Source organism: Zingiber officinale, chromosome 2A (assembly GCF_018446385.1).
Source record: "Zingiber officinale cultivar Zhangliang chromosome 2A, Zo_v1.1, whole genome shotgun sequence".
NCBI lineage: Eukaryota > Viridiplantae > Streptophyta > Magnoliopsida > Zingiberales > Zingiberaceae > Zingiber > Zingiber officinale.
In genome coordinates, this window is record NC_055988.1 from 152,674,013 (window position 1) to 152,818,191 (window position 144,179).

Here is a 144,179-nt window from a genome sequence, read left to right on the forward strand (position 1 = left end):
TGTTCCAAAATTTTTCAAAATACACTTGACATTTTTTAAACATAAATTCTACAAAGAAAACTTTACAAAAGTAAAATTTTCAAAAACCAGATAAAATTCAATGTTCAAAATCTAATTTTTCAAAGTTAAGTTTGTGAAATCTAATTTGCAAAACTAAGTTTTTATTTTCGTAAATTAATTTTCAACATTAAGTTTGAAAAATCGTAATTTCAAACTAGGTTTGTAACATTCAATTTTCAAAACCAGTTTTCAAACCAAGTTTATAACATATAATTTTCAAAGCCAAGTTAAAAAATTTAATATAAAACTTAGTTTTACAAAGGTTAGGTTTCATAAACACATTTCTAAACCATTTTTAGAAGAATAGTTTCCAAAACCTAATTTCAAAAATATTTTTAACAAAATAGATGTGAAAATAATTATTGCCCCCCCTGAACCTGACATTACAAAATCTGTCTAACCAGTTAGTTACTTACTGACTATTCAGAGGATAGCAGCTTTCACTTGGTTAGTCAAGTTAAGTCTAAGCATCAGTTAGTGTTTGACTACACTGAATGACTTAATTTGATTAATGTCTGTTTGGTATTTAACGCCCAGACTTATATCGATGCACTGACAAAAGCATCTTAAGTCCAGGCAATCTGCCTATGCATCTCACCCCTTTCTATGTTTGGCAATCACAAACAAGGAAATCCTATAGGGTGTTGGTGAGATGCTCAAATACTAGCCCTAGGGGAACATGATTTCTAAGGAATTATTCTAGTCTACGGCTAAAACCCTTTTTGAAATTCTAAAAATAGGAGGTTTTGAAATCATAAAAGCATTTTACCTTAGAATTTGAAAGTGCTTAACAATTTTAAAATTCCTAATCTATTAGGCACATCAGAATCAATTATTTTCAAAGTTAAGATATACCTAAGTAGGTGTAGTCCAAGATATCATAACTCAATGCCAAAGTCAAGGTACAGTGATGATGATAACATATACATAGTGGTCGGGATGTCTATCAAGATGAGGAGGGGTGTGGTCCGGGTGGTCCGACTCCGAAAGAACGAAACATCTCGATCAACTCAGCATGAAGGGTCCGGGCATCCTCTCGGGAACTGGATAAATCGTGTCGAAGGTCCGAAATATCCTGTCTCACGTCTCGTCTCAGGTCGGAGACCTCCTACCGAAGACTCATCATGGATAGCTCGAGTCCAGCCACTCGATCACTTAGAGTGCGATGTGTAGGACGAGGTGCTCGGCTTAGAGGTGGAGCAGGTGCTGGAGCTGGAGCGTCCTCGCCGAATAATGCCACCATAAACTCATCATTCTTTGCTGCCTCCTGGGCATCTGGGTCTGGCTGGAGCTGTGCCCCCCTCCGCCAAAACATGACACCATCATCCTCATCTATGTGGACACCTACTAACGAGAAGCTCCTAGGTCCTATGACGTCGAACTCAGTCATGGCCCGAACATTACCTCGGGTGACGTCAATATGTATGTGGGCGAAATATGCCGTCAAAATATGACAATACGGCATATGAACTCTAGCACTGGTGACATATTCAGCTGCGTAGATAATGGTCTGAAATATATGTAGACTAATATCTATATCTAATCTATGGAAAAGTGCGTACAAAAGAAAGGAATCGAATGGACGCATCATCGCTATGTCGCGAGTGGATAGTGGTAATATGCAGTAAACTAGGACCCTATAGAGTGCATAATCATGAACTCGAAGGCCAACTGACCTAAACATAGTGACAGTGAGTACACGCTCCCCTCCGAAAAAATACGAATAAATCGTATCCATGGCGATGTGTGAGTAGGGATCACCAAATGATAGATCCCTAGGGGGGTAACACTGAAAACGACACGTAGATGGTCGTAACCCTAAGAAGTCCTGGATAATGGTAAGAGATAGTGTAATATCCGTACCAGCTACCCTAGTAACGTAAGTGAGATCATCTACCCTAACTAAGTTATTGTAGAATTCAGTACATAAATCTATGTTTACTGAATTGGTACAGTAAAAAAGGTTCTGTAAGTTATAGTGACTAATAACCTCTATAACTGGAACATAAGAACGTAAGAAGAACTCTCTATCTAGACACTTAGTCCTAATAGCTACTTAAATGGTCGACTCAAACTTAATCCTAAGTTCGTCAATAGGGAACCTAGGGTCTATACTAGCAGTCGAGGGTCCAACACCAGATCTAGAGCGCTTTCTACATTATTAAAAAAATTATACTTAAGCAGGTAATCAGTGAAATATTTAAAGAAACTTTGGAGGAAAAATTTTACCGAGGCATCGTGACGAGAATCTTTAGACATGACGACCTCGGTTGATTTGCAGCAATGAACTAATCGAAAAATAAAATTTTAGATTTGATCACTCTCGCGGTAAAGCTCGGAAAGAGCTTTAACAAGAGTGAAGGGGAGATGGTGCAAAGAGTGGGGGCGCCCCTGCCCCCCTATTTATAGGGGGCTCCGGGCGCCCGGACCGTTCCCTAGCGCCCAAGGTTGGCAAGGGCGGGGCGCCCGGAGTCCCTTCCAGGTGCCCAAGAAGGGAATACCAGGGGCGCTCGCCCCTGGTTTCTGACTTTGGTTTTAGGTTTTTTTTTGTTTTAACATAAAATTTAAGTTTAATACATTTTTAAGTTTTAAAACCATTAAGTTTAATTTTAAAATAAATTTTAAGTCTAAAATAAATTAAGTTTAATTTTAAAAAGAATTTTTAAGTTAAAAAATTAAGTTTAATTTTAAAATAATTTTTAAGTTTAAAAAAATAAGTTTAATTTTAAAAAGAATTTTTAAGTTTTAAAAAATAAGTTTAATTTTAAAATGAATTTTTAAGTTTAGAAAAATAAGTTTAATTTAAAATGAATTTTTAAGTTAAAAAAAATAAGTTTAATTTAAAAAAATAAGTTTAATTTTATAAAGAATTTTTAAGTTAAAAAGTTTAAGTTTAATTTTTAAAATAAATTTTTAAGTTTGAAAAAAGAATTAAGTTTAATTTTAAAATAAATTTTTAAGTTTTAAAAAAATAAGTTTAATTTTAAAAAAATTAAGTTTAATTTTAAAAAGAATTTTTAAGTTAAAAAATTTAAGTTTAATTTTTAAAATAAATTTTTAAGTTTGAAAAAAAAATTAAGTTTACTTTTAAAATAAATTTTTAAGTTAAAAACAATAAATTTACTTTTAAAATAATTTTTTTAAAAAACATGAAAATTTAATTTTAAAAAGAATTTTTAAGTTAAAAAAAAATAATTTAAAATATATTTTTAAGTTAAAAAATTTTAAAATAACTTTTTAAGTTAAAAACATTAAAATTTAAATTTAAAAACATAAATTTTTAAGTTTAATTTAATTTAATATTTTAATTTTAATTAAATTTAATTTAATATTTTAATTTTAATTTAAAATAATTTTATATTTTAATTAAATTTTAATTTAATTTTATATTTTAATTAAATTTTTATTTAATTTTAATTTTAATTTAAAATAATTTAATATTTTTATTTTAATTAAATTTAATTTAATATTTTAATTTTAATTTAAAATAATTTAATATTTTAATTTAAAATAATTTAATATTTTAATTTAAAATAAGTAAATATTTTAATTAAATTAAATTTTATATTTTATATTTTAATTTAAAATAATTTAATATTTTAATTTTAATTAAATTTAATTTAATATTTTAATTTTAATTTAAAATAATTTAAAATTTTAATTTTAATTAATTTTAATTTAATTGAGTCCTTAGTCATCTCACCCGATCTATATTCTCAATCAGGGAATCCTATAATTTTGTGAGATGAATTATATTCAATTTTATGGTTTGGTTTAATTTTGTGTTAGATTCAGGTTTAGCTTTGGGTTCAACAAATAGACATTCTCTGGATAAACTTCTGGGCTATGGTGAGTTACTTGGACATCATTAGAGTAACCATGCCTTCAAGGTTTTCCAAATAGTCTTATCCACTGGACTTAGTACAAAACATTGGTCTAACTGGTTAATCCATAAAGGGTAACTTCGGTCAGTTCCACTTAGCCAAATGCACCAGGTCGAAGTCATATCTTCCTAGACATGCATAAACTAAGCTTCCCTAACGTAGTATCATCCAAAACTTCACCAGTACCATTTTTCAAGTTAAACTTGAACCCTTTTCTAATTAGTCCTAAGTACCCTGCCGGGTAGATTAGTTTGGATTACCCTTCTGGGTATGTTAGTTTTGGAGGTGCCAACTATTCTGGAGCCTCCCCCTGAATTATTGGCCTTTAATTTTATTTTTCGTTCTAGGTTTATGTCTATTTCTTTTATAATTATAATTTACTTGATGATAGTTTGAGTTTTGGGAAGTTTTAAAATAGTTAGATTTTGAATTTTTTTGTCTAGGTTTGTATCCTGGTTTTTTATTTGATTTATTTGACTTTACGTAATATATTTTGTCTTTAGGTATGTAATATTGGTTAAGTCCTACTTGCGTGGTTAAGCACGCTTTAGGAACCCAAGCTTTACTTGTTGGTTTGTGTTGGGTTATCAATGATTTAAATGTTTTATTTGAGCTTGACTTATAGTCAAGTCCACTTTTATTGTAAATTACTTTTTGGTTATTTAAGATTATATCTAAGTTCTTAGATTTTGTTGTGAATTTTTCCAACATAACTTTTAATTTGTTAATTTCTAATTTTAGTGTCAAATTTTCCTCCTCAAGTATTAGATCTTGAGTTGGATTATTATTTGTGATTTGTTTCTTGAGGTTTTGATTTTCCTCATGGAGCAATTTGTTTTTATTTTCTAATTTAATTAATTTATTATTTAAACAAGAAATGATTTTAAAAAACTTTCTATTTAAATTTAGGTATACCTCTTCGGGACCTTCGGAAACGAGTACGGACTCGTGACTTGATTTGGGTTCGGACCCGTCTTCCGATTCGTCCTCCAACTTTACTTCGCCGGCCATCAGCACGAGGTAACTCTGGTTCTTCTGATCTTCGTCCTCCGATTCTTCCGAAAACGAGTCATCCCACGTTGCTTTGAGGGCATTCTTTTTGGTCGGCTTCGTTTTGTCATTCTTCAATCTCGGACACTCATTTTTGTAGTGTCCCTTTTTGTTGCATCCGAAGCACGTCACGTTCCTCGGTTCGGTTGGAGTGTTGATCTTCTGCAGGTCCTTCTTGCTGAAGCTTTTCTTCCTTCTGGTGAATATTTTTCTTACCAGGTTCACCAGGTACTCTTCGTCTTCAGAATCCTGGCCAAAATCTTCTTTAGGTTCAGGCTTATTCTTCTTTTCTTTAGAGGAGTCTGCAAGCAAAGCAATACCTTTCTCGGCCCCGGTGTTAGTTTGCTCATGCAGTTCTAATTCACAGAAAAGTTCATCTAATTTTAGTTTAGATAGGTTTTTAGAAATTTTGTAGGCATCCACGATGGATGCCCACAAACTATTGCGTGGAAATGTGTTTAACGCGTACCTTATCAGGTCTCTATTTTCCATCTGGTGGCCTATCGCGTGAAGCTCGTTGAGGATATCTTTAATCCTTGCATGAAGCTGACTTGCCGATTCTCCTTCCTACATTTTTATGTTAAATATTTTATTTAATAGCAGATCGTGTTTTATTATCTTAGCATTGATGGTTCCTTCGTGCAGCTCGATCAACTTGTCCCAAAGTTCTTTCGCGTTCTGGTGCGATCCTACCCGATTCAACTCTTCCCTTGTCAGTCTGCATTGTAGTGTGTTGATTGTCTTATTCTCCGTCGATGCTTTATTCTTTATGTCTGAAGTCCATTGTTCCGGGTCAAGTAGATTTCCGGAGTTGTCAACTGGTGGTCTGTAAGCTTTTGTGACGCTGAGCCATTGGTCGAAGTCCGTCTTCAGGTAGACCTCCATCCTTTTCTTACATCCTTTTCTTACAGTACAGAAAATCATCCCCGTTGAATAGGGGAGGGCGCACCGTACTGAAGCCTTCGATCTAAGACATCTTGCACACAAGAGAGTAGCTAGACAAGCAAAGTCCCAAGACTTGGTCTTGGATTAGTAGTGCGTGAAGAAATAGAAATAATAGAGAAAACTAAATTGGTGTTGCACCAATTTAGATTAACTGCAACGAAAAAATATTTTCAAAAAGGTAATTGTACCAGTTTGGAATTATGCGAAAAGCTGAAAAGCCAAAAAAAAGGAAAAAAAAATGTCACCCCCTTGTCTGACTAGTGGTTGCACCAAATCAGAGTGGTACCTACTCTGATACCACTTGTTGGACCATCATCGTTTGATAGAGGGGGGGGTGAATATCTAAAAACTTTCGTAAAGAGTTAAGCAGCGGAAAAAGAATAAGCGAAAAGAACAATGCTGACACAATTCGATTTACTTGGCGCGGAGTCTGTGTCGACTCCTACTCCAAGGCCCGCACACAAGGGTGCTTTCGATGGGCAACTACTAATTAATTCGAAAGATTATTACAGGACTAAGTACAGAATTAATTAGGAAAAATAAAAATCGACAATTAGTAAAGAAAGAGTGAACTAGAACTTTGTCGGAGAGCTTTCGCAGTGTCGCAAGAGCACCAGAGATCGAATTGAGAGTTATTGTTGGAGCTTCAGCCTTGACCCTTCTTATATAGGAGGTTCGGGGTGCCTGGAACCTTCAGGGCGCCTCGACCATGACGTGGCTGAGCCAACCAATGAACTCCACGTGGCACAGTGATGTTGGGGATAAAATTCTGCCTCAGGGCGCCCGGGTACCTCCCGGGTGCCCGGAACCTGTTTTCCAGCAGATTCCTTCCTGCAAGAAAAATGTTAGTCCGAGACACTCATATCTCCTGCAAAACAGATTATTAGCACAGTTCATAATTCAAAACAGAAAGAGTATGACTTATTTTCCGTCTTTCGGAGACCGAAGTCTAGTCACGATCTCGACTTAGAGTTCCGAAATGGTTCTAAGTCAAATCGGCGCCTAAGTTCCCTTCCCGGGAACGCGTCCTCACAGTCACTCCCCTCCAGTGACTTACCTTCACTTACCTGCTAGACGTCTGGTCATCCCTTAGACCCGTCTGGACTTCGCGCCAGCTATCCGGTCAGCCCGTCGACCTAGCTGGACTTCCTGCCAAACGTCCAGTCAGCCCGTCGACCCGTTTGGACTTCGTGCCAACTATCTGGTCCACCCGTTGACCTAGCTGGGTTTCGTGACAGACATCCAGTCAGCCCGTCAACCTATCTGGGTTTCTCCTGCACACTCGGTCAAAGTGTTAGATCAACAACAAAACTAACTTAACTTATGTTGTCATTCATCAAAACCTGGGTTAGACTGTTAGTGCTAACCGCACCAACATAAACATGTTTCAACCACTAGAGAATAAGATAGATCTTTATTGTTCTCCTTTCTGCGAGGACAGCCCACTTTTCAATGTCCAGACTGCTTGCATGTGAAGCACTTGTCCTTCGACTTCTTTACACCTGCATGTGACCCAGTCCCTAGAGATCGATTCACTTTCTTTGCTGAACCAACTTGTTTTTTCTTCTTTCTGCCTTTCGGCTTAGAAGCAGAAACATTTTCAGCAATGTGAATTTGAGAACTTTGACGAAATATCCCTTCTGCTGCTTGAAGTTCTGTCAGAAGTTTCGCCAACGAATAAACCCTTTTGCTCATGTTATAGTTCAGCAGAATTGCTCAAAACTTTTAGGCGGCCTTTGGAGAATGATATCGACCTGGGTTTCCCCATCGATTTCTGCTCCAAGGATTTGCATTTCGTTCAAATAAGTCATCATCTTTAGGATATGATCCCTTACTGGTGTCTCCTTTGACATGGTGGTTGTCATTAATTTTCTCATTGCCTCTTGCCTAGCAGCCCGATTCTAGTGTCCGAAGAGTTCCTTGATATTGTGCATCATGTCATAAGCGGTAGGTAAGGCCTGATGTTGATGTTACAACACATTTGACATAGAAGCCAAAATATAACACCGTGCCTCATTTCTTATGATACTCAATTTCCTCTTCACTAGAATTGCTATTAGGCAGGCTTGGACATATCTCAAAAAGTATGAACTTGTAACCTTCAGCAGTTAAGACAATGTCCAAGTTTCGTTTCCAATTAATGTAATTGGGACCAGTAAGTTTGTTTTCTTTCAATATAATAGCAAGAGGATTGAAATTCATTTAAAATAATATTGATTCCTCAAACAATATCATTTAAATTCACCAACACCTCAAAACACCGTGAATTTTGTATGTCACGATAGTGTGGACGTATACAAATTCAAACATTTGTAAGAGGGGGGTTTACCCATTAATTTTATTATCTTGTCAACCTAACTTTATAACAAATAAAATTAATAGTTGATTTTTCTTCGGTCACACAAATAATAGCAGTGACTCCGATGGGGAGGATACTATTAAATGCGCCTAAGTGTATACAATTACTTGATACTTAGTCCATTAAATAGGATTGTGCCCCTTCATATGGAGAAGATCACACAAACCTAAATAATTTCCTATAACCATCCATAAAGGGAGTTTGATCTAGTGATCCGCAAATAAACTCATCCGATGTGGAGGAAGACACTCAAAGCCAACGCGCAAGTTTGAATGCATCACTTACAAACCAGTAACGGAGACCGTGGAATTTAAATAATTCCTCTCCCACTTAGTTATTTAAAACGAGGAATTTTAACATGCACACACACAACACATATAAACAGCATAAAAGGCAATAAATATGAAAAATAATTTTTTAACTATTATGACCTCATCCATAGCTGTCCTTCGTGTGCCACCAACCCTAGCCGCCGCCAACGGGTCATGTCGTCACGTTTATCTTGCTTCCTTTTCCACTGGCCTCTGGTCCTCAAATAATACCACACCTCGCAAGGATATGATCTGCGATAAAAATAAAATTTTACATTTATCGATCCTATATTCCACAAGGGAATGTACATGTAATCAAGATCGAACAGAATATAAAATCCTAAAACTAATACAGCTCTTGCTGTATTTAATAATTACAATCATGCACACACATAAAATGCCCTCGACATGCCTGAGGGTCGAAATCACACACAAACACAATAGGGTTATAATAGTTGGAACTAGGATGCCTGCAACCACAGAGTTAATCTATTTCACATCCTACTATTATCTTGCCTAAATTTATGTATGAAAAGTGCATAATTTAACTGAAAACCAAACATACAGAGGCAGAAAACTAACTCTGATACCAATTGTTGGCACTACTCAGAATTTCATTCTGTTTCCCCTATACAAAAATTTGTACAAGCATAGAACTTTTCCTAGCAACCCATGTGCTTTTCAGAAGTTAAACTTAGATTTCAAACGAAACTTAACATTATTAATCCAAGTTCAACCCATATGTTCATCAGAAGTTAAACCATATTACAGAAGTTGATTAAATATCTATTTCAAGGATTGGCTTCTAAGTCGTTGGCGAGGCACTCGGCCTTCTTGGGTATGAGATCATCCACCACTTCCTAGTCAAAGCCTTTCAAAGAAATTGAATATTTAAACTCCTTACAGTAAACCCTAGGTTAAACTATAGAGACCTCAATCAAAGCACAAGATCGCTAGCCTCTTGTGTTGGTACTTTAGGATCCATATAAAGGAAAAATAAACTAGTACACAGTGGAAACAATTAATTAGTTATACCTTTCTTTGTATCTTAAAGACCTCTTCATCTTCTGCTATATTTCTCTCATCCTCTTGGGCGTCGTGTGGGCGACAATCTACCAACAAAAACCACACAAGTCCTTTCTTCCAAGACTTTCGGCTACCAAGGGATCAAAGCTAGCTAGGAACACCACCTCTTGTTCTTCTTTATTCCTTGCAACCCGCTGGCCACAAGATGGTTGAAGCCTCTTGATGGCGCCGACCTTCGGTGAGAAAGTAAGGGGAGAATAAGAATATGAGAGGGTCGGCCACAAGGAGAATAGAAGAGGAATAGAAATTGTGTAGATGATTGTTACCTCTAAGGCACCATCTATCCTCTTTTATAATCCTTGGTAATGGCTAAAAAGAAAAGATTTTAACAACAATTAAAATCTCTCTTTTAAATTTTCTATTGTGGATGACTCCAAAAGGAAAGTTTTAAAATTAAAAATCCCTCTTTTAAACATTGTAGATGGCTACAAAAAGGAAAGATTTTTAAAATTAAAACCTCTCTTTTAAATCATGGTTACAAAAAAGGAAAGTTTTAACAAAAATAAAATCTCTCTTTTAAATCATTGTAGATGGTTATAAAAGGAAAGATTTTTTAAATTTAAAACTCTCTTTTAAAATCATGTTGATGGCTTCAAAAAATGAAAGTTTTTAAAATTAAAAATCTCTCTTTTAAAACATTGTAAAAGGCTACAAAAAGAAACATTTAAAAAATTAAAAACCCACTTTTAAACCCATCTTGGCCGGCCCTTTGCTTGGGCACCAAGCAAGGGGTGACCGACCCCTTACTTGGGCACCAAGCAAGGATGTAGGCGGTCATAAGGATGACTTTAGTGGATGCGAGGCTTTATACACAGATGCTACAATAGGGACCTAGAGGAGGAATTGGTTTTGGCCTCCTGATGAGCTTGAGCTTATTGTGTTTGACCCGAACACCCAACTCAAGTTCATCAATAATAACTCATACCACTAGAGATTTATTATTGAACTATCGCACCAATCACATATTACATTATGGGCTCCTTCTTATCATGAGTGTGTTAATCTCCCTGTGTTTAAGATATCAAATGTCCATTAATTAAATGAGTTACTGACAACTCACTTAATTAATATCTAGCTCCAAGAGTAGTACCACTCAACTTCATTGTCATGTTGGAACTAAGTCCACCTATAGGGTTTACATGGCAATCCTTATGAGCTCCTCAAGAGGACATCATCATCCTAATAAATAGGATACAGTTTCCTTCTATAATCAACAACACACCATATAAATAATATTATTTCCTAACTTTCGGGCCTATTGATTTAACGAATAAATTTCACCATTTGATAAATTAAAGAAATAAATACTATGTACATGTGTTTGTTATTATATTGGGATTAAAAGTACACACATCCATAATAACAGAGATTCTATTTTTTTTTATGCAATCGGTATAAAAGGAACAACCTCAAATGGTCCTGCTCTATACACACATAGTGTACTAGTATAATTTTATAGTCAAGATAAATTAGTACCAAATTACACTATAACCATTCCAATGGTTTTTCCCAATCCATCTTGGTTGTGAGCTTCTATTTATAATTTATAAGGAACTGATAATATGATCTTCTTTGTGACACCACACACCATGTTATCTATAATATAAATTAAATAGACAACTGCATTTAACTAAATGCAGACATTTGAGCAATGTGATTTTCATTTCAAAATAAATGTTTATACAAAAAGTTAGACTTTTAGTATACATTCTAACATGCCGGAGGCGCCCTCAACAAGGGTTGAAGGCGCCTCCGAGGCGTGTCCGTGCCTCCGCCACCTTCAGGCGGAAGGCGCCCTCCATAAGCATGAAGGGTGCCCTCCATAAGCATGGAAGGCACCCTCCATGAGTATGGAAGGCTCCCTCGGCCAGTCAAAGTAGCCGTTCACAATGGATAAAGCTTTATCTATTGCATCTCACTGGAGGTGCCCTCCAAGCCCTTTGGAGGCGCCCTCAAGCTATGGATAAGATTTTCCAAGGGCTATAAAAAGACCCCTGGACCTATGAAATATGTATCAACTCTAGTTTTCATTTCCTAGCACATTCCTGAGCTTTTGAAAAGTGTTATAGGCTTCTCCGCCTACACGAAGGAGATCTTTTAGCGCTTTCCTTTGTCTTTGATTAACAACCACGTAGGTTGTAACCAAGTAATTCATTTGTGTCTTTCTTTATTTATTAGTTGCTTAACATCATTTATATAAGTGTGTTACTAATCTGAGTTAAAGATCGAGGAAGGATTTTATTTTTCTATTTCAGACAATTCACTCCCCTCTTACCGGCCCCACTGCTCTAACAAGTGATATCAGAGCCCAACTGCCTCAGAAGAACTAACCGCCGACTGAAGCATCGAGATCAAAGACGATGGTCGGACCGACAATATATCCACCAAAATTCAAGGGAGAATTTGTGTCTTGGAAGAAACGAATGCAGGTATTCTTCAAAACCGACTTTGAAATATTGCTAATAATTAAATATGGTTTTGTAGCTCCAAACCCCCCCCCCCCCCCCCCCAAGGAGAAGAAAAAGAAGAATATCAGTGGACCAAGAAGGAGCAAGCAGACTTCATAGCAAACGAGTGAGCCGAGTTCCACCTACTCAGCGCACTTCCACCCCAGGAAGTAAATTGAATCGGAGATTACAACTCAGCAAAGGAACTTTGGGAGAAGTTCCTGGAACTGCACGAAGGAACTTCCGAAACAAAGCTTGTGAGACGGGACATGCTCCAGAATCAACTGACGAACCTACGGATGGAAGAAGGAGAGTCAGTAGCACAACTACACGGAAGACTCGAGGAGCTAATCACCGGATTATCAAACCTCGGAGAAATGGTAACGAACTGGGATGCAACAAAGATATGCATTAAATGTGTTCCCAAGAACACCTGAATGGACATCTATAGTAGACTCCTACTATATATCAAAGGATCTCGAGGTAAGTACTTAGAAAGTCTTTTTTCTACTTTCGAATTACATGAATCTTGGTGTGCAGGACAAAGAAAAGGATCGAGTCAGAATGTTACCCTAAAGGCAAGACCAAATGATTCAGACTTCGAAGAATCAATTGGGTTACGTTTGGTTGGGTGTAATGTAATCTAGCTTGTAATGTAATCTTGATTACATTACTACGTTTGGTAATGTAATGTATGTAATCTTTGATTACAAGGGAGATTACATTCTTTTGTTTGGTGTTCATTATTTTATATAAGAAATGTAATTCGTATTATTATAAAATGACAAAAATATCTTGCGACCTCTACCGACAGTCATCGCACCCCTGCCAGAGCTTGCAGCAACCAGCATTCGCTGCCGTTGGCCTCCTCCGTCGGTCGCCGCCGCCAACAACTCCCGGTCACCACCGGCGACGATGGCAGCGACGGCAAGCAGCGGTCGGCGGTGGGTGGCGACCGCGGTGGACTAGGGGTATATTCGGTATTTAAATTTTGATTAAACAGTGACCTCGTAATGTAATCGGATTACATAGTATTTGCTTTGTAATCCATATTACAAAACTTCATTACCTTTTGTAATCCAGATTACATTACATTACAAATTTAAAATTAAATCAAACAAAATAATCAGCCTTGTAATGTAATTCTGATTACATTACAAGGCAGATTACACCCTACCAAACGTAGCCTTGATGAAAGTGAAGCAACCCTAACGGTAAGGAAGTTCAATAAATTTATTCAATCTAATAAATTTAAATCACAGACAAAGAGGGATTACTGAAACAAAAGGAAGGTCTGATGCTACAACTACAACGAAGAAGGGCACATCAAGGATGACTGCCCAAAATTGAAGAAGAGGGACAAGGAAAAAGATAAGTCTAAAAGACCAACATCTTCTAAACACAAGAATTTGAAGGCCACATGAGAAGAATCATCATCCTCCGATTCTGAGGTCGAAGCTTTCTCCGGACTAGATTTACTGGCCAACCACCAAGTAGAAGATGAAACCAGCTTAAAGATGAGCATCGATGAAGGGGGAGAATCAGAAGAAAAAAGCTGCGATGAAGGGGGGCATTAGAACATGAGGTAAGTGAAGTGCATGCTCTATCTCCCAAGCAGTCTTTTTAGTTTATTAAGATTCTTTCTAAAGATTTAGTCAAATTAGAAAAAGAAAATGCTGAGTTAAAATTAAACTTAGCAAAGACATGTCTCTTAGACTTATTTAACAATTTAAAATTAGAAAATGATAAATTGAAAAGTCAAATTGAAAGTTTAAAAGAACATGTGTGTTTGAAATTAACTAACTTTCAAAAATCAAAATTTAGAAATTATGGTAAAATCAATTGGTACATAAGGAAACACCAGGGATAAATTAGGAAAATTCTAAAAAAATCATGTACCTCCCAAATTTTTTATTAATCCAATAGGAAGGAACCTGTATTGGGTTCCAAAATTATGTTTGAACTGAATTTTTCTTTGGGTTTTTAGAAAAAGGAATTAAATGTTTAATTCTTTAAGAGACTTTGTCTATAAAGTGGTTGATGATCCAATAACCAAGAAAGCCTACTACCTCGCCACAACCTGGAATTTAATTACTGAATTGAATATTTAATTGACAAACTGATAAACATGTCAAATTTATGCTTTCAATATTTGGCAATCATTTCAATTAATTTAGCATAATTATAAATTTTTAACTTATTTTCTTAAACTCAAACTTATTGTTAACCTTACTAAAATTCTTTAAGTACCCTAGTTTTTTTTATGTGATCAAAGGGGAAGGAAAAGATACACGTTCAAGGGGCGTTAAGGGCTTAAGATTTTTTCTTTCAAATTTGAATTATGCTAACTCCATCAGTTTGAATTTGAATTATGTTTTTGCAATTTCTTTGATTGCAAACTTATGCTTAAAATGTTTGTTTTGCAAATTTTTTTATTGCAACTTGTTTGTTTTTAACCCTAACTTGAACTTGGGTTAATGCACATCAAAAATGTAGAGATTGTTGGTCCTCGTGGTTGTTTTAGTGTGATCAACCAAGTTAAAGTTAGGTCCTGTTTTGTTTTGATCCCTGTGTTTAAGTGTGCAAGAGCTTAGGAGCACAGGAAGTCGAGCGGAAGACATAGCTAACGAGAAGGATGACACGGGAAGGGAGCCGACAGGCTCGGTGCATCCGAGAGATGAAGTACTATGGAAGAGTAAACCGGTGGACGAGAATAATGTACACGACGTTCAAGGGATGAGAAACCATAGCGAAAGCCTGCTCGAGAAGAAGGTCGAAAATTAGGTTTGGGTGAATCCTATTTTGGTTGGCCACAATCACCCAGGTGATCAGAGCAGCGGAAGAGCGAAAGAAGCTGATGAAGATTGCCGGAGGCACCCTCAACAAGGGTTGAAGGCGCCTTCGAGGTGCGTCCGCGCCTCCGCCACCTTCAGGCGAAAGGCGTCCTCCATAAGCATGAAGGGCGCCCTCCATAAGCATGGAAGGCGCCCTCCATGAGTATGGAAGGCGCCTTCGGCCAATCAAAGTAGTTGTTCACAGTGGATAAAGTTTTATCCACTGCGCCTCACTGGAGGCGCCCTCCAAGCCCTTTAGAGGTGCCCTCAAGCTACAGATAAGATTTTCTAGAAGCTATAAAAAGACCCCTGGGCTTAGGAAATATGTATCAACTCTAGTTCTCATTTCTTGGCATATTCCTGAGCTTTTGAAAAGTGTAATAGGCTTCTCCGCCTATACGAAGGAGATCTTTTAGGGCTTTCCTTTATTTTGGATTAACAACTACGTAGGTTGTAACCAAGTAATTCCTTTGTGTCTTTCTTTGTTTATTAGTTGCTTAATGTCATTTATATAAGTGTGCTACTAATCTGAGTTGAACATCGAGGAAAGGTTTTATTTTTCTATTTCAGGCAATTCACCCCCCTCTTGTCGGCCCTGCTGCTCCAACAGAATAAACCGACTGAATTTAAAAAATTTGGTTCAGTTTTTTTTTCAAAAATTCATTTTTTTAGAAAATTAGTTATTTCGGTATGATTTCAATTTACAAATTTCTTATTCGGTTAAACTAAATTTTTCTACCAAATCAAAATTTTAGACCATATTTTTTTAGACCAAAATTGAATTTATTGAATTTTTAGACCCGACTTAGAAAATTTTGGTTAAACCCATATTTTATCGATTTGGTTTGGTTTTATCAAAAAATTTGGTCGGTTAAGTTAGTTCAAAAAAAATTTAGTTCAATTTGGTTTAGTTTTAATCCCTACCATCGGATACTAATTGAATCGTGATTCCCTCTCGGATCACTTCGCCTCGGATCATCGACTAGTACCGAAGATGGAGACTCGACTCAGATTTAGCAGAGTCATCTTGACGACTGCTCGGCATAGATACAAATAGAGGTAAGGCTTCATAGCATCATTGGTTGATGTCATTTTCACTCCACGTCATCCGACAGGTATAATTTATTATTATAAAATTTTATATTACAATTATGTTTGACATGCTGTATCCTATATGCATATGATGTGTGTTGTAATAATTAATTTATTATTATTTGTCTTCCATTGTGTATTTGTGAAATGTGTTCAATGTGTGCATCCATCGAGCTCCGCAATAGGATTTTGATTGTATTCCCAATAACCCTTCACTCAAACAAAGAACCACCACTATTCTTATGGTCTAAACCTCCCTTCAAGCATCTTGTCACCCTTGATCTATTGACTTGCTTCAGACCTTCCCTTAAGCATTTAGTCAATCAAGGTCACTTCTTTCCTCTAAGACTTTTTAATCACCTAGGGTTCACTCCCCAGGATTTCTGCCAAGCATTCAATCACCCTTGACATGCTTGGACTTTTTGCTTAGAGTTCACTCATTTGGGATTTCCCACCTCCTTTGTTCAATGTCACTATTCCACCCACATGACTCAATCTGAACTATGACTCTAATACCAATTGATATGACCAAAAAAATTCACATATCTCTATAATGGTATGATATTATCTACTTTGGGTTTAAGTCCTCAGGCACCCGATCAATCAAGATCACTCCTCGATTTACTCCCCCAGGAATTTCGCTAAGCATTCGGTCATCCTTGACCTGCTTGGACTTTTCACCACCTAGGGTTTACTCCCTGGTCACCCTTGACTTGTTTGGAAGGGGTTTACTCCCCTAGGATTTCCACCAAACATATTGACCTGCTTGGACAGGGTTCACTCCCAAAAGATTCCTGTCAATCTTATTGACCTGCTTGAACTTCTATCTCAGAGTCCACTCCTTTAGGATCCCCACCTCCTTCGTTCAAGATCATTATTCCATCCACATGGCTAGATTTGGACCATGACTCTAATACCACTTGACAGAACCAAAAGAATTCACATATTTCTATAATAGTATGATATTATCTACTTTGGGTCTAAGTCCTCATGGATTTATTTTGAGTTTAACCCAAAAGGCCTAAACTAATGATCTTTCATCTTATGAACTCATGATCTTTTCTATATATTACCTGTTAGTGTATGTACTTATGTGTCAAGACACTCCTTATGTATTTTTTGGATAATTATTTCATAAAGGCAAGTATATAACATTAATTATTTACTTTTTTGTACATATATGACTAATGATAAAGTTTCACAGATTAATAAATATATTAATCTGAAAATAGTTCTTGATCAGATAGATATCTAGAGGGAACATGAATATTTAGATCAACGTTGAGTATGACTAGGTCGAGGAAAACAAGGGTGGATATCCAAGTTATATTTGGGGGTGCCTTGATCTTAGAGGTACACTAGGCATGATCTGCTTAAGAGGATACCACATATTAAGCATCATTTGATCATTCCTCTTATAAACGAGTGTAACTGATCTTTTGACTTGAGACTTTCATTTATTCTATGTGTGGAGTTATATACTCTGACGTCGTTAAAAGTAGTCTTTAATCAGATTATGATTAATATGGTTGTTGGATGCATAACAAAGCATAGAGAGAATAATATTGAGTCATTAGAGGATTCATCGTTCTCTTGGATTAGGAGTTAACATTCTGACCGCTTGATAGAGATATTAGTAACTCGAAATTCATGTACATGGGAGGAATGATTTATCATTCAAGAGGAATCTATTATATCTTAGAAATCAAGTAAAATAATTAATTTGCTGATGATGCATAATGTACCGAATTAATTGGGATGTAGTCTAGATGAAGAGATTAAATTACATAGTAATAGCAGTTCATAGTAGTTTATAGTTTATAACTAATATTAATTTTATCATACTGGGTGGCTAAAAACTATTGCTAAATGGTTACCTTAGTCTATGTATGGATTTACACTGCCTTCATGTATAAAACCTAAAGGGTTGCATGCATAGCACGTAGACATGAATATTATTTATAATTGATTATTTTAGTTGATACTAAAATTAATCAATTTATTATTTCAGAATAAGAATTAATTGGGTTTTTAATAAATTATAAAACATTAGAAGCTAATACAGGTCAAGATCAAATATAGTTTTATTTGATTCAAAGAAGATGAAGTAGAGAATTTGGATAGACATAATAATGGTGATCCTTGGAAAATTTGAAGAGTCATAACTCTTCATCTTCCTTGAAGAATTAATGGAGGTATAATTCTACTTAAATGAAGAATTAATGGAGGTCATAACTCTTCATCTTCCTAATTAATGGAGGACATAATTCTACTTAAATGAAGAATATAATTAATGGAGAGCTTAACTATTCATCTTCCTTGGAGGCTATAAATAGCCACCCTTGGAAAGTTTGTGTTGGTTGCTACTAGGAATATCATACCGGTTCCCATGTACAAAAATTTTATATAAGTCCTGAATCATTCCTAACAACCTATTGTGTTCTTTAGAAATTAAATTTGGAATCGTAAACAGAACTTAACATTATTGATTTCAAATTCAACTTATTTGTTCTTAGTGGTTAAGACTTGGATCGCAAACGATGCTTAACATTATTGATCCAAATCCACCTATGTTACAAATTCAATTAAATATTAATTTCAGAGATCGGCTTCCAGGTTAAACATGGCAAGACACTGGGCCTTCTTGGGTATGGGAGCATCCACCACTTCCTAGACAAAGCCTTTCAACGAAATTTAATATTTAATTTCCTTATAGTAACCCTAGGCTTAACCAAAAAGAACAATTAAATCATAAGTTCGAAAAACAAAAGAAACACAAAATCGAAAACATAAATTCGATTACCTAGATTCATTAGCCTCTTGTATTTGGTATTTCAAGATCTAAATAAAAGGATGAACTAGTTATGATGCGAAAACTAATAACTAGTCATACCTTTTATAGCTTATAGACCTCACGATCTTCTGTCATATACCTCTTCTTATCTCGGGCATCATGTGGGCGACGATCTACCGAGACGAGAATCCACCCAAGCCTCATTCTTCTCCTTACAAATTTCGGCCACTAAGAATCTCCTAGAGATGAAGGTCTTCGGCCACCAACCAAGCTCCAAGGGATGCAAAGAAACAAAGCCTCATTTCTCTACTTCTTCTCCAAGCAAAATCCGGCCACCAAGGGTCTCCTAGAGAATTGATGCCGCCGACCAAGGAAGAAGAAAAGGGAAAGAAGAAGAAGAGAGGGAGGGCCGGCCACCACAAGGAAGAAAAGAGAGGAATACTAGATGTATATTGTTATGAGGTGAGGCACCTCTACCCTCTCTTTTATATTCCTTGGTCTTGGCAAATAAGGAAAGTTTTAATAAAAACTTCCTTATATTCTTTGCCAAAGAAAGGAAAATTTAATTGATTAAAAAAATTTCCTTTTCTCTTTCAATGTGGTCGGCCACCTCAATTCCTCCAAACAAGGAAAGTTTTAAACACAAAATTAAAACTTTCTAATTTGTTTCCGGAAATTTTAAAAATAAAATTTCTTTTTAAAAATTCCCTTCATGGTTGGTTATAAAAGGAATTTTTTATAAATTAAAATCTCTCTATTAAAACATGTGGATGATTACAAAAAGGAAAGTTTTCTCAAAATTAAAATCTTCCTTTCAATCTACAAATAAGGAAAGATATTAAATCTTTTCTATTAATCTTTTGTAGAAACTATAAAAGGAAAGATTTAATTTTAAAACTCTCTTTTAAAATCATGAGGATGGTTACATAAAAGGAAAGTTTTATCAAAAATTAAAATCTTTCTTTTAACTACAAATAAGGAAAGATATCAAACCTTTCTCTTAGTCTTTTGTAGAAACTATAAAAGGAAATATTTAAATTTTAAACTCTTTTTTAAAACCATGACTTCCACATAAGAAAAGATTTTAAAAATAAAATCCTTTTAATTTATTTTGGCTGACCACCTAAGCTTGGGTTCAAGCTAGGGTTGTCCACCAACTCACCTTGGTTTGGTCGGCCCTAGCTTGGGCTCCAAGCTATGCTTGGTCGCCCACCTTAAGGTGGGTAAGAAGGTGGGTATGGGTGGGTATAAGACTTTATAAATAAGAGGCTACGACAGGGACCGAGAGGAGGAATTGGTTTTGATCTCCCGATGAACTTGAGCTTCCCGTGTTCACCTCGAACACCCAACTCGAGTTCATCAATAATATCTCATTCCACTAAAGAGTTATTATTGAATTACCTCACCAATCCCATATTACTATATGGGCTCCTTCTTATCATGAGTGTGTTAGTCTCCCTGTGTTTAAGATATAGAATGCCCACTAATTAAATGAGTTACTGACAACTCACTTAATTAATATCGAGCTCCAAGAGTAGTACCACTCAACTTCATCGTCATGTCAGACTAAGTTCACCTGCAAGGTTTACATGACAATCCTTATGAGCTCCTCTTGGGGACATCATCAACCTAGATTACTAGGACACAGTTTCATTCTATAATCAACAACACACTATATAAATAATAACATTTCCCAACTTATCGGGCCTATTGATTTATTGAACTAAATTGCACCATTTGATAAATTAAAGAAATGAATATTGAGTATATGTGCTTGTTATTATATCATGATTAAGAGCACACACTTCCATAATAACAAAGGTCTTGTTCTTTTATGTAGTTAGTATAAAAAGAACTTACCTTAAATGGTCCTGCTCAATACACTTAGAGTGTACTAGTATAATTTTATAATTAAGATAAACTAATATCAAATTACACTACAACTATTCCAATGGTTTGTTCCTTTCCATCTTAGTCGTGAGCTACTGTTTATAATTTATAAGGAATTGATAACATGATCTTCTGTATGTGACACCACACACCATGTTATCTACAATATAAATTAATTGAACAACTACACTTAGCATATAAATGTAGACATTTGACCAATGTGATTCTTTATTTCAAAATAAATGTTTACAAAAAGCTAGGCTTTTAGTATACACTCTAACAGTTTGAATTATGAACTCTCTCTCCACTTATCCCTCGAAGACTTCTTCTTCACTTTCTTCCATCAAAAAAGATCGATAGTGCTTCCAAGGTTTTGTCGATCCAAGAGGCTAGCACTTGACGAATCGTGTCAAATTTGTGATCTAGTGCACGTGGATACTACTAGAGGAGTCACACGTGGGACTATCATTCGTTTATGATATTATTCACTCTATCAAGGACTACGAGGTATATTTTATTTTGAGTTATTTTATTTAAAACTATATGTACCATGAAGAGATCCATGACTTAAGGAGAAAAAATATCTGATTTTAGTATATGTATTCCGCTGCACTATGATTCCAACATTATCAATGTGAGACGTTAATTGTATTTATAACAAAAATAAACTAAATCCTTGGTTGAAATAGTTATTCAAGCTTAGTTTGATTTCATTTTTATAAGCTTGATTTAATCTTGTCTTGAGCTTATTCATTTATATATTATCCAGTTAGTGTTGGGTGCACAATATTTAATTTAGAATTTTGATATATGACTAAGGTTAAAGTTAGGTTAGTTGTTTGTTGGAGTGTATACTTAAAAGTTTAGCTTTTGTACACATTTATTTTGAAATAAAGAATTACATTGATCAAATGTTTACATTTATTTGTTAAATGTAATTATTCAATTATATATATAGTAGATAACATGGAGTGTGGAGTCACAATTAGAAGATCATGTTGTCGGTTCTCTATAAATTATAAACAGTTGCTCACGACTAAGATGGAAAGGAACAAACCATCAGAATAGACGTAGTGTAATTAAGTATTAGTTTATCTTGACTAATAATTACACTGATACACTTTAAGTGTATTGAGTAGGATCATTTAGGTAAGTTCTTTTTGTACTGACTTAGTAAAAGAACTAGACCTTAGTTATTATGGAAGTGTGTGCTCTTAATCCTAATATAATAACAAGCATGTATATTTAGTATTTATTTCTTTGACTTATCAAAGGTTGAGGTTTAGCTCGATAAATCAATATGCCCGATAAGTTGGGAAATGATATTACTTATAGTATGTGTTGTTGATTATAGAAGGAATATGTGTCCTAGTTATCTAGGTTGAGAATGTCCCCAAGAGGAGCTCATAAGTATTGTCATGTTAAACCCTGCAGGTGGACCTAGTCCAACATGATAATAAAGTTGGGCGGTACTACTCTTGGATCTAGATATTAATTAAATGAGTTGTCAGTAACTCACTTAATTAGTAGGCATTCATAATCTTAAACACAGGGAGACTAACACACTCATGATAAGAAGGATCCCATAATGTAATTTGGGATTGGTGCGGTAGTGCGGTAATAACTCCCTAGTGAATGAGTTATTATCGATGAACTTGAGTTGTGTGTTCGGGGCGAGCACGGGATACTCAAGCTCATCGGAAGGCCAAAACCAATTTCTCCTCCAGGTCCTTGTTGTAGCCTCAATAAAGCCTCAAGTCCATCCAAAGAAAAGCCTATCTTGGTGTCCAAGAAGGGGTCGGTTCATTGCTTGGTGACCAAGCAATGGTTGACCACATATTCTCTAGAAGTGGTCGGCCCTTGCCTTGGGCAAGGGGGTCGGCCGCAATATTTAAATTAGGAAGGTTGTTTTTGAATTTTTAAATTTCCTCAGATATTTACAATTTGTAAAAAGAGAGATTTTAAAAATTTATAAAATTTTCCTAATTTAAATTAGGCCACAAGGTTTTAAAAGAGAGTTGTAAAATTTATAAAACTTTCTTTTAAAAAGAAATATTATTAGAGATGTTTTAAATTTTAAAACTTGGTTTTAAATTTTAAAACTTTCCTTTTAATATCCACATTAGAAAAAAAAAAGAGTTTGTAAAATTTTATTAGAAGTTTTCTTCTTTTAAATTTTATAAAAAAAATTTCTTTCTTTCCCTTTTAATAAGTGGTCGGCCACCTTGCTTGGTGCCCAAGCAAGGGGCCGGTCAAATAATTAAACATCAACAAATAGTTGTTTAATTAATAAATCAATCTAGGATTGATTAATTAAAAGGAAAGAAAAAGAAAAAATTAAAAGGAAATAGGAATGAGTCTAACTTTTTATAAAACTCTTTCCATAATTTTCCGTTGGGAAACTAATATAAAAAAGCGGGAAGGGGAGGCCTTGGAGAACATAACAATTGATATTGTGTTGTTGGAGATCATCAAGTGGTCGGCCCCTCTCCCTCTCTTCCCTTTGCTCTCTTTTGCTCCTTTGTGGTGATGGTGGCCGAATTCTAGAGAAGGAGGAGAAGCTTTCCGGGTGGTGTTCGTCTTGGAGGATCGTCGCCTACACGACGTCTAAGAGGAGGCGAGGGATACGGCAGAAGATCTCGAGGTTTTTAGCATACAAGGAAAAGGTTTAATTAGTATTTAATTTCCGCATCATACTAGTTAATTTTTCTTTGTATAAATACCAAATACAAGAGGCATTCGATTCTTGTTTTTCGAATTTAATTTCGATGTTGTGTTCTTTTTCTTTTTTTTCCTTGTGATTTGATTGTTCCTTTTGGTTAACCTAGAGTTATATAAGGAAATTAAATATTAACTTTCCTTAAAAGGCTTTGTCTAGTCGGTGGTGGTTGCTCCCATATCCAAGAAGGTCAAGTGCCTCGCCATGCACCACTGGAAGCCAATTTTGGAAACTAATATTTAATTAAATTTATAACCTAGGTGATTTGGGTCAAACGTAGTGTTAAGTTCCGCAGGAGATCCAAATCTAAACCTAAAAGAACATATAAGTTAAACTTGGAATCAAACGTGTTAAGTTCCGCAGGAGATACAAGTTTAACTTAAAAGAACACATGGTAGCTAGGAAAGGTTCAGATCACGTACAAAATTTTTTGTACAGTGGAGCCATTGGGTTTTCCGAGTAGCAACCAACAATTGGTATCAGAGCTAGGGTTTTGCCTCTGTGTATTTGGTATTAGTTTAATTATGCACATGTCATACATAATTTAGGCAGGTTAATAGTAGGATGTGCTAACTTTGTGGATACAGGATCCAACTATTATGGCTTATAGTTATTATGTGTGTGATTGGACCCTTGGACATGTCAAGGGCATTTATTATGTGTGCATGATTGTATTATAAAATACAGTAGGAGCTGTATTTAGTTTTATTAGGATTTTATTTTTTGATTTAGATACATGTGCATTCCTTTTATGGAATATAGGATCGATGGATGTAAATTTTATTTTATGTTAGATCTAGTTTACATGTACATTCCTTCAAGGAATATAGGATCGAAAAATGTAAAATTCTATTTATGTCGCAGATCGAATCTTGCAAGGCGTGGAACCTTTTGAGGATCAGAGTGGCGCAGCGGAACAAGGAGCAAGATGGATGCGACAACTAGAGCCGGTGGCGGTGGGCAAAGATGGCAGCAACTAGGGATGATGACACACGGAGGACAACAATAGATAAAAGTCATAATAGTTGAAAATTAGTTTTTCTATTTATTACTTTTGTATTGTGCTGTGTGTGAATGTTAGTGTACATGTTTAGTAGGCTAGCATCATCAAAATTCCTCACTTTAAATAACTAAGTGGGAGAGGAATTTATTTTAGTGAATTCCACGATCTCAATTACTGGTTTGTAAGTGATGCAAACAAACTTGTGCGTTGGCTCTGAGTGCCTTCCTCCATATCGGATGAGTTTATTTGCGGATCACTAGACCAAACTTCCATTTCGGATGACTATAGGAAATTAATTAAGAGCGTGTGATCTTCCCCATCGGAAGGGGCACAATCTTATTAATGGACTTAGTGTCAAGTAATGGTATACACTTAGGCACGTCTAATAATATCCTCCCCATCGGAGTCACTGTTATTATTTGTGTGACCGAAGGAAACCAACTATTAATTTTATTTGTCAAAAAGTTAGGTTGACAAGATAATAAAATTAATAGGTTGACAACTATTAATTAATTTTACAAATGTTGAATTTGTATACGTCCACACTATCGTGACATACAAAATTCACGGTGTTTTAAGGTGTTGGTTAATTTAAAATAGTATTGTTTGAGGAATCAATATTATTCTAAATTTAGAGTTCTGACCAAAATTTATTTTGTGATTCTTAGGATGACTTTCAACCCACTGGCCATTATTCTAAAAGAAAACAGACTTACTGGTCCCAACTATATAGATTGGAAAAGAAACCTGGACATTGTTTTAACTGCTGAGGGCTATAAGTTTGTACTGTCAGAGGAATGCCCAGAAACACTTAGCAATGATTCTACCCCAGAGGAGATTCAACATCATAGTAAATGAGTAAAAGCTGATGAGATGGCGCGGTGTTACATCTTGGCTTCGATGTCAAATGTATTGCAACATCAGCATCAGGACTTACCAACAACCTATGATATAATGAACAATCTCAAGGAACTCTTCGGACATCAGAATCGGGCTGCTAGGCAAGAGGCAATGAGAAAACTGATGACAACCACCATGACTGAGGGGACTCCCGTGAGGGATCATATTTTCAAGATGATGGCTTACTTAAACGAAATACAAGTGCTTGGAGGGGAAATTGATGGGGAAACCCAGGTCGATATCATCCTCCAAACGCTGCCCAGAAGTTTTGAGCATTTTCGCCTGAACTATAATATGAATAAAAGGATGTATTCATTGACGGAACTTCTGACAGAACTTCAGGCAGCCGAAGGGTTGTTTCGTCAACATTCTCAAATTCACTATGCTGAAAATGGTTCTACTTCTAAGCTGAAAGGCAAGAAGAAGAAGAAACAAAATGGCTCAGCAAAGAAGGTGAATAAACCTCAAGGTGCAGGACAAAAAGCTGGAATAAAGAAGTCGAAGGGCAAGTGCTTTATTTGCAAGCAGACTGGACATTGGAAGGCGGGCTGTCCTCGTAGGAAACAAAACAATAAAGGTATATCTCATACTCTAGTAGTTGAAACATGTTTAGCGGTGTTATCTACCAGCACCTAGTGTGTAGATACGGGAGCCACTGATCATGTCTGCAATTCTTTGCAGGGGTTCCAGGAAACCCGGCGACTATTTGATAGAGTGATAACTGTCTACATGGGCAATGCTACTAAGGTGGCGGCTGTTACAGTGTGAGACGTCTACTTATCATTTGATAGGAATAGGAAATTAGTTTTAAGGAATTATCTTTATGTACCCAGTTTTAGAAAGAATTTAATTTCAGTTTCTAAACTGTATTTGGATGGATATTCAGTTTCCTTTAGTAACAATGTGGTTATAAAGAGAAATAAAGTGATTATCTGTTCTGGTGCATTGGTTGGCAATTTATATACTTTAAATCCAATTTCTCCCACAAAGTAAAATATGGAAATTAATAACACATCTTCTAACTCTAATAAGAGAAAAGAACGTTCGGAAATGAACCAAACATATCTTTGGCATCTAAGGCTTGGTCATATTAACTTAAGTAGGATTCAAAGGCTTATAGCCGATGGACTCGTGGGTCCATTAGAGTTGGAAAACTTTCCAACGTGTGAATCCTGCTTGGAAGGTAAGATGACCAAGAGACCTTTTAAGGCCAAGGGGTATAGAGCCAAAGAAGCGTTAGAATTGATTCATTCTGATTTGTGTGGTCCTATGTCTATCCAGGCTAGAGGTGGCTTTGAATATTTTGTCTCTTTTATAGACAATTATTTAATATATGGATACATTTACCTAATGCAGCGCAAGTCTGAGTGATTTGATAAGTTCAAAGAGTACAATGCTGATGTAGAGAAACGTCTAGGTAAAAGTATCAAGACACTACGGTCTGATCGTGGTGGCGAATACCTCTTAGGAGAGTTTAGGAATTACTTATCAGAGGCCGGGATTCAATCCCAATTATCCGCACCTGGTACACCCCAACAGAATGGTGTGGCAGAATGAAGGAATATGACTCTTATGGAGATGGTTAGATCGATGATGAGTTATTCAGAATTACCAAATTCGTTTTGGGGGTACACTCTGGAAACAGCAGCGCATATTCTGAACTTAGTACCTTCTAAATCAGTATCTTCTACTCCCACAGAATTATGGAATGGGCGGAAGCCCAGTCTAAGACATATTCGGATTTGGGGTAGTCCAGCACATGTGCTGAAACAAGATGCTGATAAGTTAGAATCTCGTACAGAAGTTTGTATGTTTGTGGGGTATCACAGAGGAACGAAAGGCGGTTTATTTTATAGTCCTAAAGACCAGAAGGTCATTGTTAGCACCAATGCCCAGTTTTTAGAAGAAGACTATATAATGGATCACAAGCCCAGTAGTAAAATTGTTCTAGAAGAACTTAGAGAGGACACGTCTACTTCAGTACCAACAATACAAGATGAAGTACCACAAGAGACTGCAACACGTGTCACACATGATACACAACCACAGACGGTGCCTCGTCGTAGTGGGAGGGTTGTAAGGCAGCCCGAGAGATTCATGTTTTTGGATGAGTCTTCGGACTTAATCCCAGGCAAACATGAACCAGATCCCCGGACATATGATGAAGCACTCCAAGATATAGATGCAGTATCTTGGCAAAAGACAATGAATTCCGAAATAGAATCTATGTATTCTAATAAGGTCTGGGAGCTTGTAGAATCACCTGATGGTGTAAAAGTCATTGGATGCAAGTGGATCTATAAAAGAAAAAGAGGGACAGATGGGAAGGTAGAAACCTTCAAAGCAAGGCTTGTTAAGGGTACACTCGGAAAGAGGGAATCGATTATGAGGAGACCTTTTCGCCAATAGCTATGCTTAAGTCTATCCGGATACTCTTATCCAATGCCTCATATGGATTATGAGATTTGAAAATGGATGTCAAATGCTTTCCTTAATGGAAGTCTTGAAGAAAACATCCATATGAAGCAACCAGAAGGGTTCATTGAAAAGGGCAAAGAGCATCTAGTGTGCAAGCTTAATCGGTCCATTTATGGACTGAAGCAAGCTTCAAGATCTTGGAACATCCGGTTTAATGAAGTAATCCAGACATATGGATTTATTCAGTGTCCGGATGAGTCTTGTGTATACAAGAAGTGTAACGGAAACATGGTGGTATTTCTTGTACTATACATAGATGATATTTTGTTAATTGGCAACAATGTCAAGGTATTATCAGACGTAAGGGTATGGTTGTCCAAACAAATTGATATGAAGGACTTAGGAGAATGTGCACACATCCTTGGGATCAAAGTTATAAGGGATCGCAAGAAAAGAATGTTGTGCCTATCCCAAGCTTTATATATAGATACAATCCTTGCTCGTTTTAGCATGCAAAACTCCAAGAAAGGTTTCTTACCTTTTAGGCATGGAGTAGCCTTATCTAAAGAGATGTCTCCAAAAACATCAAAGGAGATTGAGGATATGAAGGCAGTTCCTTATGCTTCGGCTGTAGAAAGCCTTATGTATGCAATGTTGTGTACGAGACCTGATATCTGTTTTATCGTGGGCATGGTTAGCAGATATCAAAATAACCCTGGACAAGGACATTGGACTGCTGTAAGGCATATATTAAAGTACCCGAGAATGACTAGAGATTATATGCTAGTTTAACCAAGCAGAGGATTTACTCCCTGTGGGTTACACGGATTCAAACTTCTAATCAGATAGGGACAACAGTAAGTCTACAGGCTATGTGTTTACTTTAGGAGGTGGAGCCATTGCATGGAGGAGTGTTAAGCAGAAATGCGTCTCAGACTCAACCATGGAAGCTGAGTATGTGGCAGCCTCTGAGGCAGCCAAAGAAGCTGTATGGCTCAGGAACTTTCTAATGGACTTAGATGTGATTCCTGGTTTGCCCAAGATCGTCACAATTTATTGTGATAATAGTGGAGCAGTTGCAAACTCGAAGGAACCACGAGCCCATAAGGCAAGTAAACATATAGAGCGCAAGTACCACCTGATACGAGACATCGTCAAGCGAGGAGAAGTTGTCGTCGCCAAGATAGCATCAGCAGATAACCTGGCAGATCCTTTCACTAAGGCCCTTCCGGCGAAAGCTTTTGATCGGCATGTGGAGGGGATGAGAATCAGATGTATGGCAACAGATATGGCAGCTTAGACTTTTAGTATAAGTGGGAGATTGTTGGAGTGTATACTTAAAAGTTTAGCTTTTGTACACATTTATTTTGAAATAAAGAATCACATTGGTCAAATGTTTACATTTATTTGTTAAATGTAATTGTTCAATTAATTTATATAGTAGATAACATGGAGTGTGGAGTCACACTTAGAAGATCATGTTGTCGGTTCTCTATAAATTATAAACAGTTGCTCACGACTAAGATGGAAAGGAACAAACCATCAGAATAGACATAGTGTAATTAAGTATTAGTTTATCTTGACTAATAATTACACTGATACACTTTAAGTGTATTGAGTAGGATCATTTAGGTAAGTTCTTTATGTACTGACTTAGTAAAAGAACTAGACCTTAGTTATTATGGAAGTGTGTGCTCTTAATCCTAATATAATAACAAGCATGTATATTTAGTATTTATTTCTTTGACTTATCAATGGGTGAGGTTTAGCTCGATAAATCAATATGCCCGATAAGTTGGGAAATGATATTACTTATAGTATGTGTTGTTGATTATAGAAGGAATCTGTGTCCTAGTTATCTAGGTTGAGAATGTCCCCAAGAGGAGCTCATAAGTATTGCCATGTTAAACCCTGCAGGTGGACCTAGTCCAACATGACAATAAAGTTGGGTGGTACTACTCTTGGAGCTAGATATTAATTAAATGAGTTGTCAGTAACTCACTTAATTAGTGGGCATTCGTAATCTTAAACACAGGGAGACTAACATACTCATGATAAGAAGGATCCCATAATGTAATTTGGGATTGGTGCGGTATTGCGGTAATAACTCTCTAGTGAATGAGTTATTATCGATGAACTTGAGTTGTGTGTTCGGGGCGAGCACGGGATACTCAAGCTCATCGGAAGGCCAAAACCAATTTCTCCTCTAGGTCCCTGTTGTAGCCTTAATAAAGCCTCAAGTCCATCCAAAGAAAAGCCTATCTTGGTGTCCAAGAAGGGGTCGGTTCATTGCTTGGTGACCAAGCAATGGTCAACCACATATTCTCTAGAAGTGGTCGGCCCTTACCTTGGGCAAGGGGGTCGGCCGTAATATTTAAATTAGGAAGGTTGTTTTTGAATTTTTAAATTTCCTCATATATTTATAATTTGTAAAAAGAGAGATTTTAAAAATTTATAAAATTTTCCTAATTTAAATTAGGTCACAAGGTTTTAAAAGAGAGTTGTAAAATTTATAAAACTTTCTTTTAAAAAGAAATATTATTAGAGATGTTTTAAATTTTAAAACTTGGTTTTAAATTTTAAAACTTTCCTTTTAATATCCACATTAGAAAAAAAAAAGAGTTTGTAAAATTTTATTAGAAGTTTTCTTCTTTTAAATTTTATAAAAAAAATTTCTTTCTTTCCCTTTTAATAAGTGGTCGGCCACCTTGCTTGGTGCCCAAGCAAGGGGCCGGTCAAATAATTAAACATCAACAAATAGTTGTTTAATTAATAAATCAATCTAGGATTGATTAATTAAAAGGAAAGAAAAAGAAAAAATTAAAAGGAAATAGGAATGAGTCTAATTTTTTATAAAACTCTTTCCATAATTTTCCGTTGGGAAACTAATATAAAAAAGGGGGAAGGGGAGGCCTTGGAGAACATAACAATTGATATTGTGTTGTTGGAGATCATCAAGTGGCCGGCCCCTCTCCCTCTCTTCCCTTTGCTCTCTTTTGCTCCTTTGTGGTGGTGGTGGTGGCCGAATTCTAGAGAAGGAGGAGAAGCTTTCCGGGTGGTGTTCGTCTTGGAGGATCGTCGCCCACACGACGTCTAAGAGGAGGCGAGGGATACGGCAGAAGATCTCGAGGTTTTTAGCATACAAGGAAAAGGTTTAACTAGTATTTAATTTCTGCATCATACTAGTTAATTTTTCTTTGTATAAATACCAAATACAAGAGGCATTCGATTCTTGTTTTTCGAATTTAATTTCGATGTTGTGTTTTTTTTCTTTTTTTCCTTGTGATTTGATTGTTCCTTTTGGTTAACCTAGAGTTATATAAGGAAATTAAATATTAACTTTCCTTAAAAGGCTTTGTCTAGTCGGTGATGGTTGCTCTCATATCCAAGAAAGCCAAGTGTCTCGCCATGCAGCACTGGAAGCCAATTTTGGAAACTAATATTTAATTGAATTTATAACCTAGGTGATTGGGGTCAAACGTGTTAAGTTCCGCAGGAGATCCAAATCTAAACCTAAAAGAACATATAAGTTAAACTTGGAATCAAACGTGTTAAGTTCCGCAGGAGATACAAGTTTAACTTAAAAGAACACATGGTAGCTAGAAAAGGTTCAGATCACGTACAAAATTTTTTGTACAGTGGAGCCATTGGGTTTTCCGAGTAGCAACCAACAGTTATCTAACCAATTGTGTTATGTTTTAGGTGCAAGATACTTGACAGGCGTTAAAGTTATAGTTGTGAACCAGACAGTGACTAAGTCCTAATAGATCTAGACATCTAAATTTCTGATTGGGAATCATGCATGAGTTAAGTCTTGATTGGAGATCAAACAATAACTTTTTAGCTATAAGATAAGCTAGGTGAATCAAGTCCAAGTGATTAAGGTTTGACAGACAAATTCCTAGCTGAGGGCTAGGTTAATCAAGTCCAAGTAGAGTTAGCTAAGAGCTATAGGCTTGACAAACAAGTCCAGGAAGTGTTAGTACCCCAAGGTAGTTTTTGATGTAATCAACCAAGTTAGGTTAGGTCTTGTTGGTATTTAACCCCTGTGTCTAAGTGTACAAGAACTTAGGAGCACAGGAAGTCGAGAGAAAGACGCAGCTAGCGAGAAAGACGACACGGGAGAGAGCCGACGGGCTCAGTGCATCTGAGAGATGAGGTGTTGTAGAAAAGTACGTGGGTGGACGAGGAGTCGTGCGGCATTTCCGAGGGACGAGAAGTTGGAGTGGAATATTGCTCGAAAGCTGAAAATTGGGTTCGGGTAAGCCCTATTTCGGATGGCTGAAATCACCCAAGCAAGCGAAACTGGAGTCAAAGCGGAAGACCCAGACCCAAGCGAGCAGAGTCAAAGCAAGAACCCGGACCAAACAGTTAACACAAAGTTAACTTAGGCATGGGTGCCTGGACTGAGCCTAGGCACCCGGACCATGAATTTTATCTGGATCAAGTTTGATGAGATTCGTTGCGACGGGGATAAAGTTTTATCCCCCTAGAGGCATCTGGAACCCTTCCAGGTGCCCCGACCAGGGCTATAAATATAGCCTTGGTCCCAATAGTTCAGAACAACACTTGTGATTGATTCTTCTTTAGTTTTGTTCTGTAATTGAGTGCTTTAATTGATGTAAAGAGGCTACTCCGCCTAAAGGAGAGTTTAATGAGTTTTCAATTTCGTTGGATTAACAACCTCCTCAGTTGTAACCAAGTAAACCTTTTCATGTCTCTTCTTTTTCAGTCTCCTATTTGTTTTATGCAAGTGTTAGTACTATAAAGTTCGAGGAAAGTTCATTTTTCTTTACAGGGCTATTCGCCCTCCTCTAGTCGGCCGACAAGTGGTATCAGAGCCAGGTCACTTCAAGAGGACTAACCGCCGAATGAAGCACACGAGATGGTCGAACCGAGCATCTGCCCACTGAAGTTTGAGGGGGAGTTCACGAGCTGGAAGAAAAAGATAGAGGTATTATTTAAGACAGATTTCGAGTTACTTTTAATAATAAAATTTGGTTTTGTAGCACCTGAGGACAAAGAAGAATACCAATGGATGAAGAAGGAACAAGCCGATTTCATGGAAAACGGTAAAGCAGAGTTCCATCTGCTGAGCATCTTACTGCCACAAGAAGTCAACCGGATCAAAATCTACGAGACAGCTAAGGAGCTCTGGGAGAAATTTCTGGAACTACACAAAGGGACCTCGGAGGCAAAACTTGCGATACGGGATCTTCTCAGGAACCAGATCAGCAACATCAAGTTAGGAAAAGGCGAAACTGTTGCACAACTTCACTCAAGAATAAAGGAGCTCATCACCGGACTTACGACTCTCGGGAAAAAGGTAAGCAACTGAGATTCACTAAGGTACGTGCTTAACGCATTTCCTAAGACTACTGAATGGGCATCATTAGTAGATGCTTATTATATATCTAAGGATCTAGAATTAAGTACTTTAGAAGAAATGATTTCAACTTTTGAAGTCCATGAAACAAGATGTGCAGATTTGAAGGAGTCAAAACACAACATTGCCTTAAAGGTAAAGATGGACAAATGAGACTCTGAATCTTCTCTCGACGATGACGAAACAACACTCATGATAAGAAAATTTAAAAAGTTATTTAAAACTAAAAAATTTAATCAAGTGCAGGGTACAAGAAGAAAAAGAAAAGTAAGATGCTACCACTACAATGAAGAAGAACACGTGAAAGACAGATGCCCAAAATTAAAGAGCAGGGACTAGGACAAGAAAAATAACAAGAAGTCATCCCAGACCAAGTATAATCTAAAAGTGACGTGGGATGACATGTCATCCGAATCGGAGATAGAAGCTCTCGTCGGACTTGCGCTAGTGGCAAGTCACCAAGAAGATGAAGATGAAGCAATCTCATCTGAAATGAGCATCAAAAGCATCGATGAAGGGGGAGCGACATCGGAAGGAAGCAATACTTCAAGAGGAGCTTCAAATTACAGGATCGATAAGGTAAGTTAGGTATGGTCTCTTCCTCCTGACAAGTTATTTAAGTTTGTAAAAATATTATCAAAAAATTACTACAAGTTAGAAAAAGAAAATAAGGAGTTAAAATCAACCTTAGGTGATTCTTGTCGATTAGAAGATTTCGACAAACTAAAAATAGAAATTGAAAAATTGAAAAAGAAAATAGAAAATTTAAAAAGTCATACATGTTTAACTTTTATTCCTTTTAATTTTAGAAATTATTCAAGACTTAATTGGTATCTCAAATATCATAAGGGTCAAATTAGGAAAATATCACAGAAATATATTCCTAAAAAATTCTTGATTAATCCTGTAGGAAGGAATCTATTTTGGATTCCAAAATCATATTTAAATTGATTTTTTTGGACTTAGGGCTTTCAGAGAGAAAATTGAATATTTAATTTCTTTAAAAGTCTTTGTCTAGAAAGTGGTTATTGTTTCAATAACCAAGAAGATCTAGTACCTCGCTATAGTTTGGAAGTCAATTATTGAAATAAATATTTAATTAACTTACCGTGAAGCACTTAACTAATACTTTAAATTATTTTTCAAAATTTCTGCTAGAAAAATTCTCATCGTTAAAATTTATTTAATAAAAATCATATTTGTTAGAGTTATTTTAGTAAATTTATTTTTCTATGAAATATTATCTAAATAATTTTCTAAAACTTTTTTTGTTTGAAAATTTTCTATGAATTAATTATCAAAGTGTATTTTTTAAATTTTTATTTAAAATTCAACTTTTTATGAATTTTTTTTTTCATGTTCAAATCTTGTTAAAATTTTCAACAATTAAAAGAGTTTTTTTTTCAAAATTTGTTAATAAAACCAGAGTTTTTGAAGCTTAACCTTTCATATTTTTTTTTGTTTTCCCTTAGAATTTAAATTTAGATTTTCCAAAGTCATTTTAAAGTACCATATTTAATGTGATCAAAGGGGAAGAAGGGAAGATTAAGTCTAAGGGGAGCATAATTTAATATATTTTTTTTGCACATTATTGAGTTGTAAAATTATTACCTTGTTATTTATTTTTTATATTTGTTTATCCTAACTTAACTTGGGTTGCTCACATCAAAAAGAGGGAGATTGTAAGTACCCCAAGGTAGTCCTGTTGGTATTTAACCTCTATGTCTAAGTGTACAGGAACTTAGGAGCACAAGAAGTCAAGCGAAAGACGCAGCTAGCGAGAAGGACGACACGAGAGAGAGCCAGCAGGCTTGGTACGTCCGAAGGATGAGGTGCTATGGAAGAGTACGCAACCGGACGAGAAGGAGGTGCGCGGCGTTTCCGAGGGACGAGAAGCCGAAGCGGAAGATTGCTCGAAGGCCAAAAAAATGGGTTCCGGTGAACCTTATTCTGGATGGACGAAATCACCTAAGTAAGCAGAGTTGGAGCCAGATCGGAAGACCCAGAGCCAAGCAAACGGAGCCGGAGCAAGAACCCGGACCAAACAGTTAGCACAGAGTTAACTTAGGTCCGAGCGCCCAGACCATGAATTTTATCCGGGTCAAGTTTGACGTGATCCGTTACGACGGGGATAAAATTTTATCCCCCTAGAGGCGTTTGAAACCCTTCCACGCGCCCTGACCAGGGCTATAAATATAGTCCTGGTCCCAATGGTTCAGAACAACACTTATGATTGATTTTTCTTTATTTTTGTTCTGTAATCAAGTGTTTTAATTGCTGTAAAGAAGCTTCTCTGCCTGAATGAGAGTTTAGTGAGCTTTCAACTTCCTTGGATTAACAACCTCCCCGGTTATAAATAAGTAAACCCTTTCATGCCTCTTCTTTTTCAGTGTCATATTTATTTTATGCAAATGTTAGTGCTATAAAGTTCGAAGAAGGTTCGTTTTCTTTTGCAGGACTATTTACCCCTCTCTAGCCAGCCGACAAAGGTTAGGATGAAGCAACTAGAAGTTGTGGCTTGACACCTCAAACTAGATGAGTCAATTGGAGGTTGAACATCCAGACTCAGCATAAGTGCAAGTAACTTTACATTTGATATCATACTCATTATGTTACATGTAAGGAACCATGTTTGATGATTCCAGATAATTAGATGGAGTCCAGGGGTGACTAACTGATGATAACTTTCGACAAAAGGATTTCGGAGGGTCAAGGTGACCAAGGATACAGGCGATCGGAGTAGCTTCGAGGCGACCGGGAGATGTCGTTATCAGCAAACTGAGGGAGTCGAATCAAGATGAAATTTGACCCTTCTCTAGGCGACTGAAGAGCTTCGTTAACGTTATCAAATGGATACAAATTTTAACCACATCAACACCTCTATAGGCGATTGACAAGGCTCCAAGTGACTGGAGGATTCCTATATAAGGAGTTTTGAGGCATATCTTGAAAGTCACTTATTTATACATAATTCACTCTTGTTCTCATGCTCTAAGTGCTTTTTTTTGCCTTCTGTGTTGCGACATGGTTGTGAGTGACACTTCACTTTATTTTGATCAACAACATCTAAAGTAATATTTCCATTTTTGTTGTGTTGTTTAATTTTGTTATTATGCTTAATTTTTAAATTATTTTTCGGTAATGTTTCTCTATCTAAGAGAAATTAAAAATAAAAATAATATTTTATAACTACTTGTAGTAAGCCAAAATAGAACTAATTACACTAATACAGTAATCTATAATTGCACCAATAAATGACGAGTATGCAATAAACGTTAATAACAGTAAGGGTTAAGAAATTGTGTATCTCCGGTCGAAGCGTCGGACGTGCCGACTGTCTTTAGAGAATTGATTGCCGCCCACGGTGCAGAGGCTCTCCAGCAAAATCCTCCCAAGATCCGACAACCGCTCGCATCGCTCGTAGGTGCACTCCAAAACGAGCGCCGCACTCGGACTCAACCTCAGATCGTGAACCAAGCCTCAGAACTCAGAAAGAAGGAAGAAGAAGTAGAAAGCAAGGGAGAAGGATTGCTTTGCTTTCTGGAGTGAGTTGAGAAGGAAGTGAGGAAGTGTATTTATACACTTGAAGCAGTGCAGAGGAAGGGACGCACACTTTGCTTCTGCTTCCTCTTCTCACGCGCGGATGCGTTGTTTCGTATCCTCACGCGACGCGGACAGTACCGAAGCACTGCTTCTCTTCCTCACGCGCGGAACCAAACTCTGGTTTGGTTTTGGTTCAGATCGAACCAGAATCGGAAACCAAACTGGTTTGATTCAGACTGAACCAAACCAGCAAAAATAGACCGGGCCGCCCGTGAGCGCAAGGCCCACGAGCTGGGGATTTGCACCCCCCCTGCGCGCGTTAATCGCGCACGTGACGCCCGATTTATGGATTTCCTGCTTGAACCCCCCAAATCCACTCGATTTGGGTTTGGCCCGCGCATGCGTGTAGGTCCTCTTATCATTGCTAAGAAAGGATGGAAGGGCTTCCTATATAAGCCCTTCCAAGCTTCTCCACTTAGCAATGTGGGACGAAAAACACTATAAAAAATGCTTTGAATTTAAAAACAAAATTCAACAATCCCCCACAAATTCAAATCATTTTAGTCAAAAACAAAGATATGTTCTGAGGCTTGGTTGCAATGAGCTTTCAGTGAAAATACCTTCCGGTTTGAATTTTCACCTAAATACACCAATCTTATTCACATAGGTTTGAAAAGAACAGAGTCTTGATCTTAAACCTTTTATATGTGAAGATCAATTGGTAACAACTCATCACTGGCGACGGTTGAATCCTTCTGGGTTGGTGCATTACGACCATGCCACCAAATCTTGTTTCATAAGTGCTAAGGAGAGTTGCCTAGACCCCCCACACTGCAGCCTCACAGTTACACTTACATAGGTGAGTTCTCCAAAGATGTACTGCAAGCATCTTGTCATTAAGACCTTGAACTCATTAAGAGCTCCTAAGCTCATCCTTACTAGCAGTCAAGCATCTATCCAAGGAAGAGATTATGAGATTACATCTCAATCAATTTGATGCTTACGTTTCACCCTTATAGCTTGTTTGTACCACATTGAACCTACTTTTTGGGATCTCCAATCAGATAGGTTGGGTTGCCTCTATAGATGAAACCAGGACAGGCCTCAGTCCCATTCCCTTACTGGATCTCTTGATTTTCTCAGAATCAAGTCCTTTAGTGAGTGGATCAGCAATATTGTCTTTTGAACTTACAAAGTCCAATGACACAACTCCAAGAGATACTAGCTCACGAATAGATTTCAATCTTATTCGTACATGTCTCTTCTGTTTTTGGTTATACTTGGAACTTCTAATCTGAGCTATTGTTGTTTGATTATCACAGTGCACTGAAATAGAAGGTATTGACTTCATGATTAAGGGAATTTCAGAAAGAAGACCCTTAAGCCAATCAGCTTCAATTACTGTGGTATCCAAAGCACACAATTCTTCCTCAAATGTAGAACGGGTTATAATCGTCTGTTTAACAGACCTCCAAGCAACTGCACCGCCTCCAAGTGTAAAGACATAACCAGTAACGCCTTTACACTCAGCAGTGTCAGCTATCCAACTAGCATCACTATATCCCTCCAGGACTGCAAGGAATCTCCCATACCACAAGCCCAAGGATATAGTGCCTTTCAGATATCTGAGTACTCTATCTAATGTATCCCAATGCGTTCTGTCCGGACAGCTGGTAAACCTGCTCAATTTCGATATAGCAAAAGAAATATCAGGTCTAGAACAATTTGCTAAATACATTAGACTACCTATTATTTGTGAGTATCTTAATTGAGACACTGCCACACCACTCTTATTCTTGTGGAGAGTTTTTGAAGGATCATAGGGTGTGACTACAGATTTAACTTGGCTATAGTCATATTTCTCTAATACTCTCTCAATATAGAGTGATTGAGAAATTGCTATTCCATCAGTTGAACGAGTCAACTTCAGCCCTAAAATCATATCAGCACAACCCATATCCTTCATATCAAACTTACCACTTAAGAGAGCCTTAGTCTCATTAATAATAGAAATGTTAGAACCAAACAGTAGAATATCATCTACATACAAACATAAGATAATACAATTATCACCTTTCATTTTAGCATATACACATTTATCAGAGTCATTCATTTCAAAGCCAAATGATAACATAACTCTATCAAATTTTTCGTGCCACTGCTTTGGGGCTTGCTTCAAACCATAAAGAGATTTGACTAACCTACAGACTTTGTTCTCATTTCCAAAAACTACATATCCCTCAGGTTGATCCATATATATCTCTTCTTCAAGATCTCCATTAAGGAATACCGTTTTGACATCCATTTGATGGACCTCAAGATGATATATGGACGCCAATGCTATTAACACTCGGATTGTAGTAATTCTGGTAACAGGAGAATAAGTGTCAAAATAGTCAATCCCTTCTTTCTGTTTGAATCCCTTAGCAACTAGGCGGGATTTGAATTTATCTACTGACCCATCAGGTTTTAGTTTTCTTTTAAACACTCATTTACATCCTATAGTGTTACACCCAGGAGGTAAATCTACCAACTCCCAAGTGGCATTAGAGATAATAGAGTCCATTTCACTTTTAATGACCTCTTTCCAGTATTTAGCTTCAGGAGAAGCCATAGCATCTCTATATGTCACAGGATCACCTTCTATATTATAGGTGATAAAGTCCTGGCCTAAATCCGTAGACACATGTTGCCTCTTGCTCCTTCTTGGTTCTGTATACTCACTAGATTCATCTAGTCTAGAGTGATTTGAGGAAGGTGTACCCACTACGGATAGTGGGACCTCTACGGAAGAAGGCTCATTTCTAGTAGGAATACTAGATTGAGGTGTTCTCGTCTTCATAGGAAATATATCCTCAAAAAATGTAGCATCGCGAAGTTCTATAATAGTATTTGCATCTATTCCAGGAATTTCTGATTTAATAATCAGGAACCTATATGCAATACTATTTTGAGCATAACCCAAGAAGATACCATCTACGGTCTTTGGACCAAGTTTTTTCCTTCTGTGTTCAGGTACTAGTACCTTTGCCAGGCACCCCCACACTTTAAGGTATTTCAAACTTGTCCTTCGGCCTTTCCAAAGTTCATATGGGGTTTTATCCCTTGACTTCATTGGGACTCTATTTAGCACATGGCATGCAGTGTATAGAGCCTCCCCCCACATAAAGTTGGGTAACCCAGAACTGCCTAACATGGAATTAATCATATCTTCAAGGGTTCGATTTTTCCGTTCTACTATACCGTTGGATTGAGGACTATATGGAGCAGTTACCTCATGGATTATACCTGTATCTTGACAAAATTTTTGAAACAGGTTCGAGGTAAATTCTCCACCCCTATCAGACCTTAACCTTTTAATAGTTTTATCGGTTTGATTCTCAGCTTCAGATTTAAAAATCATAAATTTATCTAAAGCTTCATCCTTGGTTTTTAGCAAATAAACATAACAATAACGAGAGTGATCATCAATGAAGGTAATGAAATACCTTTTATGATCTCTCGTTATTACACAACAGTCAGTATGAATCAATTCTAAAATATCAGAATTTCTATCAACCGATTTGAAGGATTTACGGGGTTGTTTATATTGCACACAAATTTTACATTTTTTCTTATCATTTATAGCATGCTTAGGGATCACGTCAAGATTCATCATCCTTTTTACGGTATTAAAATTGACATGTCCTAATCTATCATGCCACAGATCATAAGACTCAATGTTATATGAACAACCAATATCAGAAGATTTATTTAAAGTAGCATTTTCTACATTGAGTTTAAATAAACCTTCATTAAGGTAACCTTTTCCAATAAAGGTTCCTAAATGTAATATTACAACTTTATTACATTTAAAGTTCAACTCATAACCAGCATGGACTAACTTTGATCTGCTAATCAAATTTCGACGGACCGCTGGAACGTGATGCACCTCATGCAGTGACAGGACTTTTCCAGAGGTGAACCTCAGGTCAACTTGTCCTATCCCAAACACCCTAGCTGCATAATGATTCCCCATGGTCACGGAAGTGCCTTCAATTACCTGATAAGTAAGGAAGGCTGAGCGATCAGCACAACAGTGTACATTAGCACCTGTATCAACTAACCATTCATTGGATTGATAGATCAAGTTTAGTTCGGGTTTGAAGGTAACAAACCTATCGCTGGTGTCGTCACTAGCAGTCACGACATTTACTTGTGCCTTGGACGTATTGCTTTGGTTTTTCTCCTTGTCCTTTCGCTTAGGGCAGAATTTGGCATAATGTCCAACCTGTCCACATGCCCAGCAAGGCTTAGGTTTGGTTCCAGTTTTCTTTTGAACCTTTGGGTTGGGTTTCATCTTATTTTTCATTTTCTATTTTTTGAATTTCTTCTTGTCAGATGAGACTACTACATTCGCCTTTGGAATAAAATCCATAGGCATTCTTGTATCATCATTTTTATGTTGATTCCGATGTTCTTCTTCTATATTTAAGGCAATCATCAAATCTTCGAGAGAGATTTTACCTCTCCGATGTTTAAGAGTCATGCCAAAATCTTCCCAACTCGGAGGCAATTTTTCGATGATTGACAAGACCTGAAATTTTTCAGGTAATGACATATCTCCTTCAGCAAGACCATGAATTTGGACTTGGAATTCATGTGTCTGCTCTATCACAGATTTGCCTTCAACCATTTTGAAGTTTAGGAATTTTGCCACAGTGTACTTTTCTAAACCAGAATCTTCAGAGTTGTATTTTTTATCCAAAGATTTCTACAGCTCTTTAGCTGAAGCGGTTGAACAGTACACATCAAATAGTGTGTCTGAGAGGGCAGATAGGATTCTCCCATGGCAGAGATAATCCCTTTGTTTAAACCTCTCTAAGGTAGCACTACGGGCATGTTCCTCTTCATTGGGTGAAGGAGGGTCTGTTTCTATAACGGAGAATAGCCCTAGCGTAGTAAGCCAAAATTTCATTCGTTGTTGCCAACGTCTGAAGTTTTGCCCGAAAAATCTTTCGGGTCGGGCGCTAGCCTCATCAAACCCCGTTACCCTATCGTTCATCATGTTTATTGATGCTACAATCAATTCTCTAAAATTGTAGTACGCCAAAATAGAACTAATTACACTAATACAGTAATCTATAATTGCACCAATAAATGACGAGCATGCAATAAACGTTAATAACAGTAAGGGTTAAGAAATTGTGTATCTCCGGTCGAAGCGTCGGACGTGCCGACTGTCTTTAGAGAATTGATTGTCGCCCACGGTGCGGAGGCTCTCCGGCAAAATCCTCCCAAGATCCGACAACGCCTCGCGTCGCTCGTAGGTGCACTCCAAAACGAGCGCCGCACTCGGACTCAACCTCAGATCGCGAACCAAGCCTCAGAACTCAGAAAGAAGGAAGAAGAAGTAGAAAGCAAGGGAGAAGGAATGCTTTGCTCTCTGGAGTGAGTTGAGAAGGAAGTGAGGAAGTGTATTTATACACTTGAAGCAGTGCAGAGGAAGGGACGCACACTTTGCTTCTGCTTCCTCTTCTCACGCGCGGATGCGTTGTTTCGCATCCTCACGCGGCGCGGACAGTACCGAAGCGCTTCGCTTCCACACGTGCGGAACCAAACTCTGGTTTGGTTTTGGTTCAGATCGAACCGCCCGTGAGGCCCACGGGCTGGGGATTTGCACCCTCCCCCCTTGCGTGCGTTAATCGCGCACGTGATGCCCGGTTTATCGATTTCCAGCTCGAACCCCCAAATCCACTCGATTTGGGTTTGGCCCGTGCATGCGTGTAAGTCCTCTTATCATTGCTAAGCAAGGATGGAAGAGCTTCCTATATAAGCCCTTCCAAGCTTCTCCACTTAGCAATGTGGGACTAAAAATACTACAAAAAATGCTTTGAATTTAAAAACAAAATTCAACACTACTGTGGGTCTATATTTCTAATTTGATTGACCAACTTTTATGTCTAAACTATTAGCTAAATATATTATATATTTTTATTGTTATGGGTTATTTGATTGAATTAGTCTAAGTTTAGTTTATTTTTGATGGGCTACTCTGATTAATTTAACGGTTTTAATTACTATCTATCCATTTATAATGCTATTCACCTCTCTAAGTGTTTGATCTTAGACTCAATTTAAATTTACTTTATTGTTTGTAGTTTTTACTAGTTGTCTTTTTCACTAGGAAGTTTAGTTTATCCACACCCCCTGCAAGCCCTCACGAGTCGAGTTTAGTTTATCCACACCCCCACAAGCGCTCACGAGTCGGGTGCAGGAGAGAGCAAATAAGAGATTTGAGGATGATTTTAAAGATAGTTTTTGAGTGGGTACAAGTTATAAGTTATACTCCGAATTTATTAACACATCGATTGATCGAGTTAGATCTGGATTAAAAAAAATAAATAGAAAATAAAGAAAATTAAAAAAAAAAAAAAAAACGAAATCAAATTAAACATCACTCTCGCAGTCTCACTCACATCATGTCCTTCCTTCTTTATAGTGGCACACTAAATCTTTAATGGCTCAGTATCTTTCTAATTCCAACACATGATACATATGCTATCTTCCTTTACATAATCAAGGACACATTACGAGTGAGACGTTTAAGATAAACGTAATTAGAATTTGATTCAGACTGTTGAAATTGAATATAAGTTTCTAAATTTTAAACGGATATAACTTTTAATTTGAAATTTAGAATCAGACTTTATCTATCGTCATATATACAGAATTCAAAAACCTATATTTATTATCGATAAAATCATAACTATCAAATTTTTAATCATAAATTTCATCGTTAAAATCCTTTTGAGAATCTTTTTACTATTATTATTTTTAGGACCTTTTTACTATTTTTAATAATTTTTTAGGTATTTAAGATAATTTTTATATTTTTGATATTTTTTAAAGAGAATTTGCCTTAATCCATATTTTGATTTGATTTGAGTTAAGATGATTAATTTAATTATTTTTTTCAGATAAAAATATATTTCCTTATTTTATAAGATTAAAATTAACATCTTAAATTTTTTTCATTATTTGAATAAATCGTGCTATAATTCCTTCTAGTTTTAATAAAAAGTTTTTTTCTTCAGATTCCTTTTCCCATCTTCTTTTCAATTTTCTTCTTCTAATCAGCCATAATCACTATAACGAAAGAAGGAAGAGGTTTGAGTGCCACAAACAGAGAGATTCTCAATTGATGACGACTAAACCACTATAACACAGCAGTATAATTTCGGCATATTTCTGGCACTAAAATGAGCACCATGAATGGCTCAACGCTAGACTATATCGTTAGCTCAGTGCTGATGGACTCGATGCTGTTCTTGAGGTGTCCGGCGAAAGATGAATGGGAGGTGCTCGACGCATTGCATCCTCCACTGTCATTCCCCGATGATATTTTGGTGGAGGAGTAAGGCATGGCACCGGTCAGCCTGCAAAAGGAACAAGGAGACACTAAACAACGTAACACTTGTAATCGAAAAGCTTTACATGAACATCACCAACTCACCTCTCTTTTCTCTTTTCCAAGAACCGCGCTAAGGATGCCTTCCGAGCTTGAGGAATGGCTGTCGGAAATCGATTGCCAAGGTTAGTTGAAAGATGGAATTAGAGCTTAAAGGATTCAGTTATTAGAAGTTGATGATCACCTCTTGGAGCGACCGGTTTAAGAACAGATGCTTCGTTTGCCCCTCGATTTGCCAAAGATGACATTATTGATTGAGCCTGGAAAAAAAAAGGTGTTCTAGAGAAATTAAACACTACTAATTAACCATATATATCTATGCGAAGAAGATGAAAGAATACATACCTTGTCTGATGGAACATCATCAAAAACATTCACACAGCCGCCGTAGAACACCGTCAACTGAGCAGTCCTTTGGTTTTTCTTGGCCTTGTTCCTGAAGTGAAGGAATAACAGTTACTGGCTGTCTTACTGATATCTGAACTTTCTGAACAAAGTGTTTACCTGTGACCGAAGGATCCAACAAAGGGGAATACTTGTGATGATGAACTAGCAGCGAAATTGTGAGGAATCGGAGCCTTGAAGTAAGGATTCTGAGACAAATGGAAATATGAAGAAACAGATACAAAAGATCACTGATCCATTTTGATGAAAGAGGAATTGCAAACAAACCTGAGGAGCTAAAGCAGGGTGGTGGGGAGCCCTTAGCAGAGGGTGAGATCTCAAAGAAGGGTGCTTGGGCAAAGCGTGGTTTCTTGGCCTCTCCTCTTGCGAAGCCTTGTAGAGCATGAACTGCTGCATGGCTGACGCCTTGTTTGGGAAAGGCCACTGCAGAGATGGACCTGCTAAAATTGCTTCGATTTGAAGGGGAGAAAGAAAACAGGAACAAAACCAATCAATTGGGAGAACAACTCGAAAGAAAAAGGAAAACGCTCCAAAATCGAAGCTTTAGGGAAGAGCACCTGCATCTTGGCGGATTCCACGGGCGTCTCCTTCGGCTGCATCAGGATGGAGAATTTTGGAGTGAATTCCTAAGAAATCCCTCTTCATTTTGCTCGATTCGATCAAAAGGAAGCCCTTGTTCCTCCTCCTCCTCCTCCTCTCTCTTCACCGAGATTCTTCTCTTCTCTGTGCATTTATTGCTCTTCTTCGACTCTTCCGGATTCGATCGAGCTCTGTTTCTTTGGGAGAGAAGGGAGGAGGAGATATAGGGGACGAGGAACCGGCGGGGGCCACGGGGCGGTGCCACCACGTGCGAGAATTCTCGGCGAGTGGGGTCTACCGCCGCATCCAATGGTGGAGGTCCGCTTGGGACCTCAGCGTCACTTCGCGGCGAAATAGCTGTGGATAGATTTGGTGTAGGGACGAGTATATTTTTTATCCTTGAAAAACTTTATTATTTTTGAGTAAAATAAAAATGCTTAAATACTCACAAAATAACTAAAATTCATTTTAAAAAACTACGGATTAAGATAATTACATGAATTATAAATTTAAAATTTACCGTTTAAATAAATAAATATATTAAAAATATATATTTTTTTAAAAAAAGAATGAAATTATACAAATTTTATGAGAAAGGAAAAGGAGAACCTACCTTATTGTTCTTCATAAAAATAATTTTTCTCTTTCACGTTATTGTCAAATAAATATAAAAAAAAAAAAGACAAAAGTGAGAAGGGCGTCTGTTTTAACTAAATCGTTAAAGGATATATATTTTTTTCTTTATAAAAAAGTATCTTATCGTTGTAAGATGATATAATTATTTTCTAATATTATTCTTATTATTATCTTTTATATATCTCTCATTTAAATCAGATATATCATCGTAGCTAAAAAATCATAATTACTATATAATTGTTCATATCTAGTACAACATAAATATTAAATTTTAAATTTCAAAAGTTCATAATTTTTTATTCGGGTGGAATCACGAAATATATAATATATAATTAGTTACATAGTTGAACTCCTAATAGCTAGGTTTCAAACTCAAAATATGGCCTTTAAATTATTTTAAGATGCTTCAAACCATTTTAATTTTAAATAATTTCTCATATTTTAACAGCAACCAAATTGTGGCTACTGTAATTGTGTAGTGGCTATAATATGTCGAATTAGACTAAACATAATAGAAATAATAATAAAAATAAATTAGCACTAGATATTGCTGGGAGAGTCTCCCTCGGTCACTATTCCAAAGGTTAGTAGTCGTTCATGATTTATCTCCTCTGTATTGATCTTGGGACGGGTTGGCGGGGATACTAGGGGCGAACATATTCGTCATTTGCCACCATAGAGAGTCTCCCTCGAATTTTTTTTTCTGATGGCTAGTGAAAAATTTTCGTGAGGTCGGATCGATCACCTTAAGCTCGATGTTACCCAACCTGATTAATCATATGGAGAGTCTCCCTCGGGACGGGATGATGATTAAAATATAGGACGTTACCATATGAGATCTTGAATTGTTTCGACACGTCCTCACATACTTCCATCATACCTTGGCCACCTGTATGTTGATCCGATGGTTAAAACATGGAGTATCATCATATTAGATCATGGGGTGATTGACAAATTAAATTTTGCAAAAAAAAAATATTTAGGAAATTTTAGTATCGAAATATATTATTAAGCTACATTTATTTTAATGAAAAATTATAAAGAAAATGAAAAAAGCCTCATAAATCACATGTAACAAATAAAATAAATAAATAAATACGGTTAATTTTAATTCCCCACCCATTTTGAAACATTGCTTGTGGTCTCACTCCACCATCAATAATAATTAAGTCACATGCCTTTAAAGGGGAAGAGAGGCCTATAGATATCTTTAGAGCGATAGGAAATCACCTTTAATTCTCAATTAAAACGCACGACCACAAAAGGAGAAGAAAGATCGTGATGGAAGCATGTGATGGAGTTCTAGAAATGAGTCTCGCAACCCCACAAACTTCGAAAAGTTAACTCCATCCTCAAATACAAAATGATTTAGAGCACGAGTTCAAAAGAGTCCACGGAACGTAAATCTCTAAGAGATCAATGCTAGTTTGGTCCTCTAACTTCCCTTTAGCCTAACTTGAGAATCGGTCCAAACATGATCTTCAAATGTGTATGCATAATTCTCAAGTGAAAGATTACTATATTATGCTTTATATTATGATGATTTAAAGAAAATAACTAAATTGTCGGGGTAAAATGAAATTTTCCCACTACATTTTTCATTAATGCAGTTCGGGAGTCAAAATTACCAAAATGCCCAAATCGACGGTCCAGGTTACCTTATGAGCCGGGCCGGTCCATGGGTTTAAAAGGTCTGACCTAGTTGGTCCATTTGAGCCCAACTCGATATCCTTCCAGTCGCTTTTAATGGCGATTTCGCTCCGGCGATAGTCGGTTACGTGCATGCGGCCGGAGGCGGCGAGCGCGGAGTCAGGGGCTGGTGGGGTTAAGAGATCTAGGGAGGACCAACCAGCCTAAGGTGAAGCCGCCGCCGGTGACGGCTGCCGAAGAGAAAGCGGGAAGAAAAAGGGGGCGATGAGTTGGTGGTGGTGATGCCATGGTTGACTATGAAGTGTAGTTGACCGGCTGGATTCGGCGGTGTTGACGTTTTGTCTGTCATATTTGACTTTTTATAAAGAGTGCTCGAGTTAAGATGGAGAAAACTCAACAAAATCACTGAGCTGTTTGCTTCAATTGCCCTCGTTGCTGTCGTCAGTGATGATTGATGTCATAAGAAAATAACTCAACAGTGTTCCTGTATCCATCCGTCTGCAGTTACAGTTCGAGTCAATCAGCGAGCTTGCAATGACATTCCTCAACCTCACTGAAAATGGTCAACTGCCCAAGGATCTCACAACGAAAGAGAATCTAGTTCGCAAACTCTTATCAAATTTCTCATACGATACTCGTGTGCGTGTTTTGGCGGGCCTTGTTTAGGCCTATGGGCTTAACTGTGACAAGGAAGTCACGTTACGGCACTTACGGCCGTTATTTCGGCGCGTCGTGACGTCGTGCTTCCGTCACTGTTACGTCGCTGGGGATTTCCCATTAATGCGACGGCGGTTACGCCTCACAAGTTGACGACAAGAACATTAATGGGGAAAAGTTTCAGTTTGCTACTTCGTAATGTTCAAAATTACCCACTGCATCTCCCAATTTTTCATGAAATTAACTAAGTTAGAAATGGTTATTTGATATTTTTATATTTTTAAATTTATTTAATTGATTAGCGGAGATATGCTCATTCATTTTAAGATTTTTTTTTTATTTACCTTATTGATGAATATTTTATACCATCCTTCTATCAATATTTAGTTCATATATAATACTAAAATTAATATAAAGGTCTTATTAAAAATTATATTAATCTGAGGGCCTTTTCATGAAGAAATCGGTGAATTTAATTTCTCTGTTCTCTTCTGTCCTTCCTCCCAACCAAACGCAACCGAGAGAGAGAGAGAGTGAGTGAGAGAGAGGGGGAGGGAGAGGGATGGGGAATAGTTTGGGAGGAAGGAAGAAAATGGCGAAGGTGATGAAGGTGGACGGCAGCACCTTCAAGGTGAAGCCTCCGGCGCAGGCCGCCGGCGTGCTCAGGGACTACCCCTCCCACGCCTTGCTGGACGCCGAAAAAGTCCACCGCCTCGGCCTCCGCGCTCGCCCTCTAGACCCCGACGCCCCGCTCAAGCCCGGCAGGCTCTACTTCCTAGTCGAGCTCCGCCACCCGCGCCACCGGGCCGGCTCGGGAGGTAGCCGCAGGGCCTGGTCAGGGGAGCTCGGCCAGTCGGGCGCCAGGGAGCGTCTCGAGAGCCTCCGCCTCTCCCGGCGGTCCGCGTCCGACGTGTCGAGCCGCTCCGGAATCGCCTGCGCGCCCGCCACGGTGACAGGGGCCAAGGACGACGGTACTTTGCGGATCAAGATGAGGCTGCCCAAGGCGCAGGTGGAGAAGCTCATGGAGGAGACTGCCGGCGACGCCGCGGAGGTGGCGCAAAGGATCATGCAGCTTTGCGCGGTGGAAGACAAAGACGGCGCCACTAGCCGTCCTACTCTTTTGTCGGCGCCGCCGCCTGCGGCGCCGTCCTCTCTGTCGGCCAGTCGGAAGGAGGTGCGTCCGCATTACCTTTATAAATAAATAAAAAAAAATAATTATCATTTTCATGCAACAATCCATCTTAATAAATCAACATCGATGCCTTTAAAACAATCTAAAAATCCCACATTAAAACTTTTTTTTTCTTTTATTATTCTACTACATTAAATTAAACTAGTTAGACGATACGTAGAGGAGATCGAGTTTGACACTTGAGCGGGTATTTACTGAAGGTAGCTAGGTCAAAAATTACTCGATGTCCTAATCAATGGCATTGAGCCACCATGTGGAAGTTGCTTTAGGGGACTTGTTAATAATTGTGTGGGTCAAAGGAGCACACCATGTGAGCATATCGTGTGTTTGTTGCAAGATCAGAATCATGGACATGGGGGCCAGTTTAAGTTGCATGGTTGTGTCAAGAAGGATTGATCTCTCTCCTATATGCTTAGATCGAATCTTGGCTTGATTGATCGATCCATCAGACGTTCGAATTTAGTGCTCCTAATTTAGGTCTACTAGTTTCATTTAGAAATTAAGTACCACTCGAGGAATAGTGAGTACTACATGAAAAAACAAAACACTTTTGCAATCTTAATCAAACAGTGATCGTGTTTTTATTGTAGGAGTAGGTAGATGCTTCCAAAGTTGGAGATTCATAATATATTCCGGAGAACTTTCTTAATTATACTAGTTTATTGACCGATATATTTGAGTTTTCTCTACTTTCTTTTAGTAAATCTCTTTTCTAACTACTAGTCTCGAGGCTCCATATGTTAAACAAAGCGAGAAGATGTGGGTGGAACTCTATTATAAAGAGGTTTAGCATTTCCTTGCAATTTGTATTGGCGAAGAAGAAGAGGATGGATGGTACTCCTTTTCCTTTAGAAGCTTAATTATCTTGGGTGAATGTTTAGATGTTTTGAACTTGGATTGGGCGTTGAATGTTTTTAACTAGTTGAACTGGCGAGCGTAACTTGATACAATTCAGAGAACAATGTTTTAAAAATGAATTTTTATTTAGTTATTTATTGTTATTTGTATTTCCAGTAAAAAAGAAAGAAAGATTTTCTGACCCTTTTCTCTATTTGTTGCAGAAAAGAACAAGATTTCTTGCAACGCCACAGGAAATCATGGTGTGATTCGTCTTCCAAGCTCCTGCAAAATTTGAAAGTAGACATATATATGTATTACGGGGGTGATCTGAAATATAGTTTAGTAGTGCCCTGTGATTTTAGCACAAGCTCAAAAAAAAAAAAAAAAAAAACGTGTCAGCATTTATGTTCTTTTCAGTAGATATAGATTAATAGTTGTTAGTTGTAATTAGCTAATTATTATGAGAAATGGCACTCCCTTGATTATGTTTGTAATTATATAATTTTGTAATTTTTTTCCTTCTCATGTTTTGTTTTAGTGCGTGGAGCACTTCAGTCCTGTTGTTTCTTGAGGTGTGTTATGAGTGAATGGAACGCTACAACACTGTAATTAATTAGATTATGCTTAAGAAATAGATCTCTTAATTTTATTTTTAGTCAACCTTTTAACTTGTTTTCCTTTCAATGTTGTGCTCGAGCACGTGCAATACTTTTCATACCCATTATTGAACAAATATTTTCATTTTGAGAATTTTTTGGAATTTGACTGGATTCGCAAGAATTGCCTCATAAACTGAGAGAAGAAAAGGCAAAAGGACCAAAAAAAAAAAAAGAAGAAGAAGAAGAGCTAAATAGGCCACAACTAGCTGTAATGTAGTGATTAAATTCTATTATATAGTTTATTAAGTTATATATATATATATTTGTATCTACTACAATATTTAAGACTTTCAGTAACCATCATAATGCTTAGATTGCAGTGTTAAATTTATTAAGATTAATTATAGAAAGGAAAAAAAAAAACGAGTATGGGTTTAAGATTATAATTTAAAATATTGTAAAGAGCTTTAAATGTGTAATCAATATGTTAATTTTGACAATGCGATAAGCTTATATATACTACATAAACACTGTAAGGGCTATTATGTCAAAGTGCAATGACAAAGAAGCATGTGGTAGGTATACGAGAAATAAATATGATGATGATCTTGAGCTGAATTCCATCCCGTGATTTTATGATACGGCCATTCTTTAAATTGTAGTGAGGATGGTGGCTCGTGGCAGATGCTCAAAGAGATGCCAAGCAGAAAAAGCAGGTAACACGGGTCACGTCGTAGCAGTAGGTATATAATTTTGGGTCACAGTATTGGTCCACTCTAGTGGGTAGATGAAGAAATTTGCCCTTTTTTTCTTCAAAACAATAATAATAAACAAACAAATGCATTTTAATAAATAAATAAATAATGCAAAAGGGGGAAAGGAAAAAAAGTGATGAAAAGAGAATTTTTTTTTTCTTTGTTTTGCCTACTTGAAATATAGAAACAAGAGAAAGGAAGAACATGGCAAAAGTACGCCACTCATTTCGTTTTTCCCTGCTAATTATCACTCGAGTAAAAGAAAAAGAAGAAAGATGGAACTGGAACTATCTTTGTGCAAAATTAAGGCTTTCAAGAATCTAAAAAACAGCTTTAAGCAGCACAAATGAATACTACACAGGCCTACTGTCATCTCGGAAACACGCAGAGCTGAACACAAAATAGATCAACTTACCGGATTATTCCTCAAACTCGTGCATATGATCCAGAAGATAGTTGGCGGCCAGCTCCTCGTTCTTGTCGCAAGCAAAGAACGCCTGCAACACAGCAGCGCGACTGAAGCCCAATGACTCGAGCTGAGAAAATAAGGATGGATGAAGTTAGTAACACAGGTAATCGAAATGGAAAACACGGGATATGGTTCTGGTTCTAGTATCAAATAATACTCGTAGGAGATATGGTACTGGATCTAGTTTCTCCATATATCCATTAATAAATCCTAGTAACCACTGAGAGTTGTACATGAACTAAACTACAATTGGAACTAGAATAATCACAAGTATAGAGGATATGAATATATCTTGATTTCTCTAAACCTTTATTGTTAGTGCTTTGGTAGGCGCTCTCTCTCTTTTCCTACCCTCTCTCTTTATCCTGTTTCATCTTCCGGTGACAGACAAATACAACTGAAGGATACAACTGAAAAGGGGGGGGGGGGGGGGGGGGCTGCTGCAAATCCCTGGCTCGTGGGCCTCGCGCTTGCAGGCGGCTCAGTTTGTTTTTGCCAGTCTCCGGTTTGGTCTGGTTCTAAATTCTGACCCGCGCGCACTTGGGTTTGGGTTTGGTTCTGTCCGCATGAGGAAGCAACGCGACTCGTAAGGAAGTAAACCAACGCGGTTCTGTCCGCGTGAGGAAGCTTCGGGGTGTATAAATACACTTCCTCTGTTCCTTCTCAACTCACTCCAAAAAAATAAAGAATTCCTCTGCTCTCTGCTTTCTTCTTCTTCTTCTTCTTCTTCTTATCCAAGTTATGAGGCTTGGTTCTGCGATCTGAGGTTGAGTCTGAGTGCGGCGTTCGTCTTGGAGTGCACCTACGAACGACGCGAGCAGTTATCGGATCTTGGGAGGATTTTGCCGGAGAGCCTCTGCATCGTGGGCAGCAATAAATTCTCTAAAGACAGTCGGCAAGCCTGACGCTTCAACCGGAGATACACAAATAACTTAACCCTACTCTTATTACCGTTTATTGCATGCTTGTCATTTATTGGTGCAATTATAGATTACTGTGTTAGCGTAAATTTTTCACAACAATTTTAGAGAATTTATTGTAACATCAATAGACATGATGAATGATAGGGTAACGGGGTCTGATGAGACTAGCGCCTGACCCGAAAGATTTTTCGGGCAAAACTTCAGATGTTGGCAACAACGGATGAAATTTTGGCTTACTACGCTAGGGCTATTCTTCGTTATAGAAACAGATCCTCCTTCACCTGATGAAGAGGAACCTGCCTATAGTGCTGCCTTACAGAGGTTTAAGCAAAGGAATTATCTCTGCCATGGGAGGATCCTGTCTGCCCTCTCAGACGCACTATTTGATGTGTACTGTTCAACCTGTTCAGCTAAAGAGCTGTGGAAATCTTTGGATAAAAAATACAACTCCGAAGATTTTGGTTTAGAAAAGTACACTGTGGCAAAATTCCTAAACTTCAAAATGGTTGAAAGCAAATCTGTAATTGAGCAGACACATAAATTCCAAGTTCAAATTTATAATCTTGCCAAAGGAGATATGCCCTTACCCGAAAAATTTCAGGTCTTATCAATCATCGAAAAATTGCCTCCGAGTTGGGAAGATTTTGGCATGACTCTTAAACATCGGAGAGGTAAAATCTCTCTAGAAGATTTGATGATTGCCTTAAATATCGAAGTAGAACATCGGAAGCAACATAAAAATGATGATACAAGAATACCTATGGATTTTATTCTAAAGGCAAATGTAGTAGTCTCATCTGACAAGAAGAAATTCAAAAATCAGAAAATGAAGAACAAGATGAAACCCAAACCAAAGGTTCAAAAGAAAAATATAACCAAGTCGTGCTGGGCATGTGGACAAATTGAGCATTATGCTAAATTCTGCCCTAAGCGAAAAGACAAGGAGAAAAACCAAAGCAATACGTCCAACATCAAAGCACAAGCAAATGTCGTGACTGCTAGTGACGACACCAGCAATAGGTTTGTTACCTTCAAACCCGAACTAAACTTGATCTATCAACCTAATGAATGGTTAGTTGATACAGGTGCAAATGTGCACTGTTGTGTTGATCGCTCTGCCTTCCTTACTTATCAGGTAATTGAAAGCACTTCCGTAACCATGGGGAACCATTCTACAGCCAGAGTGTTTGGGATAGGACAAGTTGACCTGAGGTTCACCTCTGGAAAAATCCTGTCACTGCATGAGGTGCATCATGTTCTAGCGGTCCGTCGGAATTTGATTAGCGGGTCAAAGTTAGTCCGTGCTGGTTATGAGTTGAACTTTAAATGTAATAAAGTTGTAATATTATATTTAGGAACCTTTATTGGAAAAGGTTACCTTAATGAAGGTTTATTTAAACTCAATGTAGAAAATACTACCTTAAATAAATCTACTGATATTGGTTGTTCATATAATATTGAGTCTTATGATATATGGCATGACAGATTAGGACATGTCAATTTTAATACCGTGAAAAGGATGATGAACCTAGACATGATTCCTAAGCATGCTATAAATGATAAGAAAAAATGTAAAGTTTGTGTGCAATATAAACAAACCCGAAAACCCTTCAAATCAATTGAGAGAAATTCTGATATTTTAGAATTGATCCATACTGACTGTTGTGAGTTTAACGGTGTAATAACGAGAGATTATAAAAGGTATTTCATCACCTTCATTGATGATCACTCTCATTATTGTTATGTTTATTTGCTAAAAACTAAAGATGAAGCTTTAGATAAATTTATGATTTTTAAATCTGAAACTGAGAATCAAACAAATAAATCTGTTAAGAGATTAAGATATGATAGGGGTGGAGAGTTTACCTTGAACCTGTTTCAAAAATTTTGTCAAGATACAGGTATAATTCACGAGGTAACTGCTCCATATAGTCCTCAATCCAACGGTATAGCAGAACGAAAAAATCGAACCCTTGAAGATATGATTAATTCCATGTTAGGCAGTTCTGGATTACCCAACTTCTTGTGGGAGGAAGCTCTATACACTGCATGCCATGTGTTAAATAGAATCCCCATGAGGTCTAGGGATAAAAGCCCATATGAGCTTTAGAAAGGCTGGAGGACAAGTTTGAAATACCTTAAAGTGTGGGGGTGCCTTGCAAAGGTACTAGTACCTGAACACAGAAGAAAAAAACTTGATCCAAAAACCGTAGATGGTATCTTCTTGGGTTATGCTCAAAATAGTATTGCATATAGATTTCTGATTATTCAATCAGAAATTTCTGGAATAGATGCAAATACTATTGTCGAACTTCGCGATGCTACATTTTTTGAGGATATATTTCCTATGAAAACAAGAACACCTCAGTCTATATCTAGTATTCCTACAGGAGATAAGCCTGCTTCCGAAGAGGCACCATTATCCGTAGAAGGTATGCCTTCCTCAAGTCACTCTAGACTAGATGAATCTAGTGAGTGTACAGAACTGAGGAGAAGCAAGAGGCAACGTGTGTCTACGGATTTAGGCCAGGACTTTATCACCTATAATATAGAAGGTGATCCTGTGACATATAGTGATGCTATGGCTTCTCCTGAAGCTAAGCACTGGAAAGAGGCCATTAAAAATGAAATGGACTCTATTATCTCTAATGCCACTTGGGAATTGGTAGATTTACCTTCTGGGTGTAACACTATAGGATGTAAATGAGTGTTTAAGAGAAAACTAAAACCTGATGGGTCAGTAGATAAATTCAAAGCCCGCCTAGTTGTTAAGGGATTCAAACAGAAAGAAATTGACTATTTTGACACTTATTCTCCTGTTACCAGAATTACTATAATCCGAGTGTTAATAGCATTGACATCCATATATCATCTTGAGGTCCATCAAATGGATGTCAAAACGACATTCCTTAATGGAGATCTTGAAGAAGAGATATATATGGATCAGTCTGAGGGACATGTAGTTTCTGGAAATGAGAATAAAGTCTGTAGGTTAGTTAAATCTCTTTATGGTTTGAAGCAAGCCCCAAAGCAGTGGCACGAAAAATTTGATAGTGCTATGCTATCGTTTGACTTTGAAATGAATGACTCTGATAAATGTGTGTATGCTAAAATGAAATGTGATAGTTGTATTATCTTATGTTTATATGTAGATGATATTCTATTTTTTTGTTCTAACCTTTCTATTATTAATGAGACTAAGGCCCTCTTAAGTGGTAAGTTCGATATGAAGGATATGGGTTGTGCTGACATGATTTTAGGGCTGAAGTTGACTCGATCAACTGATGGAATAACAATTTCTCAGTCACTCTATATTGAGAGAGTATTAGAGAAATATGACTATAGTCATGTTAAATCTGTAGTCACACCGTATGATCCTTCAAAAACTCTCCACAAGAATAAGAGTGGTATGGCAGTGTCTCAATTAAGATACTCACAAATAATAGGTAGTCTAATATATTTAGCAAATTGTTCTAGACCTGATGTTTCTTTTGCTATATCGAAATTGAGCAGGTTTACCAGTCCGGACAGAACGCATTGGGATGCATTAGACAGAGTACTCAGATACCTAAAAGGCACTATATCCTTGGGCTTGTAGTATGGGAGATTCCCTGCAGTCCTGGAGGGATATAGTGATGCTAGTTGGATAGCGGACACTGCTGAGTGTAAAGGCGTTACTGGTTATGTCTTTACACTGGGAGGCGGTGCAATTGCTTGGAGGTCTGTTAAACAGACGATTATAACCCGTTCTACATCTGAGGCAGAATTGTGTGCTTTGTGTTGGTACAATTTCCAGTAGGTCAAGGTTGACCTAGTTGACCAAGCGTAAACCTTGGTCATGGTTTCGATGTTTGACAATACAGAAAGACATGTAGACATGGACAATGCAGGTGCAGTTGTCCATGCGGAGATGCAGTTGTCCATGCGGAGAGATACTGATCAGGGTCTGATCAGGTTGAATGAAGAAGAGTCAAGTAGGTCAAGGTTGACCGGATACTTGACTGGAAAGTCCTGGTGAGGGAAGCCAGGCAAACGGAAAAGTCCTGGTGAGTGAAGCCAGGCAGTTGGAGAAAGTCCTGATGAGTGAAGCCGGGCAGTTGTGAAAGTCCTGGTGAGTGAAGCCAGGCAGTGGGAAAGTCCTGGTGAGTGAAGCCAGGCAGTTGGAAAGTCCTGGTGAGTGAAGCCAGGCAGTTGGAGAAAGTCCTGGTGAGTGAAGCCAGGCAGTTGTGAAAGTCCTGGTGAGTGAAGCCAGGCAGTGGGAAAGTCCTGGTGAGTGAAACCAGGCAAGGGAAATCCAGATGGGTCAAGGTTGACCAGACATCTGGTGAAAAGTCCAAGCAGGGAGCTTGGCACGGGAAAAGTCCAAGTTGGAGACTTGGCACGGAAAGTCGGAGAGGGCTCGGTAGCTCGTTCTCCGGACTGTGGTCAGAGAGGGCTCGGTAGCTCGTTCTCTGGACCGGACGAAGTCGGAGAAGACTCGGTAGCTCGTTCTCCGGACTAGGTCAAGAGAGGGCTCGGTAGCTCGTTCTCAGGACCATTTAGGGTTTAGGACTGGAGCTCTAAACCTGGATCGGTCTGGTGACCGATCCAGCGATACGCCTGAGTATCTGATCGGTCTGGTGACCGATCAGATAACAAACAGAAGGGCTCTGTAAGTCATCTGATCGGTCTGGAGACCGATCAGCAGGGAGTCTGATCGGTCTCCACGATCGATCAGAGACGCAGCCACATCTCTGTAAGAGAGGTGAGATCGGTCCGGGGACCGATCAGACTGGGGCCTGATCGGTCCCCAGGACCGATCAGATGTTCCCTGGACCGATCAGGCTGAAGCCTGATCGGTCCAGAACTAGCCGTTGGCTCACAACGGCTAGTCTTCTGTCTTCTGTTCTTCGCAGGTGCAGTGCAGGTTGAGTGCAGGTTATAAAAGGAGTTCAAGGACTTCTACAGTGGGGTTGCTCTTCTTCTTCCTACTCCTGACTGTGATCGAGCTTTGCCGAGCTCTTAGCTTACTGAGCTTCGTGTGAGCTCCTTCTTGAAGCTTCGGGTGAGCTTTCCTCGACTGATCAGCTGCTGCTGTGAGTTTCCTGAAGTTGCTGCTTCGGATTCCAGTCGACAAGAACAGTAGGCAAGCTTTGTTTTGTACATTCATATTGTCTTCTGTTTTGTGCTGTATTTTTGTACACCTTTCTTGCTGTTGCAAGAAGTTTCTGTGACGAGGTTTCTCCACCTAGAAGGAGTGTTCTTATTAGCCGGTTTTCCGGGGACTCATCCACCGACGGATTGATAGGCTTCGTCCACCTTACGGACATGCCGAGGAGTAGGAGTTTCATCTCCGAACCTCGTTACATCGACGAGTTTGAGGTTTGCTATTCTCCGTTGTCGTTTCTATTGTTTATTTCCGCTGCGCTAACTTGATTTGTAGAAAGAAACGAACGATTTGGGGTCGGCTATTCACACCCCCCTCTCTAGCCGAGTACATCGATCCTATCAAGTGGTATCAGAGCGAGGTCGCTCTTCGTTGGATCAACACCCGGGGGAGCTCGAGCTAGAGAATGGATCTATTTGGAGAAGATGTCACGATTCCACCCTTCTACGATCGCGACGACTTCGCGTTTTGGAAGGTAAGAATGAAGTACTTTCTTATGACTAACCTTGAAAATTGGAGTTGTGTTCAATTAGGTTTCAAGCCTCCGATGGACAAGAAAGGAGAAACCCTAGAGAAGAAGGAGTGGACGAAGGAGCAAATCCACCAATCCACAATCAACGATGAGGTAACGAAAATTCTTGAATTTTCATTACCTAATGACATTTTGTTTAAGGTAGGTGGATATAACAATGCCAAGGAGTTGTGGAACAACTTGGCCAAGTTCAATGAGGGAAGCTCCACTTCAAGTCATGAAGAGGAGTCAAGTGAGCCAAGTAGCTCACATCATGAAGAAGAGGAATTAGAAGTTGAGGGCAACTCAACATCTAAGGAAGAAGAGGAGGAGAGTTCTTCTTCAAGAATGGAGCAAGAGGAAGAAGCTTCTACCTCCGGAAGGGATGAAGAAGAAAGTCTTCATCCATCCTCAACCCTAGGTAACTCAAGCATTTCAATTTCAAATAAATTACACATAATGTGCTTTGAGTGTAGGGAGTATAGACATTACAAGAGTAAGTGTCCAAAGAGGGTTAGGAAGACTCCACCGACGCCAAAGATCAAGGAAGCCGGAGTCCCGATACGCAAGAGCAAGGAGCACGTGGTGTGCTTCCAATGCAAGCGAAAGGGACACTATAGGAGCCAATGTCCGAGGGGAAGGCAATCTCACAAGGACAAGAGACCGAGCACATCGATAGGGGGAGCTAAGGCAAGCCCTAAGGTAATCTCTAAGGCACATTCTTGCAATTCTAGTAGGATGCATGCTAGTAGCCTTATTGCTATTGTCAAGAATGATAAGCATGTTAACTTTAGGAACCAATACATGAGCTTAGGAGCCAAACATGCTAACCTAGATAAGGATAATACTAGAAATGTCAACCCTAGAATTAACCCATCTAAGGCTAAGGAAAATCTAGGTAGAAATCCCAAATCATCTAGACATATGCCTAGGAATACCTCAAAGAAAAAAGAAAAATTAAAAATTGAGGTATTAGAGAAGGAGAATCAAGTCTTGAGGTCAAGACTTGATACTTTGGAAAAGACTCTTAAGAACTTGGAGAAGTCATCTCTAGGGTTTAAGGGTCAAAAACCAATGTCCAAGGACAAGAAAGGTTTGGGTCACAAACCTAAGTCCCAAGTGGTCAAGCCCACTTACCATGATGTTCCATTCGATTATGGAACAAAATCTAGGGCAAGGAAGACCATCACCAAGGTCACAAGGGGAGTCACCCCTAGAGTTGATCTTGATGAGTCCCAAATGACCAAGGCTTCAAAGCCTAGGAGGGTTATTAGAAGGGTTGCTAGGGAAGTCATCCCTAGTGAATACTTAGTGAACCCAATGAGCTCCAATAGGTATTGGGTTCCTAGGAGTGTGATTTCATCACGCTAGATTAGTTAGGATGTGCCAACCTTACTTGAATAGGTAGTTAACCTAATCATGGCAAAAGGTGGCACTTTAGGATTTTTCAAGGTGTGATCAAGCCTTGAAAATGAAATGAAAAATTATTCCTAAGGTGATTAAAATGTGCCAATCAAATTTGAGGAGTTTTCTAGAGTTAATCTAGTTGGCACATAGTGATCTAAAAATCCTTGGTATATGATTTTAGGTCTATTACACTTAGAAATATAGAACCTATGGCAAAATGATCAAAATCATCAAAAATGGCAACTAAGGCTAGAATTAGGTATTTTCTATACCTTTATATATTATTTCCCATGTATTGTTTGTCATATGCTATGTCATGACATCATATTTAATTTATTATCATTTGACATGTCATGATAATGCTTAGGTTAGTTATATGTCATGCCTTATTTAAGTTTCATACTTTATGACATGACATCATGACATTGGCACATGTTTTTACTTATGATATCATTTTATGTCATGTCATCATTTCTTGCATTTATAATCAATGAAATTGATTTAAGGTTAAAAACACAATTTGATATGGAGATAAAATTGATATTTAGAAAATGCATGAGACCTTAGCCTAAGATAACCTAAACCCATATCTCATATCAAAATTGACTTGGATGTGTTTGATACACCTTAGATGTGTGTGAGATATTAGGATGATGAGTTAGGATCAATGTGCATAGTTCTTGTACCTAGATGAGCCTAATTCAAAATTGGGGATCATAGGGAAAGCTTATGTACAAGTCATGTACATTTAGCCCAAAGATTGTGGTCCCAAATTAAAGGGTTTAAAATAATTTCAAAATTGATTTGAAAAACCTTGATGAAGCTTTTCTAGCGATAGCATTCATCATTGAGCAAAGTGATACAAAGATGAGTTAACTTTGAGCTATTTCAAAGTTTTTAAACTTTGTATCAAGATTTGAAAATGGAAGTTATTTTCATATAAAACTATTTTTCCATGATAGTATGTGGTATGAGGAATGTATCCTCAAAATTTCACAATTTTTCGAATTTTCTGTAATTTTCTAGAGGTTTCTGAATTTCGTGGAGAGAAATCAGAACTTATCAGATCTTTATCAGGTTTGTGGACCGATCAGAAGGGTTTCTGATCGGTCCAGGGGAGCCTGGATCGGTCACTGTGACCGATCCAGAGGGAGCCTGATCAGTCTGGTGACCGATCAGGGCATGCCAAATTGCTGAAATTCAACTGGTTGTCTGAAATTTCAGCTCGGGAGTTGGTATTCTAAAGGTTTGAAACTCTCCAAGACATTGTTGATGCAATGGTCAAGGGGGAGTTGACCTTTAGGGGGAAGTTGTCATGAGTGATATGGGATTATCACTAAATTGACTATTGACATTAGTATCAAGGGGGAAATTAAGGGTTTCAATGAAAGGTATGAGACTTTCATTAGGAAGAAACTCTTGACCTTGATTCACTCTTTTTGATGTGTGTCAAAAAGGGGGAGAATGGAGAATGGAGAATGTCTAGAGAATGTTCAAGGAAGAACATTGGAGTTAGTGGGAGAGTTTGTTGATCACAACGAGTGAAGTTGTGAACAACGATAACTTACTCTTCAAGGGGAGAGTTTGTTGATGTGTGCCAATAGGAGGAGAATGAAGGGTTTAAGTTAGACCTTTATTATCTAAGAAGGAGGTTGCCTTCTTAGAAGGAGAATGTAAGGTTGTAACTTATGTTTCATTACCTAGTGGCATGAAGAAAGTTGAGGCTATTGGATTAGCCTAACTTAAAGGTATTGTCAAACGTCAAAAAGGGGGAGATTGTTGGTACAATTTCCAATAGGTCAAGGTTGACCTAGTTGACCAAGCGTAAACCTTGGTCATGGTTTCGATGTTTGACAATACAGAAAGACATGTAGACATGAACAATGCAGGTGCAGTTGTCCATGCAGAGAGATACTGATTAGGGTCTGATCAGGTTGAATGAAGAAGAGTCAAGTAGGTCAAGGTTGACCGGATACTTGACTGGAAAGTCCTGGTGAGTGAAGCCAGGCAGACGAAAAAGTCCTGGTGAGTGAAGCCAGGCAGATTGGAAATCCTGGTGAGTGAAGCCAGGTGAAAACCCTAGTGAGTGAAGCTAGGTGAAAGTGAAAGTCCTGGTGAGTGAAGCCAGGCAGTTGGAGAAAGTCCTGGTGAGTGAAGCCGGGCAGTTGTGAAAGTCCTGGTGAGTGAAGCCGGTTGGAAAGTCTGGTGAGTGAAGCCAGGCAGGTGAAAGTCCGGTGAGTGAAGCCGAGGCGGTTGGAAAGTCTTGGTGAGTGAAGCCGAGCAGTTGGAGAAAGTCCGGTGAGTGAAGCCGGGCTAGTGAAAGTCTGGTGAGTGAAGCGGCAATTGGAAAGTCCGGTGAGTGAAGCCAGCGGTTGGAAAGTCCCGGTGAGTGAAACCAGACAAGGGAAATCCAGATGGGTCAAGTTGACCGGACATCAGTGAAAAGTCAGCGAGGAGCTTGGCAGGAAAAGTCCAAGTTGGAGACTTGGCGGAAAGTCGGAGAGGGCTCGGTGGCTCGTTCTCCTGACTAGGTCGAGAGGATCGGTAGCTCTCTGGACCGGACGAAGTCGGAGAGGTCTCGGTAGCTCGTTCTCCGGACTAGGTCAAGAGAGGGCTCGGTAGCTCGTTCTCAGGACCATTTAGGGTTTAGGGCTGGAGCTCTAAACCTGGATCGGTCTGGTGACCGATCCAGCGATACACCTGAGTATCTGATCGGTCTGGTGACCGATCAAATAACAAACAGAACGGCTCTATAAATCATCTGATCGGTCTGGAGACCGATCAGCAGGGAGTCTGATCAGTCTCCACGATCGATCAGAGACGCAGCCACATCTCTGTAAGAGAGGTGAGATCGGTCTGGGGACCGATCAGACTGGGGCCTGATCGGTCCAGAACTAGCCGTTGGCTCACAACGGCTAGTCTTCTGTCTTCTGTTCTTCGCAGGTGCAGTGCAGGTTGAGTGCAGGTTATAAAAGGAGTTCAAGGGCTTCTACAGTGGGGTTGCTCTTCTTCTTCCTACTCCTGACTGTGATCGAGCTTTGCTGAGCTCTTAGCTTACTGAGCTTCGTGTGAGCTCCTTCTTGAAGCTTCGGGTGAGCTTTCCTCGACTGATCAGCTGCTGCTGTGAGTTTCCTGAAGTTGCTGCTTCGGATTCCAGTCGACAAGAACAGTAGGCAAGCTTTGTTTTGTACATTCATATTGTCTTCTGTTTTGTGCTGTATTTTTATACACCTTTCTTGCTGTTGCAAGAAGTTTCTGTGGCGAGGTTTCTCCACCCAGAAGGAGTGTTCTTATTAACCGGTTTTCCGGGGACTCATCCACCGACGGATTGATAGGCTTCGTCCACCTTACGGACACGCCGAGGAGTAGGAGTTTCATCTCCGAACCTCATTACATCGACGAGTTTGAGGTTTGTTATTCTCCGTTGTCGTTTCTATTGTTTATTTCCGCTGCGCTAACTTGATTTGTAGAAAGAAACGAACGATTTGGGGTCGGCTATTCACACCCCCCTCTCTAGCCGAGTACATCGATCCTATCACTTTGGATACCACAGTAACTGAAGCTGATTGGCTGAAGGGTCTTATTTCTGAAATTCCCTTGATGATGAAGCCAATACCTTCTATTTCAGTACACTGTGATAATCAAACAACAATAGCTCAGATTAGAAGCTCCAAATATAACCAGAAACAGAAGAGACATGTACAAATACGATTAAAGTCTATTCGTGAGTTAGTATCTCTTGGAGTGGTGTCATTGGACTTTGTAAATTCAAAGGACAATATTGCTGATCCACTCACTAAAGGGCTTGATTCTGAGAAAATCAAGAGATCCAGTAAGGGAATGGGACTGAGGCCTGTCCTAGATTCATCTATAGCGGCAACCCAACCTATCTGATTGGAGATCCCAAGAAGTAGGTTCAATGTGGTATAAACAAGCTATAAGGATGAATCGTAAGCATCAAATTGATTGAGATGTAATCTCATAGTCTCTTCCCTGGATAGATGCTTGACTGCTAGTAAGGATAAGCTTAGGAGCTCTTAATGAGTTCAAGGTCTTAATGACAGGATGCTTGCAGTACATCCTTGGAGAACTCACCTATGTAAGTGTAACTGTGGGGCCGCAGTGTGGGGGGTCTAGGCAACTCTCCTTAGCACTTATGAAACAAGATTCGGTGGCATGGCCGTAATGCACCAACCCAGAAGGATTCAACCGTCGCCAGTGATGAGTTGTTACTAATTGATCTTCACATATAAAAGGTTTAAGATTAAAACTCAGTTCTCTTCAAACCTATGTGAATAAGATTGGTGTACTTAGGTGAAAATTCAAACCGGAAGGTATTTTCACTAAAAGCTCATTGCAACCAAGCCTCAAAACATATCTTTGTTTTCGACCAAAAATATTTTGAATTAGTGGGGGATTGTTGAATTTGGTGTTTTAATTCAAACTATTTGTTGTTTTGGCAATGCATATGTGCGTGCATTTTAGTCCCACATTGCTAAGCAAAGAAGGTTGGAAGGCCTTATATATGGAGCCCTTCCATCCTTGCTTAGCAATGTGAAGGGGGCCTACACGCATGTGCGGGCCAAGCCCAAATCAAGTGGTTTCGGGGAGTTCAAACCGGAAATCCATAAACCGGGTGCGACGCACGCGATTATCGCGCGCAGGGGGGGTGCAAATCCCCAGCTCGTGGGCCTCGCGCTTACAGGCGGCCCGATTTGTTTTTGCCAGTCTCCGGTTTGGTCTGGTTCTAGATTCTGACCCGCGCGCACTTGGGTTTGGTTTTGGTTCTGCCCGCGTGAGGAAGTGAACCGACGCGGTTCTGTCCGCGTGAACACGACTCGTAAGGAAGTGAACCGACGCGGTTCTGTCCGCGTGAGGAAGAGAAGCGACGCAACTCACTCCGAAAAAAGCAAAGAATTCCTCTGCTCTCTGCTTTCTTCTTCTTCTTCTTCTTATCCAAGTTCTGAGGCTTGGTTCTGCGATCTGAGGTTGAGTCCGAGTGCGGCGTTTGTCTTGGAGTGCACCTACGAACGGCGCGAGCGGTTGTCGGATCTTGGGAGAATTTTGCCGGAGACCCTCTGCACCGTGGGCGACAATAAATTCTCTAAAGACAGTCGGCAAGCCCGACACTTCAACCGGAGATACACAAATTCCTTAACCCTACTCTTATTACCGTTTATTGCATGCTTGTCATTTATTGGTGCAATTATAGATTACTGTGTTAGCGTAAATTTTTCACAACAGTTTCTAGGATTCAAACCCGTGACCTTTTGGTCACATGGCAACAACGTTACCGTTGCGGCAAGGCTCCCCTTCAATTATTTAAAAAATATGATTTTTTTTAAATTGTATTATAAATAAATAAATTTTATTATATATTTTTAGAATTAATATATATATATATATATATATATATATATATATATATATTATAGTTGAGAGTTAATTGAAATTATTAAACTAAGTTTTAATTAAAAATTAAGACACCGGAGGCAATCTAGCTCACGCGACCCCTCTAGTGATTTAATTAATTATACTTTTAGAATTAAAATAAATAAAATATATAGTTAATTAGAAGTATCCCTATCATATATATATAGGAGTTGATTAAGATAATCAATTTAAATATTTAATTAAAACTCCTAGTTCGCTCATACGACCCCTTCATGGCCGTAGGAGTTGCGCAATTCCTCCCTGGTATTTTAAAAATACAAAATATAATAATTAAAAAAAATTAAACTTTTTTAAAAAGGAAAAAGATATAGAGATGAATAAATAATAATAAATTATTATATATTTTAAGAATTAAAATAAAAAATATATATAATTAATTAGATAATTTTATTAGAATTTAATTAAGCCTTTTTGAATTATCCCTATCATAGCTAGGAGTTGATTGAGATAATCAACAAAGTTCTCAATTTTAATTAAAAAAATCCTCCCGCTAGTGTGACTCTTCTGATGCCGTTGGGTCACGTGATGCCTCCGCGGCTATTGTTGGAGTTGGTGATGGATCGTGCCGGTGCCAGTCGGTAAGCAGAATAAAATATTCTGCTTGTTTCAACCAACTCGGTATGATATTTTAATCCATAGTCACAAATAAGGAAATGTTGCGCACACAAAGTATCAATCATCATAAAATAATGGATTTCTAATAGGTTGACCAAGTTGTTTGAACACCACTGACCATCCACTCTATGGCGTAATGGCTAGGGGTCGATTCTCATGAACTGACGACCTGAGATTTACTTCACCATGCAATCGATGCCTGTGTACCTGTATATACCTCCCTCCATATCCGTGGGGCCGACACTAGGGAGCCATTAATGTAGCGGATCTACATTTTTTAAAAGATTTGGAAACTATATTTTTTCTTAGAAACTGAGAAATATTTCATTTAAGCTATTGTGTAGACAACTATTCATACCAACACTTCTCTCCTGTTTGTGGAATGCTAATACAGAGCTCAACCTTGTATTGTCTCTTATAAAGACTGAACTGACATAAAATGAGGATGAAGCTTTTGTTAGAATTGTAACATCTAAATGACAATTATCCTTCTTTGCCAATGAGCAGGGGTGGGGGCATATGCTTCATGACGTCAAAAAAAAAAAAAAAAAAAAAAAGAGAGAAACATGGAACTGGCACAGCAATGTTTCAGGATGACTAAAAAAATTTACTAAGGAGCAGGTACATAATAGGGAAAAAAAACAGGAAAAAAAATCTGTCAAATATAAAGAAGACCAACTTACACGTTCAATGGCTATACGCTCCTCATCAGTGACGAGAACAAGGGCTTCTGGCATTGCAGCATCCAATTGACCGAGAAGATTTCTATTTTCCATTGATTAATAGAAGTAAGTAAATTTGATATGCATACGTGAAACGAGGTGAACGAAATGAAGTTAATTTTCCTTACCCCTCAGCCTCAGTACCCTCAGCAGGTTGGTTTAATAATCGAAGGAACTCTCCTTGATGTTCCTGAAAGATCCTCATAAACTGAGGATTTTGTTTCCCCAACTCTTGCAGCATGGGCTGAAAACAAGATATTATTTGATAGAGCAAAAAACACGAAACAAAAAGACATGCTAAATGGAAGCAATGAAAGAACCTGTAAGATTTGTGGATTTGCCTGGATCAAAGCCTGCAAAGCTTGGAACTGTAAAATAAGACAATAAGTTAGAATTCCAGTTCAAATGTTTTAATTTGTTGCATAAGACAAACTACAGGCACCTGTGGATTATCCCTCAAAAAATCAAGGCTGCCCCCACCAGCATTTGATCCAAAATTGGGAAGGCCCTATAAATTGTGGATAATAGTGATGCCCACTTATCGTACTTATAAATAGTAGAATGGACTGAAGCATATATGCCGTGGTTACCTGGGGAAAGAGATCCAAAGGGCTAGAATTAGGACCACTAGAAGGAACCAAAGACTGAACTGATGGCAGAGCTTCGACTGTAGAACTGAGAGTTTGCCCGCTAGGAGGTACCTGTGCAAGGGTTTGGGCTTCGGCATTCTCAGGAATACCCTGACATATGTTCGGATCTTATAAAACAAAATTTGCATAACAAAAAAAAAAAAGATTATGGGACAATCATGTCTAGAAATCTGCAGGGGGGGGAACAATTGAGAAAAGTTGGTCTTATTGCCAATATAAGTTGTACTCAATGTTATTGTACGATGTGATAAAGCTCCATGGAGAATGAGATTCATGCAGTCTAGCCTCAGATAGTTAGGACAAACATGGCTTGATGATAGCGTTAATGATGATGACGTTGCTGGAGAATGTGAAGTGACATCGTACACAAACAAGAACAATAACTATTTGGAGGAAAAGGCATTCAACATGTTTTTTAACAAGCGAGACAAGCACAATGCATAAGTGGATCTTACAGAGTATAGATATTCGACTGCACGCTCAGGATTATTATATGCAGCATGCAAGGCACGAATAACAGTGTCTCTTTCCCAAGCCCCCCCACCCATGTCAAGAATTTGTTTGATGGTTTGCTCCAAGTTGCCACCAGCAACAAGATTTGATGCAACTTGACTGTAAGGATCATCTTCAGTGCTGTTTAATCATATACACAAATAAAGGATCAGAATTGGAGAACATGAAGGCATATTATTTTATGATATTAAACTGAACTGATAGACTAATGCAATTATTATATAAAAAAAAGATACTTAAGTAATAAATAATTAAGGGAAAGGTTTGCACATGTGACCTAATTGCAAGTCAGCTATCCAGAGATAGAAATATGGCAACTAAGAGTTGTTTCCCAGTCTTCTTTCAATATGTGTCTTTCGTTTCATGAAAACGTTTTTAGAAGGAAAATTATCCAGAAAAAACAAATTGCAGTATCTGTTTAGTGACAAGCATGGTGCAACTAATGGGCTGATTCAGGCTCAGTCTTTCTTCAATATGTGTCTTTCGTTTCATGAAAACGTTTTTAGAAGGAAAATTTTCCAGAATAAACAAATTGCAGTATCTGTTTAGTGACAAGCATGGTGCAACTAATGGGCTGATTCAGGCTCAGCCTTCTTTCAAATAGTTATGTATCTTTCCACAAGCCTCTTATGACAATACCCGAACAACATTTTGGCATTGGCAATGGTAGGAACGTGACATTTTGGCACCATTGTTCTCCTGTCATCAAGTCACTATGGTGCAGCAGTACGAATGCAGTCTCTGTTGGGATCTCTTGTAGTGGTGCAATCTGAGCGTGGGTAGAATGACGGTATCCTACCGTTTTGACAAAATTGAGACTAGAGTTAGACTCTATCTCTTTAAGATGAATTTGTCCCGCACACGGTGCTCACTGAACACGACAATCGTCTCTCAAGATACAACGATTATATCTTGCGATAGCAACACTACAAATCGCAAGACCTCCAAACCGAAGAAACTTCTTGAACTCTCCAATGCAAGTATGGAATGCAATGTTTGCTTTGCTTAAAAGGAATTGAGTGATTGAAATAAGGTTGTGAGGGATCTTATTTGTACTAAATGAAGGGGTATAAGAACCTCTTGGTTCAATTAGATCTCATCCATCCATTTTGAATTGGATGATATAGATCGCATCATTTCCTAAGAGATACACTACCTCTTCATTAGATGCCATCTTTTATAAATCAATGGATGTGATTGAGTCATCCAAAGGGCACTTAAACCTTTCAAGTTGGATGAACAAGATTTGTCAATCTTGATCCAACGATCTAGATTTAATTTCTCATTCGCTTTAAATTTCCAACAATCTCCCACATGAATGAAAATTTATGCATGCATGTTATCACCTAAGGAGAGTTCAATTGAAAAATTATTGGATCAGGAAAGGTAGCTTGTGGCTTTGAACCTTTCGTAGTAGAGTGCCATCAAATTTACTAAGCTGCTTAGCGAAGATGATGTCTTGAACTACTCAGCCGTTCGTGTAAACCAAGATAATGGTACCTACACAATAACTTCTCTCACTTCTTTATAGTTCTCACTGTTTTGTCCGTTTTGGCCATGGACAACATCTTGGATTCATAAGTATTTCATTAAAGCGGCCAGCTTCATACTTATATAGGTGACCTCCTATAAAGAGTATCCTACCGTACTCTACTTTTTCAAGTATAGGAGTCATTAAAAGTTTATAACTTAACCTCACTACATATCGTAGGTAACACTTTTCCATCCTAGGAATGAGAGGGGAACTAGTTCAAGTGCTCACATGAACTTTCATAATTTCGTTATCCCATTGAACCAAGATCTTGGGATCTCCAATAAACAAGGTTAGGTTACCACTATGAATGTTCTTGTTTGTAGATTTTTAATTTCATTGCTCTTGGTATGCAGTGTATTTGATCTCTATTTAATCATTTTGTAAAAGGACCCGCCAAGTTATCTTTTGATTTGACATAATCAACAGAGATAACTCCGTTAGAGATCAACTACCTAATGGTATTGTGTCGTCGACGAATATATTGTGACTTACCATTATACCAACTATTTTGTACCCTTACAATTGTCGATTGATTATCACAATATATCATCACTCCAGGCACTGGTTTTTCCCAACATTGGATATCTTCTAAGAGGTTACGAAATCATTCTGCTTCTTCTGCGACTTTATGCAAGGCTATAAACTCAAATTCCATAGTTGATCGAGTTATACAGATTTGTTTCGTGGATTTCCATGACACTGCTCCACTACCAATGGTAAATACATATCCACTAGTGGATTTAGACTTTTTTGTATCAGATATCCAATTTGCATCACAATAACCTTCTAGTACCGTTGGATATCTCGTATAATGTAATCCATACTTTAAGGTATGTCTTAAATATTTAAGAAGCCTAATGTCTTCCAATGATCATCATTTGGATTATTCGTAAATCTACTTAATTTGTTAACCATATAGGCAATATCTGGACGTGTGCAATTAGTGATATACATCAAACTGTCAATTATCCTCGAATATTCCAATTGGGATACAGATTCACCATGATTCTTAGCTAAGTGCAAGCTTAAGTCCATCGGTGTTTTTACAAGGGAAAGATCATATACATTAAATTTCCTTAGTACTGTCTTAATATAATAAGACTGTGAAAGGATAATTCCATCTAATGTCTTATTGATCTTAATCCCGAGTATAACGTCTGTTATACCCATATCTTTCATATCAAAAGTTTTGGTCAATATCTTCTTAGTAGTCATGATTATATCATGATTACTACCCATGATGAGCATATCGTCTACATATAGACAGATAATGACAAACGACTCAGGTGTGCCTTTGATATATATATGCATTTATCGCACTCGTTTATTTTAAATCCACTTGACATCATAATTTTGTCAAATTTCTCATGTCACTGTTTCGGTGCTTGTTTTAACCCAGTGACTTCACGAGTCTACACATCTTATTTTCTTGTTTTGGAGCCACAAACCCTTCAGGTTGTTCCATAAATATTTCTTCTTCTAATTCACTATTTAGAAAGGCTGTTTCCACATCCATTTAATGTATCTCAAGGTTATATATTACAACAATAACAATGAGTACTCGAACGGATGTAATCCTTGTTACTGGTGAATATGTATCAAAGAAGTCAAGGTCTTTCTTTTGTTTGAATCCCTTTGTCACTAGTCTTGCCTTGTATTTTCAATAGTTTCATCAGTCTTATATTTCTTCTTTAGGATCCATTTACATTCTAAAAGCTTGATTCTAAGTGAATATCCACCAATTCCCAAGTATGATTTTGCATAATGGAATTTATTTCACTATTGATGGCTTCTTTCCAAAAGAGTCTCAAGACTTGATAAGGCTTCGCTTATTGTCCTTGGTTTATTTTCCAACATATAAGTCATAAAGTCAAGACCAAATGAATTTACTATTCTAGCCCTCTTGCTGCGTCTTGGTTCTTCATTATTTCCAAGATTACTCGCAGTTTCATAAATTCTTTTATTTGAACTTTTCTCTTTCCTATCTTTGCAAGGAAAAATATCTTAAAAAGATACAACATTCCTTGATTCAATTATTGTTCCAACATGTACATCAAGGATTGCTGATTTGTGCACCAAAAATTGATATGCACTACTATTATTGATATATCCAATAAAAATGTAATCAATTGTCTTTGGTTCTATTTTTGTTTGCTTTGGCTTAGGCACTTTTACCTTAACCAAACACCCCCACACTTTTAAATATTTATAAGAAGACTTATGACCCTTCCATAACTTATAAGGAGTTTTATCTTTCCTTTTATGAGAGATTTTATTGAGAATACAGTTTGCCGATAAAATAGCTTCTCCCTATAAATTCTGGGGTAAACCCGAATTTATCAACATAGCATTTATCATTTTTTAAGAGTTCGATTCTCGTTTGATGAATAATGCTAGATTCCACACAAAATTCATCAAATGGACCATCATATTCTCCTCCTCGATCCCTTCGAATTCTTTTAATTCGTTGACGAATTTGATTCTCAACTTCATTCTTATAATTTTTTAATGCTTCTAAGGCTTCATCTTTGCCTTTCAATAGATACACATAACAGTATCTAGTGTAATCATCAATGAAAGTAAAAAGTACTTTTTGCCTCCTCTAGTTTACACAAATTTTAAGTCACATATGTCACTATGAATTAATTCTAGAGGGGTCATGCTTCTTTCCATTGAATGGAAAGACAATTTTGTCATTTTAACTTCAACACATATTTTACATTTATGTGTTTGATCAACATTAAATGTTGACAATAAATTTAAATTCATAAATCGTCGCAAAGTGTTATAATTTATGTCCAAGTCTAACATGCCATAAATTAGAACACTCGACCAAATAAGCAAAATTTATCATTTTATTGCCATTGAATTCACAGTGTACAACCATTATATTCATTTTAAATAGATCGTTCTCCATGAACTCTCTGTCTATGAATTGACCATTTTTTGTCAATACATATTTATTCGACTCAAACACTAGCCTGAATCCAACTTTGACAAGAACCAACCCTGATACTAAATTCTTTCAAATGTCGGGAACATGAAGCACATCAATTAATGTCACTTCTTTGCCTGATGTCATCTTTAGTACTATCTTGCCAAGACCAATAATGTTGGAAGTTGCAGAATTGCTCATAATTAGTTTTCTCCCATTAATAGGGGTATAAGTTGAAAAATGGGCCTTGTTAGAGCAAATGTGTCGTGTGGCACCAATATCGACCCACCACTACCTCGGGCTGTCCACCAAGTTGGTTTCAAATACAATGACAGTTAGGTCAAATTCTGACATATCTATTGGCACTGACTTATCTTCAGTCATGTGTACTTGAGTGACTTTCTTTGGACGTCGGTAGTCTGACCTTATGATTCGGTTTGCCACAGTTGTGGCATGTTCCTTGGCTCTGTCCTTTGCTGGGATACTTTCTTTTTTTTTTTGTTAGTGTTTGGTTCCAGCAGATTTGCCTTTGCAAATATAGGCATTTTTATTGATTCTGATTGCTTGCGATTCTTTTCTTCAATCCGCAGTCTTACAATCAGATCCTCAAGTCCCATCTCCTTTCGCTTGTGCTTTAGATAAGTTTTGAATTCCTTCCACGAAGGTGGAAGTTTCTCGATTATCGCGGCAACTTGAAAAGACTCATTCATTGTCATGCCCTCGGCATGCAAATTATGTAGGATCAACTGCAACTCTTGGACTTGAGTTGTCATAGTTTTGGAATCAATCATCTTGAAGTCTAAGAATTTGTCGACGATAAATTTCTTCAATTTGACATTTTCTATTTTGTACTTCCTTTCGAGAGATTCTCATAACTCCTCTGCAGTTGTCATTGGAATATACACATATAACAGTGTTATCCAAGCTATTGAGGATATAGTTTCAACATAAGAAGTCATTATGTCCCCAGACATCATATGCCGCCATCTTTCCTTTATCAGTCTTGTCTTGAGATATAGAGGGGGCATCTTCACATAAGAACATCGCAAAGTTCAACGTGGTTAGGTAAAACATCTTTTGTTGCCACCTCTTAAAATTCATACATGTAAACTTCTGGCTTCTCGCCATGCGCCGGTGGAACAGGAGCCATCGATGATGAATCCATTAAGATTGCACAGAAGAATACATTTTTAAATTGTTGGAATCTGTTGTAGTGGTGTAATTTGAGCGCGACCAAAATGACGGTATCCCATCGTTTTGGTGAAGTCGAGGCTAGAGTTAGACTCTATCTCATTAAGATGAATTTACCCCGCACACGGTGCTCACAGAACACGACAATCGTCTCCCAAGATACAAGGACTGTATCTTGCAATAACAACACTACAAATCGCAAAGCCTCTGAATTGAAGAAGTTTCTTGAACTCTCCAATAAAAAATGTGGAACTCCCACATCAGCGGCCCCCCTAGAGCCGGTCCCACGGATATGGAGGGAGGTAAATGCAGGTACACAGCTGAAAGCGCATGGCCGGGACGTTAACCCCAGGCAATGACACCCCGAGGATCGAACCCTGGACCTTTCGACCACGAAACCATGCGCTCCCAGTTGTGCTACGCCCTGGGTACTTCTTGAACTCTCCAATGCAAGTATGGAAAGTAATGCTTGCTTTGCTTAAAAGGAATTGAGTGATTGGAATGAGGTTGTGAGAAGTTTATTTGTACTAAATGAAGGGGTATAAGAACCTCTTAGTTCAATTAGATCTCATCCATCCATTTTGAATTGAATAATATAGATCGCATCCTTTCCTAAGAGACACACTACCTCTTCATTAGATGTCATCCTTTAGAAATCAATGGATGAGATTGAGTCATCCAAAGGGCTTTTAAACCTTTCAAGTTGGATGAACAAGATTTATCAATCTGGATCCAACGATCTAGATTTAATTTCTCATTCACTTTAAATTTCCAACAGTCTCCTCAGCACCCACGATTCGATTTCCATCTATGGCACACTATAGGGTATTTTCCTCCTGTGGGATAACAAATATGGGATGTTGAGCTGTTGGACTGCCTGTTCTTCTAGATTTACCTGATAGCCGGTAGAAAACTTTCATGAGACTAGGCAGTCATCCCAGGATTAGTCGGCCTAAAGGGTTGGATATCTAGTGCTAGCTAAAAAAACAAACCTTCCTTCACCTTACACTCTTCCAGCATTAGGCAAGCATCAAACACATAATCTCATTGTCCTGTAAACGTGTTTTTGGTGAATATTCTCCAAACCCTAATCAATAAGTCTCCATTAACCCCCCTTTTCAGACTCCAAAAGCTGCATTTATTTTTCTATATCTCTAGTATAATATGATAATAAACAATTTTTACATTTTTATAAATTGATTTCCTTAGTTTGGTTTTGGCCCAACAGTTAAGTAGAGTTACATCACTTTATTAAAATTTCTACATATGCATTATTTTTTAATGTTAACACATTTTGTTTTCATTATTTTTGTTATGTTTCAACTTTTCTATTTTCTTTCTACTGCTATTTGATTTCATGTTTAATTTGAATATATTTGGGATATGATGTCAGCATTATCCGTGAGATTATATATAATTTTACCTTGCCTTGCAAGAGGCTGTTTTCAAGACTCAAACTTGTGACCTCTCGGTCACACGACAATTTTACCATTGTGTCAAGACTCCCCTTTCCTTAGGAATATTTCCTAAAAGAGAAAAAATCATTTTTCATATAGTTATGGTTATATATTAAGTTAAGTAATGAAAAAAAATTGGGGATTTTCGGTTTAAGAGAACACCAAGAAATGTGCAAGAGAAAGAACTCAATACTATTTTAATACGTAAATGGGTCCTAAAAGATTATAATGTAAATAAGAAAACAAAGTAAAGAAACCAAGATTATTTTTTATGATGAAATCAGTTTTGGCCCTTTTCTTTCCTTTTTATTTTGCGCTTTACTTGATTGCTGATAACATATTTTAAGTCATTTAGCAATAGTGTGACACCAAGTAAAATCACAGGCAGAGAAGCACACAACATAAAGAAGTCAGAGTTTTTTTTCTAGAAACATTTCCATCACCGAGTTTACAATATTTAGAATTTGATGCCTAAACTTGTACTAAGGGTAGCACAATCTACTACTATATAGTAAAATACAGAGGAAAACATTACTCTCTTCCTTGATTTTGCTGTTCTTAAATTTACAGTTTAAATACACATGCAATATACAGTTTAAGCATTGTTCACGGAATACAATTAATGCAATTTAAGCATTGTTCACGGAACATTACTCTGCTGATGTGGCAGTTTCGCATTTTTTTTAATTAGTAAAAGTTTTTTTAATACACCACTCCGCAGATCCCAAATTAAGGCAGTTTGAAATTGCCTTTCTCATCTCTAAATTTGTTATAAATAACTTCATTCAAACAAAAGAAAATACACTTCTGGCAATTAATGTCAGATTTTATATACAAAATTTGATTAGTGAAGCCCCTTTTTCAAAGAAAAGAAGGCATAGTATACAATTATCTTTCTTTGAAAAAAATTAAATTGTATGATTACTCCAATATATCAAACATTATTTTTTAAGTCATGTTTAGCTTTAAGTATTAATATTTTTACACTGATAAATAAAGTTTCTTAGGTTATATATTGATTCCATCAAAAAATATATATTTGATCTGTTTTAAAATTGAATTAAATTTTCTAAACAAACCCAGCATTGGCGAGTTATAGAATTAGTTACATTAGTATGCATAGAGAAAAGGAGGCTCACGGGTTGCTAGTTATTGAGGCTGTGGTAGCAGTGGCAGTTGGGGTTGCTGTATCTATGGGTGCTCTGCATAATAAAGAAAAAGAGTGTCATCAAAATCAATAAATATAGAAAATTGAATAAAAATTATAACAGGATTGTCAAAAGAAACCTACATTGATAATGTTGATGCAGATGTTTGAGATGGAACAGATGCTGGAACTGAATGGACTGGGGCAGCTGTATTAGTGGGTGGAGCCTACGAAAGGAAAAACATGAATATTTACATTCTAAAATAATGAAGACATGAAGTATTCATTTCAAGGTAACCACAATTAGAAGACATAATTAGTGGAAACACCTGCAGCATTTTTATCAAACCAATGTGACCAATCATAGTTCAACACTAACCATAAATGAGTTAAATTTAATTAAGAAAGATCAAGTAAAATGCACAAGAGATCACTGAATTGCTAAAAATCCAGCTAAATCAGACTTCATGTAAATATCAGCACCATAGTTTGAGATAAATGAGATGATCTATGTAATAACCAATAACTCAATCAATTGCAAATTCATAATCTAGTCATTGGCGTATAATAGATTGACCTAACATTGGACTGTTGATGCCATTTCACAACAACCTACAATGACTTAATTAGTTTTGCAATGAGGACTTCTACATTAATCTTGTAGACAAAATAGTTCTAAAACATCATGTACTCATGTATATGTTAGCCACAAATATTATAGATTGAAGTGTCTATATTCAACTTTAAAAAAACTTGCATTCAAATTGCTTGGAAGCATCATAAGTTATGCTAGGTATTTGTGAGTGTCAAATCAACTACAAATAGAGTATGGAGTGGGCCATCTAGACCAAAGTGAACCACACTACATGGATTGCAGCAAGAATACAGATAAGAGGATTAAAACAAGCAAGTCAGAACCATTTGGTGTTGCCAAATCAAGTTTAAAATACTAATCAAAACAGCTAGTTAAGGGATGTATTGATGGCCTTACTTATTCAAATGGTGCATACGATAACAGAACAAAGATATAAACATAAATAGAGTTATACAATTTCATAAATGACACATTAATCAAATAAACTGTTACCTGACTTAAAGGTGCTTTTGCAGTCATTACTCCACTAGATGAACCCTTTGCAGTCATTACTCCACTAGATGAACCCTTAGTCTGTAAGGAAAAAAAGATGCATGTTCATAAAAAACAAAATTGCACTCTTTATCTTGCAGGCATCATTTTAAGTTTGCTTGCTGGTTATAATTTTAAACAAAGACAGACATTGAATACGCACAATATATAAAAAACAAAAATTTGAGTGCATAAGCACAGAAATAACCATTAAGGTGAAATTATTCAAATCAGTTAATAAAGTTTACAAGAATCAGGAACAGTTGTCTGCAACACAGATTAGTGAAATTATAGTTAACATGAATGCTTCCACAAAAGGTGTTGCAATCATACAACACCAATTAACAAGGTTGCAATCACTATTTGCACCAATTGATGAAAGACAGCAAATGATCTCCAGTTGATGAAAGACAGAAAATGATCTCCGGATAGAAGTCTATAATTTGAAATGACCATATATTTTAGGAGGTTGGCTATGGTTGTAATGCATATGTTAATAATTTCTATACAAACAACATATGCTAATCATAAAAACTGTCTGATGCAAACAATATAAGATAAATTGGGGAACTTGCACCACATATTGATAAATTATACTGAGGTCCACTTTCCATGAAAATAGAATAGTAAAAGATCCGCATACTAGGGAGAATTTAATGTATTTTCCTACTATTGGTGCCAGAAGCAACACCTTGAAATGAAACATTAGAAAATGCTTTTTGGTCTTTCAATATCAATAGGTCAACTTTTCTCTCCTAGTGGGGAATATACCACTAACTAAAGAAAGAAAAAATGATTACATATCACAAGAAAGTATTTTAAAAAATTGTCTTATGTGATAATTAGTTGGACAATGTGGGCATCAAAAGTGGCAAAATGATAAGAAGTGCAAGAAATGCAAATTAAAAATGGACTTAAGCACAGATCAAGGTAATCTATATCAAGAGTTGAGGTTTACTATCGTGCAGAAATAAAAAAATAGCAGTTTTTATGTTCTTAAAAAAAGTACATTGGTTCAAGGATTTAAGCATCTATGTCACAACCAATGTGCTACAATATAACTTAGGATTCACCACATAAGGGAATAATAGTTGCAGCCAAGCGCAACATAAGTTTCACATAAATTGGTGAGACGGTGTAAGATGCAATTCCCTTCCCATTACATCAGAGACTAAAAAACATACAATCGTAAAGAAGTAAATCTCTGTTTCAGTAGAAAAGAAAAATGAGAGCCGTTAGGAAAAATTCTCTTGGACACTACAAGGTTATAAAAGACTTTTATCGAGAAGAGGATATATAACATAATTACAAAATTACCCCTATCTATATTTACAATATTCTAAAATTCCCCCTCAAGCTGGAGAATATAGATTATATGCACCAAGCTTATTACATATGTAGTCAATTCGGAGACCTCTAAGTGACTTGATGGATATATCTGCTAGTTGATCATGTGAATTGACAAAGCTAGTAGATATTTTCCTAGATGTGACTTTCTCTCTAACAAAATGGCAGTCAACTTTAATATGCTTTGTCCTCTCATAAAACGCTAAGCAGATGGAACTCTGCTTCGCCATGAAGTACGCTTGCTCCTTCTTCGTCCACTGATATTCTTCTTCCTTGGCTCCGTGCTGATCCGAAGGTGCTACAAAATCGTATTTCATAATTAACAGAATTTCGAAATCTATTTTGAAAAATACCTAAATCGGACGTTTCCATTGTGCGAAGTCTCCCTTGAATTTTGGTCAGTGAATGCTTGCACCGGCCATTGTCTTGATCTTGATGCTTCAGTCGGCGGTTAATCCTTCTGAGGCGGTTGGGCTCTGATACCACTTGTTGGCGTAGCAGGGCAGTAAGAAGGCGCAACATTTGTAAAAAAAAAATAAAACCTTTCTCTGTTTTTCCAACTAAGATTAGTAGCACTATCACAATAATTATAATTTTAAAAATGAACAACTAATAAAAAGAAGAAACAAACAGATTTGACTTGGTTACAACCTAAGTGGTTGTTAATCCAAGGCGGTTGCAAAGCTCTACTAGACTGTATGCGGAGAAGCCTCTTACACTCTTTGAAAAATTTAGAAAAGACTAGGAAATGATTACAGTAGTTGTTCTCAAGTTATTGTTCTATTTCCTAGCTCCAGGGGTCTTTTTATAGCTCCTGAAAATCCTATCCTAAGCTTGAGGGCGCCTCTAAGGTGCATGGAGGGCGCCTCCAGCAAGGCAATAGCGGATAAGGCCTTATCCGCTGCCAATGGTTAGTTTGACTGGCCGAAGGCGCCTTCTATAGCCTTGGAAGGCGCCTTCGCACTATTCACAGAAGGCGCCTTCCAGCCATAGAAGGCGTGGAGGCGCCTTCAACAACCTTTGAAGGCGCCTCCAGCAGCACTTACAACTCCATTTCGTTCCTTTGCTGCTGCGATTTCCTGGGTGATTTCAATCACCGGAATAGGACTCACCCGAACCCAATTTCCAACCTTCTCCTCGAGCAGACTTCCGCTCCGGCTTCTCGTCCCTTGAACGTCGCGTACGTTCTTCTCGTCCACCGGTGTACTCTTCCACAACCCTTTCGTCCCTCAGATGCACCAAGCCCGTCGGCTCCCTTCCTGTGCCATCCTTCTCGCTAGCTGCGTCTTCTGCTCGACTTCCTGTGCTCCTAAGCTCCTGCACACTTAGACACAGGGATTAAAACAAAACAGGACCCAACCTACTTGATTGATCACATCAAAACAATCACGGGGTCCAATAGCGTATACTTTGATTTCAAAACGAGAAAACGAGTTTTTTGAAAACCACGTGATTCACCTCTCGTCTCACGTGCGTATTGATCCAACACGCATACCTTTCCGAAGAGCAATGAGAATATTAGACTCAGGAGACGGGACCAGAAGAAGAGGCGAAGGACTCGGGTCCAAAGATGTGTCCATGACAGTGCTAGTGATGGGCAGCGACAAAGTAGGGCGAGGACGACGCTGATAAACCTGCAAAGGAGGAGATGGGGTTGGAGGTGATAGAGACGCCCCCGGAGGATAAAAGAAAGTCACTGGTGCAGGCGGAGAAGGAGAAAACTCGAATGTAGATGTGTGAGGCCTAAAAAAGGGAATCGAATCAAAGAACATGACATCAACAGAGATAAAATACTGATAGAGAGTAGGGGAATAACATTTATACCCTTTTTGCGACTGGGGGTATCCCAGGAAGACACACTTATAAGACCGGGAAGGGAATTGTATATATGTTTTTGACCGGGAAGGGAATAGTTAATGCCAGGATCAAGAGCATAAGCAAAACATATAGAGCCAAAGACCCTAGGTGATAAAGGATGAAGAGACTGATGAGAATAAATTACATGATGAGGTATTTTACTCTGGAGAGTTGAGGAAGACATGCGATTGATGAGATAACACGCAGTATGGCGTCGCCCCAAAACTGACGAGGAACGTGAGAGTGGAGAAGAAGAGTATGGGTGGTCTCGAGGAGATGACAATTTTTATGTTCGGCAACCCCATTTTGTTGAAGGGTATGAAGGCAAAACGTGTGATGTAGCACACCGTGAGATGCCAAGAAGGTACGAAACTGAGTAGATAGATACTCGCGTGCATTATCACTTTGCAAAGTTTGAAGAGAAATATCAAATTGAGTTTTGATTTCATGGAAAAAAGATTGAAAAATAGAAAACAATTCTGAACGATCCTTCATCAGATATAACTGAGTACAATGGGAAAAATCGTCTATAAAAGTAACAAAATATCGTGATCCCAATATAGAAGAAATATGACTCGGATCCCAAACATCAGAATAAACCAAAGCAAAAGGGAACGTAGCCTGACTCACAGTGCGAGGAGAAAAAGAACTACGAACATGCTTTCCTAATTGGCACGACTCACAAGATAAAGACTCTAAGTGAGAAAGACTAGGACATAATTGTTTCAACTTATCCAAACCTGGATGCCCCAACTAAGCATGAATAAGAAGTGGAGATGTCGTCGTCGAACCAACAAAAGAAGGCTATTGAAACCTGTATAGGCCATGAGACTCACATCCGAAGTCAATCATCCTCCCCGTACTCCGGTCCGGTAAGGAAACAAAAGTTTTAGACCAAGTAAGTTGACTTATTGACAATAAATTCAAGGGAGCTCCGGGGACATAAAGAACATTATGGATAAAAAGAGACGGGGAAAGATGAACAATACCAACACCCTGGGATTGAGTTTGGGAACCATTGGTCATGGTGACAAAGGGTAAATAACTGAAAGTAGAGAGAGAAGAAAAAAAGATTTATTAACAGTGATATGATCGGTAGCCCCAGAGTCAAGAACTCAAGGACCCGAAGGGCGAGATATGCCAGCAAAGGAATTACCAGCGTGTGCGACGGCAGCAGTGGAATCTAAAGCCTGACGATCTTCATACCATTTCAGAAAGTTATCATAGGAAAGCGGTGGGGTCAGATCAGGTGCCAATTGTGTAGAGGAAGCTGAAGAAGCGACAGAATTCGATCTGAGCAACGCGAGGAGGTCGACCATGGAAACTCCAACACTTATCAATCGTGTGTCTTGGTCGGTGGCAGTGATCACACCAAGGACGTCCTTTGCCACCCTTACGAGGTAGAGGTCTGTTGTTGTTTCGAGAGACCAAAGTTGACGAGTCAACAGGAATAGGAGGCAACGTCAAGACTTTGGCAGGGCACGGAGGAGAGTTGCCCAGGTACTGTCCATGTTAGCTTCAGTAAGGTTGCCCAGGATCTTATCGTGAACATGAGAATACTCTGTTGTAACAAATCGCATGTTCAATTCTTGAATGATCCAAATCGCTTCTGGTTCTATTGTAACAAAAGATTCCCTTTTTATGTGGAAAAGACCCGTATCAATAATTATGATCCTACATATGGACAATTCCTCACTATCTTGTTCATTCGCAACAAAATATTTTCTTCGTGCGTCAGAAAAAAAAAACATATTTTTGGGGAGAGAGAGACTATTTTGCCAATCGAGTCATAGGTATCTGACATATTTATACTTAACGATTTTACACAAAGTGATGACGAAAGGTATAACTTGTACAAATTTTTCCATTTTCCAATTCGATCCGAGCCATTCGTTCGTAGAGCTATTTACTCGATCGTAGACATTTCTACAACACTTCTAACAGAGGAACAAATAGTTAATTTTGAAAGAACTTATTGTCAGCCTCTTTCAGATATGAATCTATCTGATTCAGAAGGGAAGAACTTGCATGAGTATCTCAGTTTCAATTGGCAGACCATATAAAGCCAGAGACATAAAAAATTTCTTCTGATTCTCAAGCTCTGCAACAGGTGTGGCCGCAGGTGGAAGTAGTTCATTGAAGTCACAAAGAAGGCTAGAGACTGAACCTAGATAGATTGGCATTGAATCCTTAACCTGATGGGCACTGAAGATGATCATGAGATCTTCACAAACCTGATAGAGTCGCCGAGAGGTGTTTGTAAAGAGTTGCTAAGCCTATGTCCAAATAGCTTTACAGGTTTTGTGAGTGCGAAAGACATCCCTAAGAGATGGATGGATGGTGGCTCGGATAATGCAACACAATTGGGTGTCAACCTTTTTCCATAGAGGACGATCAACGACTTGGACATCCTGTTCGGTTTGAGTGAGATGTGTCTCATAACCCTATCCAACAAGCCAAAGCTCGATGTGAGAGGCCCAAGAAGAGTAATTCTTACCATTCAACTGCTCGGAAGAGAGTGATGCAGTGATATGGTTGGTAAAGATTGAAATATCCGGCTTTGGAGTGTCGGAATAGCCATTGATCAGCTTGGTGAAAGAGGGCACACAGCGAAGAAAGACTCAAGCAATGCAAGAAGATAGGTGAGGACGGTGGAACTGTAGGAAGGATAATCCGTGCCATCGCTAGACTGCTGATCTAGCGAGCTTCTCTCTGTCGCCGGACTGCGGGAGAGGATGAAGGACGGTGTGCTCACGACGTAGGAAAACGCCGGCGTTAGTTCGCGAAGAGGAGAGTAGGGCGGCAGCGTCGGGTGGTTGGCGAAGAGGGGTTGCAATATGCGTGCGAAGAGGCGTGCGCAATCCTACGACGCAAGGAACGACGACACAGAAAAAAAAATAGGGTTTGCCTCTCAACTTGCCTCTGATACCATGTAGAAAAGAGAAACGAGAGGCGTTAGAAAAAATTCCCTCTTGGACACTCTAGGGTTATTGACTTTTATAGGGAAGAGAATATACAACATAATTACAAAATTACCCCTAGCTATATTTACAATATTCTAACAATTTCCATCCCTTAGATAATAAACTCAACATCCAGTGACTAATTCAGTGACAAGACATATTAATCATCATAAAGTCAGCATAATTACAAAATTACTCCTAGCTATATTTACAATATTCTAACAGTTTCCATCCCTTAGATAATAAACTCAACATCCAATGACTAATTCAGTGACAAGACATATTAATCATCATAAAATCTAATGATGGAGGCATGTACCTTGCTTAGCATTATAACAAGAAAGCTATTATCAGATACTTCATTATCCGCCAATGTAGTATCATCTTTTAGGATTTTTCCTTGATGTATAAGCATCTGCTGCCCAGCTGGATAAACAGATTCTCCTTGAGATGTCTCAATACTTTTTTTAACATCAACAACCTGAAAAGCAACTAAACAATCAGATAGGGATAATCTATTCAGATCATAATCAAATTATAGTAATCAGCATTTACAACTGCAAAGAGTGTGGGGGAAGAGAGCTTGGAATGTGTGCGACAGGGGCATGCATGTTAAGGGTTTTTATATTGACCTGCAAATCATGGTTTTCAGATGTAAACTGGAATCAGAAAAAGGCTACAGAGAGCTCACGTTTCAATGCGTCTTTTCCAGATTGGTGAATTAATCCGTTGAACTGAATGCTCTAGTAAGGAAAGACATGTGAGGAGGGCATTGAAATTTTATGGCAAGGGACAAATATATGTAGGAGTTAGAAGAAATAAAGTAAATAATAAATAGAACTATAGAACTATAGGACTATGAGATTATGGAGTTACTCCAGTCGACAGATACTGGCTTTTCTTTTCCTACCACTTCTTATTTATAAATTGAGATACTACAATACTGACAATTGTCAAATGCAATAATTCAAAAATGCATTCACCACTTCTTGTCCAGATAAAGGGTTACTAGCTTTCTGCTGTCTGTTCTCCCTTTCCTCCATCCTCTTGTTCAATATTTATAGCTAAACAATTAGCCTACTATAGTCCGATGGAAGGACAGGATCCATGTCACCAACTGGAAATAGTTGGGACTAACACAACTTAATAATCACGACAATGATGAGTTAAACAATTAGGTAGAATGAACCACAATTAACTGAATACAATGTGGTTCAATTTACTCCAGCCAATTTAAATTAGTTTTATACTGAAAGCCTACAGATCAAACTTAAAACCTACATAGAAACATATATGTGAATGTCTGGAAAAGGAATCAGTCAATACTAAATTATACTATATAGAACAACTTCTAACTTTAGGCAAATTGTCTAAGTTAGCAAATGTAGAAGTATGATTTCAGATTATTAGAGAAATTATACAAATATAGCCTTTTAGGAGGTAGGATGGGCATATTATGTCAAGTCTCTCGGTAAGTATAACTCACTGAACCTTGTATAACCTATCTGCTATTTTATAGTTGCTTAATTGCATTGACTATAAATGAATATATTGGGTAAAATATATATTTAACATAGTGAAAATTTAAATTATATGGATATTACTAGCTATGTAGCCCTTCATAAAGTTTAATGGTGGACTTGATTTAATGTAATTGATCTCAAGTAGTTGTGGATCTAAAGTTGTCAAGTTGGTGATCAGGACCTCAGGATCCTACAATCCAAATTGGCTCGATGATTCAAAACTCAATAGGATTTCACAGTGCTAGGATTTAATTCATCTCTATTGCCATGACCATACCCAAAAACATCTTGATCTGCACAATGTCTTAAAAAAGCAAACTTATATTCATATAGATAATTTAAAATTTGAGGTGAGGATCTCACAAGCCAACAATAGCCATTGCCAAGTAAGATCTCTTTCCACAAAATCATGCCTTAAAAAAAACTGCATTCAGATAGACATTTCAATATTCGGTATTTGATAAAAGTTTGATATCTTTTTCAAACCATAATCCAAAAAACAATTGGAATTATGTTAGAAGTCTCTTAACTTCCAAGTAGTAAACAATTTTGTCATCTTTTCATTTTATAAAGTTAGCTAAACTGAAATTGTTTTGGAATATCAGACATCATAATTAAATATTGAAATTATGTGACATTTAACTAATTTTCAATCTCTCACAATCATATTACATTGTTCATGTTTTTTCCACAAGAAAAATATGCTTTATCATATACAAATCTTGAAATGTTTCCAATGATACCATATACTGAAAGTTAATATCTCTGATAAATTTTAGTTTTCAAGTATAATTTTCAAAAATAATAGTGGAATTGTGGGAAATTATGATCCCATGCTCTGCTATGAACCTTATGTCACTCCTGGGAAGAATTAATTGACTGTTCTTGTAATATACCCTCCTCAGCAAACAAAATATCTAAATAGAATTGAACAATTCCGCCAGTAAACTTGTTGATTCATCTCTAACATGCAACATCTCATAGTAATTTATGAGAGGTACAGCTGAACTCAGCGTGCCAACACATCAATTACTTCGTTTTTACATCAAAATTTGATCAAAATATTTCTAAATGTATAAGCACTACACTTTTATCTTGCACTTCTTCGTGGTTTTAGAAGTACCAGTTTAATCCAATTTATAAATGGTTCATATTTTTTTGATAACGGTTCATTATTTTGTTAGTCAATCATCAAAGTACTCTAAATAACAGCACACAAAAAGCCAGCTAAAAGAGCTAATCAGAAACACCACATCCAATCCAGATACGTCTCAAACTACCTGCACAAGGAAGATGAGATACGACGCTACAAAATCCTTAATCATACAGCGTTGTAATTCAACGAACAAGTGTTCTAACAAGAATAAAGTGAAGCGAGATGGTACCAGTAAGCTCAATACCGCCAGGTAATCCATACCCGCAGGCCGCATGAGCTTATTATTTGAGACCGACGATAAAAGTGCACAAATGACTATGAATTCCAAATCGGCAATACAGTATAAGCGACATCATCTATCAGATGGAACTACGAACGAATAAATAAACAAACAAGTGCGGAGAAATCCCAGACGGATCAAGAAACGTACCGTGTCGCCAGGGTTGGCGTCGATCTCGAAGCTGGTTCCCTTGAGAGTCTTCACGGAAAGCCTCATCTCTCTCTCTCTCTCTCTCCCCTATCACTTTCACCGGCGAAGTTTCCGATCAAAGTTTCTGGACTCCTCCGATGACGACGGGGCGAGGTGCATTCGAGGTGCCTTCTGCCGCAAGCTAAAGAACAGAGTGTGAGTGCATCGTCGGTGTATCAATAAGGTTGTCGTGATTATCTGTTTTGATTAAAGTACGCAATACGGTTTGTTCGTCTTCTACAGGTTAAACAAATATGGGTCCCATGGACAAGCACTTGCTGACTTCCATCCGTTGAGTTATTGTTGCTCACGAACATCTAATCATGCGACGTAAATTTCGAGTTTTTTTTTCTGGAACCGTCGAAGGAATGGAAGGAGAAAACAGAATTCCTAAATAGGAAATGTTTAAAATTTACTAAAATATCATGTTTGGAAATATCTTTTTCCACGTGGCACAATCGGATGAATAGCAAGATTTTCCACGCCCGTTCGATCCCACTTCGCTGAAAATTACAACTGTGCCACCGTCCCTCTTATCACCGTTTTCCAGAGGCCTTGTTGAATGTCCCCCTTCCCCCTTCCCCAAATCAAATCCCTTTCCTTCTCCGCTTCGCATGGATCCCACCCTATCCCACGGCCGAGCTACGGTTGATGGACGTGGCGGAGATAACATCAGCGATGGAGGCGGAGGCGTGTCTTGCGATAACGCCGGGGGACGGCGGTCCCAGCCGCTAAGGAGTGGAAAGGGCGTGGCTACCTCGAGAACGAGGAGGAAGGAGAGGGATGACGCCTCTTCCTCGTCGTCCTCGTATTCCTCTTCGTCGGCCTCGCGTTTCACGAGGAAGCGGTCAAAGATCAGAGGGGTGCGTTTGCGGAGCGGGGGAAGCCGTGGCCTTTTGGTGTTTCGCGGCAATGAGTGTCTGCAGGAACTTGCTCTTCCGCTCGGCATGTCCTTCGCTGCGGTTATTGCTCAGGTGCTTTGGTTTGTTAGGCTTCAAATTTATGTTTTTATCCGTGAAATCTGAAATTTAATATTTTGCTTATGTTATGTCATGATTGGAAGAGAATACTGATGGAACGAAAGTGTGCCATCTCAGTCTACATTGTTTTATTGGTATCTTCTACTTGGATTTTTCACGAGTGGGCACTAGAACTTGAGTAGATAGAATCTAGATTATAATATTTTTGTAGAACGAAGTAAAACCAAGTTTTGCGACAATGTTGGTTAATATGAAGTGAAAGATAATTCACATGAGAATTAAACTAACCATTTTATAAATTAACACTTTAATGCTATTTACATGCTAATTCTTAAATGTTGCTTCCCTATTCACTAAAAAGAGTTACTTTTCATCATTTGTATTTCAAATTATTAATCTCCATGCAACCTGTGATTGAATCTTCTTATTTTTTTGATAAGGAAAGTATTGTATGAATGTTACACAAGTTGAAAGGGGGAATAAGGATAGTAAACCATCCTTTTTTGGCCGATTAATAGGTTAACCGTTAACTAGTTTGAATGTAGCTTTGTGCATGCCTTTGCTATCTGCATACACTGAATTCTATACGCTCTAGTTAGAAACAAAGAAAGTGTCTGATTTCAAGAGTTCTGTAAAAATTTCAGCTTGGTATCATATTGTACCTGTAGAATTTGGTGCTTGTTTGTCAAATGTCCCACTGTATCACACAAGTTGATAGAATAATCCCCTGATGAATTATTAATTACCAGACCACTCAATAAGCAGACCTCATGTGATTATATCCTCCCTTGAATAACAAATGTCTATCCCACTTAACTTTTATGATTAGTTTCTTAGAATCTTGATCAGACTACCTTTTGATCTATATTTTCTGTTCTATGTTTCAATTAAACTTGGCAAATCATTAAATACTGATCATATTTTTAAGTGTGAGAAGCAATTCTTCTCTGCCGCTAATGTTTCTGAATCTGTCTTGTGCACGACTTTCATTTATAAGTTTTAGCTGTCTGTTCAGATGTCAGGTAATTACTCGAATTTTCATATTTACTTTGTAATTACCAAACCCAATTTCTCAATGAGTTGTTATGTCACATAATTACATCAAATAATCAATGAATAATTACAATGAGTTGTTGTGTATAAGTGCTACTGCTGTGACTTATGAGTAATTACAACAAGTCATACCTTTTTCAGATATGTTCATGAACAGAAATGATAGTGATAGTTATTTTGGGAAATTCTTAGTGATTTGACATCATTTTTTCTTTCCATTGTACTTCTAGCTTGTAAATAGTCACAATATGTAGATGCTTGAAATACCTTATTTTCCAGGTTGTGTTTGGGAAGAGCATTTCAAAAGAGAGTATAGAAATAGATCATCTTTCCAAGGTTAGCCTATTGTTTCTTCGATCTGTTTTCATATCGCTAGTGTTTTTATACATATCTAATTTGGATATACTATTTGCCGCAGATGTGTAGTTCAGCAGTCAAGGAATCAATAACAAATGTAAATCCATCTCTAGTTCTCATGTATCTTTAGATTATTTTGCAGCTATTATTATATAGTTATTAAAATGTATTCTTTTTCTTTTTTTCTTCTTTAATTCGGACAGATATATGGGCAAAATTTTGATTATTTCATAAGAAATTTTGATAAGTCATTCTCTAGCTCATTGAAGACCCTTGGTTTGATAAATAACATGTCTGTTAATAGGAAGGAAAATGCTGTTGCCCCTGGTTTGTGTTCTTACAACAGTCATGAAATGGCACCTGACTTGACCAACTCTGAACTTATCAGAACCATCAAAGATCCCGTGGAAAATGCTGTTTCTTCCCATTTTTGTTCTTTGAGTTATGAACCTACACCTGACATGACCAATGCTGAACTTATCAGAGCCATTGAAGGCCGTAAGGAACATGCTCCATTTAAATCAGCAGACAATCAACTCATTATCCATCAACATACGAACCAGCAACTTACAAATATTCACAGAAACACACACAGTACTGCATTTAGTCATGCTATTCTGAGTACAATGGAAAGATCTGTTATTGAGCAGGCTCGCTCTAATGACCTCAAGGCTGTTGAGATAGAGCTAGTAATGAAGAAGTTGCAGTTCAAGCAATCTCAGTTAGTCATTAGTTCGGATGCGAATTTGCTAGAGAAGATTAAGATATCTTTAGGTATTTCCAAGACTTCCTTCAAGGAAGAGAAATTGAGGAATCAAATGCAGGAGACTAGACATGCACAACTTTTGCAACAATGTATGGACCTTCTAGTTGCTGGTTTGATTGTCATGTGCATATTGCTTACGTACGGAGCTTTCATCTTTTCATATCAACGTGTTGCAGAGGTCACATCTGCCTGCGAGTCTGTTAAAGAGGTATGAGATACTTTTGATGTTCTCGACTCTTTTTTGCTGTTGGTTTCGTAAGCTTAGTGGAACTTCTGTCTGTTTCTCTCCAGAAATCCAGCTCCTGGTGGATTCCTAAGGGAGTCCAGTCTTTCAATTCAGGCATGCACATTTTGAGGTGCCAGTTTGTGGTCCTATCTCGCATGTCGTTTGGGATATTAATGATTGTAGTGATAGCTTATGTGGCTTTCCAAAGGTCAGCAAAGTCAGCTGCAGCCATGCCGGTGACATTTATTGTGCTTCTGCTAGGAGCTCTTTGTGGTTTTTTCGGAAAGGTATGCATAGATACACTAGGCGGAAATGGATATCGCTGGTTAATTGATTGGGAAGTTCTGTGCATGCTCCATTTCTTCGCCAATGCTTTCCCATCTGTGTTATACAATCTTCTTTACGGCCCTGTAGCTGTATCCCAAGGAGCAAATTCAGCTATGTTTCCTTACTGGCTGAGAAGATATGTATTCTATGCACTGCTGCTGCCTATTCTTCCGATATCAAGCGGCTTGCTGCCATTTGCTTCTTTCTTTGAATGGAAAGTGCATTTTGTGGAGAAATTAACTTTCTGGGGTTCAGATTCAACATATTGAGACATTTGCTGTATTGCACAAGATTCTCCATTATCTTTGCTTCCCTAATCCTCCTCGTTGTACTTTAATTAAGCTATTTATCTATGAGCATGTTTATCTCACCTCTTGAGCTCCATGACCTAACTATTAGGAGGGACTTGAAGAATCTTATTGTCGGTGAATGTATGTATATCTTAACCTTTAAGTGATTGCTAAAACTATTAGGTTTCAGTTCTTATATTTAAAATGGCGTGTGATATGAACATTTATGATTCTTTGTTGTAGCTTTGATGAAGTATCAATTTTGTGTCTTCATATTGTCAATGATTCAATTGGGAATATGGGGCGATTTGGTTTAGTTTGAGCAATTCATTGTGGAAATTCTAAGTGAGCCAGAGTTTTGCCCTGTTAAAATAATGGATATTGTTGTAAGATCCAATTCCAAAGAAAAATTATGAACTATTTTAGTTATACAATTAATGGGTGGATTAGGATTTTTATTTGTTCTTGGAAGTCTTTGATTTGAAGATTATTTTGTATAATTAATTTAGAATAATAATATATTGATGTGAGACTTTAATCCTCTGTTTACTTGCGAGGATGGATTTAAAAATCGAGCAAAGTCTGTCGCATGAAAAATTTTCCGCTGTGAAGGATGGATGAATCATCCTTTTTTACTTCTTAAAAAATAATGGACGGATGAATTTGTGAATCCATCCCGATCATTTTTTCTTGGCTGATTTTTCATCCTCCTAAATGAGGCGGAAAGCCAACGTCTGTCGTCGTATCTCGCCTCTTAATTAGGTTTTGAACTTGATCCCGCCGGTAGGTTTCGTTCTTCTCGATGGCGGCGGAGAGCAGCAGGGAGCTCCTGGACCAGCCATCGGCGCTCGTGCTCCTGCACTGGCTTCGCATGTCCGGCACGACGCATAAGCGAGGGCGCACCGCCAAAGCCATGGTGGCGACGGCAGCGGTACCTCGAAGCCAAGTGATGGACAAGTTGAAGGACTTCTTGGGCGTGATCGCCAAAGCCAACGACAAACTGGAGCTCGAGGTCCGCGAGAGATCGCGTGTGGACTATGACGTCGAGGTGCTTAGCGGCAACGAGTAGACGTACATCGATATGGATCTGCTCCTGGGCGTCGCCGACCTCCACGACAACGAAGCCGTGGCGGCGGGCGGCGGGCGGCGGCGAAGGCTGCCATGAGCGGTGTCACGTCACCGTCGCTGCCTGCCGCTAGCGACACCTCCTCCGACACAGACGACGACTCAAGCGACGAAAAGGAAGCATCTAGTGGACGGTGAAGAAGCGCAAGTGGAACAAGCGGCCGAAGATAGTGTTGGATCCATCTTCGAATCAAAGCTGATGCGAGCTCGATGCAAATGCAATAGTGATCACTAGACATTGCGCTGCTATTCTTCTAATCCCCTTTTCATATTCCACGTACATTGTAGTTCGTCATTTTGCTTTTTTTTTTTTTCTTTCCCTTTTCCTTTGCAGAGATTCTTTTTCTCCCCTTTTCCTTCCCTCTTCTTTTCTTTTCCTCCGCCACATGGATTTATTATCCGCGAGGATTCCTTTCCTTCGTCGTCGATCCACGCCTCCAAGGAAACAAAGCATAAATCTAATTTGTTTTGTTAGACATATTCTCAATAATACTGAATCAAAAATAAAAGACACGATTGAAATAATTAGAATAATAAAGTTATTATAATTTGTAAATTTTAAATACTTATGATACAATTAATTAATTAATTACAATTGGTAATATTTTAATAAAATTATTTATCATTAGCAGAAAACGCATACATAATAAGACAAGATTAATTCTTAAGACTACAAAAAAAAAGAGGAAACATCGAAAAGAGAGTTTAAAATGGAAATTATTCCTTTAAATTAGCTAAAATGTGTCCATAAATAAAACAAAATAATATTTAAAATTTAAAATTTTAAGACCGAGACAATCTTTCGCCACCACCACACACGGATCGAGTGATATTTATTTCCGGATAAATATTTGTTTTTTAAATTAATTGATTTTTGGTATTATTTCATAATTAAATAAAAATAAGAAACCACAAAAAGCAACAAGCCAAGAAGGAGAGCGAGTTAGTTGCATCCTTAGCCATCTCCCTCTCATCGTCATCATCGATCGTAGGTTTTTCCCAGTCGAGACCGCAACGATTACAGCGAGCAATCTGACCACGCCACAGGATTCTCAGACCCAGCGGCTTCCGATTCCTCGATTAGAGAGGTCCAAATCGATCTTCTCGCCCCCGCAGTGACTCTTTGAATCGCTCGCAACTACCTTTTGTCCGATCGAAACCGGATTCCAGTTAGCAGGAATCTATCTCGCTTGGGCTCGGAGACTCGGGAGGCCAATCTTCGCCGTCTTTCTGCTTGTTATTAATTTTTTAATGGGCGGAATTAGGGTTTGAAGTTTGAAGGTCGTCGTGGTTTTTCTCAGGTGCTTTGAGGTGAGGGTGGGATATTTTCCCTCTTTCGTTTCCTCGCCCTCGGTTTCTCCTTGTTAGGGCTTGCTGTGCCCGATTGGGAGCACTGTTGTTTTGGGGGAGTATTGGGGTCGTTCTGCTAAAGAATTGAGGTAGTTTTGTGGTTGCATCTTTGCTTCGTTTCAAATCCGAGTGCCCTCCCATGGGTGTCTGATGCCGTGAAATGCATGCATAAAGGTTGACGCTTAACCATCTGAGCAAAAATAGGTTTTTCCCACTCCCCTGACAGTTTAGCTGTCTTGCTAGACAAAGCCCTTTCAATTTTATGGTGCAAACTTAGAGCCTGTGGTGGATGCACGACTCGAGAGTGGCTCTTCATTTAGGAAACTTCACACTTCCTCTGGGCAAGGTAGTGGGATGGGCTTCTGTTGTTGATGTGTTTTGTTTAGGAAGTAAAATTGGATGAGTAAGTTGGTTCAAAATTGGATGTAGAGGTAGAGGATCTTAACTGTATATTGATAATGGTCTGTGTGGAAAATGGAGCAAGGTGAGCCAGCGTTGGTTCCGCAGTGGTACAAGGTTGCAAACGGGAGTGCATCAACCAATGGCCTGCGAACCAGTTCATCCAAACGTTTTGGTACCCCAACTATTTCACACTAGATTCGTTAACCTTTAGTTATTGTTGTTATGGAACGTGTGTTTTAATATGTTCATGAATATAATTGTTGCTAATGCAATGTTTGTTTGTTTGTTTTCCTTAGATGAAAATGGTGTGGGACTTAGCCCAAGGAATAGATTACTAGACGACCAAGAGAGGAATCTGCGCCGGAGCTTGAGCTCGAATGGTTGTGTAGTTCGTGAGAAAGGTAATTCTGGCAGATCTCAGGCTTACAGTAGTTTCAGGAGATCTCGGGATAGGAACCAGGATAAGGATTTTGATTTCCGTGACAGAGAAAACAAGTTGCATTCGCTTGACAATGAATTTGAATATCATGATTCAGCAATAGGAGTTAGGTCTGAAGAACATGCCTTAAGGCGGTCTCAATCTTTTGTAGCAGGAAGGCAAGTTGAGTCTTGGCCAAAAAAGCTTGGAAGTAGTGGAAATAACAATTCTCCATCTAGGGGAAGTACTATTGGAAGTATCGGCAAAACCTCATTTGACAAAGAGTTCCCATCTCTTCGAGTTGAAGGAAAGCAAGGCTTCTCAGATGCAGTTGTTGTGTCACCTCTTGGTCTTAGAACTGCTGTTCAGAGTCTTCCTACTGGCTCTCCTGTCATAATTGGAACTTCAGCCCTGGCACAAGTACCAGTCAAAGTTGAAACTGATGGAAGTATAAACTCACCTGTTCTACAGGCTTCTACAGTCAATCATGCATCTACACCAGGAAGCAGTATGCCAGGATTAAACATGGCAGAGGCATTGACTCAAGCACCATCTCAAGTTAGTGAAACTCCACAGGTAATTCATTGAAAGGAATTATTACCACATGTTTCTTTAACACTAAGAGTCTAAGACAACATTTTCATCAAACTAATCTTTCATTTATTTGCAGTTGCTCATAAACTCTCAAAGGATTGAGGAACTCACTCTTCGGAAATGCAAGCAGCTGATACCCATGACACCTTCATTGCCTAAAGCCTTGGTATGATAACCTCCTTGATTCTTGGCAAGTTGATTTTTTTCCCAATCATTTATATAAAAAATAGTTACTTCCTTCCCTGATTCTCTATTGCTCAAATCTTCTTATGAGAAGAAATTTTTGTAAGGACAAGGTTCTTGATGCACTGCACTTTTACTCCATAAATTACATGAGAAAAGTCATGTATCATCATAGTTGGTATTACTTTCTCATACTAGACAACTAGTATCATGCAAAATAAGTTATTGTTTGAATAAGATAAGTAGGGTGTGTGGTAAAGCTGAATAAATGTGTTTCTTAACTTTTAAAAAGTCAGTTCTGTGTGATTTAGTGTGCATATTAGCAGCACCTGTAACATGCTGTCTGTATCTTTTACCATAATGGGATGTCTTTTAGTAAAAAGTGAAGATGATTGTTTGCTTCCTATACAAGTAGAGAGAATAAAATGGAAAACTATCTACGATTTTGTATAAATTCCTGCAACTCAGTTCTAGTTGGGTGCAATATATCTATGTTCTATTCATTCTTCCCCCATTTTGATTATGATTTTTTGTGTTAATTTCTATCTCAGTTGTTGATCTTCCTCTTCTTATCCTGTTTGTCAACAGTTAGTGAGGGTATAAATTCCAATTTTCCTACTCCTGAACTTACAATAGATAAAGAAACCCAAAATTTCATTATGCTCAATGCTTTAGATAATGGATTCAGTTACAATATCTATGATAACCAATATAAGAATGGCATGTATTTAATTTGACTCCATGATTCTGAAAATTTTACTACGTCTTAAATGCATCTTATAAAAAAACTTGACCAAGTTAAATGGTTTGTTTATGCTTCCTGTTCATGCAAAAAAATCAGTTTAAAATATTTATGATACATTAGAGGAGCTCCATGTAGCAGGTCAACCCCCCCCCCCCAAATGCTTGTGTCTGTCTAGGTGCTTGCACAACTGTTTATTCAACTCTGCTTTTTCTTTAAATTTGGCCTGATCATTGGTTAACAAAAGCTTCATCCATTTGCAAAGAATAGCTTTATAATTCATTAATCAGGAGACTGAGATCTAGTATTAAAGACTGAGATTTAGTATTAAGTCGATTTATCATTCTCGTAACTTAGTCTGGTTGGATAATCCAGAAAAGTATAGTTTAACTATTTGATGAAAAATGTTTTTTTAGGAAACTTTGGCTGTCACGATGTCTACACATTAGATTGCATGTATAGTTAAAAGGATTGAGCCTATTTGAGTGCAAGACACAAATGGTAGAGGAGACCAAAGGAAATATTAGTTGTTGGAATAACAACTATGAAAACGACAAGTCGGCGTTGTGAAAAAATATACTACAACAACAATCAAGTCTTATCCCACTAGATGAAGTTGACTATATGTATCATTTTACACCATTAAGCTCTATCCACTAAGTGAAAAATATAAGTATGTAAATTTATTTGTCTTAACAACTCAAGTTTTTGTGATAAGTCATTAAACAATTAACTTTAACATGATATGAGAGCAGGGGTCCAGCTTTAAATCCTACCCATGTTAAAAAAAAATCAACAATATATATATGGGTTTGTACCAATCAGGGAAAGTATATCCACTCACATATGATATGAGACTTGAGAGTATTACACTCACACATGTGGAAGGGTATTAAAGGGCATGAAGGGAGAGTGAAATCCATACATACAGAGCATGTTAAGAATATAAATATATAAATTGGTCTTTTTTGTAGACCTCAAAGTTTTAGGATAAGTAGTTAGCCAATCAACTTTATATCTTGCATAAAGCTCAGTAGAGTGAGAAGATTCATCCCTGCTATTTGTTGCTTGTCGTTACCACTTTTTCTCTACTGCATACTGTAGGTTGCAACCATTTCTAAACATGTACTGTAACTATAAGCCTGAAATGCTGTCCTTTTAAGTGCCCCATTGGTTCCACTTATTATAGACATTTAGGAGAGAGATTTGCGACTTCGCAACTATCGGCCTAATTAACATGATCTACAAATCGTCCACGTCTGGATTTTTATTTGTTTATACACAAGCAATTTAATGGATAAAAACATTGTGTTCCACGTCTTCAAGCTTGACTATTTGAGTTGAGTGATTTTCAAGCTCAAAATGAGTTCCACCTTTCATAGATCTCAATAGTTCAAAAGGATGTTTCACTGTTCATGTTTTTATTCTTCGTTTGTTCACAATATTTTGTTGCTCTCAGAATGGCGGCAACCTGTCAGATAAGGCAAAATCTAAAGTTGCAAGAGGTGGGGATTTTACTTCTCTTACCAAGGCTGGCCAACTGTTGCACGTGAACCAAACTATTCGGTCGCCAACTAATTCTGATGTTGCAAAGACATCTTCAGTGGGGAATTTTCAGGTTCTTAACCGAGAGAAGAATGGCATCACCTCCGTTGCTAAAGATGGTCAAGGTCTAAGCAAGATTGTGAACCCCGTTGGTCCCATCTTGTCTTCTGCATTTCTTCCTTCAAAGGTCTCAACTGACCAGAATGTTAACATCGACAAGAATACAGGGGATAGAAAAATCCTTTCTCAAGCTCAAAATAGGAATGCCTTCTTCAATTTGCTAAGGAAGAAATCTTCAAATAATTCAAGTACTATCTCAGTGCCAAGCTCACTCGAACCAACACTGAGTGCAGAAAAGTCAAATGGAGAGCAACAGCACAACACCTTCCCTGTTAATATGATGAAAAATAACCTTCCATCAGTATCTGCTGGTTTTGATGGACCAACAGATATTGGAAGTATGAATCTAGATTTTTGTGCTTCAGATCAATCTGAGAGATCTTTTGCTGATGACAATGTAGAAACTAATCTCAACTCAGACAATGTTGTCGATCCTGAGGAGGAAGCCTTCTTACGGTCCCTTGGATGGGACAAAAATGGCTGGGAGGAAGCTCTGACTGCGGAGGAGATTGATGACTTTCTTAAGAAGGTAAAGTTCTTCAGAGTATTTTGTTCATTGCTTTGGCCTCCTATGATCCCTGGTTAACTAGTTAAACTGTCGATTCTGAAATCACTGCCTTTGTCCCTCAGCATTATTCCTTTTTCTTTCTTTCTTTTTGTATGTTTCACACATGTTGCTTGGCTTCATTCTTTTCCCAGTATGAGAAGCAGAGACCACTGAAGATTGTGCCCGAGTATATAGACGGAAGCAACTCGTCTGGTGCTGAAACTTGAAGATCGAGACCAAGCATATTTTGGTTCAATATCGAATGCTGTTAGTGAGCTAATTCCTTTTTTTTTTTTTTTTTCCTGAAGTGTTTTCTCATTGATATTTATGGGAACTTGAGATACGAGTTGTGAAAAATATAGAATGCTGAAAAGAAAAAATCAATGAGTTTTGTTTTCCTGGTCTTTAGCTGCCAAAATGAATTTGAAATGCTGAATAAGATCAAACTTCGTCCCTGGGTTATGGCTCGCTATCGAGTTATGACCAGGGAGAAAGCTCCGACTGGAAGTAATGATAAGTTTTTTTTTAAAATATTCTGCTAGTCCAAATCTCAAACCACATGCGAAGGATTAATAATCTTGCAGACATTAGAACTGATAGAGAGCTGCATGGTATAGTTTACACAGGCACGGTAGATAATTGTAAGTCAATCTGGACGATCGTGCAGTACAAGTTCCTGATATTGCCAATGTCTTCAAAGAAATCATCAACCTTCTCATCACTGACCATCTGCGAGATTCTGATCAATATCCTCCGCAGCTTCACGCAATGCTACAGCCAATATTCGAGTGTGTTCGCCTTCTCCTTCAAATGCAGCGGCGAGCTCACTGCGACGATCAGCTCCTCGAGAGAGGAAGAAATCATGAACTCTAGCTCCAACTGCCATGTCAAAAGTAAGTTCTTCATAAACTCTAGCTCCAACTGCCATATCAAAAATAAGAAATTCTAAACAAGGATCATCAATGAATTACCAAAATACGAGCAGAACTCAAAACTCACATCTTCTGGACTAATACCATGCTGAAATGCTGCGAAGAACGCACCGTGGATGTCCTCCAACTTGTAGTTTCCTGTGGTTGCTGAAGAATTCTTCCAATTGAATCGCTGGAAAAGTTTCTGGTTCAAGGAAATCGCCAGAATATTCAATGTTAATGACCAAGTGCTCCACCTCAATTGCATTTCGCAGAAGAGTCCTTATCTCACTCCAATACCAATGTTGACCTTCGATCGACAAATACTCCAGCTCCGGTAGCTTCCCCACATCCACCATCGTCACATTACCTAACGAACACTTGAAATCATTCAACTTGAATTTGAGCTTAATGGATAGGAAAGTTGTGATTTTGGTGTTGTGGAATTCACCTTCACTGTTTGCGATGGAAAGCCTCTTTAACCGGTGATTATGGCCGACTCGAATCCGGTAAAATCCTTGGATATCAAGGTCTTGAAGCCTCGGCGAGTTCAGATTTAGGGAACAATGCACTGTAAAATAGAGGTCCAACTTGCATCTCTCCAATCGCTCCAGTTCAATCGAGATCGCGCCTTCCGAACAGCATCTAATTAGGATCAAGTCAGTGAGATGGGGGCAAGCACGCATCACGTCGGCCAAATGTTCGCTGAGAACAATGCCGCCGACCAGCTCCAATCTGCGCAATCTCCCGTAGGCGGGCAAACCCCAATTGGGAGAAGAAATCAGGGAGGGATGCCAGAGCTTGAGAGACTCTAACCCTTTGGCGAGGCTGACGCAGTCGAGCCCGCCGTCGAAGAAGTTCACGTGGAGATCGAGGGAGCGGAGGGATCGGTCGCAGAGGGCGAGGCAGGAGGCGAGGCTAAGGCCGAAAAAGGGACAGTGGATGACGAGATCCTCGAGGGAGGAGGCGGCGGCGGAAACCATGCGTAAGATGTCGGCGTCGACAGTCCTTGCAAGGCATTGCTGAGGAAGTGGAGGGAAGGGATGAAAGCGGTGGCCTCTCGCCAGCGCCGGGAGACAAAGGAGCAAGCGGCGACGTCTCGGGTGTCGCTCAGCCTGGAGAGGATCCGGCGCAGCATGTCGTCCATCGTCGTCCTCTCATCGGGAAAACGGCGACCTTTCTTCCTCGTCATTTCCAGGGACACAGGTAAGGGAAAATTTGCATGCAGTCCCATTGGCAAACACAACTTTGCATGTACTCTTCATTGGAATTTTTTTCTCTTTTTACTCCCTAGTCTAATATACTTACCTAATTGTCCATAATATTTTAAGCATAAAAAGTTTAAAAATGAGTATAAATCCTCTTAAATTCAGTACATTAAACTAGAATCTAATATATTTTCTCAATTGGATAAAAAATATACTAGATTTTTTTTCAAATAGTACTGAATTTAGGAAAAATTATATTAAATAGGAAAAAAATCGTACTCAATTTAATAAAAAATATACTTGATTCTAGTTTAAAATATTGAATTTAATAGAAATTATATTCATTTTTAGACTATTTATATCTAAAAATATGAAGGACAATTTTAATAGAAAATATGCTCGAATATACTAGATTTTTTTAAAATGATATTCAATTGGATAGAAAATATACTAGATTTTATTTAAATGATACTTAATTGGATAGAAAATATACTAGATTTTCTTTTTACATGGTGCTTAATTTAGGAGGAATTATATTAAATAGGAAAAAAATATGCCCAATTTAATAGAAAATATACTCGATTCTAATATAAAGTGCTGAATTTAAGAGGAATTATACTCATTTTTGGACCTTTTGTACCTAAAAAATTTGAGGGGCAATTTGGTCACAATATTTGCATGAGGGAGTTGAAGCAAATAAAATTTTGCATGCAGGGAGTGGAAACAAAGTTTTTTATGAGTGGGGATTGCATGCAAAATTCAAGTTGTGATTGGAGATTTTTCTCTACTTTACGTGCTTTTTTTCCTTTAATTTGATGTTTTTTCGAATTTTGTGGGTCTTGTTTAGAATTTCAGGGTTTAGAGTAAAATTGCATTGCCACCGATTTTACTCTCTGCATCGACATTCGATGCAATCAATTTTAAAATATAATTAACATTAAAAAAATAAAAAAAAGTTTTTCCATTTTTTCAAATGCCAACGCTCTAACCACACCGACCCATAACCAAGGAAAAGACTGACCCGTCCCGGCCCATCATTTAGGCGGGGTCGGATCATATTTAAATGAACGGTTCCTAAGCCTACTAACTCTGATTCGCGTGGTCCCAATCTTCTGTTTTGATATATAAATCATTGTTGGATATTATTCGTCTAAGAAAAAACATGGGTATATTGATTTTTGATATTGAGATCTAACAGTTAGGTCTGGTTAATCATTACGATGATGAGTTGACTTTAATTGGTAGACCTCGATATGGTGATGTGGACCTTGTCTCATTTATACTCTCGATATTCTCTTTCGGTTATCGAAGTACCCCTTCAGGTAAGAGACATACCTTTCTTGGTATCGTCGCTACTGACCTTTCTTGGTGAAGGCTAAGTCTTCTTTCCTTAAGATGATATTGCTCCGCCTAGGTGCTTATGGTTTATTGGCAATCGTCTCCCAAGATACAACGACTTACGTTTCTAAATAGGAGCACTCTAAATTTCGAGCCCTATCAAACTTTCGAAGTCTTGAAACTCTTAAGAGAGGAGAGAGAGAATAGAACCCAAGAAAAAAAATCACAACTTGAGAATTGAGTGATTTGAGTGGAAGGAATGAGATTTGTTTTATAGGAATGAAGGGTTACTCAGCTCTCAAGAGGTGAAAGATTTCTTCCAAGAGATGGAAGGATATGAGATGTGTCTTTTCCCTTAAACCTTTTCATTAAACTTTTTCATTATAATTAATTTAATTGATTAATGTGATTAACTATTTACTTCATCTATTGTAAATATTAATTAATTAATTAATATCACAATGATTAATCTTTTAATCAATCAATAAATTAATCAATGAAATTAATTATAATTTTATACCCCTCAATAGTTCCACATACTCGAATTAGCGTTCATCCATGAATCCAACTTGTATACGAATCAAATTTTCGTCCGATCATACCGGAGCAATCCTTCATTAAACATTAATTTCTCATTCACTCGATAAATTGGTTTACAACGGTCTACTCACAAAATAGTCGTCTTATCCCTAATGGTCATCAAATCAATTTTCCAACAATCCCCCACACGAATGGAAATTATGGATAAGTTTCAAATCTCAAACAAGAGTTTCATCGGAAAACTATTACATCAGGAAAGGTAGCTTGTGACTTTGAACCTTCCGTAGTGGAATACGATCATATTTACTTAGCTGCCCAATGAACTATATCTTGAATGGCTCAGCCGTTGGTGTAATCCAAGATAATCATATCCACACAATAGCCCCTAGGCTTTTACTAGTTCTCTATTGTGCCCGTTTTGGTCATGGGCAAAGCTTGAGATTCATAAGTGTTTCATTAAAGCAGTCTATCTTCACACTTATATAGATGATCTCCTATTAAGAGTATCATGCAATACCCTATTATACCCTTTATGGTATAATATAGGAATCATTAAGAACTTTTGTTCATCCTTTACTTATTTCATATGTTGCACCTTTTGTCTCCAGGAATGAGTTGGAGTAATTACTCCTAGATGCCTCGAATCTTGTAGCTTACTTATCCCTTTTAAACCATGATCTTAGGATCTCTAGTCAACATGGTTGGGTTACCACTACTCGATTTAAATGTTGAGTTTTAGGCTCATTCCCCTAGACATGCAGTATAATTGATCTCTTGGTAGGCCTAGCGGATCTGCACAATTCTCTATATTTAATATAGATTTTACCATTAGAGATCTACTGCTTTAATGGTATTAAGTTATTTCAAAACTTACCATTTTATACTAGTGACCTTCTCATAATTTTTTAGATACTATAATGTATCATATATATTGGCACTGTGGTTAACCCCCACATTAGAAGGTTCGTGACCTTTCAATGTCTTATAGAGATTTTTCATTTCTATCTCACTGAGGCTTGTGGTTTACCGAGAGGATAAATTTCCCTATAATTTTTAGGATAAACCCAAAATTTATCAACATAGCTTTTATCGTCTCCTTAATGTTTAAGCCATGATTGTTGAATTGAGGTGAATGTGATATAGTCAATTATCGGAATGTTGTTCTTCCTTGAGTAACATTCCTTGAGGAATATCCTGTCGTTAATCGCCATGGATGATCTTGCTTAATTGATTTTTCCAACCACATTTCTACTATTTATAAAACACTTCAAGGGCCTCAATCTTACTTAAAAGCAAGTCTCCATAATTCCAATCTTCTGATTTCACCGAGTTAAAACTACGGTTGTCTAATCAGGATGATGATCATGATTACACTTGTTGTAAAAAAAGTGCTCAATCTAGTATGCATCACTTGGTCTTCCAATTTCACTGAGCTAGAGCTATGATCGTCTACTTGCAGTATTGACCAGGATTGACTCAAGAGGTATACATCCCTTGGTCTTCCAATCTTATCGAGCCAAACTTGTGGTCATCTGATCGGAGTGCTGACCAAGATTGTATTTACTCTTCGAGAGACACTCGACTCAAGAAGTATACATCGCCTGGTCTTCCAATCTTATCAAGCCAAAGTTGTGGTCATCTGATTGGAGTGCTGACTAGGATTGCATTACTTTTCGAGAGATACTCGACTCGAGAAGTATACTTCCCTTGGTCTTCCAATCTTATCGAGCCAAACTTGTGGTCATTTGATCAGAGTGCTAACCAAGATTGTATTTACTCTTCGAGAGACACTCACTTAAGAAGTATACATCGCTTGGTATTCCAATCTTATCGAGCCAAAGTTGCGGTTGTCTGATTAGAGTGCTGACTAGGATTGTATTACTTTTCGAGAGATACTCGATTTAAGAAGTATACTTCCCTTGGTCTTCTAATCTTATCGATCCAAAGTTGTGGTCGTCTGATTAGAGTATTGACTAAGATTGTATTACTCTTCAAGAGACACTTGATTCAAGAAGTATACATCCCTTTGTCTTCCAATCTTATTGAGCCAAAGCTGTGGTTGTCTGATTGGAGTGTTGACCAAGATTGTTACTCTTTGAGAGATACTCGACTCAAGAAGTATACATCTTTTTGTCTTCTAATCTTATCGAGCCAAAGTTGCGGTCGTCTGATTGGAGTGCTGCCTAAGATTTGAATTACTCTTCGAGAGATACTCGACTCAAGAAGTATACATTTCTTGGTCTTCCAATCTTATCGAGTCATAGTTGTAGTCCTTTGATTGAAGTGCTGACTATGATTGTATTTATTCTTCGTGAGACACTTGACTTCATTCTTAGTCACTTGCAACACATGTAATGCAATCCTTCTAACTCATCTATTTTGACCTCAACTTAGGTCTTATTGAGTTAGACTCAATTCTAGCTTTTTTCTAAGTGGGCTTGATCTTCTATCTGAAGACTCATTAGCCCTCTTTTTGGATAGTTTAAACTCACTATCCTCAACTTTGTGACTCTAGTCAAATGACCCTCACAAAGCCTTGACCATCACTGTTATATTATACCCATGGTATAATTTTGTTGCCCATCCTTTTAAGACATGGTTCTCACATAGGAAAATTCTATTATTTCTTGCGAGTAATTCTCCCATCGCTTGAGGTTCACTTTTAGATGTGCTAGGACATCTTTTGATAGTAACCTTAAAAGATACATTTTGTTCAAGTAATACAGTGTCTTTTACTGTCATTGCTTGAAGACAATTACGGAGAATTTCTCCAAATGTTTTTCTCCGGTAGGAGTGGGACCCATAATCGCCAATATCGTCTTAATATTATTCATCTAAGAAAAAATATGGGTATATTGATCTTCGGTATTGAGATCCAATAGTTGGGCCCGGTTAGTCATCTCGACGATGAGTCAATGACTCTAACCGGTGGAGCTCGGTATGACGATGTGGACCTTGTCCCATTTATACTCTCGACATCTCCTTTCAGTTATCGAAGTACCCCTTCGGGTAAGAGACATACATTTATTGGTATCGTCGCTACTGACATAATCTTGTCGGTCATCGAATCATCCCTTCGGATATCGACACTACCCCTTTGGGTAAACTCATCCCTAAGGATAAGAGTATTAAGCTCGAGGTGAAGGCTAGATGTTCTTGTTGGGACCGATATGCCCGCTAGAGTGGGGGTGAATAGTATTTCGTCGTGCTCCTTGCGTCATTTGCTTCGTCTTGATGATGATATGCAGCGGAAATAAAATACAAGACTTACATAATGCTAACAAGTAGATTTACTTGGTATCCACCTCAAGATGAGGTGATTAATCCAAGGATCCACACACGACACGCTATCTCCACTATGAACAACTCATTCTCGGTCGCAGCCAGAGGCGGAGAAGTCTCGTACAAACTCACACACAACACAAACACAAATACAAGAAGAAACCCTAAGAATACAAGTGAATACCCTTTCTTCTTGCTACTTGTTGTTGCTTCTTGAACCTTGAAAATGTTCCTCAAGTGCCTTCAAGAACTGGCGTGAGTGCTGGAGAAATCGCCGTGAGAATCGTTGTTAACTCGCTGGAAAAGATCACAAAGATCTGCAGAGAAAACGCTCCGCAACGGCTATATCTTGTGCTCCCAATTGATTGAAATCAACCCCAATCGATTGCCACGTCAGCTCTGCACAATCCCAGCCGTCCATCACCTGCATCCTGCACAACGGTCGAATCTCAATCGATCAGCTAATCGATTGGGACAATCTAAACCGATCGGTGGATCGATTCAGAAGCTTTCTGTGTTCTCGCGATCGCGCGAGAACTCCCAGCTCCAATCGATCGGGCAATCGATTGGGAATCTCTGATCGATTAGTCGATCGATTGGGAAGGCTTCTGTGCTCGCGATTTATGCTCCCAATCGATCGACCAATCGATTGGGTCATTCCTTCCTTCGCAGCACACTCCAATCGATCGGCTGATCGATTGGGACCCTGTTCAATCGATCACCCGATCGACTGAACACTCTGAACTTGACTTAAACTCAAGTCCAAAGTCTCAAACCCAACTTTTGGTCAACCTTGACCTGTTGGGTCTCCATGCCTAGCATTTGGTCACACCCGACCAACCTCGAACTAGTCTTTTAGCCTCCTCTATCGGCCTTGCGTCCCTCAGATATCTCCTCATCCTTCACGCCTTGCCTTCAAAAGCTTCCTTCGGCCTCATCCTAGTTGTCGGGTCTTCCTTGCCAAGTCATATAAGGACTTACCTTGCCAAGACCACATGCTTGGACTTTCCAATTGTCTGGCTCCTCACCAGGACTTTCTCCTTTGCCAAGATTACACTTGGACTTTCCAATTGCCTGACTCCTCACCAAGACTTTCTCTTTTGCCAATATCACACTTGGACTTTCCAACTGTTTGGCTCCTCAGCAGGACTTTCTCCTTTGCCAAGATCACACTTGGACTTTCCAACTATCTGACTCCTCACCAGGACTTTCTCCTGCCTAGCTCCTCACTAGGACTTTCCAAATGCCTAACATCCAATTAAGATTTTCCTAGTTAAGTCTTCTGTCAACCTTGACCTACTTGACTTGTATTCTCATCAACCTGGTCAACCCTTTGACCATATCCATAGTTGGACGATTGCTCCAACAACCTCTTTATATTGTCAAACATCAAAACTCAAATCTTGACTCAAGCTTGACTCAACTTAAGCTTAGTCAAACTGGTCAAACTTGACCTAGGAAAATTGCCCCAACAATTTCTCCCTTTTTGATGTTTGACAATACCTCTAAGTTAGGCTAAATCTCATGGCCTTAACGTCTTCTTTATACTAAGGTTGAATCCTATAGTCTTAATCTCTTCTTTATCACAAGGTTAAATCTCATAGCCTTAACATCTTCTTTATCACAAGGCTAAATCCCATAGCCTTAACCCTTTCATGACAAGGCATGAATGAAGATTTCCTTTATTCTCTCCCTTTCCTAGAGGACAAACTCCCCCGTTTGGGATGAAGGCCTAACTTAACCTTCCATTCTCCCCCTTTGTCACACATCAAAAACTGAAAACAAACTCTTTTCCATTGTCGCCAAAGCTCCCCCTTGAGCTCTACTTCACTTCACAATGCTCATCCTAGAGCATGCATCAACTTCCCAATGAAACTCCCATTCATTGTATTCAATGTTCCCCCTTGAGCAGTAATCTTCTTCTCAATGCTCATACAAGAGCATTTTTCACTTTACCAATGAAGGTTCGATCCTCTTCATTAATCCAATGTTCCCCCTTGAGCAGTAACCTACTCCACAATGCTCATCCGAGAGCATTTATCATCCTAGCAATGAAGATAACCAATCTTCCATTGTTCCCCAATACTCGACCCTGAATATTTTCCATTACGAAGGTTTAACCCCCTTCCAAGGTCCTTGAAGATAAATTTTCATGCATTCAAGGAGTAACTCCCCCTAAAAACATGGTCAAACTTCTGTCATTGTACCAACAATAACTTTGGAGTTCCTAAACAGTTAGGAAAATCAAAACTTGAAGTTTTAAGGTTCAAAATTCAATAATGAAACTAAACGCCAACCTAAACTTCACCTAAGTCTACCTTAACCAATCCATATTTGTTTTCATCATGAAAACTCTCCCTAAATGTACATAAGTGTATTCCAAAGGGTTAGGAATAGTTAATGACCCTTGAAAATCAAAACTTGAAGTTTTGAGATTCAAAAATTTGAAATTGAAACTAAACCTCCATCCTAAACTTCACTTTGATTTATCTTAACCAATCCATACCTATTTTCATCAAGAAAACTCCCCCTAAATGTATACAAATATATTCCAAGGGATTTGGAATGGTTATTGTAACTTGAAGTGACTTAATGTGCTGAAATCAGATTTTTCCAACCATAATCAGACTTCCTAATCGATTAAAGTTGAGACTCAATCAATTGAAGCTACTTCAATCGATCCATTGATCGATTCTGCAAGGTACTGCTCGCAGAAATTCCCTTTGAATCGATCGGCTGATCGATCCAGCCTGGGTCAATCGATTGGTTGATCGATCCACTGATTCTCTGTTGACGAGAATTGGCTTTCCAATCGATCGACTGATCGATTAAAACTATCCCAATCGATCGGTTGATCGATTGAGTTTCTGATTTATCTGAAATTTAATTTCAGCAGACTTCAGAAACTCCCCAAAAATTCTACAAACCTTTAAAAATCATGAAAACTTATGTAGACATTATTTAGGGTATACTCTATCAAGAAAAAATAGTTTTCTATGAAAATACTTCCTATTTTCAAAGAGTGACACAAATTTGAAAACTTTTGAAAACTTCAATGTTTTCTCCTAGTTTGTGTCTAACTTTTCATTGATGAATACTATCAAGAGATAGTCTTCACCAAGGTTTTCAAAAGAATTTTTAAAAACATTTTAAAAACAAATATCCAATCATGTTCTTTGGGCTCAATGCACATGACTTGTACATTAGCTTTCTCAATGATTGGAAAACACATAACTATGTGTTTTGATGAACCTAAAACTCAACAAGATGCACTAAATCAACATCTTGAGTTTTATTCACCATCCTAACATCTCACTTGTATCTAATATATACTAAAACACATAGTTATTGCCTAAGATACTATCTACCTTCCTAAGTTTAGGTGTGATAGTTCTGGCATGAGAAGGAATATATTTATCCTTAAGGCTATCATACCTCATATTCTCATGATAAATAGTATTAAGATGATAAGAATTATTCCTAACATGCATTATATCATGACTAAGAGGAATTGCACTATTAAAGTTTACCTTGGGTTTGCTCTTAAAAGCTCCCCCTTGACTTGTGCTTCCTCCTTTGACTTTGGTTGTTTTCTTCCCCTTTGGACATTGGCTTCGATAATGTCCATTTTGGTTGCACAAGAAACACACAATGTGTTCTTTGCTCTTCTTTGTTGTGGGGGTTGTCTCTTTGGGCTTCTCCTTGCCCTTGGGTACTACTTGGCTCTTCTTCTTGTCCAATTTGGGATACTTGCTCTTGTAGTGCCCATGCTCCCTACACTCAAAGCAATGATATGATTTTTATTATTTACAATTGAAGTTTATATACCTTTGCTTATAGGGATGATACTTGATTCTCCATTTGATTTATCTTGCATTGTGGAGGTTGCATCATCTTTTTCTTCTTCTCCTCTTGAGGATGTGGGTGCTTCCACCTCTTCAACTCTTGAGGATGTGGATACTTCCACCTCTTCCTCTCTTGAAGATGTAGAAGATCTCTCATCTTCTTCTTTCTCCTCTTCTTCCTTCTTCTCCTCGAATGTTGATCTTATGTCAACATCGGATTGGTCCTTCTCTTCTTGGACCAATGAGCCCTTCTCCTTGGACTCCTCTACTCCTTGGAATTGTGACGGGTCTTCATGATAGGCAATGATCTTCTTCCAAAGATCACATGCACTTGTGCATTCGCCTACACTCACAATGATATTAGAAGGTAATAGATTTAACAAAAATTTTATTACCTCCTTATCCGCCTCCGCAATGGATCTTCCAAATCAACTCATTGATTCCAATCCATTTGGAACCAAGTTTCCAACCTCGTCCTCCAATAACTGAAGTCTACTTTGTCGTACGAAGGTGGAATTCGGATATCTCATCCGAACGGTCCTTCGGACTCCATCTTCTTCTTCCTATAGTTTCTTGCTCTCTTGGCGGTTAGTCCGTAGAAGAGCGACCTCGCTCTTATACCAATTATTGGGACTGATATGCCCGCTAGACGCGGGGGGGGGGGGGGGGGGGAATAACGTTTCGTCGCGCTCCTTGCGTCGTTTGCTTCGTCTTGATGATGATATGCAGCGAAAATAAAATACAAGACTCACATAACGCTAACAAGTAGATTTACTTGGTATCCACCTCAAGATGAGGTGACTAATCCAAGGATCCACACACGACACACTATCTCCACTATGAACAACTCCTTCTCGGTCGCAGCCGGAGGTGAAGAAGCCTCATACAAACTCACACACAACACAAACACAAATACAAGAAGAAACCCTAAGAATACAAGTGAATACCCTTTCTTCTTGCTACTTGTTGTTGCCTCTTGAACCTTGAAGATGCACCTCAAGTGCCTTCAGGCGTGAGTGCTGAAGAAATCGCCGTGAGAGTCGCTGTTAGCTCGCTGGAAAAGATCGCAAAGATTTGCAGAGAAAACGCTCCGCAACAGCTATATCCTGTGCTCTCAATCGATTGAAATCAATCCCAATCGATTACCACGTCAGCTCTGCACAATCCCAGCCGTCCATCACCTGCATCCTGCGCAACAGTCGAATCTCAATCGATCGGCCAATCAATTTGGACAGTCTGAATGGATCAGTGGATCGATTCAGAAGCTTTCTGTGTTCTCGCGATCGCGCGAGAACTCCCAGCTCCAATCGATCGACCAATCAATTGGAGATTCCCAATCAATTGCCCGATCAATTGAGAAGACCTCTGTGCTCGCGATTTATGCTCCTAATCGATCGACCAATCGATTGGGTCATTCCTTCTTTCGCAGCACACTCCAATCGATCGGCTGATCGATTAAGACCCTGTTCAATCAATCGCCCGATCGACTGAACAATCTAAACTTGACTCAAACTCAAGTCTAAAGTCTCAAACCCAACTTCTGGTCAACTATGACCTATGTTGTCTTCATGCCTAGCATTTGGCCACACCTGACCAACCTTGAACTACCCTTCTAGCCTCCTCCATCGGCCTTGCGTCCCTTGGATATCTCCCCATCTTTCATGCCTTGCCTTCAGGAGCTTCCTTTGGCCTCATCCTAGTTGTCGAGTCTTCCTTGCCAAGTCATATAAGGACTTACCTTGCCAAGACCACATGCTTGGACTTTCTAATTGCCTGGCTCCTCACCAGGACTTTCTCCTTTGCCAAGATTACACTTGGACTTTCCAATTACCTGGCTTCTTACCAGTACTTTCTCCTTTGCTAAGATCACACTTGGACTTTCCAACTGCCTGGCTCCTCGCCAGGACTTTCTCTTGCCTAGCTCCTCACTAGGACTTTCCAAATGCCTAACATCCAGTTAGGATTTTCCCAGTCAAGTCTCCTGTCAACCTTGACCTACTTGACCTGTATTCTCATCAACCTGGTCAACCCTTTGACCATCTCCATAGTCGGACGATTGCTCCAGCAACCTCCTTATATTGTCAAATATCAAAACTCAAATCCTGACTCAAGCTTGACTCAACTCAAGCGTAATCAAACTGGTCAAACTTGACTTAGGGAAATTGCCCCAACACTTCTTTCCTTAAGACGATATTGCCCCGCCCAGGTGCTAACGGTTTATTGGCAATCGTCTCCCAAGATACAACGACTTGCGTCTCGAAATAGGAGCATTCCAAATTTCGTGCTCTGTCGAACTTTCGAAGCCTTGAAACTCTTAAGAGAGGAGAGAGAGAATAAAACCCAAGAGGAGAATTTACAACTTGAGAATTGAGTTAGAATTTAGTGAAAGGAATGAGGTTTATTTTATACGGATGAAGGGTTACTCTCAAGAGGTGAAAAGTTTCTTCTAAGAGGTGAAAGAATATGAGATGTGTCTTTTCCCTTAAACCTTTTCACTTAAAGCTTTTAATTATGATTAATTTAATTAATTAATATGATTAACTATTTACTTAATCTATTATAAATATTAATTAATCAATTAATTAATATCACAATAATTAATCTTTTAATCAATCAATAAATTAATTATAATTTCATAACCCTCAGGGTGCGTTTGGTTCAAGTTATCATGTATAACTTTGGTTATGTGATTACCAGGTAATCACATAACCAAAGTTATGGGGAATAAAACATGACCAAATGTTGTTTGGTTCAATCTAGGTAATACAACAAAAACATGTTTGTTTGAAGGTTATAATGAATAACTAGTTTAATATTTTATCAGATTATCCTTAGTTACAAAACCAACTATACATAATAATAATAATAATAATAATATTATTATTATTATTATTATTATTATTATTATTTAAACTCTATTCTATTTTACTATATTTTTATTTTTTATTTTTTTATTTTTTAGGGGTTTTTACATTTTTCTATTTTTAAATTTTTTTAATGTTTTTTAACATTTTTTATTATTTTTTTACTTTTTAAATTTTTTACGTTTTTCCTATTTTTTTTTATTTTTTTAATGTTTTTTTGTATTTTTTAAATTTTTTTAATATTTTTTCTATTTTTGTATTTTTTATGGTTTTTTTTTGTATTTTTTAAATTTTTAAATGTTTTTTTTTGTATTTTAAAATTTTTTTAATGTTTTTTGTATTTTTTTAAAATTTTTTTATTTTTAAAGTTTTTTTACCATTTTTATTTTTTAATGATTTTTATTTTTTAATTTTTTTACGTTTTTTTATTTTATTTTTTTTATTTTTCATTTTTTTCTTTACATTTTATTTTTTTTTTTACATTTTTTCTTTTATCTGAGGATATTTTGGGTAAAAAAAATTCGATAACCCCGCAATCAAGAAAAACCTTAATTTTTTGAGGTTTTCCGATTCCTGGTTGCATGCCCTTTTGCTGACGTGTCGGGCATGGAACATTACTCAGGAATCATCGATTACCTAAACTAAACAGGATTTTTGTTGATAATCTTGGATGGATAATCAAGGTTCTCAAGAATAACCTCAACCAAACACACCCTCAATAGTTCCACATACTCGAGTTAGCGTGCGAATTAAATTTTCGTCCGATCATATCGGAACAACTCTTCATTAAATATTAATATATCATTTACTCGAAAAATTAATTTACAACAATGTACTCATGAAATAACCATCTTATCAGACATCTCTAATAGCCACCAAACTAATTTCCCAATAATCATCACCAGCTCAATTCAACTGTGTTACTTCTCATTTTCATGAAATAACCTATGTTGGCTGTGCACGATCGGCACCCAACATAATCAAATTGTGGGTATATATATGTTGGCTGTGCACGATCGGCACCCAACATAATCAAATTGTGGAGATATATATATATTGAATGATTAATGAAGGACCTTGGCGAGGAAGGGTTCACTGCGGCCGAGGGTGTAGAGAATGCCAACGACGGCAGTGCGGTTGTCGGCGGTCTGATGAACCATGTGGAGCTCCATATGGAACCTGCGAAAAGATAGCTCAGATTTGTTGAATTCGAAGAGTTTGGAGATGAAGGGAGGGAGATCGACGCACCTGCGTCCGTTGATGGTGTGCTCCGACGGCGAGTGCCAGTGCAGCTGCTTCAGAGCGTACTCGCTTCCGTCGATTCGCACACTTCCGGCGTTGCCTTCGAACCGGAGCTGCCAGATTGAAGATTCAGGATCAAAATCGCATCTTTCTCTTTTTGGCGTGACCAAAATTGTTTTTTTTTTTCATCGGATCACTCACCATGATGTCGTGGCCGCGGTTTTTGAGCACGGTAGCGGCGGGGCGGTAAGAACGGCGGAGGAAGCCCAGGAGGGGCAGAATCTCGACGCGATCGTCAGAGAGGTCCACCGGCGACTGCATCTGGCCTTGGCCGCAGGCCGCCCACTCCTTGTGGATGTGCCCCCAGTGCTCTGGACCCAACTCGCTCCCTTTCTGGTAGCTGAACTCCATCTTGTCAGCTGCAATCAAGCTTTGGATAATAAATCCACATCAAGTTCAAATTTTTAAGCGGCAAAGCTTGCTCACGTACCACGTACCGACTTCTTGAGAGATTGCGATGTGAGATTGCAGGAGGAGGATGAACAGGACGAGGAAAGCAGAGAGGGTCGTGAGTTTGATGCTGTGATCCGCCATTGATGACCAATCTTTTAGCTCAAGAACGAAGAAGAAGACGCATACATATATATCAGCGGGAATGAAGAGAGCAAGTGAATAAAAAAAAGAAGCAAGCAAAGGAGATTACTATCTTTTTTTTGCACATGATTTCTTTCTATATATTTTTTTATGGGATGCAATAGATTTTCTTGCTTGCACACTGAGGGCAGTAAGAATATTTACTTGCATATAAAATTGCCGGATGAGTGGTTCTCGGGCTAGGAAAGACAACCATTACGCGCATTTATTTTTTTCTCCATTTTTTTATTTTCTTTATAATATATTCAATTTTAATTAATCATTTCCCTTGTAAACCTCCCAATAGAACGATCAGACGGGTCAATTCATAACAAGATGGGGGTTGGTCGATCTATTATCTTGGCAGATTAGAAAATCTCCAACCTAACTCAATCCAAGACGGATTGCAGGTTAGACGAGCAACCCACAGACCAATCAAATTTTTGTAAAACAAATTAAAAAAGTTTCATCATATCTTTAATATTTTACTTCGTAAAAATTTTATCAATCAAATGTATCCAAAAATAGGTATTTTAAATATACATGAATACAAGCAAACATGAGTGAAAAATACTATTTTTATTTAAAATTTATAGCAAATAATAATAATAAATTAATATAAAACTTCGTTTACATATGTTTTTCAACCCACGGGTCAATCCAAGTCCGTCGCGGGACGATCAATGTGGGTCACGGGCTTAGGCTGGTAGGCCCGCGAGAGGTTTGAGTTGATAAAATTTCAATCCAACCCGCTTAAATTATTTGACGAGTTGAATCAACCCGACCGACCCAACCTAAATTGACGACTCTACCTCCAAACAACTATCACACACAATGCTATAATTATGAATTGTATTATGGAAAGATATTGTAATTAATATGAATGGTTACTATTTCGATCAAATAACGTGGATAGTCAAGTCACCCTTCACTGACCATCGCCCACTGGTTAACTGACAATTTAACTCACATTCATCAAAGATTGTTGGTGCGGATGATGAAGAAGCCCTAAAACACACTTCAACAGAGGGTAGACTGGCATTGGGGAGATTCTGACAGACTGCTCTGACACTCAAGTTAGAATTTACTTGAGCTGATATGTAGGAAGAAGAAGAAGAAGAATGAGAAAAGAATACCTGGGGGTCATAGAAATGTTTAGATACCTTTCCATTACCTTCATGAGTGTTTATATAGTTGTTAGAAGAGCATTTGTTAGGACCTTTGTGCCTGCTAGAGGGGGGGTGAATAGCGTTTCGTCGCACTCCTTGCGTCGTTGCTTGCTTCTTGTGATGATGTGCAGCGGAAAAATACAAGAAACAATACACTACAACGATAACACGTAGATTTACTTGGTATCCACCCCAAGAAGAGGTGACTAGTCCAAGGATCCACACACTCACACACCCTCCACTATGTAAACCACTCCTTTACAGTAACTACCGAAGACGGAGAAGCCTTACAAGCTCATAATACAACAAGAATATAAAGAGAAGCAAATACAAGGGAAATCTTACCAGATTTGTACAATAAATCCTAACTCTAGCTTCTTCTTGTTGTAACTCGCCTCTTGACTTGGACATGCCTCCAAGAACCTTCAGGAACTAGCGGGGAGAGCTGTAGAGAAGCTGTGAAAATCACCCTTGCAAGCTCGTGTGGAAAAGAACCAAGTTCTACCGAAGAAATCGCACGCCAATGCCTTTATCTGCGCCAACGGTCGAATCTCAATCGATTGGATTGCTCCCAATCGATTGGGGAGGCTTTGGATCGATCGGTCGATCGATCCAAAGCGCCTCTGAGTTCTCTGGAAATCCCCTGAATCGATTGCCTAATCGATTCACTGAGTTTCGTGTGATTTCCAGAGATCACACGAAAATCCAACCTCCCAATCGATCGGTCGATCGATTGGGAGGCTTTCTGTGCGATTGGCGTTTGCCTCCCAATCGATCCATGGATCGATTGGGAGAAGCCTTTGTCGCGGGTGCTCTCCCAATCGATCAACCGATCGATTGGGTATGAGCCAATCGATCGGTTGATCAATCCAGCTCTTGTGAACTTGCCCAATCAAGCCCAAAGCCCCCTAAACCCAACATCCGGTCAATCCATGACCTGTTGGTACATCATGCTTAGAATCCGACCACACCCGACCAACCTCGAACTAGCCTTCTAGCCTCCTCCATCAGCCTTGCGTCCCTCGGATATCTCTCATCCTTCACGCCTTACCTTCAAGAGCTTCCTTCGACCTCATCCTAGTTATCGAGTTCTCCTTACCAAGTCACAGTAGGACTTACTTTGTCAAGACCACATGCTTGGACTTACAACCCTTGCCAAAATCACACTTAGACTTACAGTTGCTTGGCTCCTCACCGGGACTTTCTCCTTTGCCAAGATCACACTTGGACTTTCAGTTGTCCGGCTCCTCACCAGGACTTCCCAAATGCCTGGATCCTCACCAGGACTTTCTCCTTTGCCAAGATCACACTTGGACTTTCCAATTTGCCTAACCTCCAGTTAGGACTTCCACCACTACCTAAACTCCAGTTAGGACTTTCACCACTACCTAAACTTCAGTTAGGACTTCCATACGCCTAACCTCCAGTTAGGACTTTCCCAGTCAAGTCTCCTGTCACCCTTGACCTACTTGACTTATATTCTCATCATCCTGGTCAACCCTTTGACTATCTCCATAACCGGACGATTGCTTCAGCAATCTCCTTATATTGTCAAACATCAAAATTCAAACCCTGACTCAAGCTTGACTCAACTCAAGCTTAGTCAAACTTGACCTAGGGAAATTGCCCCAACAACATTTTCATGTTCGAGCATGCTCCTCTATCTTCCTCGTATAAGCCAGCCAAATGGATCAGATCCAACAGTCATTAGTTGACTTGTCATTTACTAAGCATACATGATTGGAGGGAAGTATCTGGGAGAACAGATCTAATAACCCTATAACCACTTCTCTATTCATCTAGCAACATTGTTATGGAGTATTTGCAGAGAAATAATTTTTAATGATGAGGTGGTTTCATGACCTCCTTACTCACATGCCTATGCCACATAGAGTGTGTGTCCAACATTGAGATTGGTGTTGTGTGGCTTTAAGAGTAGACAAAGTCGACAACTGAAGCCGAGGCATAGGTGGTGCTAAGATTGGAGACTCAGCCGAAGTAGATGTTGGCGACTGAGGTCAAGACATAAGTGGTGTCAGGATTTGAGATTGAGACCTCGAAGATATCAACGACTAGGTCGATCCGTTTGAGACTGAGGCTTGGCGTATGTCAATGACAAGGCTGAGCCATTTGAGACTAAGACGTGGAGGGTATCTGCGATTGGGTTGAGTGATGTAGATAGTGATGGGATTTAAGACTAAGACCTAGGGGGTGTCAACAACTGGGGTAGAAATAGGTAGATGGTGTCGGGATATGAGACTGAGACATGGAGAGTGTCGGTGACTGAGGCCGGATTGGGGTCAGGATTAGGAACTAAGATAGGAGTCCTTGTAGCTGACTTGTACCTAACCAAACTTGAACCCCTAGGATAAGCTTACTATGCTAGTTCAATAAGACTTGAGTCTCATTTGAACAAAGTCCAATTCTCTTTGGATCATATTTGACCCATCTTGACTTTAACTGATTGATCAACATGACTTTTGATCACACGGGATACATGGAGATTGTAGAAAATTGTCACATCACAAGCCTCTCCTTTAAGTTTAGTTGAAGGAGGTGCAGTTTGACTAATTGGAGCGTGTTGAATTGTCATTCCACCCACAACGTTGTTCTGTCCAAAATGTTGAGTTGAAATGTTTGCATTCCAACAAGACCATTGACTAGGTCCAAGTTGTCGGGGAGAGAGAGCATTACATTTAATGGACATGATACGCAGGATTATGTATCATGCGTATGATTGGTGTACGATACCATTGCATTAATGGGTGGTGTGTGGTATCTGTCTTGAGCTACGGAAGCACCCTACTGTATTAACTGTAAATACATGTGATGGTATCATTGCTGATGCAACCCCGGATATGATGGCAGCGGCGCGTTGGCGCCTATCTAATCTCTGCATCCGACGACTGCATTTGAATTGTCTCAGAGGTCGATGGATCACTTTGTAACATATCATTATTGTAATTTGATGACGAAGATTGCATTGTGATCGTGACCATTCAATTGAGTTATATGCGACGGGATCTTGTGACTCTCTAGTCATCATCCAACGATTCGAAGGGCTGATGTGACAATCCTATTGTGTTGTTGTCAAAGTATATTATGTTATTTGAAAGCCACATCACCTCCATTTGCTCTTGTTGCTTCTTGCCTTCGTCTTTCTTCAGTTCTCACCCATTGACATAGCAAGTTCATCATTTCTTTTTTTTTTTTCATTTATTCCTTCCTTTTCCTCTCATGGCTACCAGTAATCCATTAAACAATTGGTATAAGTCTCATTGAATTGTATTCACATGGTGCATAGAAGCACAACTTTGAATATATTATGATATCCTAGTCGATCATAAGATCAGGATTTCGATGCCAAAAAATCGATTACACAAGCCGCCTCAAAGTTATATCACTTAATTTGTTTTCAAGGTCAGCTAGCGAGTGGTTTAAGGTTTCCAATCCACTTCTTCATTCAAGACATTACCACCTACTTCTGAATCCCTCTCCCTCAGCTTACTCCCAACTCTTACCATTTAATCAATACTGCATGCATCATTTTTTGACTATACCAAATTCCACCATCTTACACTGTCTTTTTATCGCTGACAGGCAAAACCCGGATGTGTTTACTTAGCGGTTCGATCAAGGTGTAGTTTCCTTGGCGAATGTCCTACCCAATGTGTGGAAGAGCTACTTTATTTTTGTCAACCCTCTCATTTATATACATGGTCGACCTTCTGGTGTGATGACTTACCAGCACAGTTGTCGTTGGGTCATTTCAAGGAGTGGACGTATTTGAATATAATTGAGATCCTGGTGAGACTGAAGTTCAATGTCAGTTGTTGGTGGAGAATGAAGCTCTTCTATATTGGGCCAGGCTAAGTCTCAATCTAGTCGACCTAGACGACTGACTGAGTAAGACGTTGCTTCCTTCAAACTTCTCCTTTTACTAACTAACTTTCATTATTTTGTAGGTTAAATCATGTTTAGTGCATCAATGAACAAGATTGTGAAGTGAGATTTGACCTCCACTGAGGGCGTGTGGGCCTCGGAGGATGCAGTTGAAGCTTCCTCAGAACTGTCTCCACCTCATCCATCTGCAGTAGCTTAAACCCTTATGGTTGCGATCAAATCTTCTAGAGTAGCTAATGAGTCAAGGGATGCAATTGAAATTGGAGCCGCCATTGATCGAGGCTTCTACCCTTACTTTACCGATCGATGTTGCCACTGAGACACCGACTCTGATCATTGAACTAGAGGAGTTCCCTGAGGCCACCACTTTCGAAGCTAAGACCCCAACTGACAATCGATCCCAGGAGGAGGAGGTTTGCACTCCCCAACGACCATCAGTCTCTAGTTTGCAAAGAGTGACTCAGAGTGAGAGTCGAACATCAAGGCCCGAGAACAAGACCTTGAAGAAAAACAAGTCCGTGCCTAAGCCTGGGACTTCCAAGAAATTAGCGACTGAGTTCCGAGTCTCGAAGAAGTCGACATCCGAGACCAGGATCTCAAGGAAACAAAAGTCCATCCAGCCCCCACATGGAGGCATCCTAGCGTCACAACCTCTAAGGAGTTGCTCTCTAGATGCAAGTGTTAGGGGAAAGGTTGTGGAACCCAGGGTTTAATGATTCTAGTTGCTAGAGATCAAACCACTGCCCCCATGCTTGAGCGGGTGCAATCAACTTCTAGTAGCGTGTCTAGACGTCATGCTTCTCCACTTTCTGTACAACCACGGTAGAGTTTCGACCCTTCCTTGATACATCGAGGTCCTCATGTTGAGGAGCAATCAAAGGGATCAAACCCTTCCTTGGCTGAGCGACTCCACACTTACGAGATGGAAGTCATGCCAGGACTAGGGTTCTTTGATATATCCGAGAATATGATCAGTGTTGCCTTGAAGGTAAAGTTTAATATTTATACAAGAATCCTTTTGGACATTACTAACTTGTGTTATTTATTGGTACAATCCAAAATAGAGGCGAAGGGGCTTGCACCGATGCCTTCTTCATTTGGTGAAGCATCACCATATCATAGAGAAGCAAATAGCGGATCTAGAGAGCCAATAGACACAAACAACCCCTTCCAAGAGCGACGTTGTAGAGGCTCTATCTGCTGCTAATATAGCCAAGGTAGAGCAGGTGATGGCTCAAATGGTGAGGGACAAAACAGAAGTAGAAATTAGAAAGTGATAGAAGAGGGCCAAGACTTATTTTGACTGACTTCACGAACTAGAACATGAGCTGACCTAGGTCAAGCTGCCATACAAGCCTTAGAGAAGCTGACCAAGAAAATGCAGACCACGGAGTAGTCGGCCAAATAGGCTCAGGAAGAACTGCTTTGTGCCCAACGGGAATTAGTCATGTAAGAGGGGAAATGGATGTTGGAATGTATACTAAAAGCCTAGCTTTTTGTATGAATATTTACTTAGAAATAAGAATCATATTGGTCAAATATCTACATTTATAAGTTAAGTGTAGTTGTTCGATTAATTTATATTGTAGATAACATGGTGTGTGGTGTTACACACAGAAGATCATGTTATCAATTCCTTATAAATTATAAATAGTAGCTCACGACTGAGATGAAAAGGAACAAACCATTGGAATAGTCGTAGTGTAATTAAGTATTAGTTTATCTTCACTGATAAATTACACTAGTACACTCTGAGTGTATTGAGCAGGACCATTTAAGGTAAGTTCTTTTTATACTGACTTAATAAAAGAACAAGACCTTAGTTATTATGGAAGTGTGTGCTCTTAATCCTAATATAATAACAAGCACATATATTTAGTATTTATTTCTTTGACTTATCAAAGGGTGAGATTTAGCTCGATAAATCAATAGGCCCGATAAGTTGGGAAATGATATTACTTATAGTGTGTGTTGTTGATTATAGAAGGAAACTATGTCCTAGTAATCTAAGTTGATAATGCCCCCAAGAGGAGCTCATAAGGATTGTCATGTTAAACCCTGCAGGTGGACTTAGTCCGACATGACAATAAGGTTGAGTGATACTACTCTTGGACTAAGATATTAATTAAAGAGAGTTGTCAGTAACTCATTTAATTAGTGGGCATTCGACATCTTAAACACAGGGAGACTAACATACTCATAATAAGAAGGAGCACAAAATGTAATTTGGGATTGGTGCGGTAGTTCAATAATAATTCTTTAGTGGTATGAATTATTATTGATGAAATTAAGTTGGGTGTTCGGGGCGAACACGGGAAACTTAATTTCATCGGGAGACCAAAACCAATTCCTCCTCTCGGTCCCTATCGTAGCCTCTTGTATATAGAGAATTACACCCACCGCATACCCACTTCCTACCCACCCTTAGGTGGCAGGCCAAGCAAGCTTGGAGTCCAAGCTTGGGTCGGCCAAAGCCAAAAGGATGAGCCATTGTGGTGGCCGGCCAATGCTTGGAGCTCAAGCTAGCTGGGCCGACCACAAGAGATTAAAAGGATTTTATTTAAAATCTTTTCTTATGTGGATATCATGGTTTTAAAAGAAAGTTTTAAAATTATAAATCTTTCCTTTTATAGCTTTCTACAAAGGATTAAGAGAAAGGTTTGATATCTTTCCTTATTTGTAGTTAAAAGGAAGATTTTAATTTTTGATAAAACTTTCCTTTTTTGTAACCATCCTCATGGTTTCACTACAACAAAATCGCTCATAGACATCAGTGGAACAACAACGGTTTTAGGCTAAAACCGATGTCTTTGAGTTTTTTACATCGGTTTTTCTAAAAATCGGTGTCTATGAGCGCAGATTTTAGCTCATAGACATCGGTTTTTTAGGCGATGTCTATGAGCGCCCTTTTTTTGGTTAATAGACACTGATTTTAACATCGGTTTTTAAAATCCGATGTTAATGAACCCAAATAAAATATTTTAATTTTTCCCCACAAGCCAAAATCTGCACACTGTGAATTCCCTCCAAACCTAAATCTTTATCCCGCCCTTCCTCCGCACGACATCTCTCTCGCGATAACCTAAACCTCCGACCATCCGACCATCCGACCATCTCTCTCAACCTAAACCTAAACCTCCGACCATCTCTCTCAACCTCATCTCCCTCTTCCCCCTTCCTAGATCGACGCCTTTTCCTCTCCCGATCAGGATCAAGACACGACGCCCTTGCTTCTCCTTCCAACCACACCGCATCTTCTCCAACTCCTCCCTTTGGTTGAGAAGAGGAAGCCTTCTTTGCATTCCAGTAGTTTTTCCAACTACCGTTATTGTTTGTTGTTTGTGTGTAATTTTCGACTTCAGGATCTAAAAGAGAGATGGCGTCCAATTTCATCGCCAATGGTGACGATTTGAAAGAATCAAAAAGAGAGATGGTCGTCCAATTTCATCGCCAATGGCGACGATTTGAAGGAGGAGGAGCACCACCACCACCACCACCGCCGCCGCCACAGCCACCATCAACAAGGGTCGTTGCTGCGGGGCGCAAGGCGGACTTTGTCGACCAACTCCTCCTCTGCTTGCGGCGCCGTGAAGTGCGTGTGTGCTCCGACTACGCACGCCGGTTCCTACAAGTGCCGCCTTCACAGGGCGAACTTCCACGGCCACGCGCCGCCCTCTCCGACCTCGATCCCTCCCCCTCGGCCTCCCGTGAACTCCTCCACCACCCACCAATCCGCCATCGCGATTCTTCCGTCCATTCTCATCCGGAAAAATCCGCTCTCTTCCCAACCATCATCGCTCCGGTGCTTCGTCCGGTGGATCTCTTCGAGTGCCGGCGAAGAAGACGAGTCGTTAGCTGACTTTGTCTGATCTCTTCCAGCGCTTGGCAACAGACGTAGTCACTGAGAAGCATATTTTTCTACCTCTTGTTCTGCCAGGTACTGCTCTTCCCTGTTCCATCTCAATTCGTTCTTGGGTGCTTACGAGGGAGACTAGCGCAATTTTCATGAGTGAATAAATGGGTTCCTGTTAGGTTGTTGTTTGGAAGGGAACTCCTCGAGTTCCATGACTTCCTCAATTTGTCCTGTTCGTTCAAGGATCGCTTTGTAGTTTTGTGCGAATGAACTGTTTGATGATATGCTTCAAATAGATCTGCCTTCTTTTTTACGAAGTGACATGTTACGAAAACTTCTGTATGCGCACAATGAAGTGGATGGGTTTGGACTAGGTGCTAAAATATGTGCTGATGCGATACGATGAATTTGATTTTAGTTGAACGGGAGGCCTTAGGATTGATCGTCTCCATATGAAGCTAGATTTCATATTTATTACATGCTTTGTATGTGTTTCCGTGGTTAATTGGTTAGTAATTCTGTGGAGATTTGCAAGTTCCATGGCCTGCCCTTCTTATACAGTGCTGTTTTGCGCTCGAACGTGGCATGGATCATGCATGTTCCTTGTTTCAGAGGCAACTGTCCCGTTATGGGACAGTGGCTGATTCTTAGTTAAATGGAACAATTGAAACATGACCTGTGAATTTAGATAGTACAAGGATAGTGCACATATGCTTCAAAGAGATCTGCCTTCTTTTTTACTAAGTGACATGTTACGAAAACTTCTGTGGGCGCACAATGAAGTGGATGGGTTTGGACTAGGTGAATTTGATTTTAGTTAAACGGGAGGCCTTAGGATTGATCGTCTCCATATGAAGCTAGATTTCATATTTATTACATGCTTTTTTAATTGCGATGACATATTTCCCTTTTGTGAATTGAAGCCAATCACAGACACTTGCATAGTTGTGTATATGTGGTAAACTTTCAATTGAATTGGACTTTATTTATGTGTTTCATTAATTTAGATTTCATCATTTTTTTGGGATATTTTCCAATTGTAGGCATCTATATAGAAAGATGCAGGAAAAGATGTTGCTGCAAGATTTCAGATTGGTGGATCCATTGCCTGTGGAATATGTACCATCAAGAAATCAGAATAGAGATTTCATCCAAGAACAGTTGAATAAAAGGGCTTGTTACTTAAACAGTAGGCTAATTGGTATCTCATCTGGTCAATTGGTTGTTGTGCCATGCAACGTTGGGTGAGTAAATGTTATATATCACTCTCACTTGCATATTTTGAGAACTTGCAAGATGCATATATACACTAATTATATTTCTTTGTGTAGTTTTCACTGGATTTTGACTATCATCAATGTTGAGAAGGAGATTATTTTTTTGTTGGATCCTCTTAGTCACCGCATTCGTGATCAAGATTGGAAATATGTTGTCAACATGTAAGTTTTTTGGCTTCTTTTCTTACCTTTGTTGAAACATGTAAGTATTTTGATGTGGCAATACAATTCCCACGTGTTATATGCATGTAGGGCCTTGAAAATGTATAATGCGGAGGCTGGAAGGAAAGGGAAAAAACAACCAACATGGGTAGCTGTCAAGGTATGTCCTTTTTGTTGGAACCCCAAGGTGTTTTGATGTGATCAAACAAGCTAAGTTAGGTCTGCGTTTGTTTAACCCTTGTGTCTAAGTGTGCAGGAGCTTAGGAACACACGAAGTCGAGCGGAAGACGTGGCTAGCGAGAAGGACGGCACGGGAGAGAGCCGACGGGCTCGGTGCGTCCGAGGGACGAGGTGTCCGCGGAAGAGTACACCGGTGGACGAGAAGAGCGTGCGCGACGCTCGAGGGACGAGAAACCGGGAAGGAAGGCTGCTCGAGGAGAAGGCCGGAACATGGGTTCGGGTGAGCCCTATTCCGGAAGGCCGGAGCGAACAGACTCGGACCGAGACTGGGACTTAACGGAGAAGTGATCCCGGACAAAAAGTCAACCGCAGTTGACTTTTTGCTCCGGGGCGCCCGGAACCATTCCGGGCGCCCGGAGCTGTCCGGGGCGCCCGGAATGCTTCCGGGCGCTCGGAACATGATTTTGACCAGGATCACGATTTTCGCAATCTGATCGTTGGGGGATAAAATTTATCCCCCCGGGGGCGCCCGGAAGCACTTCCAGGCGCCCGGACCAGTACTATAAATAAAGTACTGATCCGTACATTGAAATCAACTACTTGTAATCCAGTGCTTTCATTTGTGTTATTTCTTTCTGTGCTTTCAACGTTGTAAGAGGCTACTCCGCCCAGAGGAGAATCAATTAGTGCGCCTTCTTTGCCTTGGATTAGCAATCCTCTGATTGCAAACCAAGTAATTCCTCTGTGTCCATTTTCTGTTTTAATTAGTCTCTACCTTTTTAATTACAAGTTCTTTTAAGTTAGTTGAATATCCGAGAAGGGTTTTTGGTTTTATTTTGTAGGGCAATTCACCCCTCCCCTCTTGTCGACCTCCAAAGGGACCAACACTTTTGATTAGCAACTGTTTCACTATCCTTGAAGGAGTTATTCCAATATTTCTTTTCTAACATAGTCTCCTCAACAACCGGATGCGGAGCAATGTGGTTTCTATATCATGCGATATATGAAAGATATAATTGAAAATTTTGGAGTTGACCACAAGGATTCACTTCAAGCAATGGTAATAATACAATATTTACCCCTGGTGATTTTGATAATTTTGATTTAGTTCCCCTGGTGCTTGCTATGATTTTTTGATACAAACCGGATGCTATGCTTTTGTTACAATGATTTTTTTTATACAAACCGAATGCTATGCTTTTGTTACAAACCATATACTAGTTGGAGACTAAATGATTGCCTAAGAAGAAAGGAATTAGAGATTAGGAGATGCAGTGAGTAGAGTGGTTGGATAAACTATCTTAAATGGTAACCTTAGGATTAAAGGATTGATACTTGAATTTAACCTAACCTATTAAGATAAATGGGTAATCAATACTAATCCTTATTTTGATTGTTTAAATGTTGAGCTCCTGTTTCATAGCAAAAGGTTCATTTTGTGACTCTAAACTAAGTTTTTTTTTTATTGTTTAAGTGTATTTTCTGAATTTTGAGAACCAATTTTTTTTTGTACATCTACCATCAAGTATGACCCTACTTTATTAGATGCTATCATGTTTCTTTTTTTGCTTCAATTGACAATCTGGTGGTTCGCAGAATCTGGAGTGTGGACAATCTGTTAAGGTTGTCTTTAATCAGATTTCGATTGTGCTACTAGAGATTCATAAATGAATATTTGTCAATCTAATCAGCTGGTTTGGCTTAAGAATAAGATCAGTAATAGCCAACCAAAGTCTAGTAAAAATGCCCTCAAAAGTAACTAGAGTGGCCGAAAAGAGGGAATTAGAATTGGAGAAAGAGATGTTGATTATTAAGGATATCAATGTATATATTAGTCTCTTTCTCTCTTTCCTAACAACTTAGCTTTTAGGATAAATAGTCAGCCAATCAAATTTGAGAGAAAAAGAGAGGAGAACCTTCACTAGTGCAATTGCTGACCATGCACCACTCTTGTTGTCCGCTGTGCTGTAAGGCAGAGTTGACAGATGTAAGTGTGATATGTTAGGATCTTTATGTTCTTGAATTTGGGATCGTTTCCAAGGTTTTTCTGAAATAAAATTGCTGCTTAGGATCTCAGCGTCCTATCATAATCGATTTTTCTGAGTTTTGTGACCTTGTGCCCTATGATTACAGTAATTGGCTAGTTTGCATCAAGAAAATTCCCTGCTCTTGATAAGAAAGAAGACCATTAAATAGCTTCCTGATTGTCAATACTTCATTACTTGTAAATTAACCAGATATACACTTTTCAGTTGATCTGTTACAGTAAAAGCCAGTAATAGAAACTACTTAACCAGATATACACTTTTAGACCCCCATCTTCATGCACATGGCTAACTGTAACCCGCGAGGTCTTCTGACTTTGTGTTTTTCAGTTCAGGGTCTACTAGTTTACTTATCTCTTCTGGGTTTTGAAGATACTTTGTGGCCTGTATAACATAGAAGAACAATGAGCCGTGGATATATAGCATGAATCTACTAATATGAATCACAAACTGTTGGATCAAGAAGGATATATCTTGAGACTAGCGAACCCAAAGGGCAAACAATGTTATGTCTTTTCCAACTAATGAATCTCCAAAGGGAAGATAATGTTGAAAGAAACTTGTGATTTGCAGCGAGGCTATGGTTTCCTCAGTTGGGATGTGATAAGGTAGCTAAATAGAGGTAATACAACCTTTAACTTACCCTGACTATTGTATGAACTGATTAGAGGGCTTGTTGAGAATTAAGCTTCTAAACTACATGGAACAAATGATTATCGGAAGTTTGTAGGAAATAAGAACAAATTTGGGTTTATGCCCTCAGTATCTGTTACAAGAAGCTGATGTTGTTTTTGAGTATCAAATATTTTCAAATATGCATCTTACCCAATTTATCAGACACCCTCTTTCCTTGCAATATGGAGGTCTTCCACTGATTATTTCCAGTAAAACTACTCCAAAAGCAAAGATGTTAGCTTGAATTTCCATTTCTTGTTGCTCTCGAGGAACATTATATTCTGGAAGAGAGACTCTGCTGAAGTAACCAGCACTTTTCTTAGATTCTGAGAAAATAATTTTCCAGCTCTCAAAATCAACCAACTGCAAAAGAAATGTAAGAGGGTTTTATAATCTTAATCCATTCCGCTAATACAAAGATGTGAAAAAACAGAAACCAAGTTAGCAGCAAAAATCACTGAAGGAATTATCTGGGAAAGATGAAAGCCGCAAAAAAAGGGCACAGTTGCCTTTTGATTCACTGCATATCAACCCACCTTGTGTTTGCCTGCTTCATTGATTGCGTGGTGATGGTGAATTTTATAGCTTTTGCTCCTTATTGTTCTTCTATGCTTCCTTCACTGTTATATTCGTTATCTTCCACAGCAGCCTTTAAAAACTCAGTATTCTATTTTATTTGATACATGCACACATTTGTTTTAGTTATTTGACATATGGTGGATTTATGTGTTTTTACAGTTTACAAATCTCAAGTACTCCAGAGTTGAAATTGATCAAGTGCGGTTCGAGTGGGCTGAATGCATGCTAGATTACATTTGAGACAGTTGTACCTTGATGTGTTAACAGAATGTTATACTTTGATTTTGATATCTATTAGCTAGCTTTTGATGTAAAAAGAATGTTTGGGTATTTTATGGATATTGTTGTAAGAAGATTATTTATATAATTTGTGAATATTTGTGTATTTTATGGATATTATTGAATAAAGAATATTTGTACAATTTGTGAATATTTGTGTATTTTTTTTTGTTATTGTCGGTTTTAAAATCAAATCTGTAAAAAATATACATATTACATCGGTTTTCCACCGATGTAAAACCGGTGTTATAAAGTAATATTACATCGGTCATTTACCGCTGCCAAAACTGGTGTTATTAACATACAATATTACATCGGTTTTACACCGTTGATGAAACGGTGTCATTAAGTGATACTACACCGGTTAATAACCGATTCGAAGACCGGTGTCGTTAAGTGATACTACACCGGTTTTAACCCGATGTCTAAAATGGCAGACTTTTAACATCGGCTTCATAGACATCGGTCAAAAATCAAATAGACACCGGTGGAAAACCGATGTCTATGAGCGATTTTGTTGTAGTGTTTTAAAAGAGAGTTTTAAAATTTTAAATCTTTCCTTTTATAGCTTTCTAAAAAAGATTAAGAGAAAGGTTTTATATCTTTCCTTATTTGTAGTTAAAAGGAAGATTTTAATTTTTGATAAAACTTTCCTTTTATGAAACCATCCTCATGATTTTAAAAGAGAGTTTTAAAATTAAATCTTTCCTATTATAGTTTCTATAAAAGATTAAGAAAAGATTTGATATCTTTCCTTATTTGTAGAATGAGAGGAAAATTTTAATTTTAAAGATAACTTTCCTTTTTGGAAATCATCCACATGTTTTAATAGAGAGATTTTAATTTATAAAAGTTTCCTTTTATAACCAACCATAAAGGGAAAATTATTAGAGAAATTTTTATTTTAAAAATTTTCGGAAGCAAATAAGGAAGTTTAATTTTGTGTACAAAATTTTCCTTATTTGGATCTCTTGAAGGTGGCCGGCCATATAAAGGGTTAAAGGAAATTTTAATTAAAATTTCCTTATTGACCAAAGGCAAAGAATATAAGGGAATTTGAATAATAATTAAATTTCCCTATGTGTCAAGACCAAGGAATATAAAAGAGGGGGTAGAGGTGCTTTCACCTCACAAGAACTCTCTTCTATTTTCCTCTCCTCTCTTCCTTGGTGGTGGTCGGCCATATCATCTCCTCATCTCCTCCTTAGTGGCCGAACCTCTTCAACCTCAAGGAGCTTGTTTTGGTGGTCGGATCTAGCTTGGAGAAGAAGAAGAAGAAGAAGGTTTTGTTTCCTAGTTTTCCCTTGGAGCTTGGTTGGTGGCCAAGACTTATAATCTCTTGGAGAAGGTTGCTTGGCCGAATCTTGGTAGAAGGAAGAAGAAGGGCTTGGGTGGTTCTCATCTCGGTAGATCGTCACCCACACGACGTCCGAGATAAGAAGAGGAATACGATAGAAGACCAAGAGGTTGTTGCTTACAAAGAAAGGTATAACTAGTAATTCTATTCCGCATCATACTAGTTTTCTTTGTATAGATTTGAAATACCAAACACAAGAGGCTAGAGATTCTAGATTTTCGGATTTGTAATTCGAAGTTGTGTTTTTTTTCATTTTATTTTTTGATCTTGTGATTCGATTATTCTTTTTGGTTAAACCTAAAGTTATATAAGGAAATTAAATATTGAATTTCGTTAAGAGGCTTTGTCGAGGCAGTGGTGGATGTTCCCATACCCAAGAAGGTCATGCGACTCACCATGTTTGACCTGGGAGCCGATTTTCAAAATTAATATTTAATTAAATTTGTAACCTACGTGGATTTGGATCTATAATGTTAAGTATCGTTTACTATCCAAGTCTAAACCACTAAGAACAGATAAGTTAAATTTGGAATTAATAATGTTAAGTTCCGTTTGCGATTCTGAATTTAATTTCTAAAGAACACAATAGGTTGTTAGAAAAGATTCGACACTTGTATAAAATTTTGTACAGTGGAACCGGTACGATCTTCCTAGGACCAACCAACAATGGATGCATCAGAGACTTAGTTGCGTTGTTGTAGGTCTGATTGGACCTTCATGATGAGATCTTAGCCAATGATAGGTTGGGGCATCAATTATCTGAGGCCAAGGAGAAAAAGGCGAAGACGACGACCTATAAGCTGAAGGTTGCCTAGATTGAATTGGAGGTCGTTAAGATTGAACTGGAGGCCGCCAAAATAGAGTTGGCTAACTATTGGGCAAGAGAAGAGGGCTAGGAGAATCAGAAGAAAGCCTTTCTTGTCTCCTAGGAATTTTACGGCCTGCTCGCACAAAGAAGTAACAATATGCTTAAGCACAACTTTGCGGGCACCATTCTCCAGTTCATCAAGTCCAAACTAATCACGAGGGAGAGCGATATGTCCTTCTTGGATCTGAATAAAGTTTGGGATGAGCTACCTGACACTGAGAAGGCCAACTGATCATACTTCTTGCCTCTACTACCTATTTATTTTTGCACTTATCCTTGGGATATTTTTTGTTCTACCTAGGATTTGAAAAGATGTAAAGACTTGCAAAAGTTAATGAAAACCACTTTTTGCAAATCTATTATCTTGAATGTCTGCTTTTGATCTGTCTCTATGTTCTGACTAAGGCGGTGATCCTTCTACCCGAGTTTAAAGAGTGGCTGAGAATCTAAATGAGTAGCATAACATGCTGTTGGTCCAGATGGGCCGGCAAGAGGAGGTTGAATTACCTAAAAAAATGAACCTTTCCTGACTTTCAACTCAGATTAGTAGCAATAGTATAATTATAACAAGTAAATTAAACAACTACAAATGAAAGAAGAAGAAATTTACTTAGTTACAACCTATATGGTTGTTAATCTAAGACAAATGAAAAGCACTAAAAGTCTCCTTCGATGAAGGCGGAGAAGTCTCTTACACTCGTTGAATGCTCAGACAGTTGCTAGAAAATGAATAAAAAAGTTGATGTGTATTTCCTAGCTCCAGGGGTCTTTTTATAGCCCCTGAAAAATTCTATCTAGGGCTGGAAGACACCTCCAACAAGTTGGAAGGTGCCTCCAGCGAGGCAAGCAAGGATAAAATTTTATCCTCACCAACGGCCAATTTTTTCCTAGTCTAAGGCACCTTCAAGTGATTGAAGGCACCTTCCATGAAGGCTCGAAGGTGCCTTCCACCAAAAAATACGAGGGCGCCTTCAATACCATTGGAGGTGCCTTCAGCAACTGCTTCCGAGCTCCATGCTTCTACTTTGGTTCTTCCGCTGCTCCACTCACTTGAGTGATTTCGGCCAACCAGAATAGGGTTGACCAGAACCCATTTTCCGGCCTTCTCCTCGAGCAGCCTTCCTCCCCGGCTTCTGGTCCCTCGGACCACCGCGTGTGTCCTTCTTGTCCGTCAATGTGTAGGATCGAAAAGCGCTAGAGGGGGGAGGGTTTAATAACGCTCGTAGCTAATTCGTTTATTTCGAGTAGAACACGCAACGGAAAAATAAACAATGCAAACACCAAGAATTTACTTGGTTCGGAGCTTGTGACGACTCCTACTCCAAGGCCCGCATGTAAGAGTGCTTTCGATGGGCAATCACTATAGCTTCAGAAATATTACAAAAGAATACAATAATTAAAGCACTATCAAATATTATACCAACAATAAGGAAATTTGAAATTGAAAGCTTTTGGTCGTCGAAGTAGAGTTAGGACTTTGCCAGATCGATTTGTTAGCAGCACACGGAAGAAGGATTGCAAGTATTTGATGATCTCTAGCTGCTACTCGAACCGGCCTTAAGTAGGCTATTGAGGGCGCCTCCAGTAGCCATAGGAGGCGCCTCCAGCCCGCTGAATCCGCAACGTCGATAAGCTCCTGTGTCTTCGTTGCTTATCCGCCCGAAGGCACCTCCAAGCTCCATGGAGGGTGCCCTCCATCCAGCGTTCGAGGTCCCTTCCATCTCCTTGGAAGGCGCCATCGCTCCGTGCTGCAAGGCTTTCTTCCAGCTCACCCGAGGCACCTCCAAGTTCCATGGAGGGTGCCTCGAGTACTGTTCACCCGAGGCTTCCTTTTGCCAACTTCATTCCTGCAAAACATATTAGTCCACAAACAAACTATATCTTGCAAAACCAAGTTAGCACGATAATATGAGATAAATATAAGTACTTGACAGTTATCGGACTGTCCGATTCTGACTTCAAATTTTCTCAGGAAACCCTAGGTCGAACTGGCACCTACTGTTCCCTCGTCGGAGAACACATCCTCACCTACTCCTTGTTAGATCGAGATCATGCTAGAGGGGGGGGGGGGTGAATAGCACTCGTGGCTTATTTGCGTTTCATAATTCGGAAATCGTTCGTGAAAGTGCAGCAGAAATAATAAACCAAGCACACAGAAAAGATAAAGGACACCAAGATTTTACTTGGTTCGGAGCCTAGGACGACTCCTACTCCAAGGCCCGCGATCATTGATCACTTTCTGTGGGCAACAACTATATTGCGTAATGATTGTACAGAGATGTATTACAATAACTGCAATAACAATAAAAGATTTATACCAACGACAGAATCACAATTTTGGAGCTCAGGGTCGTCGGGGACTTGTGACAACACTTCAGGGCGTCTTTTGGAGCAGCACGTTGTAGTAGAAGCACTTGGAATTCGTTGATCTGATTGCTGCCTCGAGAGCTCCTTTTATTCACTGCTGGAGGCGCCTTAATCACCATCCAACGCGCCTCCAAGCCTCCCTAGTCGCCCGCGTGGATAAGCACAGAACAGGTCGCACCTCATCCACTCGAAGGCACCTCCAAGCCACTCCAAGGTGCCTCCAGCTTCATCCGAGGCGCCTCCAGCACTGCTTCGCAGCCAGCTCTTGCTTTGCACCCGAGGCGCCTCCAAGTTCCATGGAGGCGCCTCGTGTTAGAGTGTATACTAAAAGTCTAGCTTTTGTATAAACATTTATTTAGAAATAAAGAATCACAATGGTCAAATACCTATATTTATTTATAGTTGTTCAATTAATTTATATTGTAGATAATATGGTGTGTGGTGTCACACACAGAAGATCATGTTATCAGTTCTTTATAAATTATAAACAGTTGCTCACGACTAAGATGGAAAGGAACAAACCATTGGAACAGTCGTAGTGTAATTAGGTATTAGTTTATCTTGACTAAAAAATTACACTAGTATACTCTAAGTGTATTGAGTAGGACCATTTTAGGTAAGTTCTTTTTATACTGACTTGATAAAAGAACTAGACCTTAGTTATTATGGAAGTGTGTGCTCTTAATCCTAATATAATAACAAACACATATATTTAGTATTTATTTCTTTGACTTATCAATGGGTGAGATTTAGCTTGATAAATCAATAAGCTCGATAAGTTGGGAAATGATATTACTTATAGTGTGTGTTGTTGATTATAGAAGGAAACTATGTCCTAGTAATCTAAGTTGATAATGCCCCCAAGAGGAGCTCATAAGGATTGTCATGTTAAACCCTGCAGGTGGACTTAGTCCGACATGACAATAAGGTTGAGTGATACTACTCTTGGACTAAGATATTAATTAAAGAGAGTTGTCAGTAACTCATTTAATTAGTGGGCATTCGACATCTTAAACACAGGGAGACTAATACACTCATAATAAGAAGGAGCCCAAAATATAATTTGGGATTGGTGCGGTAGTTCAATAATAATTCTTTAGTGGTATGAATTATTATTGATGAAATTAAGTTATGTGTTCGGGGCGAACACGGGAAACTTAATTTCATCGGGAGACCAAAACTAATTCCTCCTCTCGGTCCCTATCGTAGCCTCTTGTATATAGAGAATTATACCCACCTATACCCACTTCTTACCCATCCTAATGAGGCCGGCCAAGCTAGCTTGAAACCCAAGCTAGGGCCGACCAAGATCAAAGGATTGAGCCAAGTTAATTGGCCGGCCATAGCTTGGAGCCCAAGCTTGATTGGCTGGCCATATTAAAAAGGATTTTATTTTTATTTAAAATTTTTTCTTAATGTGGATATCATGGTTTCAAAAGAGAGTTTAAAATTTAAATCTTTCCTTTTATAGCATTCGACAAAGGATTAAGAAAAGATTTGAAATCTTTCCTTATTTATAGATTGAAAGGTGGATTTTAATTTTAAGAAAACTTTCCTTTTTTAACCATGTTCATGATTTAAAAGAGAGTTTAAAAAATTAAATATTCCCTTTTATAAGTTTCTACAAAAGATTAAGAAAAGATTTGATATCTTTCCTTATTTGTAAATTGAAAGAGATTTTAATTTTTAGAGATAACTTTCTTTTTATCCACATGTTTAAAAGAAAGATTTAATTTATAAAAATTCCTTTTTATAAACCACCATGAAGGGAAAAATTATTGGAGAAATTTTTTATAAATTTCTGGAAGCAAATTAGGAAGTTTTAATTCTTGTGTGAATTAAAATTTTCTTGATTGGGAGAAAAGGTGGTCGACCATTATTATTGAGAAAAGAAAATTGTTTTTAATTAAAGTAATTTTTCTTTTTCATGGCAAAGGAATTAAGGAAGTTATTATTTAAATTTCCTTATTTGTCAAGACCAAGGATTATAAAAGAGGGGGTAGAGGTGCCTTCATGGCTAACGACTCTATTCTTTTTCTCTCCCTCTCTTCCTTGGTGTGGCCGGCCATAGAAGATTTCTCTTCTTCCTTTTCTTTCTTCTTCATTGGCCGAACCTCATCATCGCATGGAGCTTGAAGGTGGCCGGATTCTAGCTTGGAGAAGAATGAGAGAAAGGATGCATCCCTTGGAGTTTGGTGGTGACCGAACCTCATCCTTTCATGGAGCTATTGTGGTGGCCGAATATTGCTTGGAGAAGAAGGTGGCTTAGGTGGATTCTCATCTCGGTAGATCATTGCTCACATAATGTCCATGATAAGAAGAGGAATACGGTAGAAGATCAAGAGGTTATTTTCTTACAAAGAAAGGTATAACTAGTAATTGTTTTCCGCATCATACTAGTTTTCTTTATATAAGTTATTTTTGGAAATACCAAACACAAGAGGCATGTGATTCTAGAGTTTTCGGATTTGTTTCAAATTTGTATTTTCTTTGTTTTCGAATTTGTGATTCGATTGTTCTTTTTGGTTAACCTAGAGTTATTTAAGGAAATTAAATATTAGCTTTCCTTAAAAAGCTTTGTTTAGGCGGTGGTGGTTGCTCCCATATCCAAGAAGGCTATGCGCCTCGCCATGCAGTCCTGGAAGCCAATTTTGGAGATTAATATTTAATGGAATTAATAACATAGGTGGATTTGAATCAATAGTGTTAAGTTCCGCTTGTGATTCAAATCTTAACCATTAAGAACAGATAAGTTAAATTTGAAATCAATGATGTTAAGTTCCGTCTGCGATTCCTAATTTTAACTTCTAAAGAATGTTGGTGCGGGAAGCATCCGACGATCGAACCTGAGTTTTGATAATGGCAAAGGATTCAAAGTTAAGGTGTGTGGCGATCTAACAGTCTGAATGAGATTGCAGGAAAGTCCTAAGTGTACTTAGGCAAAAGCCCTAACTGTGGTTAGGCAAGGTGAAAACCCTAAGGGGTGGTTAGGTCATAGGGGGCGGTAAACCTATGCGGAAAGTCTTGGTGGGTCGAGTGCTTCAGGTAAAAGTCCTAGGGGGGTAACCATAGGTGGAAAGTCCTGGTGTCGCGAACCAGGTGAAAGACTGAACAAGCTGGGAAGCAGAAGTCCAGCAGAAAGTCCGGAAGCATCGAGCGCCGAGCAAAAGTCCAGTCGATCTGGAGGATCACACTGGCAATATGTAAATCTCCTGAGTGGAGTTGGTGAGGACGCGTTCCCCGTAGAGGGAACAGTAGACGTCAGATCGACCTAGGGTTTCCGGTCGGAAATTCGAAGTCAGACCCGGACAGTCCGGAGACTGTCAAACTTTCATATTCATACTATTATTATGTACTAACTTTGTGTTGTAGGTATTTTGGGACTAACATGTTTGCAGGTACCAAAAACACAAAGTACACCTCGGATGAACAGTGTCTGAGGCGCCTCCATGGGGCTTGGAGGCGCCTCGGGTGCGAAGCAAGCTTGAAGGCACCTTGGAGGAAGCTCAAGGCGCCTTGGACTGGTGGATGAAGGCGCCTTGGAGAGCACAGAAGGCGCCTTGAAGAGATAAGTCACGACAAGTTCAAGCTTGATCCACGCGGGCGACTCAGCTAGCTTAAGGCGCCTTGGATGGGCTTTAGGGCGCCTTGAGCACTGTTTAAAAGGGGGTTTCGAGCAGCACCTTCCATCAATAAATTCCAAGCGATCCCTTTGCAACTAGCTGCTAACAAGACGACCCGGAAGTGTTGCGACTTGACACCGACGACCCGGAGCTCTGAATCTTCAGATTACTATACTGTTGTCGGTATAACTGACTTTTTCAATTGTACTTAATTGTAATATTTGTACTCTAATCGAGCTTATAGTTATTGCCCACGGAAAGCGATCAAGGATCGCGGGCCTTCGAGTAGGAGTCGTCACATGCTCCGAACGAAGTAAATTCCTTCGTGTCTGTGTGCTTGTTCTAATTTTCCGCTGCTTAATACTCTGTTAGCTTTTCGTACGATTTACGAATTCAAAAAGTGAAAACCACGAGCGCTATTCACCCCCCTCTAACGCTTCTCGATTCAACAATTGGTATCAGAGCGGGGTCATTTTGAATCGGTGAAACCACCATTCAAAACAATTTTAGTGGTATTTTCAGATTTTTTCGGAGTAAATTAGAATTTAGCTTTGTAGCTATATTCTAATTCTTTTCTCGATTCGGTTTTTTGCTCGAAGTTGGTGCAACACCACTCGAGTCCGTTTTTTTTAATTATTCCTGCACTACTAATCCAAGACTTAGTCTTGGAACAGATTTTCGTTCTTTTTGTCGTGCAGGATTTCAAATGGCCCATCAAGAGGGTTATAGCACCGTTCGTCCCCTGCTCTTCACTGGAGAAGACTTCGGATACTGGAAGGGGCGAATGGAAACTGATCCTGTCCGAGTCGCTGAATCGACGGACGCTGGGCACGTGGCGCTCTCCTCTATCTTCGGCCAGCTGCATCGACCTCCGGCGAACCTGCACAGAAGTCGGGCCGGGGAGGGGTCCCCGGCGACGACCCTCCGACGCTCAAGTCAGGCAAGCAGACAGCAGATATGAGGCTCCAACATGCGAGAAAAGTGTACCTCCGGCGAAGGGTGAGGACCCTTATATAGGGCTGTGAAGAGGCATGTGCACTCATACCGAGGTGCACACGTGTTCTGTGCCATACCTTAGTATGGGGTTGTCAGATGGGCTTGCCTGACCCCTTACTGCTACAGTCTGAGCACGTCATTGATGGGACAGTGAGTCCATGCCTTAAGATCCTGCGTATCACCTGCTGTCAGAGGATGTTTCTGTCCTTGTCTCCATGCCGAGCGTCCGACCGGTCGGCGGTTTCCTCACGTCCGACCTGTCGGATGTGCTGATCCGCTCGGGAGCTTCCTGGTCGCGTGCTCGGGACTATTCGCAGTGTTGATACTTCATTCTTTCGACCGAGCGGGCCATCCGCTCGGCACTACTATACTGTTCATCATGAGCGTCGGAACCCCGACTCTGGCGGGGTGTATTGCTTCTGCTCGGAAGCTTCAGCCGGTCGTCGCCCTCATTATCCGCTCGGCCAAGCTTATGGTTGGCCTTTTGCCTTTGGACCTCCTCGCGGCGTTGACTCTGCTAAATGGGGTCCCCCATTCTTACTGCCGGATCACTTGCCTCCCCTTCAAGTCTAGTCGAAGGAGGCGAATAGTCCGACTGACTGGACTGTGAGTCTAGCCGAACGGCTCCTCCATGCTAATACTCTCCGCCCGGTCAGCCGCAGAGATATCCTTGAATGAATCAATGATGGCCTTCACCGGATCTCCTCGTGTTCTGCGCCAATCTTCGACATCAAGGTTGATCATACCTTCATTAAATGCTCCGAATGATTGACTGCCACGTGGAGCAATGCCATCAGAGTACGGAGGCGGTGGCATGATATTTTGATGTGATCGAAGCAATTCAAAATGAACGGCTAGATGCATGCTTTGATTCCCGTGACCTGGATCCGACGGTGGAGGCCGCCCGGCCCTCACCCTATAAATTCTTCGTTTCCTTCTCACCTTCACTCGCCTCCGTTACCTCTACTGTTGCCCTCTGCGCTTTGGAGCTCCGGCGATCTTGTTTCTGCCCTTTGACGCTCTTCGGCGCCTTTCCTCGATCCCTCTCCCCTCAGCAAGGTTTTAGATCTTTCCTTCTTCCTTTCCAGTATCTAATTCGCATTTCTTCCCCTAGCTCCAGTCTTTGAAACTCCTTTTCTTCGTCTTTGAAACTTCTTTTTTGATTTCTTCTGTCCGGATCATGGCCAGTTCTTCTCATCCCGAAGAACAATCCCTAGGCCCATGGTATACTAGCATGCGGTCCCGTTTCGATGATAATTTCGAAATTTCCGGGGATTTCGAAGTGCGCCTAGCGGGTCCCGCCGGTCGGCCACACGGAACACCGCGCGACGGTTTCTGTGTCTTTCGCGACCAATTTACCGCCGGTCTGCGGTTCCCCGTGCATCCTTTTATAGTAGACGTCTGTAATTATTTTGGCGTGCCGCTCGGAAGTTTAGTACCAAATACCTTCCGTCTCCTCTGCGGTGTTGTCATTTTGTTTAAGATTCACAACATTCCCCTCCGACCGGAGGTCTTCTTTTATTTCTATTACCCTAAGCAAGCCGAGCCGGGCACCTTTATGTTCCAAGCTCGACCCGGTCTGGTCTTCTTCAATAAACTACCCACTTCCGATAAACATTGGAAGGACTATTATTTCTACCTCCGCATGCCCAGTCAGCCAAACTTTCCGACCTAGTGGCAGGTCAGTCTACCTCCTACTCCCGAGCTGAAGAAATTCAAGACCCGACCGGATTATCTTCACGCCGCAAATGTACTAGCCGGTCTGCGGCTTGACATCAACAAACTTCTTCACGAGGGAGTGATGTACATTTTTGGGCTGAGTCCTATACGGACCCCACTTCCGACCGGTTTCGGTAAGAATTTTGCTTGGGCATTTGCTTTAATTGCTAACCGATTTCTTCGGCGTTCTGAAGAGAAAGGCAGCGGCGCTGGAGGCCGCGGCGGCCAAGGAAATGGAGGCGCTGGGTATTCAGCCGGTCGGTTCTCACGAAGGAGAGAGCGGCACCAGCCGAATCGGCTCGGGCCTCTCAACGGCAGTGGCCGGAGCTACCCTCCAGGAACCAACGGCCCCGAGGAAGGGTCCGTCGGGAGGAGGAACCCTTGCAAAGAGGCGCCGGTGGAGACTCCGCTCGGCTACCTCATGGTCCAACCCTCCGACCGCCGCCAGATCGCTAATGTGCCCGAGACCGTTTCGTCCGACCGGACGCCTTCTGACTGGGACGAGCTGGCTGCTCCGGTTGAGGCCACTCCGGTCGACACTCTCCCCCCTGCTCGTCGTTCAGTCCAACGCTCGACCATCCATTCGCGGTTTTCTGCGCCAACTTCTGATCCCGGTCGGGCGATCCCTGGTCACGGTTGCACAATACGGGTTACTCTTCATCTTCCAATTGAAGAGTTGCTACCAGAAGCCGACCGGCCAACCGTGCCTGAGCACACCATTACTTTGAAAGGGCCCCTCGCCGAGATGTGGGCCGACGCTCGGGCACGTGATCCCCCTAATCAGCCACATGCAACAGGCTACGGGGTAAGTTTGTTGTTTTTTTTTTTTTTTTTTGAAGTTTTGCCTGAATATTTCCGCTCGGCTTTTAATAACTGCGCCTTCTTGCTTCAGAGATGGGTGGAAGAGATAGCAGTTTCCAGCCGCTTGGCTATGGCGGACGAGGAGATAAGGCAACTGCAGGCGGTCCGAGCGGCTCCCAAGGCCCTTCCTACTCCGAGCTGCAAAAAGAGCTGAAGAAAGCTCAAACTCTGCTGGCTGCTGAGCAGAAGAAAACAGCTGACCAAGCCCACGCCCTAGCCGAGTCCGAGCGACAAGTCAAGTCGCTTGACACAAAGATAACTCTGGCCACCACTCGGAAGAACACAGCCATCTCCGATCTGGAGAAGAAAAACGTGGAGGCCCGGGGCCTGGAGTTGAAGATAAAGGAGCTGACGGAGCAGCTCGACCGGGAGAAGGCAGGCCGCTCGGCCGATGCGGAGAAGATTGAACATCTGAATGAGGCCCTCACAATCTCCCAGGCGACCTTCAAAGAATACTAGGATGCCGAGCCGAGCCGAGTTGCCGCTCTCCGACAAAGCCATATCCGATCGCCCGAGTTCTCGGAGAAAATTTACGAGCGGATGTACTCAGCTTTCGACTTGGCCATTACGACCACTATGACCTATCTAAAGTCGAAGGGCCTTCTTCCGGAGTCCACCAATATTCCAGCAGGCGATCAGGTGGAGCTCCTGAGCAACATTCCGAGGGACCTCTACGACTACATCGAGTAATTCTTGTAATTTCGCCGCTCGGCTGAACATGAATCTTTTTGTACTTAGGCCACTCGGCCTAAGGTTTTAATTTCAATGAAATGCTTTCCTTTCGTGTACTCTATCTTTTTGCACTGTCCCCTTGCTAATACTTGTGCTGCTCGCTCGTCTACTATCACACCTTTGACATTCGAGGTGCATTCTTGCAAGTGTTTTCCCCAGCCCTTCCGTTCGGCCGAATATCATTCTGTGTTACTAGCAAGAATCGCTCGTTATAAGCCGATCAAAACCTTTATACCTCGAGTCTGAGCGGAACTTAGCGTCGGTCTAACAATATCGGCGGAGAATACGGATAATTGCAGTGTCGACGATATTCCGCTCGGATTATTTATAGACGCCGACGCGTCTCTCGATGTTTAACGTCAGAGCTCGACGGCACGGATATTTATAGCCGGACGGCGCGGCTCTCGATCTTTAATGATAGAGCTCGTCGGTTCGTCCGCTCGGATCATTTATAGACGCCGGCTCGTCTCTCGATATTTAACGTCGGAGCTCGACGGCGCGAATATTTATAGCCGGACGGCGCGACTCTCGATCTTTAACGACGGAGCTCGTCGGCGCGGATATTTATAGCCGGACGGAGCGGCTCTACGGTTTAACGTCTGGGCTAGACGGTCTTCCGCTCGGAGGGTTTATAGACGCCGGCTCGTCTCTCGATCTTTAACGACGGAGCTCGTCGGCGCGGATATTTATAGCCAGTCGGCGCGGCTCTACGGTTTAACGTCTGGGCTAGACGGTCTTCCGCTCGGAGGGTTTATAGACGCCGGCTCGTCTCTCGATCTTTAATGACGGAGCTCATCGGCGTGGATATTTATAGCCGGTCGGCTCGGCTCTACGGTTTAACGTCTGGGCTAGACGGTCTTCCGCTCGGAGGGTTTATAGACGCCGGCTCGTCTCTCGATCTTTAACGACGGAGCTCGTCGGTCTTCCGCTCGGATTTTATAACCGGTCGGCGCGACTCTACGGTTTAACGTCTGGGCTAGACGGCCGTTAAGGCTAATTTTAACGCTTCCGTTCGGCGCAGCTTAAAATATACAGAATTAGCGCCATATTACACCACTTTGCTTCCCGCACGTGGCCTTCGGTTTTTGTGTCGATGCTTGGGTATCGTACGCCTGGCCGAACGGCACGGGGTCTTCAGCATTGAGCATTTTGGCTCGGATAATTTACCTCCGTCCGAACGGTACGGGGCCTTCGATTCTCAAGCTCCTGACTCAACCAATTTACCTCCGGCCGAACGGCGCGGGGCCTTCGTTCCTCGAGCCCTTGGCTCGGTTTATGCACTCCCGGCCGAGCGGCACGGGGTCTTCCCATCGAGCACGGGGCTCGGCCAATATACCTCCGGCTGAGCAGCTCGGGGCCTTCGTCGTCGAGCGCTTGGCTCCGATAATTTACCTCCGGCCGAGCGGCACGGGGGCCTTCGAATTTTCGAGCGTGTGGCTCGTTCAATATACCTCCGGCCGAATGGCTCGGGGCCTTCAATTTTTGAGCATTTTGCATGAATAATTTACCTCCGGCCGAACGGCTCGGGGCCTTCGTTCCTCGAGCCCTTGGCTCGGTTTATGCACTCCCGGCCGAGCGGCACGGGGTCTTCCCATCGAGCACGGGGCTCGGCCAATATACCTCCGGCTGAGCAGCTCGGGGCCTTCGTCGTCGAGCGCGGAGCTCGGCTTATACACTCCCGGCCGAGCGGCACGGGGTCTTCCCATCGAGCCTTTGGCTCGGTTTCTATACTCCCGGCCGAGCGGCGCGGGGTTTTCCCATCGAGCTCTTGGCTCGGTTTCTATACTCCCGGCCTAGCGACACGGGGTTTTTCCATCGAGCCTTTGGCTCGGTTTCTATACTCCCGGCCGAGCGGCACGGGCTTCCCATCGAGCCTTTGGCTCGGTTAACATACTCCCGGCCGAGCGGCACGGGCTTCCCATCGAGCCTTTGGCTCGGTTAACATACTCCAGGCCGAGCGGCACGGGCTTCCCATCGAGCCTTTGGCTCGGTTAACATACTCCCGGCCGAGCGGCACGGGCTTCCCATCGAGCCTTTGGCTCGGTTAACATACTCTCGGTGTAGCGGCACGGGAGTTCTTACTTAAACTACCAATCTGAGCAACAGGTAATTGAAAGAACTGACCTATCGATCGGCACGACTATGACCCAATTTCTCAACTTCCGAATACCCGTGGAGTGAGGAGCATACGTTATACTTGTCGAAACTTATTGGCCAGTTGCCTCGCCTGATGAAGACCCCTTTGTCGGACCGATATCGGGGCAGGAGTTTCTCCCACCTGAGGGCCGATTGGACCCTTATTTTGCTCTCATTTCTAATGTTTCTCCGGTCGGTCCTCCTGGGTCACTCGGATATCCGCTCAGCTTGAGCCTTTTGTCTCTGTTGCTCCACGAGCTTAGCTGCTCTTGCCTCCGTTAGAGCGTCGAGTTTCTCCTGGGGGATCATCACGGTGTGAAGTCATCCAGCCTCGTCCATCTATTCCGCTCGGATACAGGTGCGTTCCCACAGACGGCGCCAATTTGATCCTGTCCGAACCAGGAGTCACGTGGATCTCCGACCGATCGCCCGACCTCCGGCGAACCTGCACAGAAGTCGGGCCGGGGAGGGGTCCCCGGCGACGACCCTCCGACGCTCAAGTCAGGCAAGCAGACAGCAGATATGAGGCTCCAACATGTGAGAAAAGCGTACCTCCGGCGAAGGGTGAGGACCCTTATATAGGGTTGTGAAAAGGCATGTGCACTCATACCGAGGTGCACTCGTGTTCTGTGTCATACCTTAGTATGGGCTTGTCAGATGGGCTTGCCTGACCCCTTACTGCTACAGTCTGAGCACGTCATTGATGAGACAGTGAGCCCATGCCTTAAGATCCTGCGTATCACCTGCTGTCAGAGGATGTTTCTGTCCTTGTCTCCATGCCGAGCGTCCGACCGGTCGGCGGTTTCCTCATGTCCGACCGGTCGGATGTGCTGATCCGCTCGGGAGCTTCCTGGTCGCGTGCTCGGGACTATTCGCAGTGTTGATACTTCATTCTTTCGGCCGAGCGGGCCATCCGCTCGGCACTACTATACTGTTCATCATGAGCGTCGGAACCCCGACTCTGGCGGGGTGTATTGCTTCTGCTCGGAAGCTTCAGCCGGTCGTCGCCCTCATTATCCGCTCGGCCAAGGTTATGGTTGGCCTTTTGCCTTTGGATCTCCTCGCGGCGTTGACTCTGCTAAATGGGGTCCCCCATTCTTACTGCCGGATCAGAAACATTCCTCAAAACCCAGTTTGAGACATGGATGATCGTGAAGACAGGACTACAACTCCCATCCGAGAAAGACGGCAAGCCGACACCCTGCGAAAAATGGGAATCAACCATAATCAAGAAGGTGGAAGCTGATGCCAAAGCGACCTGCACCCTCCAGTGTGGACTGACCAAGGAGGAGCTCAATAGAGTTGGCCTGTTCACATCAGCAAAAGAGCTCTGGGAGAAGCTGATCGAACTCCACGAGGGAACCTCCGACACAAAAATAAGTAAACGTGACTTGTTGCTTAATAAATTATATAACCTAAAAATACAGGAAGATGAGACGGCTTGTCAACTCCACGCACGGATACAAGACATCCTCAACTCCCTCCACGCAATCGGTCAAAAGGTCGAGAATAGGGACATCATAAGGTATGCACTCAACTCTTTTCCTAGGAGTACATTCTGGGCATCAATGGTAGATGCCTACAAAGTCTCCAAAGATTTATCTTCAATTAGATTAGACGAGCTATTTTTAGAATTCGAACTTCATGAGCAGACTAATACACAGCCTTCCGAGAAAGGAATTGCTTTGCTTGCAGGTACCGGTGGAGCTCGTGAATCAAGATCACGACGAAGAACCGAACAGGAGCCGGAAGCAGAAACTGACTCAGATGAAGAAGACAATGAACTAACCATTGAACTCATGAAACTTGTAAAGAGACTCTACAAGAAGAAGAAAGGCTTCAACAAAAGAGACCTAAAGAAGGTAGTCCAATCCAAGTAGGCCCAACCGAATTCTAAGGTAAAATTTGAAG

General features: G+C 39.3%; 7 protein-coding genes and 1 long non-coding RNA gene across 12 annotated transcripts; 3 read left to right on the top strand and 5 right to left on the bottom strand.

Annotated features, from left to right (window-relative positions):
• Positions 1 to 43,877: 43,877 nt before the first annotated feature.
• Positions 43,878 to 45,347, bottom strand: LOC122040165 (protein TIFY 6a-like). Of its 3 annotated transcripts, none has more exons than XM_042599512.1 (7): positions 45,134 to 45,347; positions 44,844 to 45,013; positions 44,676 to 44,764; positions 44,517 to 44,607; positions 44,356 to 44,431; positions 44,217 to 44,274; positions 43,878 to 44,139 (listed from the first exon to the last, which is right to left on the bottom strand). In XM_042599512.1, exons 1-7 carry the CDS (start codon positions 45,219 to 45,221, stop codon positions 43,992 to 43,994), a joined length of 720 nt encoding a protein of 239 aa, XP_042455446.1. In that variant the 5' UTR covers positions 45,222 to 45,347; the 3' UTR covers positions 43,878 to 43,991. The 3 variants fall into 3 exon arrangements, with proteins under 3 accessions (XP_042455446.1, XP_042455445.1, XP_042455444.1); XM_042599511.1 differs by having other exon boundaries at positions 44,844 to 45,016; XM_042599510.1 differs by having other exon boundaries at positions 44,844 to 45,025.
• Positions 45,348 to 48,605: 3,258 nt separating this feature from the next.
• LOC122042772 (uncharacterized protein At1g66480-like) lies at positions 48,606 to 50,785 on the top strand. The gene is made up of 2 exons (XM_042603076.1): positions 48,606 to 49,272; positions 50,352 to 50,785. The coding sequence occupies exons 1-2, from the start codon at positions 48,661 to 48,663 to the stop codon at positions 50,394 to 50,396; spliced, it is 657 nt and encodes a 218-aa protein (XP_042459010.1). The 5' UTR covers positions 48,606 to 48,660; the 3' UTR covers positions 50,397 to 50,785.
• A 1,114-nt stretch (positions 50,786 to 51,899) lies between these two features.
• Positions 51,900 to 86,777, bottom strand: LOC122042770 (ubiquitin receptor RAD23d-like). 3 transcript variants are annotated; one of them, XM_042603075.1, is made up of 13 exons: positions 86,561 to 86,767; positions 84,143 to 84,194; positions 83,771 to 83,932; positions 77,246 to 77,326; positions 76,303 to 76,385; positions 76,151 to 76,213; positions 67,837 to 68,014; positions 67,322 to 67,471; positions 67,174 to 67,239; positions 67,052 to 67,099; positions 66,860 to 66,975; positions 66,693 to 66,774; positions 51,900 to 52,020 (listed from the first exon to the last, which is right to left on the bottom strand). In XM_042603075.1, exons 3-13 carry the CDS (start codon positions 83,864 to 83,866, stop codon positions 51,904 to 51,906), a joined length of 1,080 nt encoding a protein of 359 aa, XP_042459009.1. In that variant the 5' UTR covers positions 83,867 to 83,932; positions 84,143 to 84,194; positions 86,561 to 86,767; the 3' UTR covers positions 51,900 to 51,903. The 3 variants fall into 3 exon arrangements, with proteins under 3 accessions (XP_042459009.1, XP_042459008.1, XP_042459007.1); XM_042603074.1 differs by lacking the exon at positions 84,143 to 84,194 and having other exon boundaries at positions 67,322 to 67,432; positions 86,561 to 86,777; XM_042603073.1 differs by lacking the exon at positions 84,143 to 84,194 and having other exon boundaries at positions 86,561 to 86,776.
• A 380-nt stretch (positions 86,778 to 87,157) lies between these two features.
• LOC122042773 (protein CPR-5-like) lies at positions 87,158 to 90,803 on the top strand. The gene is made up of 5 exons (XM_042603077.1): positions 87,158 to 87,573; positions 88,912 to 88,968; positions 89,051 to 89,086; positions 89,193 to 89,963; positions 90,047 to 90,803. Exons 1-5 carry the CDS (start codon positions 87,214 to 87,216, stop codon positions 90,575 to 90,577), a joined length of 1,755 nt encoding a protein of 584 aa, XP_042459011.1. The 5' UTR covers positions 87,158 to 87,213; the 3' UTR covers positions 90,578 to 90,803.
• A 1,845-nt stretch (positions 90,804 to 92,648) lies between these two features.
• Positions 92,649 to 98,023, top strand: LOC122042774. Its single transcript, XM_042603078.1, has 5 exons — positions 92,649 to 93,647; positions 93,772 to 94,469; positions 94,564 to 94,653; positions 96,872 to 97,606; positions 97,777 to 98,023. Exons 1-5 carry the CDS (start codon positions 93,548 to 93,550, stop codon positions 97,849 to 97,851), a joined length of 1,698 nt encoding a protein of 565 aa, XP_042459012.1. The 5' UTR covers positions 92,649 to 93,547; the 3' UTR covers positions 97,852 to 98,023.
• Positions 98,024 to 98,181: 158 nt separating this feature from the next.
• On the bottom strand, positions 98,182 to 99,716 carry LOC122042775 (F-box protein At1g10780-like). The gene is made up of 2 exons (XM_042603079.1): positions 98,987 to 99,716; positions 98,182 to 98,905 (listed from the first exon to the last, which is right to left on the bottom strand). The coding sequence occupies exons 1-2, from the start codon at positions 99,516 to 99,518 to the stop codon at positions 98,634 to 98,636; spliced, it is 804 nt and encodes a 267-aa protein (XP_042459013.1). The 5' UTR covers positions 99,519 to 99,716; the 3' UTR covers positions 98,182 to 98,633.
• Positions 99,717 to 112,676: 12,960 nt separating this feature from the next.
• LOC122044138 (alpha carbonic anhydrase 7-like) lies at positions 112,677 to 113,448 on the bottom strand. The gene is made up of 4 exons (XM_042604674.1): positions 113,352 to 113,448; positions 113,056 to 113,273; positions 112,861 to 112,967; positions 112,677 to 112,791 (listed from the first exon to the last, which is right to left on the bottom strand). Exons 1-4 carry the CDS (start codon positions 113,446 to 113,448, stop codon positions 112,677 to 112,679), a joined length of 537 nt encoding a protein of 178 aa, XP_042460608.1.
• Positions 113,449 to 126,413: 12,965 nt separating this feature from the next.
• LOC122040166 lies at positions 126,414 to 127,110 on the bottom strand. The gene is made up of 2 exons (XR_006128531.1): positions 126,902 to 127,110; positions 126,414 to 126,460 (listed from the first exon to the last, which is right to left on the bottom strand). It is a non-coding gene; the product is annotated as an uncharacterized LOC122040166 (long non-coding RNA).
• Positions 127,111 to 144,179: the final 17,069 nt, after the last annotated feature.

Coding starts and splice junctions, on each gene's coding strand:
- LOC122042772 (XM_042603076.1), top strand. CDS start 48,661: ATGGGGAATAGTTTGGGAGGAAGGAAGAAAATGGCGAAGGTGATGAAG. Junction 49,273..50,351: donor TGTCGGCCAGTCGGAAGGAG/GTGCGTCCGCAT, acceptor TATTTGTTGCAG/AAAAGAACAAGATTTCTTGC.
- LOC122042773 (XM_042603077.1), top strand. CDS start 87,214: ATGGATCCCACCCTATCCCACGGCCGAGCTACGGTTGATGGACGTGGC. Junction 89,087..89,192: donor TCAAGGAATCAATAACAAAT/GTAAATCCATCT, acceptor TAATTCGGACAG/ATATATGGGCAAAATTTTGA. Junction 89,964..90,046: donor CCTGCGAGTCTGTTAAAGAG/GTATGAGATACT, acceptor GTTTCTCTCCAG/AAATCCAGCTCCTGGTGGAT.
- LOC122040165 (XM_042599510.1), bottom strand. CDS start 45,221: ATGAAGAGGGATTTCTTAGGAATTCACTCCAAAATTCTCCATCCTGAT. Junction 44,765..44,843: donor ACCCTGCTTTAGCTCCTCAG/GTTTGTTTGCAA, acceptor CATTTGTCTCAG/AATCCTTACTTCAAGGCTCC. Junction 44,275..44,355: donor TAAACCGGTCGCTCCAAGAG/GTGATCATCAAC, acceptor GATTTCCGACAG/CCATTCCTCAAGCTCGGAAG.
- LOC122042770 (XM_042603073.1), bottom strand. CDS start 86,626: ATGAGGCTTTCCGTGAAGACTCTCAAGGGAACCAGCTTCGAGATCGAC. Junction 83,933..86,560: donor ACGCCAACCCTGGCGACACG/GTACGTTTCTTG, acceptor GTTGCTTTTCAG/GTTGTTGATGTTAAAAAAAG. Junction 66,775..66,859: donor GAGGGTACTGAGGCTGAGGG/GTAAGGAAAATT, acceptor AATGGAAAATAG/AAATCTTCTCGGTCAATTGG.
- LOC122042775 (XM_042603079.1), bottom strand. CDS start 99,518: ATGGTTTCCGCCGCCGCCTCCTCCCTCGAGGATCTCGTCATCCACTGT. Junction 98,906..98,986: donor TTCCATCGCAAACAGTGAAG/GTGAATTCCACA, acceptor AGTGTTCGTTAG/GTAATGTGACGATGGTGGAT.
- LOC122044138 (XM_042604674.1), bottom strand. CDS start 113,448: ATGGCGGATCACAGCATCAAACTCACGACCCTCTCTGCTTTCCTCGTC. Junction 113,274..113,351: donor CGCAATCTCTCAAGAAGTCG/GTACGTGGTACG, acceptor GCTTGATTGCAG/CTGACAAGATGGAGTTCAGC. Junction 112,968..113,055: donor ACCGCGGCCACGACATCATG/GTGAGTGATCCG, acceptor TCAATCTGGCAG/CTCCGGTTCGAAGGCAACGC.
- LOC122042774 (XM_042603078.1), top strand. CDS start 93,548: ATGGAGCAAGGTGAGCCAGCGTTGGTTCCGCAGTGGTACAAGGTTGCA. Junction 94,654..96,871: donor CTTCATTGCCTAAAGCCTTG/GTATGATAACCT, acceptor TGTTGCTCTCAG/AATGGCGGCAACCTGTCAGA. Junction 97,607..97,776: donor TTGATGACTTTCTTAAGAAG/GTAAAGTTCTTC, acceptor TTCTTTTCCCAG/TATGAGAAGCAGAGACCACT.